The sequence below is a fragment of the Apodemus sylvaticus genome, chromosome 23 (genome assembly GCF_947179515.1).
Source record: "Apodemus sylvaticus chromosome 23, mApoSyl1.1, whole genome shotgun sequence".
In the NCBI taxonomy this organism is placed as follows: Eukaryota; Metazoa; Chordata; class Mammalia; order Rodentia; family Muridae; genus Apodemus; species Apodemus sylvaticus.
Window position 1 is genome coordinate 21,306,776 of NC_067494.1, and position 119,337 is coordinate 21,426,112.

General features: G+C 40.6%; 1 protein-coding gene across 1 annotated transcript; it reads left to right on the forward strand.

The window, feature by feature from the left end:
• Positions 1 to 1,197: 1,197 nt before the first annotated feature.
• Positions 1,198 to 59,865, forward strand: Heca (hdc homolog, cell cycle regulator). The gene is made up of 4 exons (XM_052169289.1): positions 1,198 to 1,766; positions 35,920 to 36,960; positions 50,689 to 50,843; positions 56,544 to 59,865. The coding sequence occupies exons 1-4, from the start codon at positions 1,484 to 1,486 to the stop codon at positions 56,706 to 56,708; spliced, it is 1,644 nt and encodes a 547-aa protein (XP_052025249.1). The 5' UTR covers positions 1,198 to 1,483; the 3' UTR covers positions 56,709 to 59,865.
• Positions 59,866 to 119,337: the final 59,472 nt, after the last annotated feature.

The window sequence follows — 119,337 nt, forward strand, 5'->3', positions numbered from 1 at the left end:
TGAGGGAACAGAGGAAAATTACTTAAGCATACACATTACCAATGCATTTGGGGGCAGACAGGAGAGATAAACTGTGGTACCTAGCTTTTCTGGGAAGATATGGGATAATTCTGAAGAAATGAGCTGAGACCAGAAGGTTGGGAAGGAGTTGGCTTTTGAAAGGTGCAGAATAGAGTGCAGAAAAGGAGACCACATCAAACTCTTCCCAGGAGCCCTGTGCCCTCATCTCTTTTTCTTTCTATTATTCTTCTATTAAAAATAGATTTTAATACACTATATTCTGCTGTTTTTTTCTCCGTCTCCTTTAAGATCCTCACCACCTCCCTTCCCAGCTGAATCCACAGCTTTCTCGTCTCTTCTTAGAAAACAAATATGTCTCTAAATAATGATAAAATAGATAAAATGAAACAAACACACAATAGAGGACGAAACAAATGAAAAAACACAAGAAATACATATAGATGCAGAAACACACACATTTGTTCAGAGAGGAATTCCATGAAGACAGAAAACTGGAAGCCATATGTCTATACAAAAGATTCTGAGACAAAGAACCTCTTAAGATTCAGCTGAGACTCTTTTGTGTTGGCCATCTACTGCTGAGCATGGCTGTGCCCTCATTTCTTCACCTCGAATGTCTTCCTCACAACCTGGCCGTTCTCCCCAGACAACGAAGTCTTCTTTGTGCAGGTTGGCTCATCCATCTGATAGAACCCTTGGGTCTCTGGTTAGGTAGGTCTGGACTAAATAAGGTATCCACCTTGAGACTGAAGAAGTCCCACAGCAAGAGCTCAACTGCACTCTCCAGAAACTCCTCTATCTTACCATTATTGAGCCGCAGAGCCATTGAACGAATTATTAACCCAAAACCCTTTGTTTGGCTTTCCTGTTCCAGTCACTTGTTTATTTTTCCAGACCATGTTGTAAGGTTTAGTTCGCTCCAGTAAGGTCGGAAGGTCAGTTAACAACTTCATTAACACTACCTGGCTCTCCTGGCTGTCATGACAAGCGGGAAGCCCAAGAGCCTCCCTCCCTCTTCAGAGAAGGCGCCCGGATGACGTCACCCAGGGCAGAAGGCTGAGCGCCGAGCGTGACGTCACGAGGGCGGGCCGACCTGCCGTGAGGTCACCGGGTGGGCGGGACCAGGCTCAAGCCCCAGTGTCGTCACGGGCGGGGGCGGGCCTCGAGCGTGTCAGCGCAGCCGAATCAAAACAAGCCCGAGACCCGCCTTTTCCCTCAGGCTTCCCAGCGTCTCGCTCCGCTCGCGGGCCCGTTGCGCCCGCGCGGCTGCGAGCCTCGGGTGGCCGCGCGTGGCCGCGCCGGCTTGTGCCGCGGAGGGCGCGGCGGCCGGAATGGCGCGGCGAGGGCCGCGCGGCGGGGCGGGCGCCTGAGGAGAGCGGCCGGCCCGCGCTCTCCGTGGCGGCCGCGGGGAGCCACCTTCGTAGGCGCCGGGTACCGGGACACCCGCGAGCGGGTCGGGGAGATGCCCAACCCCAAGAACAGCAAAGGCGGCCGCAAAAACAAGCGCGCCAACAGCAGCGGGGACGAGCAGGAAAATGGAGCCGGGGCCTTGGCGGCGGCGGCGGCGGCGGGTGCGACAGGCGCGGCTGCCGGAGGGGCCCTGGCGGCGGCGGCGGCGGGCTGCGGGGCGGCGGCGCTGGGCGCGGTGGGCACCGGCGGCGCGGCGGGCCCGGGAGGTGCGGGCGCGGGCGCCGCCAACGCCGCCATCGCTGCGGGGGCTGCCGCCGCGGGAGACGCCAAGAATGGTAAGACGACAGCGGCGGGGCGAGCGCCAACTTCCTCCCCGACGGGCGGGCGCGGTGGCGGGGCCCCGGGTGGCGCGGGCGGCGCGTGGACAATGCGAGTCAGGAAGTGCTCGCCCCGCCCCTCCGCCCCGCGCTGGCTTTCCCTTCCTTCGCGGTTCCCACGCGGGGAGCGGCGTGGACCCGGGCTGCGGGCCCCGAGCCCCGCGGCTGCAGCGCTCCGGCGGCTGCCTACTCCCCGCGGTGCCCGCGCGGGCTGAGTCGGAAGTGTCCCGGGTTAGTGGGAGCGAGCCCGGCAGCGGGCAAGAAAAGGTGCCCGAGTTAGAAGGATCGGATGGAAAACTTCCCTGCTCACCGCGACCCACCCACCCACCTTTGCCCCCAAAGAAGAAAAACCTTAAATTCCCAGCAGATGTAGGCCTGTTGCCTGATTGCCACAGGTGGAGAGTCCAGAGATCATGTGTGTGTGTGTGTGTGTGTGTGTGTGTAGAGAATCTGAACTTGACTTCCGTTCCCAGCCTAGAGTGTTTTGAGAGGTTTCTCTTTTTTCTTTTTTAAGGTCCCTTGTATAATTGTTTCACATTTCTTTTTCTAAAGAAGCCTGATAATTTCACGAGCGCTGCAGTGATCCTTTACAAGGGAGGAATGTAGGTAATAGCTAAGGTGTGACAGGATTTTTTCCCCTTCTTATGACTGGATGCTTGACAGTTACGTGGGCAGTTTTTAAACTTTTTCTTGTCGGGCAGTTTTCCAGGGGAATGTATATTTTAATGTAAGTAGATGAGAATCGTTATAATAGTTATATTTCCTTTTTATCACAATTTTCAGTTTTCAAAGCCATTCTGTAGGTAAATGGTCTCTCTGTAAAAAGGGTACAGTACTTACAAGAACGCCACAGTGATTCCCATAGGAGATAGACTACAGGCTGTTGGATATGGGCCCCATTGGCTGAACCCCCGCAGTTTTGAAATACGAAGATTTGTTTATTAAATGGAGCCAACTTACACGTTTGTGTCTGATAATACTTTTGGCTAGCCTGTGCACGGTCTTTCTTTCTTATCTCTAATCTTCCTTTTGATATTGATGTGACAGAGATGTGATATTGATTTAGACTCTGCATAACACCATCTCTTCCTTAGCCATTTAGAGTTTTGATATCTGGAGAAAGGCCAGTTTTCCCAAACTTCAGTTTCCTCATGTACAAACTTGATGGGAGTGGGGTGCGAGTTGGGGGTTACACTGGTCCTTTAGAGGATTATTGTGAAGGGAAGCTTAGAGTGACCCTTTACTATTAAGTTCTCATTTCTTGTTATTTTAAAGGCTTATTATGTAAAGGTCAGTAAAAGCTCATTGCAAATAATAGATGGTTGGTGAATAACAGCTATTAGTTATTCATTTAAAATATTATTTTAAATAATTATTAGATTATTGTTATTAAATTTTAAAATAAATATTTTAAATGAACAACTTTTTAATTTGTAATATCAATAGTACTGTGTATTAGATAGTGACTAGGCTAGAGGTTATATTTTAGTACATCCTCGATTCTCACAAAGACCTGTGTCTTTGCTTTACCACACTCTGAAAGATTTGAGTATCTTGAAGTAGTTGAGGAAGTTTTTCTTTGGCAGATGGTACCTCCTAGATTGAAACTTTAAGCCAGTTATGTTATTCTTTTGAATTAGTAAACTGGTAGGTTTAGCAATACTGTGTATACCTGTGTAGAGCTATGTATTTCTTATTAGTTCTTTATCATATTAGATGTGAGAAAAGAAGCAATGGGCTCCCATATTGCCATAATCAGAATCCCAGAAGCTGCAAATTTAAGAGCAGTGAGTTGAGTTTTGTGGAGCCTATTGTTGGTGTCACCTTGGTGAATAGTTTGATTTAACTGGAAGAATTATCTTTATGTTTCTGAAGACAATTTTAACATACTTTTTAAGGCCTACACAAAATGAATAAGGAAATTGTAAATTATATATGTATATAGACATGCATATATATGCATGTATATATATATGTATATAGTATGGATGTAGGGGAGAGGTGATTCTAGTGAATTTTTATAGGAAGGGGCAATGGACATACTAACAAAGGTTCACTTTTGTTTTTTAACTGTGTGCATGTGCAAGTAGCATACTTTTTGAGGTCAGAAAGCAACTTTCAGGAGTTCTCTCCTACCATGTAGGTTTTTGGGTATTGAACTCCAGTTGTAAAGCTTCATGGTAAGTGCTTTTTCCCACGGAGCCATCTTGTTGGCTCAAGACTAAATTGTTTTTAAATTTGAAAATTACATTAGTTGGGTTGCTTTATGATTTCTAAGTATATTTCATTTTTTGCTTATGATACTAGGTTTTATTATTACAAATTTTTCAAAAGAATTACTAAATATTTACAGTCTTTTTGTTAGTGGTGAGAAAACCCTTAGCTAGATAGCTCTCAGGCTGGCCTTGAAATATTTCATATCTATTAAAATTTTAAATGGTTTGTTTTGATCAAATCAGTTTTTAATGTACACTTGCATGTAAACCTAACGACTTGTAGTTATTTCAGATTTATAGAGTGGCTTTAGTCCTGTAAGTGTGGGGTATTAGAGTTACCAAAGCAAGGTTACATTAGTCCTTAGTTGTTCATTGTTAGTATAAATAACTCCTCACTCTATAAAGAAGATTGTTAGCCAGGGGAAGCTTGAGGAAACTATAGTCTAGTTGGAATTGAGGTAGTTGAAGTGGTTGCTATTATGCATTTGAATAAGAATTCAAAGGATGTTGTACTCCTATTTTTTATATACTAATTTGTGAAGCCTTCTGCAAGGCATGGAGGAGACAAGGAAGTGCTGTTGCGCCCTACATAGTAAACATCTGTGTGCACATCGTGCCCAACATAGTAAACATCTGTGTGCACATACTGCAGTGTTATGATTGTAGGTGCACAAGATTTGTCATGCATTATTTTTAGACTCTAGTAATCAGGCAGTAGATCACAACTGGGCTCATTCTGAAAGTCTGGCTCCATTAGGCCTCTGCCTTTTTTTTTTTTTTCTTCAGCTCTAAAACTACTGAAGTCTTGATTGTGGTGTATCTAGTTTCCAGTAGACCTATTTGCACATACTTTTGTGGCTGAGCAAGGTTCAGCACACATTCATTCCAGTACAGCCTTTGAGCTAATTCTGCCTTAAGTCATTCAACAGCTCAGGGTAGATGTTAGTGTTTAGTTAGTGTTAGTAGTTAGTGTTTACCTTGCATTTTAGGATCCATTTTAAATTAGTGCCTCTGATTTCCTTGGGTAAGTTATTTAGGTTCTGAGCCTAGTTTCTGCATATGTAAAATGAGATCATAGTAGCTCCCTAAATATGAAGCAAGATAGCTATTATGTATTAAAGAGAGTATGCTAGAACAGTTCCAAAGGAGTTTATAGTGTAAGTTACTTGTGTTTGGTCCTGGGAAATAATCTCTTGAAAGAGGAAAGAGATTTATGGGCAGGAGGCTTATTGTGGAGTTCTCTTCATTAGTGGGAGAGAGGGGGCAGGACTGGGCAGAGGAGAGACATGTTGTAGGCACACCAGAGATAGGCTGCTTTTTGGTGCCTTTAAATCTTGAGATAGGTATTTAAACCTATAAACGTAAGAACATAAAACCTTGAACTGTGCTCCCCTAAAGAATAGTAGATCTTAGGGCTTTCTGCTGGAGAACTTTTGTGGAGTGGGACTCTTGTTTTCCTAACATTTACTGGGTTCTTCCTTTAGATGTACCAGGGGCATCACAGAAGCCAGTGTGGGATAAATAAATAGATCTTATTAACTACTATATAGGTTTTGTGAGGCAGATTGAGGAATAACCACTGTATAACATTATTTTGATGAAAAAATATGTTCTGAATCATGCATCAGTTTATATTTTTTTGAGTACCACCTGGGTACTATCTATGAACAGGATTTATATTTTGTTTTTGTTTTTTTGATCAGTAAGTAAACATTTTATAACCAGGTTTGTAGTATACCTTAAATGGATTGTCCCTTTATGGAATTTACTTTATTCATACATTTATAAATTACCTATATTAATCAGAAGTAAAATTGTGTTTGCCTGCTTTTCCTTCCTTCCTTCCTTCTTTCCTTCCTTCCTTCCTTCCTTCCTTCCTTCCTTCCTTCCTTCCTTCCTTCCTTCCTTCCTTCCTTCCTTCCTTCCTTTATTTCTTTTTGCCCAGGCTTTCTTCAATTGTTATTTCCTTGCTTTTGTTTCCTGAGTGCTTGGGTAACAGGCATGTATCACAGCATCCTACTGGACATTGTTTTTTGTTTGTTTGTTTTGTTTGAGACAAGGTTTCTTTGTATAGTTATGGTTGTCCTGGAACTAGCTCTGTAGACCAGGCTGGCCTCTAATTCACAAAGATCTTCTTGCCCTTGCCTCCAAGAGTAGTGGAATTAAAGGTATGCACCACCACTGCACGGGTGGACATTGTCTTTTGAAGTTTATCTTTGCAGTAGGGATTGGTGGAAAACTGCTTCCTAGATCACATGCTCCTCTCTTTGCTTGTTACAGGATTAGTTATTAAATTTAGAAATTAAACTTTCAGTGTCAGATTTTCTATAAGTCTAAGAATATAAAATATTCTTCAAAGAACTGAAGACAGATGATATGTATATGGCAATAATCCTAGCACAAAGGAGAATGGAAAATGCCAGGCCAGCCTGAGCTATCTAAGAGTCTGTCTCAAAACCGTAACTGAATCCAAAACCAGGAGACAAAACTGGCAGTTAATCTTGTAGCTTAGTCTTATGAGTTTACTTCAGGCGTTTAGCTGTGCTAAATTTTAATTAATTTGGTTAATGAACTTGAAGGTAACTGAAGGAATGTGTTAAGAGAGGGGAAAATATGTCCTGAGGATATTGGTGATCACTTCTCATACATTCTGAAGAGATTTATTTAAAACAGTAGTTCTCTCCCTTCCTAACACTGTGACCTTTTAATACAGTATCTCATGTTGTGATGACCCCCAAATGCAGTTATTTGCATTGCTTCACAACTGTGATTTTTGCTCCTGTTAGGAATTGTAAATATCTGATATGAAGGCTATTTTATTTTCAACCTCTGTGAAAGGGCCATTCAACCCCCCAGAAGGGTCTCAAACCATGTGTTGAAAACCATTTATTGAAAATGTTATGTTGCCTTGGAGATGTAGCTCAGTGATAAAGCCCTTGCCTGCTCTGTGAGTATGAAGCTCTGGCTTCAGTTCTCAGCACTGGGGTAGAGGAGAAGGAGAGAATGAAAAAAAGGGGCTGGAGAGATGGCTTAGTGCTTAAGAGCATTCGTTGCTCTTGCAGAGGACCTGGGTTTGGCTCTCAGCACTCACATGGTGATTTACAACAGTTTGTAACTCTAGCTCCAGAGGACCTGACACCCTCTTGTGGTCTCTGTGGACACGTGTAGACATAGAAGTGAGCAAGACACCCACATACATAAACTAAGAATACATAATTCTATAGAAAATTTTAAGAAAGAAAAAAATTATGATGTGCCAAATTCTTTTCATATTTCTAGGCAAAAATATATAATCCCACCACTGAGAGATAACTATTAATATTTTAATATTTTGACATACTTTCTTTTATCCTTAAATTTCTTTTTTTTTCTACCAGGAAATATTTGGGATATTAAAAAAAATTGTAATTAGAAGAAGTAAGATTAATGTAGAAATTAAGTACATGAAAAATAAAAATACAAAAATGAAAGACTCAGGTTTATAAATTCATTTTAAAAGTAGCCTGTGTTTAGCGGTAATCCTCACCCCAAGATTTGATCATAGGTCTTTTATTTACAGTTTTTAATTTGCATTTTATTTTATGATATGGATGTTTTGTTTACATGTATGCTTGTGTACCATTTATATGCCTGGTGTCTACAGAAGTCAGAAGAAGCCATTGGATCCCCAGAAACTGAAATTATGGATAGTTGTGAGCTGCCGTGTGGGTGCTGCTGACCCATATTACCAGCCCCACAATTCCTTTTTTCTTTTAATTTGTGAAGAAAAATATGTTTGTGATTGCATGAAATATTTATTCATAAAAATCTATTACAGGATTAAGAGCTATTAATGAAAAATTGATAAAGGTCATTAAGTATACAACATTATTGGTCATCTATTCTGTTTTCTTCTTTAGTTTTCCCAAGGGAAATATTAAATTGTACCTTTAGCAAAGTAATCAAGTAGAAGTCAGTGATAGAAGTTGTGTAGTTGGCCTTATTTGAGTTAGGAAGCACTTATCCTTTGCCTTACATTCTTAAAATTTTTTATATTGAGAATTAAACTATAATGACATCATTTCCTTTTCCTTGCTCCAAACCCTCCTATATACCCTTTTGTGCTCTCTTTCAATTTCATGGCCTCTTTAATTGTTGCAGGTAATATATGTATATATGTATGTATACATATATATATATATATACCTAAATGTAACTTGCTCAGTCAATATAATGCTCGTGTATGTTTTTAGAACTCACTGTTTGGAATTGGATAACTAGTTGGTGCTTCTCCCTACGAAAGACTATTTCTCCCAGTTTCAACATTTCTTAGTTCTTTATGTAGAATTGTGGCCTTGTGCTCTCCGATCCCCATCCCCTATACATTTTGGCATCTCTCTTGTTGTTCTTGTTCTGCTCATGTTGGTGAGACTGTATGGATGTAGTTTCTGACAATACTAGGATTTACAATCTTACAGCAAATTTTCTGGTTCTCTAGCTTTTACAGTCTTAATATTCCCTCTTCTGCAAGGTCCCTCAGCCTTAGGAGTGGGATTTGTTTTATTGACCTATCCATTGTAACTGCTCTCCACAACCACATTTTGATTGATTATGGTCTTCTGTAATGGTTTCCATCTATGGCAAAGAGAAATTTCCATGATGAAGAGTTAACACTATACTTTACCTGTGGGCATAAGGACAAATACTTAGAATGTGGTTAGAGATAGTGCTGTTTAAATAAAGTGATGACTATCGGTACCTATCCAAGATTGATTAGTTCACTAGTCCTGAGTAGTTGGCTAGGTTTCTAGTACCAACCATGATTTCACTCTTGTTGAACAAGTCTTAAGTCCAGTTATAGAGCTGTTGGTTACTGCCAAGGAATGAGTGCCACTACTACACCCTTAGGTTATCATCCTGTATTGGTTGTTGATGTGGTTCAGAGGTGTTATAGCTGGGTAGAACTATTGGTTGCTTCATTCCTTTGGAAGCTTACATGGTGACTCCTGTTCCTATGAAAGCTAGTCGTCCAGGAAGAGTCATTCAGGTCAGTTTCAGCTCAGGAACCCCTGGGCCCTGTGTCTGATGTGCATGGAGTCTTCATCATTAGGATCTTACTACTTCTAGGAGTTACGATTACCAATAGCAATAGTTGACCAACTAGTCAAAAGAAGGTGCCTCATGCCTGGTGTTGGGGTGTTTGTTAGGTGGTTCTTGAAGGGAACATTGTCTGCTCAAAGGGCTTATGTGTATTATAGTTTCTTTTTTAAATTTAGTTTTATTATTTTTTACTTATTCACTTTACATCTCATTCACTGCCCCCTCCCAATCACCTCTCCCACAGTTCTTTCCCCATCCTCCCTCCCCTGCTCCTTTAAGTGTGTGGGGCCCCATGGGTATCCCCTGACCCTGGCTCTTCAAGTGTCTGTGAAGCTAGGCATTTCTTTTCCCACTGGGGCCAGACAAGGCAGCCCAGCTAGTAGAACATATTCTACATACAGGGGGCAGATTTTGGGATAGCCCTTGTTCCAGTTGTTCAGGACCCACATGAAGGTCAAGCTTCCCTTCTACCACATAAGAGCTGGTCTTTGGTTGGTGGTTCTGACTATAAGCCCCAAGCGTCCAGGCTAGCTGACTCTGTTGCTCTTTCTGTGGCGCTCCTGTCCCCTTCGGGACCACAGTCCTTCCTCCTGTTCTTCCATAAAAGTCCCCAAGCCCCATCTGCTGTTTGGCTATGGGTTTCTATATCTGTCTGAGTCAGCTGCTGGGTGGATCCTCTCAGTGGACTACATGCTTCTGTCTGCAAGCATGGTAGTATCATTAATAGTGTAAGGGCTTGGTACTTGCCCATGGGATGGGTCTCAAGTTGGGCTGGTTATTGATTGGCTATCCCCTCAGTTTCTGCTCCCTCCTCTGTGCCTTTAGACACATTTTAGACAGATTAAAAAAAAACGTTCAACCCAAAATTTATTCTGCATTTTAGTTTCTTTAGGTAGGTAGTTAATAGTATGATTCCTTATGAGTTTTTCACACATTCTTAAATGTTCCTTCTGTATTTATCTCCTTCTGTCCCTAGAGTCTTTCCTTCTCTTTCCTATCCCTTAAACCTATCAGATCACTTCTACCTTCTTCCCAACAGATAGGGAATACTCCTATCTGTTGTTCTCCCACCACCCTACCCAATAGTCCCTTTTTACTTTTCTGGATTCTTTACTTACTCCAGAATATATACTCAACCTGAATATTTGGAGTTAGGAGCCTCTGATGAAACAAAACATGTGATGTTTGTCTTCTTGGATCTGGGTTACTTCATTCAATATCATCCTTTCTAGGTCCATTTGTTTACCTGGAAGGTTCATGATTTGGCTTTTCATTACAGCTGAATAGTATTCCATAGTTTGTTTGTTTGTTTGTGTGTATATGTATAATATATATATATATATTGTGTGTGTGTGTGTGTGTGTGTGTGTGTGTGTGTGTATCTCACATTTTCATTATTCATGGATTGAAGGACAATACATTCATATTTAGAGTGGTCTTACCACTTTGATTAACTCAATCTAGAAATTTACAGAGTTTTGTGTCTTAGGTGATTCTGGATTCTATCAAGTCACGGTATTAACAATTGCAGGTTGCTCAGTATAAAAGGTTTTATCGTGAAGGATGATGGGAAGATTTGACCATGTTTGCTGATAGTGGGAAAGGAACTAATGGAGGGGGAAAGATGAAAGATGGATTCAAAGGAGGGCATATGCAATACTTACAACAAAGCTACATACACACAAACGATCAGGAATCACAAGCATTCAGTGGGAAAGCTGGGTCTTGAAATGGATAAGGGGTCTTCTAAGATAAGTGACAGGGAAGATCAAGTATCCTATATAGATCAAAGTACACACACAGGTTTTAAAAAAAAAAAAAAAAAAAGGTCGCTCCTCTGCCATAAGGCTCCATACCCAAATAGCGCAGGGAGAGAGCTAGCTTTCCAGGAGTCCCAACAGGCCTGTGAGCTCAGGTAAAACTACCACTGGTGCTCAGAGGGACTCTCCTGGAACCCTCAGGACACAGGAACTGAGGAGTGGCCTGGGCCAGGAGCTTCTGGTTTCCAGAGCTGATCCTGAGCCACAGTGCTACTTATAAAAATACCACCAGGAGAAAGCTGGTCTCCCAGGAGAACTGACACACCTGCAAGCACAGGTAAGACCACCACTTCTGTTATTTCTGGCTCAAAAGGGACCCTCCCAGAGCCATCAGGACACAGGAACCAAGGAACAGCTGGGGACAGGATCCTTCCAGTTTCAGTCTGTACCCTGGAGCTGACCCTGTGCCACACCTCTTCATACCCAAATTCCTCCATGAGAGAACTGGTCTTCCAGGAGTACTGACACAGAGGCTTGCAGTTAAAGACAGCAAGACCAGCAAACACCACAGATACCAGATGGTGAAAGACAAGAACATAAGCAACAGAAACCAAGGCTACTTGGCATCAACCCAGTTCTTCCACCACAGCGAGCCCTGTATACCCCAGCACACCAGAAAAGTAAGACTTTTAAAATCACATCTCATGATGATGATAGAGGACTTTAAGAAGGACATAAAGAACTCCCTTAAAGAATACAAGAGAACACAGGTAAACATCTAGAAGCCCTTAAAAGGAAACACAAAAATCTCTTAAGGAATTACAGGAAAGCACAACCAAACAGGTTAAGGAATTGAACAAAACCATCCAGGATCTAAAAATGAAAATAGAAACAATAAAGAAACCACTGGAGCTAGAAAATATAGGAAAGAGATCAGGAGTCATAGATGCAAGCATCACCAACAGAATACAAGAGATAGAAGAGAGAATCTTAGGTGCAGAAAATACCATAGAAAACATTGACACAACAGTCAAAGAACATGCAAAAAACAAAATGCTTCTAACCCGAAACATCAAGGAAATCCAGGACACACTGAGAAGACCAAACCTAAGGATTATAGGTATAGAAGAGAGAGAAGATTTCCAACTTAAAGGGCCAGTAAATATCTTCAACAAAATTCTATAAGAAAACTTCCCTAACCTAAAGAAAGAGATGCCCATGAACATACAAGAAGCCTATAGACCCCCAAATAGATTGGACCAGAAAAGAAATTCCTCCTGTCATATAATAATCAAAACACCAAATGTACTAAACAAAGAAAGAATATTAAAAGCGGCAAGGGAAAAAGGGCAAGAAACATATAAAGGCAGACCTATCAGAATTACACTAGACTTCTCACCAGAGACTATAAAGCTAGAAGATTCTGGGCAGATCTCATACAGACCCTCAGAGAACACAAATGCTAGCTCAGACAACTATATCCAGCAAAACTCTCAATTACCATAGATGGAGAAACCAAGGTATTACATGACAAAACTAAATTTACACAATATCTTTCCATAAATCCAGTTCTACAAAGGATAATAGATGGAAAACTCCAACACCAGGAGGGAAACTACACCCTAGAAAAAGCAAGAAAGTAATCTTCTTTCAACAAATGCAAAAGAAGATAAACACTGTTGGGAACCAGAGAGCTTGGCTCAACGCCCCCAGCTGAGCTATTTGCACAGGTTTCTTGAGAGCAAAACATCCCGTGGCTTGCTTAGCTTGATTCCTGCCTTCCTGCCTGGTGTGGTATGGACTTCCCAGGTGCCTGACCTATGACTATAGTTGATTTTTCCTGTTCCCTTCCCTGGCCTCTAGTATATATATTGCTGGTCTCTCAGTAAGGCTGGGGCATTCTCCTTGCAGAATGATCTGTGTCTGTGATTTTTTTAATCCCCCAGGCGTACGCCTGATACTCGGGTACCATGGCAGCACGGGCTAGGATCGGGGGCTTGCTGATGTAAGGTTTCCTGAATAAACTGCTTCGAGAAGAGTCTCCCATGTCGTCTCCCTCATTCCGATGGACGGATAATGGCGGCGACAAAACACACAAAAATAACAGGAAGCAACAATTACTATTCCTTAATATCTTTTAACATCAATGGACTCAATTCCCCCAATAAAAAGACATAGATTGACAGATTGGATACATAAACAGGACCCATCATTTTACTGCATACAGAAAACACACCTCTGTGTCAAAGACAAACACTACCTCAGAATAAAGGTCTGGAAAACAATTTTCCAAACAAATGGTCCCAGGAAACAAGCTGGAGTAGCAATTCTAATATCAGATAAAATAGACTTTCAACCAAAAGTCATCAAAGAAGACAAGGAAGGACACTTTCATACTCATCAAAGGAAAATAAGAACTCTCAATTCTGAACATCTGTGCTCCAAATGCAAGGGTACCCACATTCATAAAAGAAACTTTACTAAAGCTCAAAGCACATATCACACACCACATAATTGTGGAGGACTTCAACATCCCACTCTCATCAATGGACAGATCCGGGAGACACAGAATATACAGAAACACAGTGAAACTAACAGAAGTTATGGACCAAATGGATTTAACAGATAATCTAGAGAACATTTTATCCTAAATCAATATACCTTCTTAGCACCTCATAGTACCTTCTCCAATTTACCATATAATCTGTCACAAATCAGACCTCAACAGATACCAGAAGATTGAAATAATCCTATGCCTCCTCTATCAGATCACTAGAGATTAAGGCTGGTCTTCAATAGCAACAAAAACAACAGAAAGCCCACATGCACATGGAAGTTGAACAACACTGTACACAATAACTTGGTCAAGGAAGAAATAAAGAAACTAAAGTCTTTTTAGAATTTAATGAAAATGAAAGTACAACATACCCAAATGTATGGGACAAAATGAAAGCAGTGCTAAGAGGAAAACTCAGCTCTGAGTGCCTCCAAAAAGAAGCTGGAAAGAGCATACCCAGCATCTTGATAGCATACCTGAAAGCTCTAGAACAAAAAGACGAAAATACACCCAAGAGGAGTAGTTGCCAAGAAATAATCAAACTCAGGGCTGAAATCAAGTAGAAACTATGCAAAGAATCAACAAAACCAGAAGCTGGTTCTTTGAGAAAATCAACAAGATAGATAAACCCTTAGCCACACTAACCAGAGGGCACGGAGACAGTATCCAAATTAACAAAATCAGAAATGAAAAGGGAGACATAAAAAGCCATCCGATTCTACTACAAAAGCCTATACTCAATACAACAGAAAAATCTGGATGAAATGGGCAATTTTCTAAAGATACCAACAACCAAAGTTTAATCAGGATCAGATAGACCATCTAAATGGTCCCATAACCCCTAAAGAAATAGCAGCAGTCATTAATAGTCTCTCAACTCAAAAAAGCCCAGGACCAGATGGGTTTAATGGAGAATTCTATCAGAACTTCAAAGAAGACCTAACACCAATACTCTACAAAATATTCCACAAAATAGAAACCGAAGGAACACTACCCAATTCATTCTATGGAGCCTCAGTTACACTGATACCAAAACCTCACAAAGATCCAACAAAGAAAGAGACCTTTAGACCAATTTCCCTTATGAGTATCGATGCAAAAATAATCAAATTCTCGCAAACCAAATCCAAGAACACATCAAAGCAATCATTCACCATGATCAAGTAGGCTTCATCCTAGGGATGCAGAGATTGTGCAATATATGGAAATCAACGTAATCCATTACATAAACAAACTTGAAGAAAATAACCACATGGTCACTTTACTATATTTAAAAAAGCATTTGACAAAATTGAACATCCCTTCATGTTAAAAGTCTTGGAAAGATCAGGAATTCAAGGCCCATACCTAAACATAGTAAAACCAATATACAGCAAACCAGCAGCCAACATCAAACTAAATGGAGAGGAACTTGAAGCAATTCCACTAAAATCAGGGACTAGACAAGGCTGCCCTTTCTCTCTCTGTCTATTCAATGTAGTACTTGAAGTTCTAGCTAGAGTAAATTGGAAAGGAAGAAGTCAAAATATCAGTTTTTGCAGGTGATATGATTGTATACTGGCTCTAAAAACTCTACCAGAGAACTCCTACAGCAAAAGCTTGAGAACAATCTCAGAAAAATATATTAAGAGGGAGCTTTAAGAAAGATTACTTACTGAGAAAGTGTGAAATGTTATCTAAACAGTTAGCCTAGACAGCATTTCATAAGTTAGCATGGCTCTCAGATACAGTCAGTACAGTGCAGTTCCATGGTGAAAATGTGAGGGAGGAAAAGCATTTCTTCTTCCTTCAGAGGTTCAGGCCTTGAGGAATGGAAGATTAGATTGTAACAGAAATTTGTGGAACAAAGTCATGGGTAGAATTTGAAGCTTTCTCTAATTGAATGGTAAGGAATAAGTGGGGAAGAGACACTTCTGGGGAAAGTCAACTTTGTGGAATGGCAAATGGACTCTTAGAATGACTGGAAGAGGGCAAAGATTTGTGATGGTGTCTCTTTTGTGTTGTGTGGCAGCTTCTCACTTCTGGTAGTAAGAAACAGTCCAGTCTTAGTAAGGTGATTTTTGGTAATTGAGTTCTTTTGGTGGGAAGAGGGAGACTGCTCTACTTTTAGGCAGATAAGAGCTTTCCAAAAGTGAAAGCTCTCAACTCAAAATGCTTTTGTAAAGAATTTTTTAAAATAATTACATTTTCTGGACTCAAAATATTTGGCACTCAAATTATATCACCCTCCAAGAGCAAGTGAAGATAGTAAAAGATAACCCACACATCATATTTCAGAATTTCTGTTTATTTCATTTCATTGACAATTCATTTGGTATAGAATGCTTTAAGGTATAAATAATTAATATACAATTAATCAAGAGGATGCATTGTAGCAAAAGTTCAAATTACTATTGTAAATTAGGAAGATCATACTTTAATGTATATTTTCCCGTATGGGTAAGCATAGGTTTGGTTGTATTTTAGATCATATCCCTTTAAGTTATAGAACCATGTCAGGAGAGCCTTTCTGGTGTTGGGTTAAATCACAAGCTCTGTTTGACATTACTTTATGAGTGTGAAGATGATTTCAACACGATATTTCATAGAATTCTATTATAAAAAAGCTTTCTACTACTTGTTATGACTAACACAATGTCTGGACAGAAATGGAAACTGGGCAATGTACAGAATTAAGTTCTAGCTGTTTTTTATTGGCAGCAGATGTGGCCTGTAATCTGAGAGACTGAGCCTGGGATAGTTGGCAGCAGTTGTTAGTGAACAAATATGGTGTGTCTAGAGCAGTGATACCAGAAGTCATGGAGAGAGCTTGGCATTGAGAACTAAAAGTGTCTGTCCTTCAGTGGTTGAAGAAGAAATGTGCATATCTAACACATGGACAGCACAAAGACTTCTTCCATATGCTTACCCTGTGGTGCTTCTGGGAAAGTAACAGTAAAGGTGCATTAAAAAGGGAAGCTTCTGGTCAGAGGTCTCTTGCCTTTTCTCTCCTTCAACTCTCTCTTCTCTCCTCCCTTCCTGGGGATTAAACCTAATACCTTCTCATTACTTGCAAGAAAAACATGCTACTACTAAGCAATACACTAGCCTGTGGAATATTTATTTCTTTATATTGTCTGATGTAAATTTTGAACATCATTTTTATCTTTGGCAGTCACATAAATGAAAAATATACAAATCATTTGCATTTGAAAGATTGTCAGTGATTAAACATATGTATCTTGGTCATTTTTATTTTTCTGTTAGTTTTTTATCTTTTATTTACAAGTGTTTGTGTTTTATTGATTTATACACTCTGTATATTCAGGTTTTTTTTCTCTTTGTGTTGTATTTTATTATTTATTTGTCTTTCAGCTTTAGGTTACTCTATACTAGCTAGAAATGTTTTGTATGATTACATACTATACATAGAGACAGAGTCTTTGGAAAAGCAGACGTTTTGGAAATTTGTGCATAGCATAGCTATTGACACTTGAATCCTTTGAATGCCAGTTGCACAGTAATGCTGCTAAATTTATGGACTGTACTGATTGGCCTGCAGTCCCTTCTGCCCTCCTCAGTGACTCGCTGTGACTCCCCAGGCTGCTACAGTCTAGCAGACAGCTGAGCTCAGTGCTCAGCACCTGACTCAGAGTCTTTGCAGTTTTTATGCCATCTAAGTAGCATGTTGGCATCTGGTTGGTAAAGACTCCTGTTTCCTCTTCTCATGAACCAGGTTGCAAAATGAGGCCTCTTAAAAGCCAAATTGGCTAATCTTGCTTATGATAACAAACTTAAATTCAGAGTCAGAAGAAAGGTTTCATTTTTCTTATTCAGGCACTTGGACTGAAATGGCATGTTAATTAGAACATGTGCTCAGTTAATCAAAAGTTTATTCATGCACTGTGCATGACGCAGATCCAGGCAGGCCCACACCTTCTTAGATATCAGTGATTTAGAAAAGATTCCCAAACTCACTGATTATGCTAATGAGTGAGATTGAGAGGCACAGGTTAGAGTTATACATTGGTGTTGCCATTTTGCACAGTTACTGAACCTTTCCAAACCTAATTTATTAAAAGTTGTGTGCATGTACATGTTTGTATGCATGCCTGTGTGTGTATGCATGGGTTTTCTGATGTGGTGTAATGCTGCATTGTGCCATATTACATATGTGGAAGTCAGAGAACTGTGAAGTGGGTTCTGTTCTTGCACTTTTGTGTGAGTTCCTGGGATCAAACTCAGGTTGTCAGGCTTGTATCATTGGGTGGCAATCACCTTTACCCACTGAGCCATTTCATTGCCCTAAGCCCCCAGTTTTATCTAGAGAAACCGAGGGTAACATGATATTGCTTGTGATGAGCCCTCTGCAAACCATAAAGCTGTTTGAAAAAGCAATTAGTTGTGCCATGATCTAGGAGTTTTAGTGCTTTCTAGATGAGTTTTTGCTTCTCAGTTTGTGAAGGAGGGTGGCTGCATTCCAACTAGTGATGAATGCATACTCTTGATTTGTTGGAACAATCCAGGGCAGACCTTGGCTTTCCTCCAAGGCGTTCACAGTGAATGCTAATCGTCCAAAATTCGTGCATTGCTTTTGTAGGGGGGAGGGGGCTTTTGTTTCTCTACAGATTTGGATATGAGAGCCCTTACTGTGTAAATTTCCCTAGAGAACCTTCCTGTTGGTCTCGGGGAAAACCAGTTATTTGAGTTAGTCTTTCTAGAATTCCCGAAGAAAGCTTTATGATACAATTTAATTTCCAGGTTTTTTTTTTGTTCACCAGTTTATAAATGACACTTCACTTTTTTCTTTCAGTTTTGAAATGAATAATTTTGAATCTTGGAGAATGTCCATAGTACAAAACTTTATCTGTGTTCACAAAAGGTAAAAAAATGAATGTTTAGTTATTGTGGCATCCCTAGCTTAAACAGTCCCTAGGAGTCTGTTAGTTGGCACTTATTAGTTAGAACATTTTATGAACTACTCTTCAAGGGTTGTATCATAGCAGGCTACAGTGTATATGTTTGAGGTAAACTTTTCGGCCCAGAGAACATAGTCATGATTGATTGTGGGGTCGTTTTCATGTGCACTGAAGTATGTATAGGACTTAGACATGCCTTCTCTGTCTACAAGCCTCTCTGTGTTGTAACGGATTCTTTGTTGCTTGCTGGTTGCTAATAGAGCATTTGAGAAATACTCTGTTCAGTTTGACTGTAGGCAAAGGCTTGTCTCCCTAAGTCCCAATAGAATGACTGCTAGATAACTAGAAAGCTTTCTTAGCAGGCTGTTTTGAAGGGAAAACATGATTAAAAAATACCTTATTTTGGAGATTTTAGCTTGGCAAATTAAATAAGTAAATAAAATTGTTTATTTAAGGATATGGACAGAGGGAGGACATTAGCTGTATTGTGATAAGATGTTATTGGCTTAAACTCAAATCATACATGTTAGTGTGTTATCCCAATAGGATACACCTGAAAGAGGCTAAGCTTAGTCTCAGTACCCAGTGTTTTTTCTGCTGTTTGATTTAATATTCTCCATACCATACTGTGTTTTTGTGTTTGTAACTTTTTCCCTTTTCTTTTGAACTTAGCAGCTCTATTAGCTCAAGTAGATTTACCTCCTTGTCTTTTTGTGAAAGGTAAGGGTCAAAAGCTTTTATTTTATTTTTTTTTATTGGATATAATTTTTTATTTACATTTCAAATGATTTCCCCTTTTCTAGCCCCCCACTCCCCGAAAGTCCCATAAGCCCCTTTCTCTTCCCCTGTCCTCCCACCCACCCCTTCCCACTTCCCCGTTCTGGTTTTGCCAAATACTGCTTCACTGAGTCTTTTCAGAACAAGGGGCCACTCCTCCTTTCTTCTTGTACCTCATTTGATGTGTGGATTATGTTTTGGGTATTCCAGTTTTCTAGGTTAATATCCACTTATTAGTGAGTGCATACCATGATTCACCTTTTGAGTCTGGGTTACCTCACTTAGTATGATGTTCTCTAGCTCCATCCATTTGCCTTAGAATTTCATGAATTCATTGTTTCTAATGGCTGAATAGTACTCCATTGTGTAGATATACCACATTTTTTGCATCCACTCTTCTGTTGAGGGATACCTGGGTTCTTTCCAGCATCTGGCAATTATAAATAGGGCTGCTATGAACATAGTAGAGCATGTATCCTTATTACATGGTGGGGAATCCTCTGGGTATATGCCCAGGAGTGGTATAGCAGGATCTTCTGGAAGTGAGGTGCCCAATTTTCTGAGGAACCGCCAGACTGATTTCCAGAGTGGTTGTACCAATTTGCAACCCCACCAGCAGTGGAGGAGTGTTCCTCTTTCTCCACACCCTCTCCAACACCTGCTGTCTCCTGAATTTTTAATCTTAGCCATTCTGACTGGTGTAAGGTGAAATCTCAGGGTTGTTTTGATTTGCATTTCCCTAATGACTAATGAAGTTGAGCATTTTTTAAGATGCTTCTCCGCCATCCGAAGTTCTTCAGGTGAGAATTCTTTGTTTAACTCTGTACCCCATTTTTTAATAGGGTTGTTCGGTTTTCTGGAGTCTAACTTCTTGAGTTCTTTATATATATTGGATATTAGCCCTCTATCTGATGTAGGATTGGTGAAGATCTTTTCCCAATTTGTTGGTTGCCGATCTGTCCTCTTGATGGTGTCCTTTGCCTTACAGAAACTCTGTAACCTTATGAGGTCCCAATTGTCAATTCTTGCTCTTAGAGCATACACTATTGGTGTTCTGTTCAAAAACTTTCTCCCTGTACCGATGTCCTCAAGGGTCTTCCCCAGTTTCTTTTCTATTAGCTTCAGAGTGTCTGGCTTTATGTGGAGGTCCTTGATCCATTTGGATTTGAGCTTAGTACAAGGAGACAAGGATGGATCAATTCGCATTCTTCTGCATGCTGACCTCCAGTTGAACCAGCACCATTTGTTGAAAAGGCTATCTTTTTTCCATTGGATGTTTTCAGCCCCTTTGTCGAGGATCAAGTGGCCATAGGTGTGTGGGTTCATTTCTGGATCTTCAATCCTGTTCCATTGATCCTCCTGCCTGTCACTGTACCAATACCATGCAGTTTTTAACACTAGTGCTCTGTAGTATTGCTTGAGGTCAGGGATACTGATTTCCCCCAGAATTTCTTTTGTTGCTGAGAATAGTTTTAGCTATCCTGGGTTTTTTGTTGTTCCAGATGAATTTGATAATTGCTCTTTCTAACTCTGTGAAGAATTGAGTTGGGATTTTGATGGGTATTGCATTGAATCTGTATATTGCTTTAGGGAAAATGGCCATTTTAACTATATTGATTCTACCGATCCATGAGCATGGGAGGTTTTCCCATTTTTTGAGGTCTTCTTCCATTTCCTTCTTCAGAGTCTTGAAGTTCTTGTCATACAGATCTTTCACATGTTTGGTAAGAGTCACCCCAAGATACTTTATACTGTTTGTGGCTATTGTGAAGGGGGTCATTTCCCTAATTTCTTTCTCAGCCTGCTTATCCTTTGAGTATAGGAAGGCCACTGATTTGCTTGAGTTGATTTTATAACCTGCCACTTTGCTGAAGTTGTTTATCAGCTGTAGGAGCTCTCTAGTGGAGTTTTTTGGGTCACTTAGGTAGACTATCATGTCGTCTGCAAATAGTGATAGTTTGACTTCTTCTTTCTGATCTGTATCCCTTTGACCTCCTTATGTTGTCGAATTGCCCGAGCTAGTACCTCAAGTACAATATTGAAAAGATAAGGAGAAAGGGGGCAGCCTTGTCTGGTCCCTGATTTCAGTGGGATTGCTTCAAGTTTCTCTCCATTTAGTTTGATGCTGGCTACCGGTTTGCTGTATATTGCTTTTACTATGTTTAGGTATGGGCCTTGAATTCCTGTTCTCTCCAAGACTTTAAGCATGAAAGGATGCTGAATTTTGTCAAATGCTTTTTCAGCATCCAATGAAATAAATGACCATGTGGTTTTGTTCTTTGTGTTTATGTAGTGGATTGCATTGATGGATTTCCGTATATTGAACCAACCCTGCATTCCCGGGATAAAGCCTACTTGATCATGGTGGATGATCGTTTTGATGTGTTCTTGGATTCGGTTGGCAAGAATTTTATTGAGTATTTTTGCATCGATGTTCATAAGGGAAATTGGTCTGAAGTTCTCTTTCTTTGTTGGATCTTTGTGTGGTTTTGGTATCAGCGTAATCGTGGCTTCGTAGAAGGAATTGGGTAGTGTTCCTTCTGTTTCTATTTTGTGGAATAGTTTGAAGAGTATTGGTGTTAACTCTTCTTTGAAGGGTGTCAGAAGCTTTTATGCTGTAGTTGGGCTTAAATATTTCTTTAATGTGGTTTAGCTTAGAAGTTAGGTAAGTTTGAGTTTTATGTATGAGTATTGAATATTTTGAATAGACTGATAGTCTATCTCATTATTGGTCATTATCTCTGTGCTCTCTTTTTCTTTTTTGGTATTTAGAGGCAAGATTTCTCTGTGTAACAGAGCCCTAGCTGTCCTGAACTCTCTTAGAAGACCAGGCTAGCCTTGATCTCATAGTGATCTGCCTGCCTCTGTCTTGAGTATTGGCCTTAAAGGTGTGCCTGGCCCTGGTGGTGCCTGGCTTTTCTGTGCTCGTTTTAAAGTGCTGCTGGGGATTCAAACCAGGACCATGAGCATGGTGGACAAAGATTTCACCATTAACCTACGTCTCTATCCCAGATCTTTACTCTGTGTGTGCTGATAGCTGGAATGGAAGAAGGAAGGCACTAAAAAGATAAATGCCCTTGAGTGTATGACTTAAGGATCCTCTGTATGTTCGGGAAGTGTCTGTAGACTGCATGGAGGCTTCTCCTTATTTCTATTCTGTGGAATTGTGATATGTTAAAGAAACATTCAGAAAGAATCATGGGTCATTTTCTCTGTTCTGATAATCAGATTAAAGTAGCCATATTTGGGTCTATGTCCATTTGGGTTTTGACAAGAGTCATAATATGGCTTATGTTAGAAAATGAAAATAGGACTTTTCTACCTTTAGATGATTATTGATATGTCTTCTTCACTGTTGTTAGCATGCTGGAGCCAGAATAAGAATTTTAAAATGGGTAAAACATCTATCTGTATTTAGTTTGAATTTGAAGCTAGGTTAGCTTTTAGGTTTTAATTGAATTTAAGGAAAGAATAGGTCTAGGAGAATAGACTGGGTAGACTGAGATAACATAAAAGTGCGTGATGGTAAATACAAGTAAAGACCTGCATGGAGTGACAGGATTCCTGTGCTTGTGAACCGAGGGCAGCTGTGGTTCTTGCACAAGGTCAAGCCAGGCAACATTCTAACATGGAGTGGAATCCTTTCATGAGACCTTCCTTGTAACTGGGGTTAGTTTGCAATGAGAATAATAGCAAAATTGTCAAAATCAAGTTTTCAAATTCTGGCAGTTAACCAGAGGTTTTTATTTAATTCTAAGAATTCCTTTTCAACAGAAGTAGATGGGATTTGTGCTGTTTTAACCTGTCTTTTTTCTACCCTTCTTCTTTACATCCATGTCAACATAGCTTTCAAAATTATAGTAGCTTGGTAATCATGGAAGGAGGGATATGTCTGAAGTTTCTCTAACAATCCTAGCCCTGCTGAATTGTCACTATTTAATCTGTTCTAGAAGTTCTCTGGTATTGACCTGCTCCTGTTCATCCATTAGTGCACAGTCTTGTTCCTGAGATGTCTGTTGAAAGCAGGTGCCCGCAGTTACTTAGTGAAGCTGCAGAAGCGGCAATGGTAATTATAAAAGTTGGGGCCAACAAAACTTGGTTCATGAAACTTAAAATAGAAAGTTTGGGGAATGAAATGTCCTTCCTTATGGGTCTTAAAATCTCAGAAATAATCCTGAAACTCTTGAAAACCATACCTTTGTGCAGGATAATATGCATTCTTTGAAAACCCTTAAAATAAGGCTCCAGTTCTGTCTAACCTCCAGATTTCACAGGATCAGAAATTAAAGGCTAAAAGAGAGTTTTAAATGCCACATTTGAAGGTGTGCCCCAATGTATGTATGTACACACAGCCTTTCTGCAAAGGTTATTAGTCTTATTCAGGTTACTTAAGAAAGTCAGTGCAGGTACTAACCACTAAGTTAGCTGAACAAAGGCCTTACTTAGTAACTGCACAGGACAAAAAACCAAAAACCAAAACAAAACAAAAAAAATGACTTCAAGAATATTAGCTTATCTGTATAGCAATAAGTAACAATGACAAATCTTGGAAGGAAAGGAAATCAACATGTTAGTTTTTACCTAATATTAGGCATCCAGGTTTTAATAAGACAAAAATACAAGGTAGGCCAAAAAGGGGGGAGTATGGCTTACTTTTATTTCCTCATGTTTAACCCTATAACAAACTCCATACTAGGCATGTAACGTTATTTAAGAGACTTTTTGAGTTGGCCTACATCTTCAGCATTTTCAGAGACTTTATCTATTTATTTTCTTGCTTCTACAGATTGGTAGTCAGGTTTTGTTTTTTTTTTTTTTTTTTTTTTTTTTGTCTCTGCAACAAATATTTAAACTAATCTGTTTATAAAAAGAAAAGATTGCTGGGTCTGGTAGTGCATGATTTTAATCTTAGTACTCAGATGACTGAGGCAGCTAGATCTCTGAAATCAAGGCCAGCTTGCTCTGCATAATGAGTTGCAGTTCCAGGCTGTATAGAAAGACCTATCTCAAAAAAAGAAAGGAAAGTTTGTTTTGGTATATGATTTTAGAAGTTTCAGTTAATTGTCCCCATTACTTTTTGACTGTGGAGGTCACATAGTAGACCAAATCCACTCATATAATGGCTGGTAAGTAAGAAAGGGAGGAAACAATTGATGTCCCATAGCCCAGTGACCTGAAAGCCTTCCAGTAGGCCCTCACTTCTCACAGTTCACCACAGTCTGTTAACCAAGCTGAGGATCAGGCCTTTAACACAGTCCCTTAGATTCCAGATCAAAAACAGCACTCACTGCAGTATTTGAGTCTAAAATGAACCAGGTGATTTTATTTTTCTCTTTTAGAAGAGATCTTTTTAAGTGTTGCTTATCCAGAATGGATCCCATACTTATGTCCGTTAGTATCCATGTTAATGTGGTAGTTTTAATTGTCAATTTGACAATCTAGAATCACCTGGGAAAGGTATCTCATCCAGATTGGCTTAGTTTGTGGCCATGTCTGTTGGGGATTATCTTGATTCATAGGAAGACTTGCTTTTTTTTTTTTTTTTGGAGTAACAACAAGAAACAAAACAGGCAGTCAGTATCCTGTAAAATAGAAAGACTCTGTACACAATTATCTATGATAAACTTGCCCAGAAAACTAACTTAGTCCTATTTTTATGAGATGATTAAGTTTGTAGTTTGAGTATTAAGGCACTTTGTGAGTGTAGTGTGCTTTTCTGTGTATGTCCTTGTACTAGTTACATTTCTGGACACTATGGCCAAATACGTGACAACATACAGCAGAGGGGTGAAATTCTCATGGTGGGGAAGGCATGGCAGTGACTTTGGTTTATATGGCTGACCAAACACAGACAACGGGGAATATCATTGTGTATCGGCTGGACCCAAGCCTGTGAGAATGGTGCCCCTTACATTTAGAGTGGGTTGTCTTTCTCTGATAAGCCTCTGTGTAAACACTCAGAGACCTGCAGGAAGGCCTGCTCTAATGCCAGGGGTATTCAATAAGCCAATCAAGTTGCTCACACAGTTGCTATCTGTAGTGACCTCTACAGCCAGGTACTCTAGTTATTCTATATTTTCCTTTTCTTTTCTCCTTTTCTTTTTCTTGTTTTCTCCTTTCCCCTCTCCCTATCCTTTTATTTACTATTTTGCTGAGGAAGCCCAGGGCATGGCACAGCCAGGTGTGCTCTCTCCCATTGAGCCCTACTTCCACCTGCTTTGGGGGAGAGGGAGAAGGGGTGGGCAGTTTGAGATAGTATCTCATTATGTAGCACAGGGTGGCCTTGAACTCACAATCCTTGATCCTCCTGCCATAGCTTCCTAAGTGCTGGGATTACAACTGTGTGCTACCATGCTTGGTTCTCTCTTTATTGTAAGTAGGCTTTTTTGTTGCTTTGTTTTGTTTGCTTTTAGTCTGATGTAGTAAGTTGATGTTGACTATACTTACTAGTATATACTAATTAAAAAGACCTCATCCATAATGTTTGTAAGTGATTAAATATAACCTTGATTAGTTATGATGGGCAAGATTCAGGCTGTCATTTAGTGATGTTCCATTCACTCTAGAACTAGAAAGGGGGAAGTGGAAAGTGCTGATATCAGCATATTGGCACACAGCCTTAGTATCAGTATTTCCAATAGTCATTTGTATTTATTTTTCTGTCTTCCATACTATTTTGCTTCAATTCAAAAGATAAATCTACTATACTGGCAGGGTTTGAAGTCACATGTTATTGCAAAGGAAGCATGCTCACTGAATTTGCATTGAGGCCAACCAAGTGGAACCTACCTCTGGCTGGCTTTGCAAAATGAGGGAACTTTGGCACCTATCAAGTACAGACTTTAATTCATATTTGGTAAAACTGGATTGTAAGTTAAGAAAGCATGTGAAGAAACTTTTGTTTTAGTTATATACTTCTTTTCCACAATTAAACTGTCTTTCAAAAGAATATACATAGCATAATGTAGAGAATCACAGAATATTACTAATAAGGACTTAATAGGTATGATAGTGTTTATCCTAAGCCATTAGAATAGGTAGATCACAAATTTAGCTTTAGTTCTAGCACAAGGTCAGGAGGCAAACAGTTAGTAGTGTTATGCTCTAGTCTTTATTAGGTTAAATAACAAAAGCTGGTCACTTAACTGTCAGGTATTATAAATAATAAAAAAGTTAAGGACAATAATGTTTTTCATAAATAAACCATATTTATTTTGTCTTCCGTCATTATGAAAAGCAGTTTGTCCAAGGGATGAAACAGTGTGACTCAGCCATTTGACTTGAGAAATCTATTTTATTTTGCATAGGAGTCCTACACCTTATTGTCCCCCATGTCCACATCCCATAACAAAAACCCAGGACGGATTTAAGATGTCATACTATAGGGCAGACTGCCTGTTAGAGAAGTTTGAGGGCTCTTAATGCATATATCTATGATAACTTTCTTAAGAAACTTACTTCTATCACTCTGAAGTATTTCCTATGTGAGGTTTACAGTTTGGATTTTAAAGCACTGTGCTGCTAGGGTTTTAGTCAACTTGGTACAAGCTATAGTCATCTGAGAAGAGGGAAGCTCAGCTGAGAAATGACCTCTGCAGATTGGCTTGTGGACAAGCCTGTGGGCCTTTGTGGTCAGTGATGATGTAGGGAGGTCTAGATCATTGTAGATGGTGCTGTCTCTGGGCAGGTGGTTCTAGGTTGTATAAGAAAGCAGGCTTTGAGTGAGCAAGCCAGTAAGCAGTCAATATTCCTCTATGACCTTTGCCTCAGTTCTTGCCTACAGGTGCCTGCCTTAAGTTCCTCCTGACTTCCTCAGGGGTGAAGTATGGACTGAAAGTTGTCAGCTGAAAAAACCTTCCTCTCTAAGTTGCTTTTGGTTATGGTGTGTTTTAATCACAGCAACAGAAACCCTAACTAAGACAAACATTTGGGAAATACATTATGCTTTTCCCCCTATATGTCCTTATTTTAGTTTCTATGCTTATCTATGGACTATGACTTAAAATTGCTTCTCAGTTGGGCTTTTAGAAAATACAAAATAGAAGCAAATATTGGTTGTAATTTCTGACAGGAAGCTGGCATTTATTGCTCACACGGCCAGATAAATCAGACAGTCCTGTTGTATCTGTTGGACAGCCTAGGGAGAAGTAAAACCTTTGCATCTTCAGCCATTGGAATTCCTAAGGTTGAGGAGGACTTTCTTATGGTCTTTATCCTTCAAACACCACTTGGAAACTCCTAAGAGAGTAGGACATTTTGAGGTCCTGAACTACAGCTCACATGGTTAGTGGGACTAAGAAAATTAAGGCATTTAATTTTGGCCAAATCTTGACTATTTCTTACTGACTACAGAGGATATTGGCAAAGATTATGAAAACCCACCCTTTTTTCTCATGAACAAAAAGGCTTTAAAATCAGAGTACAGTGCTATAAAATGACATAAAGACTTTAAAAGCTGTCCAAAAAGCTCCCTGCAGATATCCATGTCTATATGCATGCACTTGCACATATAACCATTTTTATGATGTGATGCAATTTAGAAAACTGGCCCTGCTTTTCCTTCAGAAAAATGCTAGTACTGCGTTTAGATGCTAGAGTACCATATCCTTAAACTCTAAATCTGAGCAAGAGAAAACGCCTACAAGTTTATTGTCTAGGACAATGTGATCCTATTATATAAAATCTAACTGTCCAAATTTCAAGGAGAATAATATTAACAAAAGATTTACAATATATGCATAATTTTAGAAGATACATTTCTCCAAATTATGCATTAAACCACTTTATATTTCCAAACTAGCAGATCACTAAATTATAAAAATGCGTTGTTACTTGGTGGTCCTACATGGTTGTAGAGCTGCTAACCTTTGGCAGTGTGCTTCCACGAATCCTTAACCTTAATAGAGCATCTTCAAGGATCTGGGTGATAATGGCGATATTTTTATGTTCTCTGTTATAATTTATACCCTTCAAAGTATTTGGGTGAATTGACACTAGTGTTTAAAAACATTGTGGAAATCAGTAACTTTGGAGGAGAAATGAGATGGGATGAAAGATACTGACATGTCATATTGTTAATTTATGAGGTAAACTAGATGCAGAAATAACAGCTGATACAATTTAAAAGATACCCATTAAATTTTAAAAAACCACAACACAATGATTACTTCTTTATGCATTTTGAACATGTTTTTCCTATACATGACTCAAGTCCATTGATTTGTTTGTTTGTTTTTGTTTTGTCTTGTTTGGGGTTTTTTGTTTTGTTTTGTTTTGTCTTTTTTGGTTGGGGCAGGTTCTTATGACCAGTTTTGTAAATAAAATTATATTTTGTGCTTTATGAATCCCTGTCACCCAAGTTCAGGATAAAAGGGCTTAGGTTAGAGAAGATATAAAACGCTTATTTTTCTGACATTGAGGGCACCTTTAAGATGTTAAAACAGATCAGTTAGTGAAATTTTTGGAGTGTGCCATACTGCTTGGTTTATTATAGGGAAAAATACACTACTACCTCTTGTTAACTTAAAACACACACGAGAAGTCATGATCAACAAGGAGTGGGTTGAGAGTAATACAGGCAAGATAGTGGTAGCATTTTGCATAAGAGTATTTAATGTGGTGCTTGGAGGTTCACTGTAAAGAGAGATGGTGTGAGTGGGAGTCAGGAGTCTGTGACAGGGATTTGATGCTAAGAGAAAGCTGAGAGGAACCAGGCGAGAAAGAGGAGGGTGTGTGCTTGTGTGCAGTGGAAGGGGAGAAGTGAAAAAGGGTAGCATACTCTTTGTGCTACCGTCCCCGTGTGTCTCAGCAGTCTGCCCATGTGGACAGAAGGCTGCACACCTCTGGAGCTGGGCTGGGAACTCAAGTGTCTTGATTTTTTTTTTAATTTTTAAATTTTTTTTTTAGCATTGTGTTAGAAAACTGATAGGACTTTTTAGCAATAATTGCTTAAAGTTAAATGAATAGGTGTTAAGCTCTATTTGAATTACAATAATTTTTATTATATCATCGTGACCTTTTGATGTAGGCACTGTTATTTCTATCATTTTATGGATAAAGAAAGAAAAAAAACAGCATGGGGCAGTTAAATGTTCTGGCCAGGGCCTGAAAACTAATGAATTGAGATATAAACAGGCTATCAGCACTTCATGTAGTGAAAGAAACTACTTTGACATGGGTTGTTCAGAAATTCAGAAATTCATACTTGGTGTTCTGAGTACAGAAGGCTGGGCGCATAATTGTTTGAGAAAGTGAGGTGACCCAAAAAAAAAAAAAAAAAAAAAAAGACTGGGTATATCTATCTCTGTTCACCAGCACTTCAGCTACTCTACAGTATTACATCTGCTTGGTCCATTCCTTCCATCAGCAAAACATTTATTACATGCCTACTGCATTTTCCTAGTCACACATTTACAAGGCTAGGTAAGACCTTGTCTCCACTACAGACTTCAGAGGTCTAGAAAGTCTTTATAAAGTTAGAGGATCTTTCTTCCTGACCCAGCCCCACCTAACTCTGAGAATGTGTAGGATACTTGAAATTGTTTTAAGAGGGATGGAGAGAACTCAGTTTTACAGTTAAAATCCTGAAAACAGGGTACCTCATAGGTGAGCAGTAAATGACTATTCTTTATTGTTTTAAATTTAAAATTTTATTTTTTGAGAATTCATACATGAATACTGTATCATGATGGTGCTGGGGACTCAAAGTCATGCATGTGTGTGACAGTAAGTGCCTTACTAGCTGAGCTGTTTATACACTTAGCTCTATACACACTTTTAAAAATATTACTGACTGTGTACAAGGACATTTTCAATATCACTTGTGAGATTTTCATGATTTAATGTTTCAGGAGATGGTTGTAATACATGCTTTTACTGAATGTAGAGTTTCTCTTCATTACTAAAGGTTTTTAGATGTGTCTGGTTAGTTCATCTAATTTATATCATAAATGTTTATAACAGCATCCCATATATATGGGACTGCTGTTCTCTTAAGAATTAGGGGTTTTAGATGGCACCTGTCTTAGTCAGGGTTTCTATTCCTGCACAAACATCATGACCAAGAAGCAAGTTGGGGAGGAAAGGGTTTATTGAGCTTACACTTCCACATTGCAGTTCATCACTAAAGGAAGTCAGGACTGGAACTCAAGCAGGTCAGGAAGCAGGAGCTGATGCAGAGGCCATGGAGGGATGTTTCTTACTGGCTTGCTTCCCCTGGCTTGCTCAGCCTGCTCTCTTATAGAGCCCAAGAAAACCAGTCCAAAGGTGGAACCACCCACAAAGGGCCCTCCCCCCTTGATCACTAATTGAGAAACTGCCCCACAACTGGATCTCATGGAGGCACTTCCCCAACTGAAGCTCCTTTCTCTGTGATAACTCCAACCTGTGTCAAGTTGACACACAAAACCAGCCAGTACAATTGACCCCTTGTCAACTTGACACACAAATACATCACTATTAAGCCTCAACCCTTACTTTCTTATTCATCCCCAAGATCTAAATTACTTTAAAAGTCCCACAGTTTTTACACATTAAAAGTTCAATCACTTTAAAACGTCCACTAGTGCTACATAGGGGCTATATAGTGAGATAGCAATACAACAAATAGGGATTTTGTAACACAACTAATTTATTGTAGATATGATTTGGAATCTTTTGGTGCTGTTTTCTTAGAGTCACAGAATCTGTTTTTAGATGTTTTGGTTAGGAAGTGAAGAGTGTAGCATCACTCACTTAATTTCTAAGCACTTACTGTATAGTATATCCAAAACAGAAAAGTAGAAAATATAATGGGACAGTTTGCATTTAGCTGGAGAGCTAGCCACAAGGCATAATATTATGGTAGAAGTAGTTGAAAACAATACCCAGTATAATGGTACTTTGCAGTTTATCAAGGGTACATAGGTCTGAGATGAGTAGGTGGGTGTTTTTATCTTCACAGGTGATGAATGGCTCAGTGTAGGTCAGCAGCAGAATTAGCACATGCACTACATCTCCTTCCTCATCTCTTGCCTTTCCAGTGTGGTCAGGGGAAGGAGAGGCTGCATGAGAGGATAGGGCATAAGCAGAAGTCCCTGTGCTCTTCCCAGTGTGCTCCTCCTTTTATTATTTCTAATCATCCTATTGCTTAATCTCCTGCCTTCCTCCCATCCTCATTCTGGGGTTGGAGGTGTATCACAGAGTGAGGTGTCTGCCGTAGTATTACTCAATATTAAGCAGGCTCTTGACTTTGTTTTTGCAACCTAGCTGCAAGGCCACATTATAGAGGCTGATGTGTAAACATGCAGAACTGGCAAGGTGGAATGCTGGCCTATATTTGTCAGCCTTTCATTGCTATGATAAAATACCCTAGGTAGGCTACTTATAAAGAGTTTATTTACCTCATAGATTTGGAGGTTCCAGGGCATGGTGTGTGCATGGGTCCAGTTCTGTACGGGTTCTGTATGGCTGTAGTCCAGGACCATGTCATCAGTCAGCCAGACTACTAGGACTACATTTCAGAAAGTATTCCTAACTAACTGAAGACAAAGAAAAGTAGTTCTCCGTGATCATACTCTTGTTCCAAGAGACTAAGAGTGCCCTTCCAAGGGCCCAGGTCCTGTTAGGCTCCACCTCGTAAAGATCCGTGCCCTCTCACATTGCCATAATGGAGACCAGCAGACGAATACGTGGGGCGCACCCAACTACACCCACACTGTAGCATGGCCTTTCCACATAGAAACTTGGAGGCAGAAAGCAGGAGGGACTTGCTGTAATGAATGATGGTTTTAAAGGCACAGGGAAGTGTGGACAGAGCTATAAACTTGTCTTCCTTCCATGTATCTGTAATAGAGATTAAAAAAAAGGTTTATTTAATGTATATGAGTACACTGTCACTGCCTTCAGACATACCAGAAGAGAGCATCAAATCTCATTATAGGTGGTTGTAACTCACCATGTGGTTGCTGGGAATTGAACTCAGGACCTTTGGAAGAGCTTAAGGAAGGTCTTAAATGCTGAGCCACCTTTCCAGCCCCAGAGCTCTTAATACAGTTTTCTGATTCATTCAGCTTCAGGGGTCTGTTAGATGGGAGTTGCTTAGTATTCAGATTTAAGTATATCTGCTTCTTTTTGGAAATGATCTAAATAGAGTTTCTCCTTATTAGTTTACCTTAGTCATTTTTTAAAAGGCAAATGGCAGGATTAATATAGTAACAAAGGCTACCTTGCCAAAAGCAGTCTACAGATTCAGTGCAATCCCCATCAAAATTCCAACAGCTCTTTTTTCTTCTACTTTTGTCATGTATGAGTTTTACATGGTAGTGTCTTAATGCAACTTTATTTAGCTTCTGATTGATTGTAAGAGGCCTGGGTCAGGTGGTATAGTATGTGTGTGAAGGTAGTCTCTGAAGCATTGGGCAGGAAGACCCAAGGTTTAATAGATGTCCTATCCTTTCTGTTTTAAGCACTGTGTGTATATGTATGTATGTACAACTAAAGTATTTTTATCTGAATTTTCCACAGAAGAAACTGACAAGAAAAGAAGTAACTTGTCCAAGGATACTAGCTTGTAAATCTGTGGGTCATGGCACCTTTGGGGTTGAACAACCCTTTAACCAGGGGTCACTTAAGACCATCAGAAAACACTATTTAAGTTACAATTCATAACAGTAGCAAAACTAAAATGAAGTAGCAGTGAAACGAATTTTATGGTTGGGGTCACCATTTTGTGAAGAACTGAATTAAAGGGTTGCAGCATTAGGAAGGTTGAACACTGTAAATGGCACTGGTATGCAGGCATTCTGGTGGCAGAATGGATGCTATGGATTACTCTTCTATACAAATGGGATTTGTACAAATGAGGATTAAGGATTTAGACTCCTAGGAGGCAGATGGAGAATGCACAGCAGTCTTTTGGGCTGTTTTGCTGAGGCCCTGGCATCCCACTCTGAAGGAGATAATTGGATGCATGAGACACAGCTAGTGTTTGCACAGGCTCTCCACCTGTGCTGTTGGAAGTGGTGGGAAGTTGTGTTAGTTTTTCATTGGGCAGTGAGGTTGTGTTTCTAAGGAAGATGGTGATTTGTTCCCTGTGTTAGTTTTCAGGCTGCTGTGTTGTCCTAAGTTTCTAAAAAATGCTCTGATCTCAGCATTGAGATCCATTCTCATTTTTCTTTTCTGCCCTCTGTGGCTGCCCTCCAAGTTTTCCAGACAGTTATACACATAGTTGCTACCTTTTCATCTTGCACAGCGTGCTCCCCGTTGCCGCTGACACATCCCTCATGCAGCAGAAGAACAGCCCTCACAGAGATGGCAGTGCTTGAATCACTTTTTGGCCTTATCTTACTAGTAGTTTTTAGTCTTTACCCTACAAGGAATATCCGAAAATGTCTGCAGAAATTCTGGGCATTAAATTTGAGAGAAAGGATACTATTGGTAACCATTGGGTAGAAGGCAAGGATATAGCTAAATATTTTGTAAAGCACAGGATAGCTCCTACCTCAGGAATTATTTAATCCCCAAATTGTCAGTTGTTCAAGGACATAACACTAACCTCCATTCTTAATCATTTCCTGTTTGACATGATTCTCTCTCAACTTGTCTGCCAGCGACTTCTGTTTCTATCTTACTGTTCTCTGTAGAGGGGTCTCTTGTACTGTTCTTGATGTTGGTACTTTCTGCCCTGATTCTCTTCCTCAATCTCTTGTTATGTTCATGTTTCATATTCTCCTTGAATGTCTCTTGGATTCCAGGAATTTAACTAGCATCTCTTGATATGTGATCCCATCTGTACTGTGTTTGAACTCTCTTAAGCTTTGGTCATATTCATCTTTCTCTGTCACACAAGTACTTCCTGTACATCAGGTCCCAAATAGGCAAGTTGGTAAGATAATTGTTCTTCATAGGAAATTAAGGTGGTGGGGTAATACAGCTGAAATGCTGAGGGTCCGTGGATTCTAACTTCCTATAACACACTGGACAGTCACACTGCACAAATGCCAGAAGTGCCCTGGTTAAGGAAAGCAAATTTTGCTTTTAGTTTCTTCTTGGGGATGTGAAGAAAGAAATGCTGACCACTGGTTCCAGTCAGCAGTCATATGGAAGAATGGGAAGTGAAAGGGAAGCAGCATACAATGCAGACTGGGATGTAATGAATTATATTGAAAATTGTGGAAGTGCAAAGAGAGCAGCTGGGGAAGCTGCTGGTTTGTTGGTCTGTGTCCTGGTCTTTTCTGGGCAGGGAGTCACACGTAGTCTCCACCCACGATAGTGGCAGCTCTTAGTTTGGGCCTGTGGTATTGAACGGCTAGAACTGTATCTGGTCTGTTCCTGCCCTGCTTGGCTCTTAATTTCCCAGTTTGGATATACACTTTGCAAATTTTGCTATCTCTTGTTAAGACCTTCAGCTATTACCATCCAAAGCTTCTTTAATAAATATGCCATAAGTTATATAGTATTGGCTCCATTAATATAAAAACATCAGTAAGCTAGGTACTGCGAATTCTATAAGCATATATTTCTAAGCATGTGTATATTTCTCACCAAAATTATAACCTACCAATTATTTAAATATAAGTGTATATATATATATATATATATATATATATATATATATTAATTACACATTTATAAAAATGACCAGCCTACTTTCTCAGGGTTAGTATTTCTTGGAATTCAGACTTACCTATTCTCCTCTTCCCCACTTTAAAAGAAAATCTATTTTTTCAGATTGGAGAAAAGAAAATACAGTGATTGTGCATATAGTCCTTACAAACCCTCATGGAGCCTTTCACCTCACTGTTAGTGGGTTCTGTAAAGTTAGGTTCTGAATCTGTGTTGATGCATAGTAGCATTCAATCCTATAGCTTACTTTTAGGTTTCACTGCTGGTGTTTATGTGCTGTGGATTTTGACAAGTGTGTGCGATGATATGCAAATTCTGTCACAGTATCATACAGAGTTGCTGTACTATCCTAAAAATAAGTTCATCCTTCTCTTCCCTTCCCTGTGTAAGTACTGATCTTGTTTATTGTATCTGTCACAGGTCTTAGTTACATTTTTTAAAATATAGATTCTAAGCTCAGATACTAGATTGATGTTGAGAAGCTGTAAGAATCCGGTGCCTGTCAGTCTCCATGCACACACTTAACTTTTCAGAAATGGGCCTGTGTTGAGCTATTATGTGTTCTTCAGTCATGGGAATCTGCTCAGCTGCTGGGACCCTGTGTGGGTAACATAAGACTTCAGAAATGCCTCTTTGTTGCTTTCTCTCTGTATGCTTCAAGAGAGTGGTTGTTTTATTTCTCAACTGGAGTTCTGTGTAGGCCAACAGTCTGACCAGACACCCTGCACTTAGTATCTGGTGACTCTAGAAGAAGAGTTGAGATGAGGCTGGTCTATTTTCTCAGTGCTATCCTCTATTCAGGACAGTTGCTATCCAAAACCCCTGGTGGTAAAGCATTTTGAAGATGCCACCAGAACTGGTTGGTGTAGTAGCTTCAAATTAATTCCTAGTTGCCTTGCAGTTTTACAGGAACTCTGATACTATCTTTTGTTATACCCACATCTTGAGAAAACTTTATACCACACTATTATAAGGCCAGATACACAATTGAACTATGAAGGATTTCGACTTCTTGAAACTTACCAGTATGTTTTTCAGCAAATAAGTAATATTACTTATACTTTGGGACAGCATCATATCAGAAGCAAATAATGGATGTACTACATCTGCCCGGTGTTTGTTGAGGGGAGGTGTAACTCACATGAATGGCCAGGGGGACAGATGGATGCCCTCTGCAGTCTTTGTATCCTTGTGCTGAATCTCTTTTTGTTCTTCTTTCAGAAGCTCCTTGTGCCACCCCCCTGATCTGCAGCTTTGGGAGACCGGTGGACCTGGAGAAGGATGACTGTCAGAAGGTGGTGTGCAACAGTGAGCACTGCCCCTGCAGCACCTGGATGCATCTTCAGTGCTTCTACGAGTGGGAGAGCAGTATCTTGGTGCAGTTCAACTGCATTGGCAGGGCCCGCAGCTGGAATGAGAAGCAGTGCCGCCAGAACATGTGGACCAAGAAGGGCTATGACCTGGCTTTCCGCTTCTGTTCCTGCCGCTGTGGGCAGGGCCACTTAAAAAAGGACACAGACTGGTACCAGGTAAAGCGAATGCAAGATGAAAAAAAGAAGAAGTCTGGATCAGAGAAGAACACAGCAAGGCCTCCTGGGGAGGCTACGGAGGAGGCCAAAAAATGTAGGCCCCTGAACAAGCCCCAGAAAGGCCTGAACCATGACCTTCCTCGGCGGCACTCCATGGACAGGCAGAACTCCCAGGAAAAGACAGTCAGTTCTGCAGCCTATGGGGCCCGCTCCCCTTGTGGCTCCCCTGGCCAGTCCCCACCCACAGGCTACTCTATCCTCTCCCCAGCCCACTTTAGTGGTCCCCGCTCCTCCAGATACCTTGGGGAATTCTTAAAGAATGCCATTCATCTTGAGCCTCACAAAAAGGCCATGCCAGGCGGCCACGTGTTCAGAAATGCCCACTTTGATTACAGTTCGGCTGGTCTGTCTGTACACAGGGCAGGACACTTTGACACCCCTGTACAGTTCTTGCGGCGACTGGACCTCTCTGAACTTCTCACTCACATCCCCAGGCATAAGCTAAACACTTTCCATGTCCGCATGGAAGACGATGCCCAAGTAGGCCAAGGCGAAGACCTCCGGAAGTTCATTCTTGCAGCCCTCAGTGCCAGCCACAGAAATGTTGTAAACTGTGCTTTGTGCCACCGGGCGCTCCCTGTGTTTGAGCAGTTCCCTCTGGTGGATGGAACTCTGTTCTTAAGCCCTTCAAGACATGATGAGATTGAATATGATGTTCCTTGTCACCTTCAAGGTATAGGTGTTGATTCACCTTGCCTGGTTTCTGTTTGTTGAAACCCAAAAAGCAAACAAAATGGAACTACATTTCTACTTTAACTGTACTGACATGCTTTTATTCTAGCCAGGGACTTTATAAGTAACACGAGTATTTCAGCTTCTCCCAGTGGCTGGTGGTTTTTGTACTCTGAGCAAACTGTACTGGGTACAATTCTATGTCCTTGTTCTGTGCTAATTTTGATGAAAGGATAGCTAATGTTTAGTTTTTCACAATGGGATAAAAATTTAGAGAAGGAATTCATTTCTCTTTGCTGTGAAATAGTTTGAAACCTTTAATGTGCTTAGCAGGCTGTGATCTTTTTTTTTTTTTTTTTTTTTGTCTTTTTTTTTTTATTTGATATAATTTATTTACATTTCAAATGATTTCCCCTTTTCTAGCCCCCCCCACTCCCCGAAAGTCCCGTAAGCCCCCTTCTCTTCCCCTGTCCTCCCTCCCACCCCTTCCCAGTTCCCCGTTCTGGTTTTGCCAAATACTGTTTCACTGAGTCTTTCCAGAACCAGGGACCACTCCTGCTTTCTTCTTGTATCTCATTTGATGTGTGGATTATGTTTTGGGTATTCCAGTTTTCTAGGTTAATAACCACTTATTAGTGAGTGCATACCATGATTCACCTTTTGAGTCTGGGTTACCTCACTTAGTATGATGTTCTCTAGCTCCATCCATTTGCCTAAGAATTTCATGAATTCATTGTTTCTAATGGCTGAATAGTACTCCATTGTGTAGATATACCACATTTTTTGTATCCACTCTTCTGTTGAGGGATACCTGGGTTCTTTCCAGCATCTGGCAATTATAAATAGGGCTGCTATGAACATAGTAGAGCATGTATCCTTATTACATGGTGGGGAATCCTCTGGGTATATGCCCAGGAGTGGTATAGCAGGATCTTCTGGAAGTGAGGTGCCCAGTTTTCGGAGGAACCGCCAGACTGCTTTCCAGAGTGGTTGTACCAATTTGCAACCCCACCAGCAGTGGAGGAGTGTTCCTCTTTCTCCGCACCCTCTCCAACACCTGCTGTCTCCTGAATTTTTAATCTTAGCCATTCTGACTGGTGTAAGATGAAATCTTAGGGTTGTTTTGATTTGCATTTCCCTAATGACTAATGAAGTGGAGCATTTTTTAAGATGCTTCTCCGCCATCCGAAGTTCTTCAGGTGAGAATTCTTTGTTTAACTCTGTACCCCATTTTTTAATAGGGTTGTTCGGTTTTCTGGAGTCTAACTTCTTGAGTTCTTTATATATATTGGATATTAGCCCTCTATCTGATGTAGGATTGGTGAAGATCTTTTCCCAATTTGTTGGTTGCCGATCTGTCCTCTTGATGGTGTCCTTTGCCTTACAGAAACTCTGTAACCTTATGAGGTCCCATTTGTCAATTCTTGCTCTTAGAGCATACGCCATTGGTGTTCTGTTCAGAAACTTTCTCCCTGTACCGATGTCCTCAAGGGTCTTCCCCAGTTTCTTTTCTATTAGCTTCAGAGTGTCTGGCTTTATGTGGAGGTCCTTGATCCATTTGGATTTGAGCTTAGTACAAGGAGACAAGGATGGATCAATTCGCATTCTTCTGCATGCTGACCTCCAGTTGAACCAGCACCATTTGTTGAAAAGGCTATCTTTTTTCCATTGGATGTTTTCAGCCTCTTTGTCGAGGATCAAGTGGCCATAGGTGTGTGGGTTCATTTCTGGATCTTCAATCCTGTTCCATTGATCCTCCTGCCTGTCACTGTACCAATACCATGCAGTTTTTAACACTATTGCTCTGTAGTATTGCTTGAGGTCAGGGATACTGATTCCCCCAGATTTTCTTTTGTTGCTGAGAATAGTTTTAGCTATCCTGGGTTTTTTGTTGTTCCAGATGAATTTGATAATTGCTCTTTCTAACTCTGTGAAGAATTGAGTTGGGATTTTGATGGGTATTGCATTGAATCTGTATAGTGCTTTAGGCAAAATGGCCATTTTAACTATATTGATTCTACCGATCCATGAGCATGGGAGGTTTTCCCATTTTTTGAGGTCTTCTTCCATTTCCTTCTTCAGAGTCTTGAAGTTCTTGCCATACAGATCTTTCGCATGTTTGGTAAGAGTCACCCCAAGATACTTTATACTGTTTGTGGCTATTGTGAAGGGGGTCATTTCCCTAATTTCTTTCTCAGCCTGCTTATCCTTTGAGTATAGGAAGGCCACTGATTTGCTTGAGTTGATTTTGTAACCTGCCACTTTGCTGAAGTTGTTTATCAGCTGTAGGAGCTCTCTAGTGGAGTTCTTTGGGTCACTTAGGTAGACGATCATGTCGTCTGCAAATAATGATAGTTTGACTTCCTCCTTTCCAATTTGTATCCCTTTGACCTCCTTATGTTGTCGAATTGCCCGAGCTAGTACCTCAAGTACAATATTGAAAAGATAAGGAGAAAGGGGGCAGCCTTGTCTGGTCCCTGATTTCAGTGGGATTGCTTCAAGTTTCTCTCCGTTTAGTTTGATGCTGGCTACCGGTTTGCTGTATATTGCTTTTACTATGTTTAGGTATGGGCCTTGAATTCCTGTTCTCTCCAAGACTTTAAGCATGAAAGGATGCTGAATTTTGTCAAATGCTTTTTCAGCATCCAATGAAATGACCATATGATTTTGTTCTTTGAGTTTGTTTATGTAGTGGATTGTATTGATGGATTTCCGTATATTGAACCAACCCTGCATTCCCGGGATAAAGCCTACTTGATCATGGTGGATGATCGTTTTGATGTGTTCTTGGATTCGGTTGGCAAGAATTTTGTTGAGTATTTTTGCATCGATGTTCATAAGGGAAATTGGTCTGAAGTTCTCTTTCTTTGTTGGATCTTTGTGTGGCTTTGGTATCAGCGTAATTGTGGCTTCGTAGAAGGAATTGGGTAGTGTTCCTTCTGTTTCTATTTTGTGGAATAGTTTGAAGAGTATTGGTGTTAACTCTTCTTTGAAGGTCTGGTAGAATTCTGCACTGAAACCATCTGGTCCTGTGCTTTTTTTGGTTGGAAGACTTTCTATGACTCCTTCTATTTCTTTAGGCTTTATGGGACTGTTTAGATGGTCTAGTTGGTCCTGATTTAATTTTGGTATTTGGTATCTGTCAAGGAAATTGTCCATTTCCTCCAGATTCTCCAGTTGTGTTGAGTACAGGCTCTTGTAGTAGGATCTGATGATTTTTTGGATTTCCTCAGTTTCCGTTGTTATGTCTCCCTTTTCATTTCTAAGTTTGTTAATTTGGATACTTTCTCTGTGCCCTTTGGTCAGTCTGGCTAAGGGTTTATCTATCTTGTTGATTTTCTCAAAGAACCAGCTCCTAGTTTTGTTGATTTTTTGTATGGTTCTCTTTGTTTCTACTTGATTGATTTCGGCCCTGAGTTTGATGATTTCCTGCCTTCTACTCCTCCTGGGTGAAATAGCTTCTTTTTGTTCTAGGGCTTTCAGGTGTGTCATTAAGTTGGTAATGTATGCTCTCTCCATTTTCTTTTTGGAGGCACTCAGGGCTATGAGTTTTCCTCTTAGCACTGCTTTCATTGTGTCCCATAGATTTGGGTATGTTGTGTTTTCATTTTCATTGTGTTCTAAAAAGTCTTTAATTTCTTTCTTTATTTCTTCCTTGACCAAGGTGTCATTGAGTAGAGTATTGTTCAATCTCCACGTGTTTGTGGGTTTTCTGTTGTTTCTGTTGCTATTGAAGACCACTTTTATTCCATAGTGATCAGATAGGAGGCATGGGATTAGTTCTATCTTTTTATATTTGTTGAGGTCTGTCTTGTGACCAATTATATGGTCGATTTTGGAGAAGGTACCATGAGGTGCTGAAAAAAAGGTATATTCTTTTGTTTTAGGATAGAATGTTCTATATATATCAGTTAAATCTAATTGGTCCAAAGCTTCAATTAGTTTCATTGTGTCCTTGTTTAGTTTCTGTTTTCCTGATCGGTCCATTGAGGAAAGTGCAGTGTTGAAGTCACCAACAATTATTGTGTTAGGTGCAATGTGTGCTTTGAGTTTTAATAAAGTTTCTTTTATGAAAGAGGGTGCCCTTGCATTTGGAGCATAGATGTTCAGGATTGAGAGTTCTTCTTGTTGTATTTTTCCTTTGACCAGCAAGAAGTGTCCCTCAGAGTCTCTTTTGATGACTTTGGGTTGAAAGTCAATTTTATCTGATATTAAAATGGCTACTCCAGCTTGTTTCCTGAGACCATTTGCTTGTAAAATTGTCTTCCAGCCTTTTACTCTAAGGTAGTGTTTGTCTTTGACCCTTAGGTGTGTTTCCTGTAAGCAGCAAAATGTAGGGTCCTGTTTACGTATCCAGTCAGTTAGTCTGTGTCTTTTTATTGGGGCATTGAGTCCATTGATGTTAAGAGATATTAAGGAATAGTGATTGTTACTTCCTATCATTTTTGACGTTATTTTTTAAATTTGATTGCTTAACTTATTTGGGTTTGATGAAAGGTTACTATCTTGCTTTTTTCAGGGTGGAGTTTCCCTCCTTGTATTGGTGTTGTCCTCCTATTATCCTTTTTAGGGCTGGGTTTGTGGATAGATATTGGGTGAACTTGGTTTTGTCGTGAAATATCTTAGTTTCTCCATCTATGGTGATTGAGAGTTTTGCTGGATATAGTAGTTTTGGTTGGCATTTGTGTTCTCTTAGAGTCTGCATGAGATCTGCCCAGGACCTTCTAGCCTTCATAGTCTCAGGTGAAAAGTCTGCTGTGATTCTGATAGGTCTTCCTTTATATGTTACTTGGCCTTTTTCTCTTACTGCCTTTAGTATTCTTTCTTTGTTTAGAACATTTGGTGTTTTGATTATTATGTGACGGGAAGTATTTCTGTTCTGGTCCAGTCTGTTTGGAGTTCTGTAGGCTTCTTGTATATTCATGGGCATCTCTCTCTTTAGGTTAGGGAAGTTTTCTTCCATAATTTTATTGAAGATATTTGCTGGCCCTTTAAGTTGTAAATCTTCACTCTCATCTATGCCTATAATCCTTAGGTTTGGTCTTCTCATTGTGTCCTGGATTTCCTGGATATTTTGGGTTACAAGCTTTTTGCACTTTGCATTTTCTTTAACTGTTGAGTCCATGGTTTCTATGGAATCTTCAGCATCTGAGATTCTTTCTTCTATCTCTTGTATTCTGTTGTTGATATTTGCATCTCTGTCCCCTGATTTCTTCCCAAGGCTTTCTATCTCCAAAGTTGTCTCCCTTTGAGTTTTCTTAGTTGTTTCTACTTCTGATTTTAGATCCTGGATGGTTTTGCTTAGCTCCTTCCCTTGCATGTTTGTGTTTTCCTGTAATTCTTTAAGAGATTTTTGTGTTTCCTCTTTCATGAGCTCAGCCTGTTGACCAAAGTTCTCCTGTATTTCTTTAAGAGATTTTTGTGTTTCGTCTTTCATGACCTCAGCCTGTTGAGCAAAGTTCTCCTGTATTTCTTTAAGTGTTTTTTGCATTTCCTCCTTGTTGGCTTTTGTATTCTCCTGGATTTCTTTCAATGATTTTTGTGTTTCCCTTGCAAGGGCTTCTAACTTTTGATCCATTTTCTCCTCAATGACCTTCATGTGTTCCTGTACCAGCATCATGACCAGTGATTTTAAATCCAAATCTTGTTTTACTGGTGTGATGGGGTATCCAGGACTTGCTGGTAGAGGAGAATTTGGTTCAGATGTTGCCATATTGCCTTGATTTCTGTTAGTGACGTTTCTGCGTTTGCCTTTTGCCATCTAGCTCTCACTGGTGTTACTTGGTCTTGTCAGTGCTGGACTCACCAGTGCAAGCTGCCCCTTCCCCGTTGGCCTCTGGTGCACAGCTTACACTCTGCACTGCCTGTAGACAGGGTGCTGTTTTCCAGGCTGTTCAGATCCCAAAGCAGGCACCTGAAGGCTCCCGCTGGGGCCCGCAGGATTTATCGGAGCACACCGACTTTTCCCAGCTGGCCGCCCGGAAGCCCCCACTAGCCTCTTGAGGGACCTGGAGATGTGGCGGCCACCCAGGCTGATCTGAAGCGGAGAGATTTGAGCTGGGGGCTTCTGCCTGAGGCCTTGCCCCAGATTGTGTCTGTGGACCAGGTGGAACCCGTGTGCACCCCCAGGGAGCTCCGAAGGTGAATGTTGCTGTGACCTCCCCTGTGCTCCGCTCACTCCGCTGGGCAGCCGATTTCCCCAACCGGGCTGGCGCACACTAGGTTAGCCTTGTCGCCTGGGCCCTGAGTCCAGGCAAACGCCTGGGAGGCCAAGGTCCGAGCAAAGTTCCCCTAGGGCTATGTCTGTTATTTGGGTCCGCCAGGTGACCCGGATGGCGGGCGTGCGCGTCCGCGCTCCGCGAAAGCACCGGGAGAGTCTGTTGTGCTAATAACCTCCTGGGCTGGTTGACACACAGATGGCCCACCAAGCCGCCCAGTTCTTGGGGTCAGTCCTGTGCCTTTTGGGGCCTAGACCCCCGTTTTGTTAGCCTCAGGCTACGCTTGTTAGCAGTCTCTGCCCTCCCGAGCACTCTGGCTCCTGTAGGCAAAATGGCGGCGCGTGCACCGGCCGGGGCAAAAAAAAAAAACTCCTGGCTGGGTTGGCGCCCCGATGGCCACTCGAACAGCCCAGGGCCTGGGTGCAGGCCAACGCCCGTCTGGCTCAGACCCCTGCGGTGTTGGGCCTAGGATTATGTTTGTGTACCTCAGTCTGACTGATCTCTGGAGCCCGGGATCAAGATGGCGGTGAGTCTCTCCTGACTGGCGGGCAGCCGAGTTCTGAAGTGGCTTCCGTGCAGCGAAAGGCTCCGCAGAACCGCAGTTGCTTGCCGCCCGGCTGGTCAGCGAAGGTCAGTGGTCGTGGGCGCAGGGCCTAACTGGACCCTGTGTCGCCTTGGTTCCACTGCTGATGGCCCTTCAGCTGGAGCGGCCACTGCTACCGCCGCCGCCGCCGCCGCCGCCTTAAATAGGCTGTGATCTTTATAAACGGGGAAGGAGCAAACAAGAAGGGCCAGTATGGCTTCATGTTAGTTGAGTTAATTTTAAAACTGTGAAAGATAAGAACATTGATAGCGTCAAAAGGAAAATGGGGGATGATTGAAGCCTAGGCATGCTGTGGGTTGGGGGACGTAGTGGTTAGCTTATATGTATGACAAAGACCTGGGCACTTTTTAGCCATAACTTAAATAGCAAGGAGTTGGGTAGTACAGGTGTGAAATTAAAACTGTTGAACTTCCAAAGAAGAGATGAATGCATATAACAGTTTATAACTTTAACAGTATGCTACAGTGTCAGATAAAAATGATTCCTGTCTTCTTCCCACTAAACCCTGCTGTTTCCACCCCCAGAGCCAAACACATTGAAATGCTAAGTGATTCTTCAAGGTTTTTGACATCAGGATTTTGAATACAGTTGTCTTAATTCTCCAATTTTAGGCACTATGTCTTTTGAAAAGACTGACATGACATGTAAGATGGATAGCTGCATATCTCTTTCCCTTGAAGATAAATCCCTAGTGTTTCTGCTGCATGTTAATGGTGTTGAACACACACACACACACACACACACACACACACACACACACTCCCCCATTATAGGAACAGTCTTAAAGGGATACTTTTTTAAAATTAGAATTCATTTCTTCCATTGCCATACATTTCTTGTTTTGGATTTTGGAGGCGAAGCTCTCAGTCTGTAGCCCAGGCTTGGTGCAGTCACAGTCCTGGGGAGACTCCCTGTTGAGAGCTGACTGCTGGGTAGTGTCTGAAGCCGCTCAGGTCAGGTGCGTGGGAGTGGAGTATTTGTGTTCTGTTTAACTTTGGGCAGTCGCTCTTAGCATGTGTTAGCATGTGTTAAAGGTTTTCTTCTGTAGACATCTCTTCTGAAGGCTTTCATTTCCATGCTTTCTCTGTTCTGCCCTGGAGAACTCAGGACCTGCTGGACCTAAAGGAAAGCCTTTCTTATTTCTCATGCTTTAAGTTCTGTTTTCTAACCCATATTTTCTTTCTTTTTTTTTTTTTAATTTTTTTTTCCCTCATTCACCCTGAGAAGCTGAGACATTGGAAGTTTGAGAATGCCTTCACTTGGTTGTTACCTAGCTGGGTCATGCAGTCCTTTAAATTACAAATATTTACCTTTGGAAACTTAGAAAGTGTTTCTTCGCTGTCTCCTATCTTACCTTGTACTACTTACTGTCTTAAAGTCTGATATTTTTTTTGAAGGTTTATTTATTTTATTTTATGTATATGAGTACACCATTGCTCTCTTAAGACACACCAGAAGAGGGCATCAGACCCCATCACAGATGGTTGTGAGCCACCATGTGGTTGCTGGGAATTGAACTCAGGACCTCTGGAAGAGCAGTCAGTGCTAGTGCTCTTAACCACTGAGTCATCTCTCTAGCCCCCAAGTCTGATATTCTTAACCCCAACCCTCAGTTTCTATCCTCTTTAAAGGATTCAGCATTTCCCTTACTATCTCTGCTGTTCTGAAATCCTGCCATACTGTGGTTCCTTAGCCCCTCTACCCTATACTATGGGCTATCTTGGATTGTTGAGTGTATAAACCTAGATCCTCACTTTGGAGAAACTTGGCTTTTGTATTGCTACCCTGATAAATTTCTCTTTTCGCTTAACTGGAACTCTTGTTCATGTGATATTATACCTCTTAGTTTGACATTTCTGACCCTCTTTTGATGGGAAAGAAAACCATCTATCTGTTATGTGTTACTCTGTTAAACCTTCTGGAAATGGAACATTTCCTTAGATTTCTCTTTTAGTATTTTGAATTTCTAGAACCTTTTGTGTGCTTGCTTTTTTGTGACACTCACTATGTAGGTCAGGCTGGCCTGGAAGAGAGATTCCTGGCTCTGCCTCCCAAATGCTGGGAGTAAAAGCATGTGCCACCAAAAAACCCAAGAAATATTGTTTCTCAGATGTGATTTCTTTCATTATCTTTCAGTGTAAGAAAAAGGTTGCAGTTATGGGGTAGTCTTCTTTGGATGTTATGTGTGATTCTCTGGAGTCCTTTAGTTTTTGTTATAAGTTAGAACTCCCCAAAGCCTAGTGGCCTCAAGGGACTTAAGCCCTCTCACGGGCTTAATAGACAACAGGTGATAGACAGCTTGGCCTCTGGTGCCCAGTGGAATGGGTTCTCTGTTATCCATATTATTCATTTTTTTAAAGTTGTGCTTCTAATTGAAACACAACTGTAAATATTTATGGATTACAGTGTAATTATTTTTGCCTGTTTATATTATATAATGATAAGGTAGCATAATGAAGATACCATTCACTTCATATTTATAATCTATGCAATAAGAATGTTCAAAATCCTACTTATTTTGAAAAATATATAATGTACTGTCATCACTAGAGTACAGTGAAACATTAGCACTTTCACTCCTCCTAACAGTATAGTTGTTTGCCCATTAGCTATGTTCTTCCCACCCACCCCAGCGTCTCCTCCTTCCCCAGAAGAGGTAGCCATCGTACTGACCTCCTACTTGTACATTCCACACCTGTATGGATCACCGGGTATTAGTCTTTTTGTGTCTGTTATTTATTACTTAATAGAATGTCCTTCAGGTGTATCCATTTAATGGAAGTATGATTAAATTTCTTTTGTGGCTAAATATGTGTGTATATGTATACACACAGAATATTTTCTCTGTCCATTCAACTTTTAAAGGACTCTTAGTTGGATTCCGTAGCTTTTGTGAGGAATACTACAGTGAATGCAGGAGTTCCTGTACTTCTGACATACTGATTTGACTTCTGGATCATGTGGTAATTCTAATTCGAATTACACAAGTCAAGAATTATATAATTCTAATTACATAAATCAAACTGTTCTATTGTTATTAGGTAATTCATAATTTTTATTTATTTATTTTGAAACAGAATCTTACAGTGTAGCCTTGGCTGGCCTGGACCTTGCTGTGTAGATCAGGCTGGCCTCAGCCTAATTGATCAGCCTGGCTCTGCCTCCCGAGTGCTGGGGTTAAAGGTCTAAACCACCAGCCTTGGCCTAGGTTTTAGTTTTGCTTTTTAAATATTCGCTCTTTTTTTTCTCTTTTAACGATTTATTGTATGTATGTGAGTACATTGTAGCTGTCTTCAGACACACCAGAAGAGGGCATTCAATCCCATTACAGATGGTTATGAGCCACCATGTGGTTGCTAGGAATTAAACTCAGGACCTCTGGACGAGCAGTCAGTGCTATTAGCTACTGAGTCATCTCTCTTGCCCCCATTTTTTAGTTTTTTGTTTGTTTGTTTGTTTGTTTTTTTGAGGGAACTGTATACAGTTTTCTCTAATGGCTTTACTATATCCCATTTGAAGTATGTGGAGATTTACCTACTTACTCAAATGCATGAAGCTTAAGTACACAAATGAAATGAAATAGGCCAGGTACAGAAAGACAAATGCCATATGATTTTATTCAGCTATAGAGTCAAAACAACTGAACTCCTGATTGGAATAGTACTCAGCCAAAGCAAGAAAGGGTAGGGACACCCTTCCCAGGGTAGGAAAGAGAACAGCTAAAGGCAGGAATACAGTTAGATGGCAGTTGGGTTTCTTCCTGTGTTTTAGAGGTAGAGTTTTTGTTTCTTACTTAGCATAACTGCTAGTAATTTTAGAGGGAAGTGGATAGAAACACCTGTATTTCTATACCTTAAAACTTGTACCATACTTTATGGAAATGAATTAGGGTGCCTGTGATGCACATATGTATTTGTACATCCATCATTAGTCTATCATAAGTCAAACTTTATACATGTGCTAGGTGGGATCATCAGTATATAATCTTAGTTTGTAAAATGCTGTTTATGTACTAACTTATGTAATTTAATTATAAAGCCTGAGGCTGTGAATATAGCATCACACATGGAATTAGTAAGGAACACACGCATATTATGTACTTCCTGTACTCTGAGCATTCTGAGGTTTCCAAGGAAGAAAGGGCCAAGTTCTTGGGTTTGATTCTTCAGGAGGCAGGATGGAATAGATGTGGAGAGCAGGTGGGGAGGTGGGCAGTATTTCTTTCAAGCCAAAGATGCCCTTTGCCATGTTCTTATGAATTTGAATTTAGAAGTTTTCAGCATTTTTTTTAAAAAGCATAACCAATATACTAAAAAAAAAAAAGCTGCTTGAAAAGTTTGTGACTTGGAGACAAAGTTGAAATTTTGTCACATCTGTATGCATGAAGAAACTACTGTTTGTAGATCATGGGAACTAAAAGGAAGGGATATCTGTAGGAGACTTAAGGAAAATTACAGATTTGAGTGTCTTTGGCTGAGAATATGAAGTGTCCTCTTTAGTTCACTTTGATTCCAAACCATTTAAATGATATTTTTACAGACTGGAGTAGATAAGGTTAGGAAAAATACTGATTTTATGGGAAAGAAGATGAGGTCATTTGTATATATTTAGTTAACTTTATGTGAAGATATCTAACAAGAAAGAAGCATTTCTGGTGATCATGTGGGATATTATTTTTAACATTGGTGGCTAAATCTTGGAAATGAGAAGAGGAAGCAGTTGTGATAGCACTCAAGACTTAAATCCTTAAGGTGTTGATCAGAGAGAGGATGGAGAAAGAGGTAAAAATTAGGCCTGAATTACTTGTATGCTTGCATACACACTTGTTTGTAAGTATACACAGATAATGGCTGTGCTCGGTATACTGTAGAGGTACCAGAAACTAGCTGCTGGTTTTAGACTCTGTGGTCAAGAGGTTTAATGAATACTGGAGAAGTCACCAGCACCAAAATAAGGCATTAGTCATGGGTCAGTGTTTCTTTCTATTGCTATGCCTCAGAAGTCTGGGCGATCTTATTTATAATAAGCTCTTATGCTAACCACACTTTTAAAGCATTTCCAATTCCAACAGGATGGCCACATTCTAGGCCACGGGATTCCACAGTTCACAGTTGATTATATGTTGGTGAGCTGTTTACCATGCTCATTGGATTGTTACTCTCTTGCTCTACTGCTTAATCCTTCTCGCCTTCACCAACTTTGACTCTAGACCCTACCCTTAGATTCTGAAAATGGTTTTATTTGGTCTTTCTAAGTAACACTGGTCTAATTAAGAGAGACTGGATGGCCTCCTTTACTATGTCGGTATGTGATTGTGCTATTAGGACACTGCTTACAGAATCTTTTCTATGGCTCAGAAATTCTCTTTATAGGACATCATGGAATAGTAACAGAAAACAATTCCTGAAACTAAGTTTTGACTTAGGATTCCCATAAGTTTGTTTGCCTGTAAGTTAAGAGTCAAGATGAATTGAATCTTGTTTTGGCTCCTTATTTTCTTTGTAAGTGTTCTCAAGCTGCCCAGGCTCTTTAAGCATCTGCCCCTCCTGTTTGAAATGGGAATACCTATCATGAGCCCTTTCTAGTGTTTCAGTGAGAGTTAAATGAAAGGATGGATGGAACACTCACGGCCCAGGGCAGGCCTTTGGTAAGTGTACAGTAAACATTCCTGCCTTCATCATCACAGCCATTCTTACCAGCGCCTTCTGTGTCTGGTGTTAACTTCCACTGGCAGTCCTGACTCATTGAACACTAGGAGGAGGCTGGAAATGAAGTGTTCTAGTGGCTCATAGATAATTACATTGACTTATGGATATGGTCCCAGGAGCTTAGTGGTATGGATATGAGACCTTGTTTTCAGTGTCTTAGAACATAGGTGGGTAGTACCACAAGGAGCTCTTCCCAGTCTTCCTGGTTTTGGCAGAGACCCCACCTTTCAGTTTATAGTGTCCTTGGCTGTTACCATGCTCCATCCATTCACTCAGCACACAGAGCTTTTCACACTGTGGACATTGTGCAGGATACCAAATTGATAAGGATGACAAGGTGTGGCTCCTGCTCTCAAGGATGAATCGGGCCTTGTAAGCAGATGCAATGAAAATGTTCCCTCCAAAGACAGTTAGGTGTCTTTACAGTAGAAAAGGGAGAGAGAGCTGGTCCTTGGAAGTAAATGGTAGAAACCCTCAGTCTGAGTTAGCAGCACATTCTGAGTAAGAAGCCACTATGCAGTATTCTAAAGTGCTTTCTGTTCTCAGCAGTATTGCTGTTACATATTGCCCTGGAAGATCCTAGACATGCTTACTAATTATTTGAACCCTTACCCTTTCATATATTTGCATGACCTCTTTCTTTTATAAACATTGGGTCCTGGATAAGCAATGAAGGAATTGAGGTTGTGACTTAAAAGCTCAGTAAATTATATGTTGAATTTCTAATGTATCACAAGTAATATATAATTCTAGTTCCTAAATTAGCTGTGGTGATAGCTAAGCAGTTTTGGGATTGAGGACTGTTAACATAGTAATTGTAACTTTTATAAAATCCTGGGCTCTCAATATTGAGACAGACAGTTTTGGATGAAATTTGTGGGTTACAGCTCATCAGACCAATGTTGTTGGTTCATGTTGGTTCACTTCACGTCACATTTAACTCAGGAGAATCTTTGTGGGTAAACTAAGTTTGTGGGTAAACTTAGTTTAGTTTTAAGCATGTGGCTGTGTTGTTTAGATCTGGATGGACAGTGTTATTCTAATAGGACAATGAAAGGATGTTCATTCTTTCTCTCTAAAATATTTACTTAAATAATAAAATGTTTGCTTTTTGTTCATGATGGTTTTTTTTTATCACCACTGGAGATAAAGTTGCTCTCCACCCTAGCCACCCTCACTGTTGTGTTTTCTGTGTGCAGGGAGACTCATGCATCTGTATGCAGTGTGTGTGGACTGCCTGGAAGGGGTTCATAAGATCATCTGCATCAAGTGCAAGTCACGATGGGACGGCAGCTGGCACCAGCTGGGCACCATGTACACCTACGACATCCTGGCTGCCTCTCCCTGCTGTCAGGTTGGTATCAGCCCAAGTGAGGGTGCAGTAGAGAACTATGGGCTTTTGTCACCAAGTTAACTTGGAGTGTTAAAGGATGCTTTGCTAAAGGCTGGTTACTTTGAGTGTGAGGTGTGAGGGCTTGGTCAAGGTGTACTTCTAAGAGTAAAGAATTCAGGTGAGGTGAAATACTATTTAGTCAAAGGGATACACACACACACACACACACACACACACACACATACAGGTACTCTCACAGAGGGAGGGGGAAGAGAGAAGTAGAATGGGAATATTTTTTTGTCTGTTAAGTTTGAAACATAACAAAATGGCAAAGCACTTTGCTTCCATTTGAGACAGCATGGACGTGCTCTGCTGAGTATCTGCAGTTGGTTAGGTGACTTAGATATCTGTGTTTGGTTTCTTTAGTTTTCATTTTGTTTGCTTGTAATTTTCTCATTTTGTGAGATTAATTTGTACTACAAATTTGTAACAAGTGGTTTTAATTTAAACTGAAAAGGAAAAATTCATTTCTTTGCATACCTTCTGTGATATGTTTGTAAAACATATCTTTCCATATAAGTTATGTGATGTTGACCAGAAAGCTTTACAATTCCTAAAGTGCTAGAAGCAGCAACATTCTTTCTTGGCTTATAGGAAAGGAAAGGAAGAAGTGCTGACACAAAATCCTATTAATATAAAATCCCAAGGAATACCTGAATTTGCTATTATTCAACATGCTTGAGGAAGAACTTGATTCTGGGTAGCAGAGACATTTTCTGCTGGCATTGTGTTAACACATATCCTTTACAAATAATGAATATTACACTTTTGGTTACAACAGAAGTTTGTATCATTACCATTGTATTTTGATTTTTAAAAAATTTTCTTCTAGTATCAGTTTTATTAATAGATGACCTGTTTCTGTGAGGCAGACAATAGTTCTCCTCTTTTTTTGCCCATTTGGGTATTTGTAGAAGAGAAATCTACTTGTGAATGAAGTGGACAGCCTTCTTCTTATGTCTTTTGGTTTTAGATAAGGTTGACCTTTTCTCTCTCTCTCTCTCTCTCTCTCTCTCTCTCTCTCTCTCTCTCTCTCTCTCTCTCTCTCTCTCTCTCTTTAAATTGGATGTTTTATTTGTTTACATTTTAAATGTTATGCCCTTTCATAGTTTCCCCGATGCAAACCCCATACCCTATCCCCCCTTACCCTGCTTCTATGAGGGTGCTCCCCCACCCACCTACCCACTCCTGCCTCACTGCCCTCGCATTCCTCTACACTGGAGCATCAAGCCTTCACAGGACCAGTGGCCTCCCCTCCCACTGATGCCAGATAAGGCCCCTTCAGCTCCTTCAGTTCTTCCCCTAACTCCTCCATTGGGTCGCTGTGCTCAGTGTTTGGCTGTGAGCATCCACATCTGTATTGGTCAGGATCTGGCAGAGCCCCTCAGGAGACAGCTGAATCAGGCTTCTGTCAGTAAGCACTTCTTGGCATCAGCAATAGTGTCTGGGTTTGGTGTCTGCATGTGGGACCGCAGGTGCTGCAGTCTCTGGATGGCCTTTCCTTCAGTCTCTGCTCTACTCTTTGTCCTGTATTTCCTTTAGACAGAAGTAATTCTGGGTTAAAATTTTGGAGATGGGTGGGTGGCCCATCCCTCAACCGGGGGTGGGCGTTGGGGAGGGCCATGCCTAACCTCTGGATATGGTTGTGACAGGACAGCTAATGTCATCCCTGTAGGGTCTTGGGAGGCTCTTTCTTTCCTGGTATCTGGGACTTTCTGGTTGTTACCCCCAGTTCCCCATCCCCTATTGCTACACACCTCTGTTCAATTTCCTGACCCTCTGTACATCTCCTCCATATCCTCCCATACCTGATTCTGGACCTCTTTTCCCCTCCCCCTCTTCTCTTCCTCTCAAGTCCCTCCCACCTTCTACTTCCGTGATTACATTGTTCTCCTAAGTAGGACTGAAACATCCACTCTTTGGTCTTCCTTCCTCTTGAACTTCATGTGGTCCATGAGTTGTACTACGGTTGTTCCACACTCTTTGCCTAATATCCATTTATCAGTGAGTACATACTGTGTTCTTTTGTGACTGAGTTACCTCACTCAGGATGGTATTTTCAAGTTCCATCCATGTGCCTGTGAATTTCATGAAGTCACTGTTTTTAATAGCTGAGTAGTATTCCATTCTGGATTTTTTCCATCTTCTGGCTATTATAAATATGGCTGCTATGAACATAGTGGAGCATGAGTCCTTATAACATGTTGGACCATCTTCTGGGTATATGCCCAGGAGTGGTATAGCTGGGTCCAATTTCTTGAGTAACTGCCAGACTGATTTCCAGAGTGTACCAGCTTGCAATCCTACTAGCAATGGAGGAGTGTTCTCCACACCCTCATAAGCACCTGCTGTCACCTGAGTTTTTAATCTTAGCCATTCTGACTGATGCGAGGTGGAATCTCAGGGTTGTTTTGATTTGTATTTTCCTGATGACTAAGGATGTTGAACATTTCTTTAGGTACTTCTGTTAAGGATTAGTGATTGTTGCTTCCTGTATTTATGTTGTTAGAGAAGTAATTATGTTTGTGTGTCTGTCTTCTTTTGGGTTTGTTGAAAGATTACTTTCTTACTTTTTCTAGGGTGTAGTTTCCCTCCTTGTGTTGGAGTTTTCCATCTATTATCCTTTGAAGGGCTGGATTTGTCTAGGGATATTGTGTAAATTTGGTTTTGCCATGGAATGCCTTGGCTTCTCCATCCATGGTAATTGAGAGGTCTGGGCTGGCATTTGTGTTCTCTGAGGGTCTGTATGAGATCGGCCCAGGATCTTCTAACTTTCATAGTCTTTGGTGAGATGTCTGGTGTAATTCTTATAGGTCTGCCTTTATATGTTACTTGACTGTTCTCCCTTACTACTTTTAATTTTCTTTTTTTCTTTTGTGCATTTGCTGTTTTGATTATTATATGACAGGAGCAATGTCTTTTCTGATCCAGTCTATTTGGAGTTTGTAGGCTTCTTGTATATTCATGGGCATCTCTTTCTTTAGGTTAGGGAAGTTTTCTTCTATAATTTTGTTGAAGATATTTACTGGCCTTTTAAGTTGAGAATCTTCTCTCTCTTCTATACCTATTATCCTTAGGTTTGGTCTTCTCATTGTGTCCTGGATTTCCTGGATGTTTGGGTTAGGAACTTTTCTCTTTTTGTGTTTTCTTTGAATGTTGTATCAATGTTTTCTATGGAATACCTTGGTTTCTCCTTTTATGGTAATTGAGAGGTTTGTTGGGTATAGTAGTCTGGGCTAGCACTATATTCTGCACCTAAGAGTCTCTTCTATCTCTTGTATTCTGTTGGTGATGCTTGCATCTATGACTCCTGATCTCTTTCCTAGGTTTTCTATCCCCAGGGTTGTCTCCCTGGAGATTTGTGATTTCTTTATTGTTTCTATTCCCATTTTAGATCCTAGATGGTTTTGTTCAATTCCTTTACATGTTTGGTTGTGTTTTCCTGTAATTCTTTAAGGGAGGGATTTTTGTGTTTCCTCCTTAAGGGTTTCTACTTGTTTACCTGTGTTCTCTTGTATTTCTTTAAAGGAGTTATTTATGTCCTTCTTAAAGTCCCCTATCATCATCATGAGATGTGATTTTAGATCAAAGTCTTACTTTTCTAGTGTGTTGGAGTATCCAGGGCTTGCTATGGTAGGACAACTGGCTTCTGATGATGCCAAGTAGCCTTGGTTTCTGTTGTTTATGTTCTTCCCTTTGCCTCTTGCCATCTGGCTATCTGTGGTGTTAGCTGGTCTTGCTGCCTCTGACTGTGGTTTGTCCCTCCTGTAAGCTTGTGTGTCAGTACTCCTGGGAGAGCAGCTTTTTCTGGGTGGAATTTGGGTATGGATAGCTGTGGCATAGGGTTAGCTAGTATGCAGATGTAATCTGAAATATCCTGTCTTAGGCCGCTCCTCAGTTCCTGTGTCCTGAGGGCTCTGGACAGGTCTCTGTTGAGACAGGTATTTGAGCAGAAGTGGGTGGTGGTCTGTCAGCACTCCTTGGAGACCAGCTCTTTCCCAGTGGGATTTGGGTATGGAGAGCTGTGGTACAGGGTCAGCTCCAGGGCACAGACAGAAACTGGAAGGTGTCGTTTTCTGTTCTTGTGGCGTTCTGACCACATTTCCAGATTTAAGATTAGCCTTGAAATGAGTTACTATAATGTTGTTGCTCACTGTCATGTTTTATGGCTACCACTTACCTTATTGTCCATTCCAGAAGTAGTGGTGGTGCCTCTTCTGTACACACATGATGTAGCCAGAGGGTTGTTAGCTTTTTAAGGAAGTGAGGATGTGAACAAAGGCTTGGGCCACATTAAAACTCATGGCATCTTAGAATTACATGGGACCTTGCAGAGCTCATTCAGCTTTCTGAATGGAGGCTTATAATGGATGACTCAAGTTTTTGAAAGTTTTCCCCAGGTCTACACAAACCATGTCACAGCTGTGACTAAAACACGTAATTCCTATTCTGGTGTTCTTTCTGCTTGTTGAAAGGCCATGACATTCCCATATATTCAGAGAGAAATGCAGAGTGGCGTCTTGCCCACCAGCCCTTTAGTCTACACTGCATATTCATTCTCTAAACTGATATATGCCAAGATTATATTTTCTGGCCTTCAAGTGAAACAGAAAACCTGTTTGATTACTATTTATGCTGCAGCAGCAATTGAAAATACTCACTGTAAAGATACAGGTTGTTCACAGTTCTCAAGTATCCAGGAAAGTCTTCAAATAAGTCTGAACCAACAGTAAGCAGTAATTGGTTATCAGAAAGGAATAACAGATTAGAGAGAACTTTACTCATGACTCAGAGGGATGAAGTAGTTAACAGGGAGTTCACTTTAGGTTATAGAAAAGGTAGTGTGTGTGGTAGTGTGTGTAGGTGCAGTTTGTACTTTGGAGGACATTTAGTTTAAATCCCAGCTGCTCTGCTTTCTGTTTTCTTGGGTGTGGTATTTATCACGTGAGCCCCTTTTATCATCTGAAATGCAGGTCATGCTCCTTCACAAGAAAGCCGTGAGGACAAGTGTGTCAGCACATTTTTAGGAAGGATCTAAGTTAAGACTGTTTGGTCTGTAATTTCTGCCTCTCCACTTCACTTCTAGACCTATGGCTGCAGTGCTCTGGGATTGTGCTGTTAGGGGCACAGGCACAGGTGAAGATGTCATGTGCTAGGGAGTTCTGGAGTTTCAAGATACACGGCACTCTCGCCTGGATCGCCCATTTTGTTTGGATCCTTTAGGGAAATTTTATTTTTCTATCAAAGAAAACTGTCATATAGAGACAAAAGAAAGTATATATGAACTTTTGAAACAAACCTGGATTCTTCCGGAAAGTTTTTCTAATGTAGATTTAGGTGCAGGGAGCCATTTCAGCCGCTTGCCTAAAGTCCAGGAGATGAGTGATTTCTGTAGGTAACTGCTGGTGATGTTTAGGTAGTAGCGGGTAGAATTTTCTCATTAATAGGCACCTCATATTAAGAGAGAAACTGGGCGGCTGTAATCTTTAGAAGGACGATGACGAGTGCCAGAATATGCCTCGTAGATGTGCGTGCCTCGATTCTGCTAACCGTGGAGATGCCTCACTGAATCTCAGTCAGTGCCCAGCAGTTTGATTAGGTGGTGTTTGACTATTACTGTGCAGCCAGTGGTATTGTGGCTTATGATGTCTGTTTCCCCAGGCCCGTCTGAATTGCAAGCATTGTGGCAAGCCTGTGATCGACGTCCGGATCGGGATGCAGTACTTCTCCGAGTACAGCAATGTCCAGCAGTGCCCACACTGTGGGAACCTGGACTACCATTTTGTGAAGCCATTCTCCTCCTTCAAAGTTCTCGAAGCTTATTGATGAAAGCTTTGCTTTAGTAATAGCTATTTTATTGATATTATTACTTTACTACATATCTTTTATAGGGGAACATTCTGTGACATTAATTTCTTTTCTAATTTGAAGCAGAGTTTACTTTGTATATTTGTGCCACTAAAATAGGGGCTGCCCCTTGCCCTTTCTTGATTCCCAAATGTCAGTGTGTGAGTAAGACTGGAGGCCAGATGGGAAACTGCAGATCTTGGCAGGGTTTTGGTCTCATGCAGAGGATCTGACAGAGCACTAAGGTTGTAGGAAGGACGGGTGCCATTTAGGGGTGGGAATCTGGGTAAACTAGAGGTGTGGTTGGAGTTGGGAGGGAGCTGTTACTAATGTGTTAGCTCCCTGGAGACTCACTGTTAGTTCTCTGGGCCTTGGGGAAAATAAATGACAAGTGAATGTACGTCTGAGCCTGGACAGTCAGTGCTGTGTTAGGCTGTCTGGACTCTTTTTCAGCACAGGTCGAGGTGCAATTTACTCCCACTGACAGGTGATTTGAGAATAGAACTGAGTGCTTTTTCTTTGACTATTTGTGTAATTTAACAGTTTTCATACTGGAAATAGTATCCAAATATATGACATGTGAAAGCTGTTGCTGTGTAGGTGAGCTGAATCTAGCAGGTCTTATGAAGTGAATTTGGAAATGATGCACACTGAATGAAGCAGGCAGAAAGACAGAACTTGGTTATTTGAATTGTATCTTGAGAGTTGGTCAGAGAATCTACAGATCATCTGTACACTCTGGTTCTGATGGGCATCATTTACAGGTTCCTTTGCTGAAGTGCTGCCTATATCCAGATCTTCTCGCAGGTCAACCTCTGGCCTGCCTGCTGTGCCGCAGACCCAGCTGGGCCACACTTCTTTTTTGGTATAGTTAGTGCCACATAGTCAGAACTGATTTGAAGAAGGAAGGGGAAATTTGTTGGAACGATTAAGAATAGTTTTTATTCTTCTAAAAGTATATTCAGTTTTGGAAACAGTAATTCAAAAGAGCATATCTGAAAATAGATCATCCTAAAGATTCCTGTGATCCCTTACTGTTGGTTAAAACGAAAGTCATATACAGACCACATATTCTAAAACAGACCACTGTTCAGTAGAATGTGGAAACTTAAATATGCTGAAGACATGGCCTATACAATTAGAATTAGAGAATTACTTCTCATGAAGGAATTTGGTAATTTCAAGTATGATACAGAAGTAATTATTAAAAGAATACTAAAAATAATCATTTATGACTAGTCAAATTTGGAGTTCATGTAAATATTTTATATCACTTTTTTGGTTTTTGCCCCTTACACACATGGGGTGTTTCTCTTCAAAATTGTCTAAGCATTATTGCCAATGAGTTTTAAATTCTACTGCTTGGTGATTTGTAGCATTAAGGAACCCAACTAAAACTCTTCATCTTTGGATGAATAGTCTTCATCAGTTGGTTTGTTACTTATAGTTTGATGATCTGAAGTTTCACATCTGCAAAAAATTGTCTAGGACAAGCAGAAATCATTATTGGTCAGATGGTGTTTAATGCAATTACTTGAGGTCTATGACATAATACTTGCAAATTTGTCTCTGAAGCACAAAGCTGTAATTATGAATTAGCTGTTTCCCTATGAGTCTGTTGTACACTCAAGTTTAAAATTTTGGTAAGTTTCTATTCAGATTCATATTTGTCTTTATGTTTCTGATTTTTTAAAATAAATAAAATACTTGTAATGCAGTTCTCTAACCATTGATGTTTTCTAGTCAAATTTCACTGTATTATTGTTCCGAAGTCAATCTGTTCTCTGTCCCAAGTGAGTTCTTTATGTTAAAAGACACTGGAGCTGTAAGCCACATTTTGTTCTTGCTCCTTAGATTGTTTCCTGTCCCTAAAATTCAAAGAGGTTTCACTTCAATCAGACAGCATTTGCATTTGATGTTGTTGACGATAAAGCGAGGACTATGAATGTGTATAGTCTTATAAAACGAGAAGCATGAGCCATGCACTCCAGTCCACCTTTTAGTCCGTTAATTTCACTTTTGTCTGGAAGGGAAAGTTTGCCTGATTTGAGAATAAAATATAACTGAGCATATAATACTTGCTATAAGGTAAATTTTACTTTGGAAATCTGCTGACCTCATGTTTTCACCAGTCTTTGCCTGAACGCCTTGATTAGAATTGGACTATGCCAAGAAAGATCATCATTTCTGTTGTAGTTGGGATAGGAAAGGTTACCAGTCACCTAGGAGATCTAACTTCTGTTCCTGATGAGTAGTGTTCAATAACTCATAGTTTTCAGATTGACTAATAATTTAAAGTGATTTTTATCTACTTTAACATTTTTAGTCATTTATTTTTAAAGTGTTTCACACGTTGAGCAAGTAAAACGGCTTCAGTTTTGAGACAAGTTAACTTCTGATCATATTTTCTTCAGGCCACTTCAGCTCTCTGCTGTCTCTGATCACCTGATCACATGAGAAGCACTTACAGAGGGGTTTCTCCAACATCCTTTAATGTCCAATTTTTGTAAAAGGGGTTCATTTTTCTAAGTAAAAGAAAATTTCATACTTCTTTGGGGGAAAAATAACTCATGAAGAAAGAATATTGTATGTTTAAATGCTAAACTTAACAGATTGAGTCATAACTTGCTGGACTGCCAAGACTACCTTTCTGAGTTCTTCATTTACTTTTGCAATGCCAGTGCTGATTGTGCAGTCTGCTTTGTGCCTATTTTCTAACCTGTTTGACTTTCTGTTCAAGTCCTTGAAGCAGTTGTGGAATAATTTTAGTTGGGAGACTGGGGAGGGGTGAGGAGAAAGCACTTTTCTTTAGGGTGTGGTTCCCATGACAGGATGCTGCCTAACCTGCTTCATCTGCATACCTTGTTGACTTTATTATTTTTTTCAGGTAATTGAAAGAGAATATAATGAATGGATACCATGAAAACCAGCTCAAAAATTTGTTGTTGTCTATAAAGATTTCTTGTCAAGATGTCTTGGATTGCACTTTTGTTGAGGGGAGCCAATGTAAATAATTGAAGAATGTTGATAAAATTGAAGCATTTGGGTTATGGAATCATGTGTGATGTTAGAGGGTTTCTGTATGTGAAAGGTGTGTATTAAGAATAATAAAATTTTAGAAACAAATTTGCTATAATCTGTTACTAGATTTTGTTGGAATTTTTTGAGAAATGGGGATGTTTGGTAAGAAAAGATAGTAGAGAAGTAGGGCTATTCTCAGAGCTTAAAAAAAAAAACAAAAAAAACCAGAAAGCAGTTATTCTAAAATTACTACTGCAACTAATCAAAACTAAAAATTCCAGATGGCTCAGCAGGTAAAGGTGCTTGTTATCAAACTTGCTTTTGATCCTCAGAATCCACATGGTGGAAGGATAGAAACAACTCCAGAAAGTTGTCCTCTGACCAGAACATGTGTACTCTGGTGCATGCACATATATGATAGATAAAAGATAAAAAAGATAGATAAAAGATAGGAAGAAAAAAGGGGGAGTGTGGGCCTGTGTGCCGGAGGCTTTCCACGGAGATCACGGAGATCTCTGGCTCGAGAGCTTTGAGGCAAAGGGGAGAGAGGGTGTGAACTGGAAGGGTGGTTTCTGCTGCTTCTGCTGCTGCAGCAGGATCCACCTCTGTCTCTGCTGTCTCCCTTCGCTGAGTTGAGCCAGACTGGTGAGGAGTTGGGGGAGCTTCTTGTGGAGTTTTGGGAGAACAGACCTCTTCCCAAGCAGCAGCGTGACAGCTCTTAGGAAGCTCTTAGACGACCGAGTAGTGCTTCACTCCTTCCAGACAGGATTCTTATATACAGTTTTGGGATAGGGGCCCAAGGGTCGTTGCCAAACACCTGCTGTCCCTTGCAGGCCACAGTCGCCTGCTGGGTCACTGGGGTTTTAAGCCTGAGCTCAACCAGGCACCCGGCTACCTATCACAGCTCACACCCCACAGGGGAGAGGACCCACAATTACAAATTCATCACTGCTTACATACATGTATCACATATAAGCTTCTTTTGCAGCAAAATAATAGCTAATCAGCCTTCCCCTTGTTTCATGAGTATATTATAACATTATTGTCCTGGTTATAAATAATTCTATGGTATAGAAAGTGTTAACGAAAAATTAAGGAGTGTGATTTTGACACACACCAGCCTCTACTAGACATTGCCTTAGTTACTTTTCTATTGCTGTGAAGAGACACCATGACCAAGGCAGCTCTTACAAAGGAAAGCATTTAATGAGGAACTTGAAAACAGTTTCAAAGACTTAGTTTGGGGGTTGGGGGGAGCATGGTTGTAATTCCAGCAGGCACTGAAGCAGTAGATGAAAGCTTTATGTCCTGATTTGCAGGCTGAGAGATACACTGGGCCTTGTGTGGGCTTTGGAAACCTCCAAGCTCACCCCTAGTGATATACTTTCTCTGACAAGACTTCACCCAATTCTAATATTTTCAAACAGTTCCTCTCTCTGGTGACTAAACATTCAATTATATGAGCCTAGGGAGCTTTTTTTTTTTTTTTGGGGGGGAATTTATTCACTTTGCATCCTGACCACAGTTCCCACCCCCCACTCCTCCCATTCCCTCTCCGTATCCCCTCCCCCAGACACCCTCCCTTCATCTCTGAGAAGGGTGAGGTCACCCCCACCAGGGTATCAACCAACCCTGATACCTCCTGTCATTGCAGGACTAGATACATCCCCTCCCACTGAGGCCAGACAAGGCAGCCCAGTTAGGGAAACAGGATCTACACACAGGCAACAGAGCCAGGAATACAACCCACTCTAGTTGGGGAACCCACATGAGGATCTGCTACATTTGTGTGGTGACCTAAAGACCACCTCTTGGTAAGTCCCACCTTCGGTGTCGGACACATTGATTCGGGGTGATAGATTGACACAGAGCAATCACATTTGAAAACATTCTAAGAGTAGTTTTTAGTGGGGAGGAAAGGAGAAAAAAAATACTTGAAATAATTGGGTCTTTTACCTATTTTTTTTTCCAAGCATTAATTTGTTGACATCTCTTCCCATGTGTTAAAATAGGTTACTGCTGGAGGAAACTGAACAAAAGGTGACATTTTAACAATCTACTCTTAAGAATTCCCACTTTGGGATCTTTGAATCATTTCTGAATTTGTGTATGTCAAGCTTTCAGGTTTGATTCCATTGGGCAACTGATACCCACTCTGGGCAGGGTTTTGCTTTTTTATTAACTTTTAAAAACAGTTTTTATTTCTTACATCCCATTTTCAGTTTCTCATGATCTTGTTGGATGGAGATGTTAGAATTTCAGTTTGATGGTCACTGTATTTGATCACTGTATATGAGTTTCTTACAGCCTTATGGGAAAAAAGTGAACTGGTCACATGTTTTTTTAACCAATGTTTCTCATGCTTTGGGGCCTGTTTCAGTGGTTCTTTTTCTGTTGCTGTGATTAAAACACCATGACTAAAAGAACTTAAGGAAGAAAGTTTGTTTCTTGCTTATGGCTCTGGAGCCCTAGCATCTATAATGGTGGTAAAGGTGTGGCATACAGATAGGAGCATTTTGGTACACAGACAGGACGCAAAGAGTGATTAGGAGGTAGTATGGGGTATAAACCCTCAAAGTCTACTTCCTGCAGTAATGTACTTCACACTGTAGCTACATCTCCTAAAGGTTCCAGAACTTAAGCAGATAGTGCCACCATCAGGGAACAAATGTTCAAATACATGCTCTATGGGGGCATTTCTCACTCAAACCGCCAGAGGGTAATCAGTAACTGCAAAATCATGGGTTAGTGATAAATATTGTACATCTCATTCATCACATTAACTATTCCAGTTGTTCTGAAGGTTTGATGTTTAAAGCAGGTTGATTAGGAAAATAAGAACAGAGGAAGGCAATAGACTAGTGTTTCTTTGATGGTTCAGAACCCCATGGTTCTAAAAAGAGTAATTTAGGAAGGAGTCCTTGAGATGACTGATTATTTTAGAGAGCTTTTTAGATATCATAAGGTTATCCCAGCCTACTCAGGATGTCATAAAGGTCATTTAACTTTGTGCAAGGATTATAGCAACTGTGGGTGTTCCAGATTGTGCAGAAACACTGGCAGTAGTATGTGTTTTCATGGATTAATAAGAGTATAAAGTATTAATAACTACTGATAATTTTATAGATGTCTCATTTGAAAATAAGAGAGTGATAGGTTTACTGAGAGGATAGTTTTAGTTGATAGCAGAGTTGGCAAATGCCATTAAATTGTCATCTACTTTTTCTAGTCCCTTTTACCATCTTTCTGTCACCTGTCTGTTCTCCTTTCTTGTTGCACCAGTTTTCCAAATCATCAGGATATAATAAAAGTTTCCAGATAAATAGTTGTGTCACACTGTTTCTAGAGAGGTACAGATAAACAACTTCACTCCAGGTCAGGGAACCAATGACAGACCAAAGTACAGATCCCATCAAAAACCGACTTAGTGAACCAATGAGTTACTGGGGTTACAGGAGCAGAAATGATACAAAGATAGCTTTATTACCAAAATCCCACCCAAGCATAAGTAACAACTCACAAAACCTAGAAAACTGAAACACATGGCACAATTTGCAGGGTTGTAGGGTATCCATCCCAAGCACTTCATGCAGTTTGGATCTCTTTCAAACAGCTCAGCTGGTTTCTTCTAGGCAGCTTCCGTTGTTCTTATATTGGATTAGGGGAAAGAAGGGTCTAGTGAATCTGGTCAGTTTTTGGAACTTCCTGAGACTTTTGAGTTGTTTAATGTCTGATCCTAAGGAGCTTCCCTATAGGGTGGAATTTTTCACCTCCCTTTAGTACATTGCTGTTTTACCTCCCTATAAATATCTTAACAAGTTTCTTCCTTAGACTATCTTGCCGTTTAAATATGTACCCCATTTTAAAATTGTATTTGGATTTTTGATGGCTAGTGTCTTGAGTTATTTTGGATATCAGCCCTCTATCAGATACAGGCTTGGTGAAGGTCTTTTCCCATTATATGGGCTGCTGTTTTGTCCTATTTATGGTATCCTTTGCCTTACAGAAGCTTTTCAGTTTCATGAGGTATCAACTTTTTAATTGTCAGTTTTAGTGTCTGTGCTATTGCTGTTCTATTCAGGAAGTTGTCTCTTGTGCCAGTGCATTCAAGTGTATTCCCCAATTTCTTTTCTATCAGATTTAGTCTATCTGGTTTTATATTGATGTATCTGATCCACTTGGATTTGGGTGCAGAATGACAGATGTGGATCTATTTGCATTCTACATGCAGACATCCAGTTAGACTAGCATCGCTTGTTGAAGATGCTCTCCTTCTTCCATTGTATGGTTTTGGCTTCTTTGTTAAAAATCAAGTGTCCATAGGTGTATGGATTTATTTCAGGGTCTTTGATTAGATTCCATTTATCACTCTGTCTGTTTCTCTACCACTGCCACACAGTTTTTATTACTGTAGCTCTGTAGTATAGCTTGACCTCAGGGATGATGATTTCTCTGTAAATTCATTTATTGTTCAGGATCATTTTAGTTATCCTGAGAGTTTTTGTTCATATAAAATCCAGTATTGTTCTTTCAAGGTTGGTAAAGAATTATGTTGGAATTTTGATGGTAATTGCATTGAATCTGTATATTGCTCTTGGTAAGATGGCTATTTTGGGGGTGTAGTTTTTATTAGATATTTTCTTTATTTACATTTCAAATGTTACTATGTTTTTTTTAACTATGTTGGTTATACAGATCCATGAGCATGGGAGATCTTTCCATCTTCTGGTATATTATTGATTTTCTTCTTCAGAGACTTGAAGTTCTTGTCATACAGGTCTTTCATTTGTTTGGTTAGAGTTGCACCAAGATATTTCATATTATCTGTGGCTCTTGTGAAGTGTATTGTTTCCTTGAGTTCTTTCTTAGCCTGTTTGTAACTTGAATATAGGAGGGCTACAGATATTTTTGAGGCAATCTTGTATAAAGTCACTTTATTGAAGGTATTCATCAGCTGTAAAAGTTCCTTGCTAGAATTTTTGTGATCACTTACCTGTACTATCATATTATCTGGGAATAGCAAGACTTTGATTTCTTCTTTTCCAGTTTGTATGCCCTTTATCTCCTTTAGTCACTCTAGCTAGAACTTCAAGTACTATATTTGCATAGATATGAAGATATTGGACAGCCTTGCTTGATCTTGATTTTAGTGGAATTGCGTTGAGTTTTTTTTTCCATTTAATTTGATGTTGACTTGGCTTGCTATAAATTACTTTTTTTACATACATTGAATATACATTGAAGTATTCACCTTGTGTCGCTGATCTCTCCAAGACTTATCATAAAGGGATGTTGGATTTTGCCAAGTTTTTTTTTTTTTTAGTATCTAATGAGATTATCATGTGGTGTTATTCTTTCAATTTGTTTATATGGATTACAATGACAGATTTTTGTATGTTTATCCCTACATCTCTGGAATGAAGCCTATTTGGTCATGGTGGATGATGTTTTAGATGTGTCTTTCAATTTTCAAGTATTTTTTGATTATTTTTGTATCAATGTTCACGATGAGAATTTATCAGAATTTCTGTTTTTGTTCAGTCTTTATGTGGTTTGGGTATCAGAGTGACTGTGGTCTCATAGAATGATTTTGTGGAATAATTTCAATAGTATTTGTATTACTTCTTTGAAAGCCTGAGTAGAATTCTGTGCTATAACTAATGTTTGGTCCCGAGCTGGTTTTGGATGGGAGATTTTAACTTTCGTATGTGGTATCTATCTAAAAGTTATCCATTTCATCTAGATTTTCCAGTTTTGTAGAGTATAGGCTTTTGTAGTAGGTTCTGATGATTTTTTTTTTTAATTTCCCTCAGTTTCTCCCTTTTCCTTTCTGATTTTGTTAATTTGGATACTGTCTCTGTGCCCTTCAGTTAGTTTGACTAAAGGTTTATCTTGATTTTCTCAGCTTGGTTTTGTTGATTCTTTGTGTCATAATCTTTGTTGTTAACTGGTTGATTTCAGCCCTGAGTTTGACTGTTTCCTGCCTTCTTCTCCTCTTTGGTGTGTTTGCTTCTTTCTGTTATAGAGTTCTCAGGTGTGCTGTTAAGTTGATAGTGTAGGATATCTCCAATTTCTTTTTTCTTTTTCTTTCTTTCTTTTTTTATTTTTATTGGACATTTTCTTTATTTACATTTCAAATGTTATTCCCTTTCCCGGTTTCCCTCCTCCTGGAAACCCCCCATCCAGCCCTCCCCACCCTACTTCTATAAGGGTGTTCCTCCACCCACCCACCCACACACCCACCCACTCACTCCTACCTCCACACCCTTAATTCCCCTACACTGGGGCATCTATAGAGCTTTCATAGGACCAAGGACCTCTCCTCCCCTTGATGCCTGACAAGACCATTCTCTGCTATATATGCAGCTGGAGCCATGTGCACTCCTTGGTTGGTGGGTTAGTCACTGGGAGTTCTGGGAGTCTGGTTGTTGTTCTTCCTATGGGGTTGCAAACCCCTTCAGCTCCGTCAGTCCTTTTTCTAACTCCTCAATTGGAGACCCCCCCCCCCCCACTCAGTCCAATGGTTGACTGTAAGCATCCATCTCTGTATTTGTAATGCACTGGCAGAGCCTCTCAGGAGACAGCCCTATCAGACTCCTTTCAGCAAGCATTTCTTGGCATCCACAATAGTGTTGAGATTTGGTGACTGTATATGGGATGAGTCCCCAAGTGGGACAGTCTCTGGATGGCCTTTCCTTTAGTTTCTGCTCTGCACTTTGTCTCCATATTTACTCCTGTGAGTATTTTGTTCCCCTTTCTAAGAAGGACCGAAGCACCTATACTTTAGTCTTCCTTCTTTTTGAGCTTCTTGCGGTCAGTGAATTGTATCTTGTGTATTTGGAGCTTTGGAGCTAATATCCACTTATCAGTGAGTGCATACATACTATGTGTGTTCTTTTGTGATTGGGTTACCTCACTCAGGATGATATTTTCTAGTTCCATCCATTTGTCTAAGAATTTCATGAATTCATTTTTTTAATAATTGAGTAGTACTCCATTGTGAAAATGTACCACATTTTCTGAATCCATTCTTCTGTTGAGGGACATCTTGGTTCTTTCCAGCTTCTGGCTAATATAAATAAGGCTGCTGTGAACATAGTGGAGCATGTGTCCTTATTACATGCTGGGGAATCTTTTGGGTATATGCCCAGAAGTGGTATAGCTGGGTCTTCAGGTATATTTTCTGAGGAACCACCAGACTGATTTCCAAAGTGCTTTTACCAGGTTGGTACCTACCAGCAGCGGAGAAGTGTTCTTCTTTCTCCACATCCTGGCCAGCATCTGCTGTCACCTGCGTTTTTGATCTTAGATATTCCGATTGGTGTGAGGTGGAATCTCAGGGTTGTTTTGATTTGCATTTTCCTGCTGACTAAGGATGTTGAACATTTCTTTAAGTGTTCCTCAGCCATTCAATATTCCTCAGTTGAGAATTCTCTGTTTAGCTGTCTACCCCACTTTTTAATAGGGTTGTTTGGTTCTTTGGAGTCTAACTTCTTGAGTTCTTTGTATATTTTGGATATTAGATGTAGGATTGGTAAAGATCTTTTCCCAATCTGTTGATTGCCCTTTTGTCCTATTGACAGTGCCCTTTGCCTTGCCAATTCTTAATCTTTGAGCATAATCCATTGGTGTTCTGTTCAGGAAATTTCCACCTGTGCCCTTGTTTTCAAGGCTCTTCCTAACTTTCTCCTCTATAAGCTTCAGTGTATCTGGTTTTATGTGGAGGACTTGATCTACTTGGACTTGAGCTTTGTACAAGCAGATAAGAATGGGTTGATCTGCATTTCTCTATATGCTGACCGCCAGTTGAACAAGCACCATTTGTTAAAAATGCTGTCTTTTTTTCCGCTGGATGGTTTTAGCTCCATTGTCAAATATCAAGTGACCATAGGTGTTTGGGTTCATATCTGGGTCTTCAATTCTATTCCATTGATCTTCCTGCATGTCGCTTTACCAATACCATACAGTTTTTATCACTATTGCTCTGTAATACAGATTGACATCAGGGATTGTGATTCCCCCAGAAGAGTTCTTTTATTGTTGAGAATAGTTTTTGCTATCCTAGGTTTATTATTATTTCAAATGAATGTGAAAATTGCTTTCTTTTTTTATATCTATCTATCTATCATTTTATTTCTTTACATTTCAGATGTTATCCTCCTTCTTGGTCTTCCTTCCATAAATCTTTATTTTACAGTTTATTTTTCTCCCTTTTTTAAAAAGTTGATATTCAATCTTACAACTAACATATTATAATTATATCTTCCCTTTGACCTCACAGGTTATAAATTAATCAAATACATAAAAGGTGTACATGTATAATAGTCGTATTACTTTTCTAATAGCAAAAACATGCTCACGAATAATAAACCATTATATTTCCACATAATAGACTTTTATGCAACTACTAACATTAGTATAGGTCACTACCTACAAGCATGGTAAATTGGCTAAAACATTTTTTATTATATTCAACACTATACACACACATATCTATATCTATATATCTATATCTATCTATATATATATATATCAATTATAAAAATGATGGACATGTTATTAAATGAACATAGTAGATAAAGTGTTTTTGTTTGTTTGTTTTCTAGTTGGCTCTTACTGTGGTACAAACCCAAAATAGAATTTTTGGACATTGGAATTCATTGTAATAAGGCTATAATTCAGTGTCCCTCACATCACCAAAGGATTTTACTACCATAGTAGCTAAGAGTTGACAGTTCTGCTGTACCAAGGAATGAATTGTAGGCACAATTATTTGGATACAGATTTCCTACTGTGATCAAAGCTATTTGGCTTGAGTGATTGTCATCATTCTCAGCCCACAGGGAACAGGTTACATTCATATAAGAAACAGAAGGAACACTACCCAATTCCTTCTACGAAGCCACAATTACGCTGATACCAAAGCCACACAAAGATCCAACAAAGAAAGAGAACTTCAGACCAATTTCCCTTATGAACATCGATGCAAAAATACTCAACAAAATTCTTGCCAACCGAATCCAAGAACACATCAAAACGATCATCCACCATGATCAAGTAGGCTTTATCCCGGGAATGCAGGGTTGGTTCAATATACGGAAATCCATCAATACAATCCACTACATAAACAAACTCAAAGAACAAAACCACATGGTCATTTCATTGGATGCTGAAAAAGCATTTGACAAAATTCAGCATCCTTTCATGCTTAAAGTCTTGGAGAGAACAGGAATTCAAGGCCCATACCTAAACATAGTAAAAGCAATATACAGCAAACCGGTAGCCAGCATCAAACTAAACGGAGAGAAACTTGAAGCAATCCCACTGAAATCAGGGACCAGACAAGGCTGCCCCCTTTCTCCTTATCTTTTCAATATTGTACTTGAGGTACTAGCTCGGGCAATTCGACAACATAAGGAGGTCAAAGGGATACAAATTGGAAAGGAGGAAGTCAAACTATCATTATTTGCAGACGACATGATCGTCTACCTAAGTGACCCAAAGAACTCCACTAGAGAGCTCCTACAGCTGATAAACAACTTCAGCAAAGTGGCAGGTTACAAAATCAACTCAAGCAAATCAGTGGCCTTCCTATACTCAAAGGATAAGCAGGCTGAGAAAGAAATTAGGGAAATGACCCCCTTCACAATAGCCACAAACAGTATAAAGTATCTTGGGGTGACTCTTACCAAACATGCGAAAGATCTGTATGGCAAGAACTTCAAGACTCTGAAGAAGGAAATGGAAGAAGACCTCAAAAAATGGGAAAACCTCCCATGCTCATGGATCGGTAGAATCAATATAGTTAAAATGGCCATTTTGCCTAAAGCACTATACAGATTCAATGCAATACCCATCAAAATCCCAACTCAATTCTTCACAGAGTTAGAAAGAGCAATTATCAAATTCATCTGGAACAACAAAAAACCCAGGATAGCTAAAACTATTCTCAGCAACAAAAGAAAATCTGGGGGAATCAGTATCCCTGACCTCAAGCAATACTACAGAGCAATAGTGTTAAAAACTGCATGGTATTGGTACAGTGACAGGCAGGAGGATCAATGGAACAGGATTGAAGATCCAGAAATGAACCCACACACCTATGGCCACTTGATCCTCGACAAAGAGGCTGAAAACATCCAATGGAAAAAAGATAGCCTTTTCAACAAATGGTGCTGGTTCAACTGGAGGTCAGCATGCAGAAGAATGCGAATTGATCCATCCTTGTCTCCTTGTACTAAGCTCAAATCCAAATGGATCAAGGACCTCCACATAAAGCCAGACACTCTGAAGCTAATAGAAAAGAAACTGGGGAAGACCCTTGAGGACATCGGTACAGGGAGAAAGTTTCTGAACAGAACACCAATAGCGTATGCTCTAAGAGCAAGAATTGACAAATGGGACCTCATAAGGTTACAGAGTTTCTGTAAGGCAAAGGACACCATCAAGAGGACAGATCGGCAACCAACAAATTGGGAAAAGATCTTCACCAATCCTACATCAGATAGAGGGCTAATATCCAATATATATAAAGAACTCAAGAAGTTAGACTCCAGAAAACCGAACAACCCTATTAAAAAATGGGGTACAGAGTTAAACAAAGAATTCTCACCTGAAGAACTTCGGATGGCGGAGAAGCATCTTAAAAAATGCTCCACTTCATTAGTCATTAGGGAAATGCAAATCAAAACAACCCTAAGATTTCATCTTACACCAGTCAGAATGGCTAAGATTAAAAATTCAGGAGACAGCAGGTGTTGGAGAGGGTGCGGAGAAAGAGGAACACTCCTCCACTGCTGGTGGGGTTGCAAATTGGTACAACCACTCTGGAAAGCAGTCTGGCGGTTCCTCCGAAAACTGGGCACCTCACTTCCAGAAGATCCTGCTATACCACTCCTGGGCATATACCCAGAGGATTCCCCACCATGTAATAAGGATACATGCTCTACTATGTTCATAGCAGCCCTATTTATAATTGCCAGATGCTGGAAAGAACCCAGGTATCCCTCAACAGAAGAGTGGATACAAAAAAATGTGGTATATCTACACAATGGAGTACTATTCAGCCATTAGAAACAATGAATTCATGAAATTCTTAGGCAAATGGATGGAGCTAGAGAACATCATACTAAGTGAGGTAACCCAGACTCAAAAGGTGAATCATGGTATGCACTCACTAATAAGTGGTTATTAACCTAGAAAACTGGAATACCCAAAACATAATCCACACATCAAATGAGATACAAGAAGAAAGCAGGAGTGGTCCCTGGTTCTGGAAAGACTCAGTGAAACAGTATTTGGCAAAACCAGAACGGGGAACTGGGAAGGGGTGGGAGGGAGGACAGGGGAAGAGAAGGGGGCTTACGGGACTTTCGGGGAGTGGGGGGGGCTAGAAAAGGGGAAATCATTTGAAATGTAAATAAATTATATCAAATAAAAAAAAAAACTGCATGGTATTGGTACAGTGACAGGCAGGAGGATCAATGGAACAGGATTGAAGATCCAGAAATGAACCCACACACCTATGGCCACTTGATCCTCGACAAAGAGGCTGAAAACATCCAATGGAAAAAAGATAGCCTTTTCAACAAATGGTGCTGGTTCAACTGGAGGTCAGCATGCAGAAGAATGCGAATTGATCCATCCTTGTCTCCTTGTACTAAGCTCAAATCCAAATGGATCAAGGACCTCCACATAAAGCCAGACACTCTGAAGCTAATAGAAAAGAAACTGGGGAAGACCCTTGAGGACATCGGTACAGGGAGAAAGTTTCTGAACAGAACACCAATAGCGTATGCTCTAAGAGCAAGAATTGACAAATGGGACCTCATAAGGTTACAGAGTTTCTGTAAGGCAAAGGACACCATCAAGAGGACAGATCGGCAACCAACAAATTGGGAAAAGATCTTCACCAATCCTACATCAGATAGAGGGCTAATATCCAATATATATAAAGAACTCAAGAAGTTAGACTCCAGAAAACCGAACAACCCTATTAAAAAATGGGGTACAGAGTTAAACAAAGAATTCTCACCTGAAGAACTTCGGATGGCGGAGAAGCATCTTAAAAAATGCTCCACTTCATTAGTCACTAGGGAAATGCAAATCAAAACAACCCTAAGATTTCATCTTACACCAGTCAGAATGGCTAAGATTAAAAATTCAGGAGACAGCAGGTGTTGGAGAGGGTGCGGAGAAAGAGGAACACTCCTCCACTGCTGGTGGGGTTGCAAATTGGTACAACCACTCTGGAAAGCAGTCTGGCGGTTCCTCCGAAAACTGGGCACCTCACTTCCAGAAGATCCTGCTATACCACTCCTGGGCATATACCCAGAGGATTCCCCACCATGTAATAAGGATACATGCTCTACTATGTTCATAGCAGCCCTATTTATAATTGCCAGATGCTGGAAAGAACCCAGGTATCCCTCAACAGAAAAGTGGATACAAAAAATGTGGTATATCTACACAATGGAGTACTATTCAGCCATTAGAAACAATGAATTCATGAAATTCTTAGGCAAATGGATGGAGCTAGAGAACATCATACTAAGTGAGGTAACCCAGACTCAAAAGGTGAATCATGGTATGCACTCACTAATAAGTGGTTATTAACCTAGAAAACTGGAATACCCAAAACATAATCCACACATCAAATGAGATACAAGAAGAAAGCAGGAGTGGTCCCTGGCTCTGGAAAGACTCAGTGAAACAGTATTTGGCAAAACCAGAACGGGGAACTGGGAAGGGGTGGGAGGGAGGACAGGGGAAGAGAAGGGGGTTTACGGGACTTTCGGGGAGTGGGGGGGGGCTAGAAAAGGGGAAATCATTTGAAATGTAAATAAATTATATCAAATAAAAAAAAATAAATAAAACCCATGAATAATTTATATTGTTGCCAAAAAAAAAAAAAAAATAAAAAGAAATGGTGTGTGTATTAAGATGGCCTATCCATGAAGTCATGCATTAACTGTTTCAATGAACAATGGTTCTGCTTGGAGGGTGGCACAGACATTAGGTGAGGGCAAGAGTCTGGTTCATTGGCTTTGATGATTTTGAAAAGCATTCATCTCAGAAAAAGAGTAACTTATAAGGTCATCTTCAAAATTGATACAATAATTATAATTATCAAGCAAAAAATCAGTCTCTTTGTTATTCTCTTACAAGCCATGTCCCAAATTAATTGTCTACATTTTCTTTGGCTGTATAAATAATTTTGAAATATGTAAGCTGTTCTGAAAACTATAGTATAAAAATATCAAATAAACAGTCCTACTAATAGAGCGGCTGAGATAGGAAAAGCATGATTTCAAGACCAATATATTGCACACAGCAAGACACTGTCATGTACAAACAAGCAGAAAGTGTATATGGATTGTACAGTATTGGACCTATTTCTCCAATTACCAAGTTAGGGAGACCAATGGGTGACAGCCAACAAAATTTTTTTGATTCTTTTTATTTTTGATTTTCAATCAATTAGGATATATTGGTAATATTAATTTTCATATTAAGAGATATTAAGGAAAAGTGATTGTTACTTCCTGTTATTTTTGTTGTTAGGGGTGGAATTATGTTTGTGTGGGTTTGCTGAAAGATTACTTTCTTGCTTTAGTTTCTTTCCTTGTGTTGGTGTTTTCTATCTAATATCCTTTGTAGGGCAGGATTTGTGGAAAGATTGTGTAAATTTGGTTTTGTCATGTAATATCTTGGTTTCTCTGTCTATGTCTATGGTAATTGAGAACTTTGCTGGGTATAGTACCCTGGACTGGCATTTGTGTTCTCTTAGGGTCTGTATGACATTTGCCCAGCATCATCTAGCTTTCATGGTCTCTGGTGAGAAGTTTGGTGTAATTCTGATAGCCCTGTCTTTTTATATTACTTGACCATTTTCCCTTACTGCTTTTAATAGTCTTTCTTTAGTGCATTTAGTGTTTTGATTATTATGTGACAGGAGGAATTTCTTTTCTGGTCTAATCTATTCGGAGTTCTATAGGCTTCTTGTATGTTCATGGGCATCTTTTTCTTTAGGTTAGGGAAGTTTTCTTCTAGAATTTTGTTTAAGATATTTACTGGCCCTTTAAGATGGGAATCTTCTCTCTCTTCTGTACCTATTATCCTTAGGTTTTGTCTTCTCATTGTGTCCTGGATTTCCTGGACATTTTGGGTTAGGAGCTTTTTGCATTTTGCATTTTCTTTGACTGTTGTGTCAATGTTTTCTATGGAATCTTCTGCACCTGAGATTCTTTCTTCTATCTCTTGTATTCCGTTGTTGATGCTCGCATCTGTGACTCCTGATCTCTTTCCTAGGTTTTCTAGCTCCAGGGTTGTCTCCCTTTGTAATTTCTTTATTGTTTCTATTTCCATTTTTAGATCTTAGATGATTTTGTTCATTTCCTTCATCTGTTTGACTGTCACACCAAGGAATGTAATATTATTTGTGACTACTGTGAAGGGTGTTGTTTCCCTAATTTATTTCTCAGCATGTTTATCCTTTGAGTATAGGAAGGCTACTGATTTGTTTGAGTTAATTTTATATCCAGCCACTTTGCTGAAATAGTTTATCAGCCTTAGGAGTTATCTGGTAGAGATTTTGGGGTCACTTAAGCATACTGTCATATCATCTATAAATAGTGATAATTTGACTTCTTCCTTTACAATTTATATCCCTTTGATCTCTTTTTGTTGTCTAATTGCTCTAGCTAGAAATTCAGGTACTATAGTGAATAGATACAGAAAGGGTAGGCAGCTTTGTCTAGTCCCTGATTTTAGTGTGATTGCTTCAAATTTCTATTTAGTTTGATGTTGGCTACTGGTTTGCTGTATATTGCTTTTTCTGTGTTTAGATATGGGCCTTGAATTTCTGATCTTTCCAAGACTTAAAAATGAAGGGTTGCAGAATTTTGTCAAATGAAATGAGCATGTGTTTTTTTTCTTTGAGTTTGTTTATATAGTGGACTACACTGATGGATTTCCTTCCTTATATTGAGGCATCTTTGCATCCCTGGAATGAATCCTACTTGATCATGGTGAACAATTGTTTTGATGTATTCTTTGGATTTTGTTAGCAAGAATTTTATTGAGTATCTTTGCATCAATGATCATAAGGGAAATTGGCCTGAAGTTCTCTTTCTTCTTTTGGTCTTTGTGTGGTTTAGGTATAAGCATAATTGTGGCTTCATAGAATGAATTTGGATAGTGTTCCTTCTGTTTCTTTCTTTTCTTTTCTTTCTTTTTTTTTTTTTGCTTTAAAAAAGTTAACCAAATATTTATTAATTGTAATTCATTGAATTTCTACAAAACAAGTCACTCCTTCTGTTTCTATTTTATGGAATAGTTTGAAGAGTACTGGTATTAGGTTGTCTTTGAAGGTCTGATAGAATTCTGTACTAAACTCATCTGGTTCTGGGCTGTTTTGGGTTGGAAGACTATTAATGACTGCTTCTATTTCTTTAGGGGTTATGGGATGGTTTAGATGGTTTATCTGATCCTGATTTAACTTTAGCACCTGGTATCTATCTAGAAAATTGTCCATTTCATTCATATTTTTCTTTTTGGGTTTTTGCTTTTGTTTTGTTTTTTTGGTTTTTTGGATATATATATATATATATATATATATATATATATATCCAAATATATATATGTATATATATATATATATTTAATTTTTTTGAGACAGGGTTTCTCTGTATAGCCCTGGCTGTCCTGGAACTCACTCTGTAGAGCTGGCTGGCCTCGTACTCAGAAATCTGCCTGCCTCTGCCTCCCAGAGTGCGGGGATTACAACAGGCGTGCGCCATCACCACCCAGCGTCATCCATATTTTTCAATTTTGTTGAGTATAAGCTTTTGTAGTAGGATCTGATGATTTTTGGAATTTCCACAGTTTCCATTGTTATGTCTCCCTTTTTATTTCTGATTTTATTAATTTGGATGCTGACTCTGTGCCACCTTGTTAGTCTGGCTAAGGGTTTATCTGTCTTACTGATTTTCTCAAAGAACCAGCTCCTGGTTTTGTTGATTCTTGTATAGTTCTTTTTGTTTCTACTTTATTTCAGTCCTCAGTTTGATTATTTCCTGATGTCTACTCCTCTTGGGTGCATTTGTTTCTTTTTGTTATAGAACTTTCAGGTGTGCTATCAAGCTTCTAGTGTAAGCTCTCTCCAATTTCTTTTTGGAGGCACTTAGAGCTATGAGTTCTCCTCTTACTGCTTTCATTGTGTCCCATAAGTTTGGGTATGATGTGTCTTCATTTTCATTAAATTCTAAAAAGTCTTTAATTTCTTTCCTTTTTCATTCTTGTCCAAGTTATCATTGAGTAGAGTGTTGCTCAGTCTCCATAGGTACATGGGCATTCCATTGTTTTGTTTGTTTAGTTTTTTAGAGGTATTTTTGTTTTGTTTTAGTTATTTAAGACCAACCTTAGTCCAGGATGCATGGGATTATTTCAATCTTCTTTTTTAATCTGTAGAGGCCTGTTTTGTGACCGATTATATGGTCAATTTTAGAGAAGGCACAGATGCTGAGAAGAAGGTATATTCTTTTAGGATAAAATGTTCTGTAGATATCTCTTAAATCCATTTGGTTCATAACTTCTGTTAGTTTCACGGTGTCTCTGTTTAGTTTGTGTTTCCATGATCTGTCCTTTGCTGAGAGTGGGGTGTTGAAGTCTCCCCCTATTATTGTATGAGGTGCTATGTGTCCTTTGCTGAGAGTGGGGTGTTGAAGTCTCCCCCTATTGTTGTATGAGGTGCTATGTGTGCTTTGAGCTTCAGTAAAATTTCTTTTATGAATGTGGGTGCCCTTGCATTTGTAACATAGATGTTCAGAATTAAAAGTCCTTCATGGTACATTTTTCTTTTGATGAATATGAAGTGTCCTTCCTTATCCTTTTTTGATAACTTTTGGTTGAAAGTTGATTTTATCAGATATTAGAATGGCTCCTCAAGCTTGTTTCTTGGGACCGTTTTCGTGAAAAATTGTTTTCCAGCACTTTACTCTGAGGTAGTGTTTGTCTTTGACACTGAGGTGTATTTCCTCTATGCAGCAAAATTTTGGGTCCTGTTTACGTATCAAATCTCTTAGTCTATGTCTTTTTATTGGGGAATTGAGTCCAATGATGTTAAGAGATATCAAGGAGCTAGGAAAGGGGAAATCATTTGAAATGTAAATAAAAAATATATCGAATAAAAAAAAGGAAAAAAAGAGATATCAAGGAAAAGTGATTGTTGCTTCCCATTATTTTTATGTTTTTGTGGCTCTCTTCTTATAGGTTTGTTGAAAGATTATTTTCTTGCTTTTTCTAAGGTGTAGTTTCCATCCTTGTGTTGGAGTTTTCTGTCTATTATTATTTGTAGGGTTGGATTTGTGGAAAGATATTGTATAAATTTGGTTTTGTCATGGAATATCTTGTTTTCTCCATCTGTGGTAATTGAGTGTTTTGCTGGGTATATTTTTCTGGACTGGCATTTGTGTTCTCTTAGGGTTTGAATGAAATCTTCCCAGGATCTTCTGTCTTTCATATTCTCTGGTAAGAAGTCTGGTATAATTTTGATAGGTCTACCTTTATATGTTACTTGACCTTTTCCCCTTATTGCTTTTAATATTCTTTTTTTTGTTTTGGGCATTTGGTGTTTTGACTATTATGTGATGGGAGGAATTTCTTTACTGGCTCAACCTATTTGGATTTTGTAGGCTTCTTGTATATTCATGGGCATCTCTTTCTTTAGATTAGGGAAGTTTTCTTCTATAATTTTGTTGAAGGTATTTATTGGCCCTTTACGTTGGGAATCTTCTCTGGTGTAAGCTGTTCTCTGGCTGTGACCTGTCCCTCCTGCTAGCCTGTGTGTCAGCACTCCTGGGAGACCAGTTCTCTCCGGGAAGAATTTTGGTATGGAGAGCTGTGGCACATGACCAGTTCAGGGTGCAGATGGAAACTGGAAAGATCCTGTCCCATGCTGCTTTTCAGTTCTTGTTTCCTTAGGGATCTGGGTGAGTCCACCTGAGCAGAAGCGGTGGTCTTACCTGCACTCACAGGCTTGTCTGCACCTGGTGGTATTTGGGTATGGAGCTCTGTGGTACAGGATTAGCTCTGGGCTCTGTGGCACAAGGTCAGTTCCTGGTGCAGATGGAAACCGAAGGGGTGACATTCTTGTTACACAGATCTTTCCCTTGTTTGGTCAGAGTCACACCAAGATATTTCATATTATTTGTGACTATTGTGAAGGGAGTTGTTTCCCTAATTTCTTTCTCAGCCCTTTTATCCTTTGAGTAGAGGATGACTACTGATTTGCTTGAGTTAATTTTATATTCAGCTATTTTGCTGAAGTTGTTTATCATCTATAGGAGCTCTCTGGTAGAATTTTGAGGTGACTTATGTATACTATCATATCATCTGCAAATACCAGGGTACTTAGTGCTATGAATTTTCCTTTTAACACTGCTTTCATTGTGTCCTGTAAGTTTGGGTATCATGTGTCTTCATTTTTATTGAATACTATGAAGTCTTTGGTTTCTTTTTTTCTTTTCTGATCAAGTTATCATTGAGCAGAGAGTTGTGCAGTTTCCATGAGTATGTGAACTTTCTGTTGTTTTTGTTGTTATTGAAGTCAAGCCTTAGTCTGTGCTGATCTGAAATAATGCATGGGATTATTCTAATCTTGTATCTGTTGAGGCTTGTTTTATGTCCAATTATATGATCAATTTTGGAGAAGACTTCATAAGGTTCTGAGAAGGAAGTATACTCTCTTGTTTGGGCATAAAATATTTTGTAGAAAATTGTTAAATATATTTGGTTCATTACTTCTGTTAGTTACCTTGTATCTCTGTTTAGTTTCTGTTTTAATGACCTGCCAATTGGTGAGAGTGGGGTATTGAAGTCTCCTATTATTGTGTGAGGTTCAATGTATGTTTTGATGTTTTAAAGTTTCTTTTATGAATGTGGGTGCCTTTGTATTTGGGGCATAGATGTTCAAAATTGAGAATCCTTCTTGGTGGATTTTTCTTTTGATGACCCCATCTTGTTTGATAACTTTTGGTTGAAAGTAGTTTATTGGCAATTAGAATGGCAACTCCAACTTGTTTCTTGGAAAAATTTGCTTAGAAAACTTTTTTTCCAGTCCTTTACTCTGAGGTAGTGTCTGTCTTTGTTACTGAGTGTTTTTCTTGTATGCAGCAAAATGCTGGATCCTGTTTATGTATCCAGTTTGTTAGCCTGTGTCTTTTTATTGGGAAATTGATGTTGAGAGATATTAAAGACAGATGATTGTTAGTTCCTGTTATTTTGTTGCTAGAGGTGGTATTATGTGTGTATGATCTCTGGGATTTGCTGTGAAATGTTTACTTTCTTATGTTTTCTTGGGTGTAGTTAACCTTGTTTTGGAGATTTCATTCTAGGATCTTCTGAAGGGCTGAATTAATAGAAAGGTATTGTTTAAATTTGCTTTTGTCATGGAATATCTTGGTTTCTCCATCTATGATGATTGAGAGTTTTACTAGGTATAGTACCCTGGATTGTCATTTGTGTTCTTTTAGGGTCTATATGACATCTGTCCATGATCTTTTGGCTTTTAAAGTCTCGGTTGAGAAGTCTGCTATAATTTTTGATAGGTCTGCCTTTACATGGTATTGGGCCTTTTTCCCTTACAGCTTTTAATATTCTTTCTTTGTTCTGTGCATTTAATGTTTTGACTATTATGTGATGGGAAGAATTTCTTTTCTGGTCCAGTCCATTTGGAGTTCTATAGACTTGTGTGTTTATGGGCATCTCTTGCTTTAGGTTAGGGAAGTTTTCTTCTATGATTTTTGTTGAGGATGTTTTCTAGTCCTTTGAGCTGGTAATTATTACCCTTTTCTATTCCTGTTATTCTTAGGTTTGATCTTTTCATTGTATCCTGAGTTTCCTAGATATTTTGGGTTAGGAGCTTTTTATCCTTTGTATTTTCTTTGACTGATATATCAATATCTTCTCTGGTATCTTCTATGCCTGAGATTCTCTCTTCTGTCTCTATTCTGTTGGTGATGCTTGCATCTATAGCTCCTGATCTCTTTCCTATGTTGTCCAGGTTTGTCTCCCTTTGTGTTTTCTTTATTGTTTCTATTTCCATTTTTGGTTTTTGGACCATTTTGTTCAATTCCTTTACTTGCTTGAGTATTTATTTAATGGATTTATGTGTTCTTTAAGGGCTTTGACCTGTTTGCCTGTGCTTCTCTGTATTTCTATAAGGGAGTTCTTTATATCTTCCTTAAAATCCTCTATCATCTTCATGAGATGGGACTTTAGGTCATTATCTTGCTTTTCAGGCATGTTAGGCTATCTAGGGCTTGTGTGTGTGGGTGCAGAACTGGGTTCTGATGGTGCCAAACTGCATTGGGTTCTGTTGCTTATGATTTTCTGTTTGCTTCTGGCCATATGGTTCTCTCTGGTGTTAACTGGCCTGGGTGTCTTTGCCTGGAACCAGCTTCCTTTAGGGGGTATTTAGAGCTGGTCTCTTTGGAGGCAGTCAGCATTGTCTTTGGTTAGGGTGGGCTTCTTGTATCTCTTGTTAGAGCAGGCCTCCTGTACTCGTTTACCATGGAACTCCTGGTATGTTCATAGGCTATAGTGTTTGGACAGGTATCAGGCAGCTGATGTGGCCCAGATGGGGAAGTGGGCTGGAAGGAGAGTGGAGCTTGCGGGATCTGAATCGGGGAGGTGGGCCCCGTGGTTGTTCCAGCTTGCATGGGTACTTGGGTGAGATTCTCACCTTTGTCTTTGGTTTCTACAGACATTCTTGGAGGCAAGCAGACTATATCACTTAGGCCAGTATTAAACTGCCAAACTGGCCCCAGGTAGGGAAGTGGGCCAGAGCAGGTTTGGTCTTTTCATAGTTTCTAAAACTTCCTAGATATTTGTGTCAGTAATTTTTTAGATTTAACATTTTTCCTTGATCAATATATCAGTTTCTTTTATCATATTGGTCTAAAGGTTATACTGTAAGAAGAGATACCATGACCAATGCAACTCTCATAAAGGAAAACATTTAATGGACGCTGGCTTACAGTTTCAGAGGTTTAGTCCATTATCATCATGGTGGGAAGCATGGCCACATAAAGGTGTTGGAGAAGGAGCTGAGAGTTCTGCATCTTAATCCACATGCAGTAGGAGACTGTGTTACACTAGGTGTAGCTTGAGCACAGGACCCCTCAAAGCCCACCTCCACAGTGACATACTTCCTCCAGCAAGGCCATACCTACTTCAACAAAGTCACACCTCCTTATAATGCCACTCCCTATGGTCCAAGCATTTAAACATATGGGTCTATGGGAGTCATCAATTCAAACCACTATAGTATTTTCTATGCCTAGGATTCTTTCATCTCTTGTATTCTGTTAGTGATACTTGGTATCTGTGGTTCCTGTTTACTTACCTGGATTTTCCATCTCCAGGATTCCCTGAGTTTCTTTTTTTTTTTAATTGCTTCTATTTCCATTTTCAGGTCTTGAGTAGTTTACCTGTTTCTTTTTTCTTGACTCTCTTTGCTTTCTTTAAGAGATTTAATAAATTCCTCTTTAAGGGTCTTTTAAAAATTGACCTTTTTTTAATGTCCTTTTCTTGTGCTTCATATGTCTTGGAACATCCAGGGCTTGTTGTAGTAGGATAGCTGGGTTCTAGAGGTGTCATATTGCACTGGCTGTGGTTGATTGGATCCTTATGTTGCCCTCTAGGAATCTGGGTTTGGAGTAATTCTAGATTAGGTTCTGATTTCTGAATTTATCTTTGTTGGATGGATGCTTTCCCTTTTTTTTTGTTTCCCTCCTGGTCATCTGGCCTGAGTAGCCTATGGTTCTGGTGGTCAGCAAGTCCTCAGGTCCAGTAGGGTGGGTTTTTCTCTGCTGGGGTTTTGGTAGCCTATATAAGCTCTGGGGTTTGGGGTGCCAGCATTGTTTCTGGGGTGGTGAAGCCTCTGGGGTTCCAGGTTCTGATGTAGCCTCCAGTAGAGCAGATGGTTCTGCCAGTGTTGTGGACTGGGTATATAGAGAGGGCAAGAGATACTGTTGGGGAAGCTGTGTGGGCTCTGAGTAATGTGTAGGTAGGGTCTCATTTGGCATTCTAGGTACCAATGTGGCCTCTGGTATAACAGTGGGCTTCTTCTGCTGGAGCTTTGGACAAAGGCATAGAGATAAGGGGAAGGGAGTACTGTTGGGGAAACTGGGCAAGCCCTAAGGAGTTTTAGTGGACTGTGGATAGGTTCTTACCTGGAGTTCAGAGTATCAGAGTGACGTGTGGTAGAACAGTGGGCCTCTGCTGGGGTTGTGGGCTGGGATATGGAGATGAGAGGTGAGTGCTGTGGGAAAGCTGGGTAGGTTCTGAGGCAAGGTCTTACTTGCAGCTCTGAGTACCACCATGGCCTCTGGTAGAGCAGTGGGCTTCTGCTGGGGTTGCAGGGCAAGGTCTTTTCTAGATGTCTTTAACCTGGTCTTCTATGTTGGTGGCACATGACCTGTGAAGAACATACAAAAACTCTTAAAATGGAAGTTTGAACATTAAGCATTCACATATTTCTTGCTAGAAATACGACCATTCACATATTTCTTGCTAGAAATATGCATTCACATATTCACATAGAAATAAGCATTCACATATTTCTTGCTAGAAATACTGTAGGTTTCACAGTGAAAACATTGTAGTAGAGGTTAGGCATAGTCTCTTGCTGAAAACTTTATGACCTATCTTAAATCTGATACTTTTCATACTGTGCATATGGGTTGCATTGGTTAAAAGTTTTAAGTAAATGTCATTAACAGTCACCTTAAGCTGTACAAGAAAGATCACTCAAAATTGCTTAGTATTAAAATTTAAAAGTGATTATTTTTATCTAAAAAAGAAAAATGTTTAAAACGCTCAAATTGACTTTTTTTTGCATTTAATTTTGAAGTTGGAGCAAGTTCTTTGGCATTAAGTTTTGGGTTAAATACAGTTTTTTTCTTCTAAGACAGGGTTTCTCTGTGTAGCCCTAGCTGTCCTGGAACTCATTCTGTAGACAAAGCTGGCCTTGAACTCAGAAATCTGCCTGCCCCTGTCTCCCAAGTACTGGGATTAAAGGCATGTGCCACCACTACCCAGCACATGTAATTTTTTAAATGACAAAAATAAATCTGAAGATTTCAGAACTTACTTTTAGAAATTGAAGAAAAGAAATCAGGAAAGTCTTGAAATAAGTAGGATTCTCAGCTTGTAGAGATTTGCCTCTTGAAAATACAGACTTTTAGGTCAAATTTCTGTTTGGCTCAAAGATGTATATTTCACCGCTTCAAAGACAATACAGTCGTACCTCTGTATTATAGTGGGTTGCTTCTATACCTCCTTGTGGATATCCAAACCCACAAATGCTCAGGTTCTCATAAAATCACTTAGTCTGTGCCTGTGTTCCACTTGCTCCTTCTGCATGCTTTACATATTTATTTTATTATTTAAATTATGTGTGTGTGTGTGTGTGTGCGTGCGTATGTAACCTCTTCTGCATGGCTTGGTCCTGCAAACAGACTGGGATGATGAAGAAATAAAAGCCAGACACAGAAAAGTTGGGATTGGGTGGGCCATGCACGTTCTCGTGTGGACACCAGCCTGTGAACCAGAATGCAGGATGTTTGTTATGTGCTACACAAGGAGACTAGGCTAGGCTAGACTCAGAAGGACATCTCTGTGCAGGAGCAATCTCAGGTTGCAGCCATTCTGGAGGAAGAATCTGTAGTTGGCAGCTTTCGCACACACTGTCAGTATGCGCGCACTGACTAGAGAAGGCTTTGTTATCTTGAACCTGACCCAGGGGAGGCATTGCCAGTACCCATGGGTATGAGGCATTGTCAATAGTAGACATACGCTCAGAACTTTGGTTTCCTGAAAAGGGTCAGACCCCATGGAGCTGGAGTTCCCAGTGCTTGTGAGCCATCTGGCGTGCGGTCTGGAAACTCCAGTCCTCTGCAGGAGCAATAGCACTCAACTGCTGAGCAGTCTCTGCTCAGCTTCTTTCTGTACACTTGAAATCATTTCCTGGTTACTCACCATGCCCAATGCACGTGCTACGAAAATAGCAGTCGCTTTTTAGTACTGAGGTAATAGTAAATATTAAGTGGGAAAAAAATTGTATGAGTTCAGTACAGACACACTTCTTCCCCTTGAATATTTTCAAAATATGGTTGGTTGAATCCACGAATATAGAATGTATGCTAACTGTGCTGTCTTTCCAGTGGTAGGGTAGGGTGAAGCCACTTAAATATGTGGCATACACAGAAGTTGTTACACTATTCCATCCAAAGTGTTCCGTCTGGCTTGGATAGGCCTGTCACATGGAGGGTTACCTGAGGCCTAGTTGCTCATCCGCAGTTGCTTGAGGGGGGATTTACTAAAAAGCTTCAGCAGCATAGGGGAATCCTTCCTTAAGTCAGTTTGCCTCTTTCTGGAGGGGATCGGAGCACCACTGAGGCAGTTCTTTTCCACTGCCCTATTTCCCACAGCTGTGGCAATCAGTCCCTTTAGAATCTCCTTTGGGGATTTCGTTTAGAAAATTCGATGCTGAAATGGCAACAAACGGGAAAGTAAATCCCTGAATCATATGACCTACCTGCTATTCTTGGAGGCTGGTAAGGATCCTTTTTCACCTCTCTCCCAGCTCAAGTGGGTGATTATCTTGGTATTAGACAATGTATTAAACAAGATACTTTGTGTTTTGCTCTAAATTTTTTTTAAATTTTATATCTAAGAGTTTTAGCCTGTGTGCACATATGTGTACTGTGCACATGCCTGGGTTTCATGAGGTCCGGAAGAAGGTGTCAGAATCCCTGATCCCGGAGTTATAGACACTTGTGAATGCTGGGAACTGAATGTGGCTTTTCTGGAAAAATAGCAAATGCTTTTAACTGCTGATCTGTTTCTTGAGCCCTAGACTTTGTGATTTATAAACAAAAGATATTGATTACATTCTAGAGTTTGGGAAACCTAACATGAGCTGCCATCAGATGTGATGTCTGATAGGGACCAGTCTTTCACAGATGGCAGAAAGGTTACACAAGTTCCTGTGCACCTCACTATGAAGGCCCTAATTCCACTCATGAAGGTTCTGCCTCTATTTTTCTAATAATATCCTGAAGGTGTCTTCCTTTAATGCCAGCATCACTGAGGTCATGTTCCAGCATATGAATTTGAGGAGCACACAAACATTTAAATTATGTACGGGGGTTTTCTTAGTTAAGATCAAAAGAACTATAGAATGCCAGATAGAAAGATTCCTTTCTCAACCCTCTTACTATAATGTATAGAAAGGAAACAAACATAGATTGTGGTTGTCCTAGAATATTTATGAAGGTGTCCAGTTGTTTTAGACATTGTAACGCCAACTGAGCAGTCATAATACTAAATCTCATAAAGAATGGGAAATGGCCTAACCTGTGTACCTTGCGAGAAATGCCATGTTAATTTCAGATGTATGTCAATCATAAAATAATTCCATCATGCTATAATGATAGTATGTTAAACATAACTGCTTAACTTGTTCTTTCCTGCAAAGATTTGAGGATACCATCAATCCAACTTTTGATAATATAATATTGGCTTTTTAAAGTTGTCCTCTTGTACCTATTGAACTTAATCAAGGTTGCTTTTCCTCATTGAGTGGTTCTGTGTGTGTGTGTGTGTGTGTGTGCTCTTGCACACGCATGTGCAAATATGTGAGTGTGTGTATGCCAGTGGGTCTCACATGTGTTGGTATCAGGACCTCAGAAACCTTTGGCATCACATATAGGTGATAGTTCAACCTGCGCACCTGTTGCCAAGGCAACAGCCACCATGTTCCCAGAATCCACTTGGCTCACCTCCCACCTTTACCTGTGGTTATATCACTATCCATATATATAAAAAAAGGCCCCTCTGATCTCTCTCTGTCTTCCCCCTTCTCTTTCCACTGCCACTTTGCCCATTTCAGAATCTCTCAATAAACCTCTCATGGAACTGTTTGGCCTGGTGTGGTCTTTCTGGAACTGCTCAACGATACAACATGTGCTGGGATTGAAGACACAGTCTCTGAATGTGTGAGAGGGATATTCTGTCTATTGTGCTGCCTCAGAATACTTGCCCTAGCTCTTAGCCAGGACCACCCTGCCTCAGGCATCTGTATACTAGATTATGCCGTCTTGAAAGCATAACCCAAAACGTCTAATGACTATTGAAAAAATCACAACTACTACCTATCCTCCTAACCCACTCTCCAAGTTTTTCTTTCTTTGAGAAAGGACTTCATAATCCCAGGGTGGCCTCAGATTTGCAGCGGTTGGGGATGACCTCGAATTCTTGTTCTCCAGCCTTTACCTCCACATTCCAGAATTACAGGTATACTCCACTGCACCCAATTAATGTTGCACTCAGGATCAAACCTAGGATTTCATGTGTGTTAGGCTATTATGCTCCAGACTGGACTACATCTCCAGAACCCCAGTTTTTTTCAAGGCACTTGGGACCAACTACCATAGAGTATATTGTGTTTATATGTCATGTTATTGTCTGTTCTCTCTACTAAAATGTAAGCAGTTATATACCAATTTCTGTCTTTAAACCTGCTTCTAGAACAAGATTTGCCACAAAGGAGATGCTCAGTATGTATTTGTGTTGAATATTAATCATCTTTCATTAGTTGAAGATAAGAAGCACTGTCATCAACTAAGGAAAAGAGTTAATCTTGATTGGCAGTTCTTCCTTGAGAAGTATGTATCTAAGAAGACATAACGCAAGATATAAAGGCTGTTGTAGGTTAAGGTTATACAAAGGTGTCACGGGAACTTGTGCAGTGTAAATAGACACTAAGTGATAACAGCAATATCTTGGTCCATCTATGGTGTTAGAGTATATGAGACTGAGTAACTTGTAACAACCAGAAATCAGCTGAGAGTTGTGAGGCAGGAAATTACCAGCCTGTTTGGTGTCTGGTAAAGATAGACATCTTCTAAGATGTTTAACTCTGAACCATTTTACTGATACTCAGCATCAGCTTTTAAGGAGATAGGCATTCAAATTATAGTAGTCAGTATGCAAGAAAAAAAAAAAACTTTCCTGAGAAAAATGGATGGCATCTTTCATCGATACCATCTCTTGTCATATTTCATAGCGTTTGTTTCAGCAAGGCCCACTCAATATACATTCTAAACTTATCTCTACAATGTAAGCAAAACCCCTCCCAACATGATTTGACTGTTAAATTTTATTTACTCTTTTATTACCTATGTCTGAGACTGTTATCTTGCTGTCTGGAATCCAGGTGGATTTGGGCCCTTGGCAGGGATCAGGGTGAGAAGGGAACATGATTATTGCCCCTTCTTCCTCCGAGTGCATTATTTCTGGTCTTTCAGAAGTCCTGCTCCTCTGGTGGCCATAATGCCTGCCAGGGTCCCTCCCCCAAGTCTTCAGGTCATGGTGGCTTCTAGTAAAGTCATCCTTACTCCCTCCAGCCTGGGCATGGGAGGCAATGGCTTCCCATGGTAAGCTCCAGGGAGCCTCACCTCCTGCTTCCTTAGCATCATCTGCCTACTTCTATTAATAGTGGCTTCCTCCTCCTTTGCCCCTTTAACCCCTTTGAAGGTGCCATGGGCTTCAGGCTAGGGTCCCCTACCAACAGAGCTTTGTATTTAGGTCCTCTGTTCTGCGTACTAAATTTAATCTTGACTGTGACAGCCTACGGGAGCCAAGTTTGAAAAAATAACTATATTTAGACTTTAGATTTACACATAGTTCACAAAATAATCACTTTGTGAGCATGATCTTTGCCACACTTTTTTCTCTGCAAACTAAATCAGTAGTTTTTTTTTTAAGACCCAATTCTTGTATCTAGGTGTTTCTCAGGGTTTCCTTTCTTAATTTTTAGTCTTAAGAACCTATTTTATTATTATTTTTTTAGCAATGCCCTTCCATCTGATTTTTTTTAACTTCTCAATCAAAATGGGCTACTGAGCTTTTAGTGAGGACATTACAAATACTAGTCATAGGATTAGCAGTACAAAGTAAGGCATGATGAGTTTAATTCTCATGTTTCTATATAATGCATATGATATAAGTTGGTAAAAATTCTGTTACTGTCATCCCCCTGTGTTAGACTCCAGGGCAGAGAAGAACAGGCTCTGCTGTGAGGGCACTAACTCATCTGAAAGGCAAGTCATACACCAGGCAGGCTTCCCCTTGTGTGACCTGTTCTAAATGAAGAACTGACCATAACGGGGGACGTGTAGTCCACGTGAAGAGAGAGTTGGGAGAGGCATCGAACGAAACCGTGAGCTAAAGGCTGAGTTAAGCAACAAGCTCACGGTCTTAGCGCCATCTTCCTTAGAACTCCTGCGCCATGGGAGCGAAGCGGCAGAAGAAGAGAATGCGCAGGCTGAAGCACAAGAGAAGAAAGGTGAGGCAGGGGTCCAAGGAAACCGCCTGTGTGCCCACCAAGCCCGCGGGAGCAGACGGAAGGGATGCTGAGGGCCGCGACACAAGAGCAAAGTTGTTGGGCTGTGTGCTGCCCTCAGTAGACCTGGAACGTCACCCAGCCGAGATCACCGGTGAAATGGCTGCCTTTTTGACAACCACAACAGCCCCACTGGCCCTCCGCCCTGGACCTTTGGCATTCTGGACCAGTTCTGGTCTCCTTGTGGCCAAGTGTAACTCATGTATAATAAATCCTCTTGTTGTCAGCTGAGGAATGAGAGAGACAGAGACAGAGAGAGAGAGAGAAACAGGTCAAGATAAATTGGGTCTGGGTGAGTTTTCCTGGCAGGGGATGCAACATGAAAAGCCTTGGAAGAAGACTTGAGCATGATATGTTTTAGTTATTAAAAGAACTCTGATACTTTTGGAACAGTAAAAAAAATGGCTATAATAAGGCTGAAGTTGTAAAGTGGGTGCCAAATATATAAGGTTGTTAAGACTTTTTAAAGGATTTTAGACTGTAACCAAAGGGTTTTGAGAACTGATGTGTGGTAAGCATAGGACTGTATCACTCTGCTGAGGATTAGGAATGACAGTTGTGGGTTAGAACAGTAGCCGGCAGGGCTGGGGCCACTAGGCTAGGCAGACACGGGAAGTTTGACTGCACGTACCCCATGCCACCAGGCGGGCATCGGCCAGAGATGACACTGTTGTCACTGGATGTCAAGGAAGAGTTGAGAATGGAGAGGGGCCTAGGGCTGAAAGGAGAAGGAGGGGGAGGAGAGCTCTGGCTGAGTCCCACTGGGACAAGAGTGCTTGGTTTGCTCGGGCGGGAGGCTTGGCTTTGCACTAACCGCATCTGGAAGCACTGTGAGGCCTTCTGCTGTAGACTGGATGCAGCTCTTTAGAGGAAGACCTGGTGCTCCATCGTCCAGCATGGCGGGTCCAGATGAGCAGAGGCAGTGCATGGTTTTAAAGTGTTTATTGTTGGCGGAGAGTTGTGATGAGTGAAATCACATCCTGCTTTCCCAGGGCGGAGCTTTTGCAGGGAGTAATGTCTGGGAAGGGGAGCTAAGAGGGTAGTAGAGGCAGAGAGAGGAAGAGAGTAGGGAAGTAGAGGCCAGCCATGTAGAGAGAGGGGGAACAAGTAGGCAAGAGAGAGAGAGAGAGAGAGAGAGAGAGAGAGAGAGAGAGAGAGAGAGAGAGAGAGAGAGAGAGGCAAAGGGCCCCTTTTATACTGTGCAGGCCTACCTGGTTGTTGCTAGGTAACTGTGGGGAGGCACAAATCTGGCTGTTGCTAGGTAACTGTGGGGGTGGAGTATAGACAGAATACCAGGGGCTTGGAGCATTGCCCTAAGTGACTGGTGACTGATGGCCACAGAATCATGGAGAGCTGAGGCCTCGTGTCTGGAGCCTCATGTCAGGAACCTCGTGTCTGGAGCCTCGTGTCTGGAACCTCGTGTCAGGAGCCTCGTGTCTGGAGCCTCGTGTCAGGAGCCTCGTGTCAGGAGCCTCGTGTCAGGAGCCTCGTGTCTGGGAGCGTGGGAAACAGTCTTCCGTGCCTTGCATAATTATCTGCTTAAACCTAGCTGGACCAGAGCACAGGCTGCCTTTCTCAGTCCAACAATTGGTCATCCCAGGGCCACGCAGCTACTCTTAAAATCGTAACTGTTTTCTTTAAGACTTGCATAGAAGCTGCAACCAGTGACACTTATCAAAGGGAGCTAACTCTGAGAAACAAGATGAAGACCTCATTGGAAGGTCATCTTTATTTCAAGGTCTTCCTTGTGGCCTCATCGTCTTTCCCTTTGATCTTGTGAATCTCAGGGTACTTTTACTCACCTTCCTTCCTGTGACTCTCCCCTCCCTGTCCCTCCCTCCTTGCGTCCCTCCCTTCTGCTCTCTGATCTGAGATTTTTCTAGCAGTGTCCTTGAATACTTAACTATGTTTTTGTGTCTAGGATCTGGCTAATATATTTTAAGAGCGACACTTTAACTGGAGCACGTTAAATAAGTGGTCCTGAAGGGTAACAGATATAAGAAGCACTATCAAGAATATTTGAAGGACTTCTGTGCTCAGCTGATATCCCGACACAACATGGAAAGAATTACAGCAGGCACAAGCAACAGAGGTTTAGGTGTTTAAGAGAAAATGAAGGACGCGGGAAGATGTGCTAGAAGGTAAGGATCGCTGATGAGCAGACAGACATAAAGGTAGAGAGAAGGAAGAGACACTTCAGATGTGTGTCACCAAAGGCTCGGGAAACGGGTTGTTGGGATTTCTATTGAGTTTCTAGTTTCATATATTCTCTAATTTCCTTGTTCAAAGGGATGCATTGAGTGAGTTCTACCTTAGTCTCATATAGACCACATGGTCTTGGTGCTTTAATTGCTATTTCAGTAGTATTCTTTGTAATACACATGCCAATACTCTGTCCCCAGCCCACTGTATTAGAGCCTCCATAGTCATGAGTAGTGTCTGCAGTAGAAACATCGCACCCTGGGGATCTTGGGGCCACTTTACCTTCCTGTTTTCTGTTCAGTTTCAATTGGTCCACAATCTTATACTCCTTACCAAAAAAACCAAAAAAAAAAAAAAAAAACAAAAAACAAAAAACAAAAAACAAAAAACAAACAAACAAAAAAACCCAAAAAACTATGTTTAAGTTAACATACAAAGTAATGGATTTGGTGGTGGTGGTGGTGGTGGTGGTGGGTAGTGGTATTTTAATTTGTTCTACCTCCCTGTCCTCTTCTTGCTGACAGTCAAATATATGTCCCTGTTGCTTTCATGTCACAGTTATTCTATTACTTCCCACACCTTCACTCTTCATTAAGATATCTTCTGTCTTTCTCATGGTCCCTTCTATTTTTATGACCACACACACACACACACACACACACTATTTATACCTAATGTCTGTACATGAAAGAAAACGTGGTTTGTCTTTCTGTGTCTGTCTCATTTAATGTGATGGCCTCCAGTTGCATCTATTTTCTTGCATGCCATGATCTCAATTTTATAACTGAAGAAAATTCCTTTGTGTATACACACACACACACACACACACACACACATACACACACACACACACATATGCACCACATTTTCCTTCCTTCATGCTCTTTCAATCAGTTTTTTTACCACATTCTTCACAGCCTGCTTTGCCTTTGGTTTTAATGCCTACTGTTCACTCTGGGCATAAGCTGCCAGTCCAAAGGTCTCATCCCTAAACTCCCAAGTTACCACATGGAAACTGTTTGTCTGGCTGCTGAGAAATGAAAGGAAGATGAGAGCCAAGTGTCCAAGTAGACCAGTTTTATCCAGCAGGAAGCGATGTCTTCTGTGCTGTTACCCATACATGGAAGGGAACCTGGTGTCAACCAGTCTGGTTTTTGTACAAGCATACTTTATTGTACTTTGCTCTAGTTCCTTTGCAGATACCACAGAGTTTTTTTTTTCTTTGAAATTAAAGGGCAACTGACATCTACTGGCATTATTTTTCCAATAGCATGTTTACTTTATCTATCACATCCAGTATTTCTTAATTAAGGCACGCCCATTTTTAATGTACTAAGTTATTGAACATTTACTAGGTTGCAACATAGAGCAAATATAGCTATTGTATTGATTGAGGAACCAATAAATCCATGTGACTCACTTTATCCCACTGTTCACCTTCCTGTGGTTGTCTGGACCTGCGGTACCTCAGAGAGACGTTTCTATTGCTCGGTTTTCTTGATCACACTCAAGCTTCCTAAAGGCTATAGTTCTGTCCTCCCTAGAACCTCTCTATTTTTAGATGAGATACTGCCTGATTCATATGTTGTAATACAAAAGCAAGTGGCTTCATTTAACTAAATTTGTTAAAATGTTGTGTCCTTCTGCTGCATCAGGTTCTTTTTTTCTAGATTCTTCTCTAGTTCCCTCTACTGGTCCCATAGAGCTTGCTTTTCGTTTTTTGTTTTGTTTTTGTTTTTTGTTTTTTTGTTTAGTTTGTTTTTGCTTACTTAGTTGCTTGTTTACTTACTAATCAACTAGTTATCTAGTGTGTGAGAAAAGAAATAAAAGTCTAAGTTTGACTTCCGGTGGAATTGTAAAAGGTAGCTTGGTTCCCAGTAGAGCTAAGACTTAAAACCCCAGAGACCTTGAAGGGCCAGTAGGAGTTTCGCCTGTCCCAGGCACCAGGCCCCTGTAAGTAGACGCAGTCCCCCATGGATTTGTGGCCATCAGTCACGTGTGCCCCGAGTCCCTCCACATGTAGAGGACCTGACCTGCAGTCATGCAGTCACACAGGCTCAAGGCAGATCTCCATTTTAATGAGATACCTAAAGGCCTGGAGGGCTTAGCCTATAAACTGTCCTTCCCAGACACTCCTCCCGGCAAAAGGTATTTAACCTCAGGCCCACCCTGAAAAGTGAGGTCTGGTTTTACTCATCCACTTTCCACCATGACCATAAATGTCTTAAAACCATGGACTGCCTCTTTTCATCAGGATCTGCAGTGGGGAGCCATGGAGAAGGCCTTCACTATGGAGCCACTGTCGAAGGCCTCTCTGTCCTCCCAGCCATGGTCCCCACCAAGCCCAAGCTTAAGTCTGCAGCTGCTGCTGTCAAACCAAAGATTCCCCCCCCCCACCTAGAGCTCCCTCTTTGTCCCCCCCCAAGCCCTGGGCTAGATCCATCCTATGGGCCCCCCTCCATTCTCAACTCTTCCTCTGCTTCCAGCAGTGCCTAGATGTCCGAGAGCCTGAGAACAGACAGCCCTGCCTCATTACAGGCCCAGGGGTCCCCCACCAAACCAGCTCCAGCTGTCCTATGCCTCGGACTGTTCTTTCTCCCCCTCGAGCAGTGTCCTGGGGCTTCCCTAGGGCCCAACATCTGCCTGGTGGTGACAGCATGTGGTAAGCTAGGTCAACTCCTTGTGTCCCGCCTCCCCAGAGGTCATGTCCTGTGGAGGAGTGGATGTGGGACCCCACAACCCTACAACTTCCTACTTACACTGTCTAGCTTGAACACATTGGGATTATTGCAGGAAAACCATATTAAAAAGAGCTGTCAGCCTGACCTCAGACCTGAGACTACCAGAGCAAGTCAAGAATCCTCCCATTTTCAGTAGCGCCTACATCATAGCCACTGCTTTATATTCCAACAGTGCCAAGCTTTATTTGTTTCCTTTTCACTTATAAAAATGACATCGTAGGACGGAAAACTTCTGTTTGAAAGTTTCACAGTTATAGCTAGTTTGTGGCACAGTATAAAACTTGGGACAAGGTCAAGTTCCTGGGTCAAACAGCCGATTACAAACTATCTGTAGTGTGATGCAGTGAATAGGAGTTAGGATAACAAGGAATGAACTCTTCCAAAGAGAGAAAGATTCAAAGAATAGTTAAATCCCCAAGGAGAGTCATTGGGCAGCTAGAAATCTGAGATAGAGGGCAATCCTGAGAGAGCCAGCAGCAGCACCTAGCCCCAGACTCTACTTTTGTTGGGAGAGGATGATGAAGTCTCCTGAAAAAGGTAAGCCAAGGGCCCCAGTGAAAAGAGATTTCCAGTCCTACCCATGGGGTAAGCCCACCGTTCTCGTACAGTTCCATACTGTCTGGTTAGACAACGAGTCTATCAAAGATGGACGACTGGGGCGGGAGGTTTAGTTTGGTACTTACCATGCATGGCTCAGCCCCATTTGGGAGGGAGCCTACTGTTTAAGACTGAGCTTCTCTGGGGGCCTGATGACAAGGAACAATCATAAGTCCAATCCCATTACAGATGATTGTGAGCCACCATGTAGTTGCTGGGATTTGAACTCAGGACCTCTGGAAGAGCAGTCAGTGGTCTTAACCGCTGAGCCATCTCTCCAGTCCAGAGAGAGAGAGAGAGAGAGAGAGAGAGAGAGAGAGAGAGAGAGAGAGAGAGAGAGGGAGGGTGGGAGAGGGAGAGGGAGAGGGAGAGGGAGAGAGGAGAGGGAGAGGGAGAGAGGGAGAGAGGGAGAGAGGGAGAGGGAGAGAGTTAGAGTTAGAGAGTTAGAGAGTTAGTTGAGGTTTCAAAACACTAGTGCCATTCCCAGTCCTTCATGCTGATTAAGATGTGAGCTCTCAGCTGCCCATTCGCTCTGCCAGCACAGACTCTACCCTGAAACTTTCTTTTATAAGTTGCCTTAGCTGTGGCATTTTATCACAATAGAAAATAAGAACTTCTGTAACTCCTAAGTAAGCCACCTGGTTTTGGCTAACAGCACTGAAAACTCTAAAGCCTAGGTTTATTATTTAATCCCCACAGCATCCTTTCTCCTATAGGAAAAGGATCAGAAAGCATTGAGACAGAGCTTCCAGGAATAGATCTCTGTGCTCTTTCCCACACCCCACACTGCTGAAGAGAGAACACTTGACTTTGGCTTCAGCTATGCCACACTGTAGAATCCAGAGAGTCGCTGGAATGACTGCAAGCCTTCTTGGCCCATAGGCTACAAAGCTAATGTCAGTCAGAAGTGGCTCCTGGTATACCGCAGTAGTTACTTTTCTCATCCCTAAGACCTAAGACCTAACTAGAAGCAGCTTAATGGAGAGGGTTGGCTCTGTTTTGGTTCACGATTTGATATCATGGTCCATTATGGCAGGCACATGGTATGTGTGCAGGAGTGAGAGGCTTCATGCTTAAATCTGGGAAGATAAGGATACATGACAAGGAAAATGCAGGCACTCAGCTGACTTTCCTACTTTCCCATTTTAATTCAGTCCAGGGCATTTATACCAATAAACGTTTCTTTCTTCATAATTCTCTTTTCCTCACATGAAGGATAAAGGTGGCTAACAGACTTCTAATAGTCCTCTGAGGACACCCAAAAATGTTCTGTGAAGATGTTGTAACTCTGCTCTTTAAAATGTGGGGGTTCTGGGCCCCAGTGCATATGAAACTCAGCTTTGAGACTGTATTGGAATTGCAGCGATACAAAATAAATCCCCATTTTTTTCTGTTACACAAATGAATCTTTTATAAACATTTTTTACTCAAAGTCTTGCTTTCTTCTTATTTAAAAAATAAAACCATTCTTTGCTATGATGCTTCTCTTTCCCTGTATGAAATAGTTTTCATTAGTGTGTCAGCTTTTATGTTCTGAACAAGCATACAAAACTATGTGCCTGAGTGAGCTACTAAAAGAGATTGAATATTTGATAATTCCAATAGCCATGAAGAATTCAAGAAAGGCTAATGAAAAATTGGTCTCATTCTATTTCTTTATTTAAAATTTTATTTTTAATTATGAATATGTTTGTAAGCCCGGTGGTGGTGGTGCACTCCTTTAATTCCAGCACTTGGGAGACAGAGGCAGGTGGATTTCTGAGTTCAAGGTCAGCCTGGTCTACAGAGTGAGTTCCAGGACAGCCAGGGCTACACAGAGAAACCCTGCCTTGAAAAAACCCAAATCCAAAAAAAAAAAAAAAAAAAAAAGAAAGAAAAGAAAAAAGAAAAAGAAAAAGAAAAAAGAAAAGGAAGTATGAATATGATTGTGTCTGTATGTGGGCATGAGTATGAGAGTCCTCTGCAAAAGCAGAATATACTCTTAACTCCTGAGCCCTCTCTCCAGCCTGCCATTACATTTATCTCATTATTTTATTTATATACCCTACTTATTGTTGGTCTTGGGAATTGAACCTAGGGACTCATACATGCCAGACATGCGCTCAACAACAACTACGCTTTTTTTTTTTTCATATTTTAGTTCAAAGAAGGGTCTCTTTGTAGATCTGCCTGACTTCAATCTCAAAGGAACCTGCCTGCCTCAGTCTCTGAGTGCTGGGACTAAAGATGTGCATCACCATCCCTGGTTTCCTCTGTTTTTTTTTTTTTTTTTTTTTTTTTAAATAGGTGGTTTGGTGTAAGGTTAATAGAGATTTATTTCTTTCAACAAGAAATTTGACAATGACTGAGCATGGCGAAAGTATTGGCATGAATGCAAGGAGAGATTAATGACAGATATGGGAGAAGAAAAATTTAAGTGCGGGTTTTGTGTGGTGGGGGGAAATACAGGATGGTCCTAACCCCAAGTGGGCTGCTGTGGCGTTAGGAGGTCCCATCATCTCCAGAGAGGGGTCACCAAGGTATGGAGTAAGAACCTGAGATGGAGTTGTGAAGGATGCTTTTCCTAATAGAATCTATGATTGTTTTTATTTAGTTTCATGTTGATTTTTATAAAGACTGACATCAAGTCTCCCACATTTTAGTTGCAAACCAAACCATTCTTTGAGAAAAGAGACAGAAGGGACAAAAATGGAGGGAAGAAAATAGATGAAAGATGAGTCTCAGCCCAATTCTCATCAGGTCCTCTTCAGCTTTGAGCACCCACAAGAGAGACCAAGGTAGGCTGTGAGAGAACAGCAGATGTTCTGGCAAGAGTAAAGGCTATAGCAGCCTCACATTTTTCTGATTTGGGGTTTGGAGAGACACCTAAGGCGTGTGTGTGTGTGTGTGTGTTTCCCAGGTGTATAGCTAATGCTTAAAATATTTTGTTCCATATTCCCTCTTCTTTAACTTAATCACAAGAATTAATAATGTATGTTCGAAAAGCTATCAAGTCAGCAGCTGAAAGATAAAATATGAACATATTGTCAAAATACGATTGACTCCCTGCCCCGTATTTGTATGCTGTGATGAAACATCACGACCAAGACAACTCAGAGAAGAAAGGGACTTTGTGCGATTATACAGGGTCACGAGTCCAGCGTGGTGGGTAACCATGGCAGCGAGCAGCAGGCCACAAATAGGAATTCAAGAGAGCAAACTGGAATGGGATATAGTTAGGAACTCTCTAAGTCTATCCTCATTAATATAGTTTGTCTTGCAAAGCTGAACCTCCTAACCCCACTCAAACAGTGCCTCCCACTAGGGACTACGGTCAAATATAATCATATACTGTCATATAATCAAAATGCCCATGGCTCACAGCCAACCAATAGACTGAGCACAAAGTCCCCTATGGAGCAGCTAAAGAAAGGACCCAAGGAGCTGAAGAGGTTTGCAGCCCTGCAGGAAGAACAATAATATGTACCAACCAGTACCCCCAGAGCTCGCAGGGATTAAACCGCCAACCAAAGAGTACACATGGAGGGACCCACGGCTCCAGCTACATATATAGCAGAAGGTGGCCATTTCAGACATCAATGAGAGGAGAGGCCATTGGTCCTGTGAAGGCTCAATGCCTCAGTGTAGGGAATGCTAGGTCAGGAAAGTGGGAGGAGGGGTTGGTAAGCAGGGGTAGGGGGGATGGGATGGGGGTTTTCAGAGGGGCAACGAGGAAAGAGGATAACATTTAAAATGTAAATAAAGCAAATATCTAATAAAATAAAAACGTGATAAATATGCTAAAAAAGAAAAAAAAAGAAAAAGAAAGCACCCAGGCCAATGGGGGTTATTTCTCACTGAAACCACCACACCCTTTTACAGTAAAACCTTAGGAGGGGTGACAGCGACCTCAGCCTGCCTCCCGCCTCAGCCGTAATTTAAGACAGTTTAGTTTGTCCTTACTGCAGTCTGCTTTAAATCTATAAATCTGTTATCCAAGGTGACGCTGCTTTGCTCCTCCCTTGTTCTTACTGTGTGCCTTTACCTGGCCTCCCCATAGAGGAGAGTCCATACAAAGTGTGTGTGTGTGTGTGTGTGTGTGTGAGAGAGAGAGAGAGAGAGAGAGAGAGGGGGGGGGGGAGAGAGAGAGAGAGAGAATAGCAGCTGTAGTGAGTAGTTTGAAGCCCTAGTATCTCTCCCTGGGGGGCGGATGGGGTAGGGGGATGGGGACTCAGTTCATTCAGATTCTGCTGTTAAGCTGCAAATATTTGAACAATCACTGTGTGATAGCTCCTTGTCTTAACTGGGCATTTACTTACTAATGGAAGCATATATGTATGTATGTATGCATGTATGTATGCATGCATGTATGTATGTGCATACTGAGCTAAGGATTTTTGTTTGTTTGGTGTTCAGCACTCAAAACAGTAAAATGTATTCTGCTAATCCTCATCAGAAATGGGTTATTAGGAGTTTGTGAATACAGGGAAAGTTTTTTGGACTTTGACTGGCGTCCTAGTAAAATTTTCCACAGGGTGTCTGCTATTGTGAGAATAAAGTCCTACATGTACTATTTGTTAATTGGTCACTTAAAAACAAAACAAAATATAGCAAAATGTTGAGAAATGCATTACATCTTTTTAATCTAAACTTGGTGGCAGGAACAATACAACCAGAGGAAAAGTAGAAAATCTAGACTTCCCATACTCTATCTTTTGAGTCATATGTTTGGGCCTAGGATAGCTGCAAACATACACTGTACTCTCTCTCTCTCTCTCTCTCTCTCTCTCTCTCTCTCTCTCTCTCTCTTCTCTCTCTCTCTCCTCTCTCTTCTCTTCTCTCTTTCTCTTTCTCTCTCTCTCTCTCTCTCCCTCTCTCTTCTCTTTCTCTTCTCTCTCTCTCTCTCCTCTCTCTCTCTCTCTCTCTCTCTCTCTCTCTCTCTCTCTCTCTCTGTGGTGACTATTGTGCAGTTCTCCATCATGAACTCTAGATGATGTAGATCATATTACAATGTCAAAAATCAGGACCTGTCTGCATGCAGCTGAGTTCGGTACGCGCAGCCTGTCATTGCAGGGAACATGTCTGCCTTCCAACTTTCCCTAGCCTCTTTGCTGCAGGCATTTAGGCTTGTACTTTTGTGCCTCACTCAGTGCCTAGGACAGGGTAAGAACTTAGGAATCCATTCACTCTTTTATGCTGCCTTTGCTGGATTTGACCTGGGGATACACAGCTTAGGTCCTAACTCCAACCGGCTTTCATTTGCCGAACAGAATACACTTCCAGAGACCCTCTTCGGTGTGACCGCAGCAAACAATCACTAACCTGGCAGAAGAAAAGACCTACTTCATTGCTGTACCAAGGTGGTTTTCAGTCCTGTTGCCTAGTCCAGCTGTCCTGCCAGGTTAAGTGACAAATCTGTCTGGAACTGGCTGCAAAGACAGTTCTGCCTCCAGTGCTTCAGTAGGTGGCACTGCTGCTCTCTCTGTGTGCTAAAGGTGGCCGCCTTGCAGAGGCTGTGTCTGGGCAGGCAGGAATGCAAAGCCAGCAACTTAAGAGTCCTGCTTTAAGGAAAGTGGCAGCATAAGCCCATTATGATGGTGGAAGCCACTGTCATCTGTCCCTGCTTGCAGTTTGCGGGGATGGATCTTAGAATCCGACGGTGAGATTGGAGATGTCAAAACAAGAAGAGACCCAAGGGGATTCAAATAAGGAGCGTACAAATCAGATGTCTTGTTCCCTGCAGACGCATGAGGAGGAGCTGGGCAGCTGAGCAATCACATGGGCTCCTCCCTTGAAAAATCTTCCCAGAATGCCAGCTTACTTACGCCTCATATTGGAGTCAAGCTCCAATCTTTTAGACTGTCTTGAATTGGTTCCCAATTTTATCCCGTTGGTCACTTTAATTTGTAGTGTTTTATTTTCTTGCTGATAAAAGCTCGTTAGGCCTTCTATACACTGTCCCTGTTTGGCATGTAGTCACTATAATCCTTTATTTCCTGACAGCCACTTCTCAACTGATTTAACGCACAAAATGCCTGATTCCCTGCTAAATTTCTATACGGAAATCCTTACCTCCAAAACGATGATGCAGAACGGTGGGCGTTTGGGAAGGAAGGAGATCGTGAAGACAGCGGCCTCCTAGTTCCTTCTTCAGTGACGCTATAGTATGAAGATGGCTGCAGGTGAGAGAGTGAGCCCTTCACAGACAGGCTTCCAGAGCATGATCAGTGGACCTCCTGGACTCCAGAATGCGGAACAATATTTTCTGCCTTTTTAGCCTCCACACAATCGCTGGTATCTTTGTCACAGTAGCTCCAAGGGACAAAGACGATCAACAGAATGCTTTTTTTTTTTTCTATCTGACTCAAACTTCTATCAAACTCATAAGCAAAGTAATAAACAGTGGGAGTCAAAGGGATGTGTGTTTTGCCATAATTTAGTTAACAGAATAGTTGTCTGCCTTATTAACAGATATGCTCCTTTAAATGTAACTGAGAACAAAGAATCTGCTGGGGGGGGCACTCTACGTGTCAGTCATTGCAGCTGAGCTTGACAAATGCCTGCCCTGTATGCTTTTACTGCTTTTCTAGAATAAGCACTATCAACTCGGTACACTTTCACCTACACACCTGCGGCCTCAGACTCACATTGTCTGGTCTCACAAATGACATCATTTCCACTCTAATAGGTCACAATAAAAATCTCAGGCAAATTAACCAAATAATACTCCATAACTGATTCTTAAGAGAAATAGGAACTTGGGCCAATTTAATGGGGGAACCATTTAACTTGAGCTCAAAGGAAACATGATCAATTGTCAGAATTTTAGGATGAAGAGGCTGGCGTTCAAACAGCAAACTTGGCAATGCTCACATGTAATCTTAGCACTTGGGAGGACAAAACTGAGAGGATAGCTACAAATTGAGGGCAGCCTGGTCTTCATAATAGCAAGGCCCCAATCAGCTTATACTATACACAAACACTGTCTTAGAAAGAAAGAATGAATGAAAAAGAAAGAAAAATAAAATGAGGGAAAGGAGAGGGGAGGAGAGGAAATGAAAGGAGGAGAGAGGAGGAGAGTGATTGGAAACACCAGCACGGAATTCTGCAGTTACTTCTGTCGTGACTACACGGCTGGAGCTGGTTAATGAGAAAAGAGAAAGTAACTTTTGGTCTAGTTTTCTTCTTCAAAGCACTGGACTGGCAGGCTGAGGAACTCTTCAAAGCTTCCTACAGTTTCATGCAGCATCAAGAGCAAAAGGTGGAGTTTAGAGACAGCTAATGTTAGGATCCAGACTGCAACATTCCAGGCTCTTAATTGGAACCCTAACATGACTTCACCCCTGGAGATACATAGCTCTGAAAAGGCTGGATCTCAGCCTCAGGCCACTCAGCTTAGGATTGGGCAGGTTAAGCTTCTCATCTTAACTGTCTGTTGGCTCACGCTCCCCAAGTTTTTTTTTTTTTTTAATTGAAAAATGCCCTGAAATCAAATATGTTTTCTTCTGGTATACATATAGGCAAAATTATTGAAACCAATATAAAATTTCTCGAGCAATCAGATCTTGCAATAATTAGGCATGACTTTTAAATAATTGTGCTTAGAACATTCAATTACATCCACCATGATCAAGTAGGCTTTATCCCGGGAATGCAGGGTTGGTTCAATATACGGAAATCCATCAATACAATCCACTACATAAACAAACTCAAAGAACAAAACCACATGGTCATTTCATTGGATGCTGAAAAAGCATTTGACAAAATTCAGCATCCTTTCATGCTTAAAGTCTTGGAGAGAACAGGAATTCAAGGCCCATACCTAAACATAGTAAAAGCAATATACAGCAAACCGGTAGCCAGCATCAAACTAAATGGAGAGAAACTTGAAGCAATCCCACTGAAATCAGGGACCAGACAAGGCTGCCCTGCCCCCTTTCTCCTTATCTTTTCAATATTGTACTTGAGGTACTAGCTCGGGCAATTCGACAACATAAGGAGGTCAAAGGGATACAAATTGGAAAGGAAGAAGTCAAACTATCATTATTTGCAGACGACATGATCGTCTACCTAAGTGACCCAAAGAACTCCACTAGAGAGCTCCTACAGCTGATAAACAACTTCAGCAAAGTGGCAGGTTATAAAATCAACTCAAGCAAATCAGTGGCCTTCCTATACTCAAAGGATAAGCAGGCTGAGAAAGAAATTAGGGAAATGACCCCCTTCACAATAGCCACAAACAGTATAAAGTATCTTGGGGTGACTCTTACCAAACATGTGAAAGATCTGTATGACAAGAACTTCAAGACTCTGAAGAAGGAAATGGAAGAAGACCTCAAAAAATGGGAAAACCTCCCATGCTCCTGGATCGGTAGAATCAATATAGTTAAAATGGCCATTTTGCCTAAAGCACTATACAGATTCAATGCAATACCCATCAAAATCCCAACTCAATTCTTCACAGAGTTAGAAAGAGCAATTATCAAATTCATCTGGAACAACAAAAAACCCAGGATAGCTAAAACTATTCTCAGCAACAAAAGAAAATCTGGGGGAATCAGTATCCCTGACCTCAAGCAATACTACAGAGCAATAGTGTTAAAAACTGCATGGTATTGGTACAGTGACAGGCAGGAGGATCAATGGAACAGGATTGAAGATCCAGGAATGAACCCACACACCACTTGATCCTCGACAAAGAGGCTGAAAACATCCAATGGAAAAAAGATAGCCTTTTCAACAAATGGTGCTGGTTCAACTGGAGGTCAGCATGCAGAAGAATGCGAATTGATCCATCCTTGTCTCCTTGTACTAAGCTCAAATCCAAATGAGGTCCTCAAATCCAAGGACCTCCACATAAAGCCAGACACCCTGAAGCTAATAGAAAAGAAATTGGGGAAGACCCTTGAGGACATCGGTACAGGGAGAAAGTTTCTGAACAGAACACCAATAGCGTATGCTCTAAGAGCAAGAATTGACAAATGGGACCTCATAAAATTACAAAGTTTCTGTAAGGCAAAGGACACCATCAAGAGGACAAATCAGCAACCAACAAATTGGGAAAAGATCTTCACCAATCCTACATCAGATAGAGGGCTAATATCCAATATATATAAAGAACTCAAGAAGTTAGACTCCAGAAAACCAAACAACCCTATTAAAAAATGGGGGTACAGAGTTAAACAAAGAATTCTCACCTGAAGAACTTTGGATGGCGGAGAAACATCTTAAAAAATGCTCAACTTCATTAGTCATTAGGGAAATGCAAATCAAAACAACCCTAAGATTTCATCTTACACCAGTCAGAATGGCTAAGATTAAAAATTCAGGAGACAGCAGGTGTTGGAGAGGGTGTGGAGAAAGAGGAACACTCCTCCACTGCTGGTGGGGTTGCAAATTGGTACAACCACTCTGGAAATCAGTCTGGCGGTTCCTCCGAAAACTGGGCACCTTACTTCCAGAAGATCCTGCTATACCACTCCTGGGCATATACCCAGAAGACTCCCCACCATGTAATAAGGATACATGTTCTACTATGTTCATAGCAGCCCTATTTGTAATTGCCAGATGCTGGAAAGAACCCAGGTATCCCTCAACAGAAGAGTGGATGCAAAAAATGTGGTATATCTACACAATGGAGTACTATTCAGCCATTAGAAACAATGAATTTATGAAATTCTTAGGCAAATGGATGGAGCTAGAGAATATCATACTAAGTGAGATAACCCAGACTCAAAAGGTGAATCATGGTATGCACTCACTAATAAGTGGATATTAACCTAGAAAACTGGAATACCCAAAACATAATCCACACATCAAATGAGGTACAAGAAGAAAGGAGGAGTGGCCCCTGGTTCTGGAAAGACTCAGTGAAACAGTATTCAGCAAAACCAGAACGGGGAAGTGGGAAGGGGTGGGTGGGAGGACAGGGGAAGAGAAGGGGGTTTGAGGGACTTTCGGGGAGTGGGGGGGGCTAGAAAAGGGGAAATCATTTGAAATGTAAATAAATTATATCGAATAAAAAAAAAAGAAAATTAAACAAGAAAATTAGAACACAGGTCAAGTGGAATATCTACAAGTAGAACTTATGGTAAATGAAATTAAAAGCTCAAAGGATTATATAACAATGGTTTAGATAATAAAGACCGAGGGACCCTAAATTAATAGGATGATGAATCAGAAGGTAGTAGAAATGTGATAAGTGTGGTAGCAAATGCCCAATAGCCTTATTTGGAGCAGGAAGTTGAAAAGACAATGCTGTTCGTCACACATTATTAAGGCAAAGATGAATGTTGAAATCTGTATGGTAACCACAAAAACATAATGAAAACCGATGACTAAAAATAGTTAACAGAAAAGAAATGAAATAATAAAAATAATATAAGTTAATGGTTTAAAAGAACATAAAGAAAGTTGAAACACGAAATAGATGAAACAGCCATAAAATAAATAAGCTAATAAGTTTAATTATAAATATTAAGTATGAATAAATTAATAAAAATCAAGTAGACAAAGTTTGTTGGACTGTATAAGGCTAAAAAACTAAAAGAAAAAAGGACAAATATCAACTCTATGTTTTATAGAAGTTTAGGTTGTAAGGTAAAAGAATTGAGAAAAATTGAAAGCAGAAGAGTGGACAATATTAAAGCATGCAAATATTAACTATGAGAAACTCACATTTACATTTGTATCAGACGAAGCAGACATTCAGGCAACAAGCTACTAATTTTAGGAAAGTATATTTCTTAATAAAATGATCATTTCAAACCAAAGTTACCACAAACATAAATTCATATACCCATGGTAATATGTAAGACAATATTTAATAGAACAAAATGGATAACTAGAAAATCTGAAATAATAGTAGAAATTTTGACTCATAGAACAAGTGGCCAAATGGATTAATGAGTCTGAAGATTTGAATAGCGTAGTTTAGACCAATGGTTCTCAAATTGTGGGTTCTTAACCCTAAGGGGGTTGAATGACCCTTTCACAGGGGTTGCATATCAGATATTTACATTGTGATTCATAACAGTAGCAAATTAAAGTTATAAGGTAGCAATAAAAATAATTTTATGGTTGAAGGGTCCCCGCAATATGAGGAACTATATTAAAGGGTCACAGCATTAGGAAGGTTGAGAACCACTGACTAAGAGATTCCTGTCCATACAGCACTGCACATGGCACAGTTGCCAAAACTGACCATGTGCTGGACCACGAATAAGCTTCAGCATATTCCACATGATTTAAATGCATACATTGTACAGTTGATGAGTGAGTGTAGTGGCAGTAATCCATTACTTAAAAGCTAATATATAAATTTTCAGATTTTTATGTATTCTTAAAACATGTTAAAAGATGAGTGAAAATAATTGAAGTTATATGATAACATTTTGATGAAAAGTTCTGGGTTATACTTAAAGCCATTCTTTTAGAGTCTTAAATGCCTGAGCTAGGAAAGAAAAGAGAGGGGGAAAAATCAGTGAAGTTGAAAAACCAAAAATGAGGATTTAGTGCTGTGGGAGAGACTAGAAGACTCTGTAGAGCTGTAGATTTGAATGCTTAGTCTCTAGTAGTTAGAACTGTTTGGGAAGGATTAGGAGGTGTGTCCCTGTTGGAGGAGGTGTGTCTCTAGTTGTTAGAACTGTTTGGGAAGGATTAGGAGGTGTGGCCCTGTTGGAGGAGGTGTGTCCCTAGTTGTTAGAACTGTTTGGGAAGGATTAGGAGGTGTGGCCCTGTTGGAGGAGGTGTGCACCTAGTTGTTAGAACTGTTTGGGAAGGATTAGGAGGTGTGGCCTTGTTGGAAGAGGTGTGTCCCTAGTTGTTAGAACGGTTTGGGAAGGATTAAGAGGTGTGGCCTTGTTGGAGGAGGTGTGTCCCTAGTTGTTAGAACGGTTTGGGAAGGATTAAGAGGTGTGGCCTTGTTGGAGGAGGTGTGTCCCTAAGGGTGGGCTTTGAAGTTTCAAAAATCCCATACCCTTCCCAGTGTGACTTTTTTGGCCTTGTGCTTGTAGATCATGATGTAAGCTCATAGCTACTGCCACAGCCCCATGCTTGGCTGCCTCCTTTCATGGTCCCTGCCTCAATGGTCATAGATTTACCCTCTGAAACTGTAAACTCCCAATAAACTCCTTCCTTCTGTAAGTTGATTTGGTCACAGTACCTTGCCACCTAGCCTGCATCTATCGTGTGGAATACCTTGGGTTCCATCCACAGCACTGAGACACAAGCAAAACAAAGTTCCACATCAGTATATGAACACAAACTGATGAGATACAAAGCAAATGTACAGCGGATGAAATGAAATACAGAAAACTAACGGTTAGTAGTTGTTTGGGGAGCAGTGTACTAGGGCTGCAGATCCTTGATGATGATAAGAGACCAGGAAGAGGCAAACATTGCTGCATGACATGGGAACAAAGGTAGATACACTGGAATTTTAAAAATTAAGAGCATAGCATAAACCATTCGTGCAAATAAACATAAAAGTTGAGATGCAATGATTCATTTCCTTAGAAATGTAACAAACAGCAAGGGCCACGCACAAAACCTGGAAAGCTTACCTCAGAAATCTAAATCCCGAATTTAAATCCTTTCTATAATACTCCAGGCCCAGCTAGCATAACTAAAGAATTGTTCCAAATATTTAGGGGATAAGGAACACTTGCATAAACAAAGCCCCCCATCTAAAATACAAAAACAAGATGTGCTTTCTAACTTGCAATAACAAAAGGATTCTGAGAAAAGGAAATTACAGGTAAGCTCCTGTGAATATAGATACCAAGGTTGCTAAGCAAAATATTAGCAAAGTAGTTGTATAAAAGGGGCATTACTTTACGATCAAGTTCACTGCATTCCAAAGATGTAAGATTAGATGAATAATTGAATAGCAATCACTGCAATATATCACAGAAGAAAAATAGAAAAAAAATGATTGAGGAGAAACAGAAAGTATTTATTTAAAAATCATATTAAATCATAAAAATACTGGGAACAGAAAGTTATATAGAAATAGAAAATATTTATAGAAATTGTATAGCAAACATTCCAACATTCTATCTAATAGTAAAATACAAAATTTCACTTGAAATTATGAACAAGCAGAGGCTCACCATCACCTATGTTATCAGGTTTTCATCAAAGATCCTTATCTTATACGAGACAAGTTTTAAAAGATGAGGAGAGGTGGAGTTTGAGGAGGCCATGGAAGAGAAGGATAAAGGATGTAGGAGTCAGAGTCGTTGAGGATACCAAGAGAACATGACTCACAGAACCAACTGGCAGGGCTCATAGGGACAGACAGAGACTGCAGTGGCAGTTACAGAGCCTGCACAGGTCTGAGCCAGGTCCTCTGCATGTATACACATACACATACACATACACATACACATACATATGATAGTTGTATGTTCTTATGGGACTCCTAATAGTGGGAGTGGCTGTGTCTCTGACTCTTTTGCCTGTTCTTAGGACCTTCTTCTTCCAGCCTTGATATGAGAATTTGTTCCCAGTCTTATTGTAACTTTTTATGCTGTGTGCAGTTGATATACCTGGGGACCTGCTCTATTCTGAAAGGAAAAGGAGGAGGAGTGGATTTGGGGAAAGTGGTGGCATGCTGGGAGGGGAAACTGCAGTTGAGATGTGTTGTGTTAGGAATTGTTTTTAAATATGCAAAATAACGTTATTGTTTCTTGATAACATGGTTGTCGGTCTAGCAAATCTCAAAACACCTATGGGTAGCCATTAGAATGTGTAAGTGAATTTGATCAGACTGCTAGCTATAAAATATTCAACTCCATGTCTATATTTTAGCAACAATTTGAAATCGAAACTCAGTTACATTATTTCAATGACATCACAAAATAGCAAACAATTAGGAAGAAACCTAACCAAAAGTCTTCCGAAGAGTGCAGTGAAATAAATTGATATAATATCATATTTATGATTGAAAAACTCATTGTTGTAAAATATGGATTCTCCTCAAGATGCTTTGTAGGTTAAGTCTATTTTTCTTTTTTTTATTCGATATATTTTTTATTTACATTTCAAATGATTTCCCCTTTTCTGGATCCCCATTCCCCGAAAGTCCCATAAGCCCTCTTCCTTCCCCCTGTTCCCCCATACACCCCTCCCCACTTCCCTGTTCTGGTATTGCCCTATACTGCTACACTGAGTCTTCCCATAACCAGGGGCCACTACTCCGTTCTTCTTGGACATCATTTGTTGTGTGGATTATGTTTTGGGTATTCCGATTTTCTAGGCTAATATCCACTTATCAGTGAGTGCATACCATGACTGATCTTTTGAGACTGGGTTACCTCACTTAGTATGATGTTCTCCAGCTCCATCCATTTATCTAAGAATTTCATGAATTCATTGTTTCTAATGGCTGAATAGTACTCCATTGTGTATATGTATATATACCACATTTTTTGTATCCATTCCTCCAAGTCTGTTTTTCATTGAAGCTCCATCATATGTATATGTGAACTGGCAGTTTATTCTAAATAACACATAGAAATAAAGAAATTAAGCATAGTACTGCTACCTTAAAGATCTTGAAGATACTTAATACTTTAATAGAGAAAAACAGCATTTAAAATGAAATACCATGTTGCAATAAGAAGACATATAGTATCAACTATAAGTATTATAAAGTATCAATAATTATATAAGCACAAACAAACAAGTCAAACATAATACAGCTAGAAAAAGACTTGCCCACATGTGACAGACATTCAGTTTATGAGAAAGATTCTACTAAAAAGTAACAGAGGAAAATATTTTGTGTAAACAGATGGTGCTCGATCAGCTGCCTCATCATATCAGAAATTAGTTTGATGATCAGTCCTGTGTCACATTAACTCTCAAGTCACCTCCAGGGAGATCATAGATCTAAAAGTAAAAAAGAAAATGCTAGGGCTTCCAGAAAATAACCAAAGATGAGATCTTTACAGTTTTTAAGGGGACAAAGGTTTCTTTTTATATTTCTTTTTTTATTTTTTTTTTTCAAGACAGGGTTTCTCTGTGTAGCCCTGGCTGTTCTGTAGACCAGGCTGGGTGCAAACTCAGAAATCTGCCTGCCTCTGCCTCCCAAGTGCTGGGATTAAAGGCACGCGCCATCACTGTCTGGTGGGACAAAGATTTCTTAAAGGGGCCAGAGAAATATGTGTCAAAATGTCATAGGTTAGCAGACTGGACAATATTAAAATCGCAAAGCTCCATTTATCAAATCATCATTGGGAAGCTAAAAAAGGTAAACCACAGAATTTATTGACAACTATATCAAAAATAAAGTACACTTTCCAGAAATAGAAAGTGTTCCTTCAAGTTAAAAAGAAGCACACTGCCCTGCAGGTGATGAAGGGACAGACCTTGAAGTGCATGCCAGTGATAGGATCTCTATGTGGCCAGACATAAAACCAAGTGGCACTCAGCCTCACTAGTCGTGAGGGAAACGCCAATGGAAACCACAGGGACCATTTCTACACCTGTCCGAAGTCTAAGACAATGCAAAGGGTGGCCCCAGATGTTGGGCAAGACAGGAAGCGGCTGGCATTCTCGCACACTGATAGCTGGACAGAATGACACAATTTCCTTGGCAAACTGCTATTATCTGTTATAGTTGCAGAGGGACCCTCTATAGCCCATTAATACCCTCTCTTTGGAAACAGCTTAAACAGACAGTGGTTGGAATGAATTAAAAAGCAATACTGGAATGGATAAATTGTGGTATAGATTTCTTTTTTTTTTTTTTTTTTTTATTGATCATATTTTTTTTTATTTGATATAATTTATTTACATTTCAAATGATTTCCCCTTTTCTAGCCCCCCCCCACTCCCCGAAAGTCCCGTAAGCCCCCTTCTCTTCCCCTGTCCTCCCTCCCACCCCTTCCCAGTTCCCCGTTCTGGTTTTGCCAAATACTGTTTCACTGAGTCTTTCCAGAACCAGGGACCACTCCTGCTTTCTTCTTGTATCTCATTTGATGTGTGGATTATGTTTTGGGTATTCCAGTTTTCTAGGTTAATAACCACTTATTAGTGAGTGCATACCATGATTCACCTTTTGAGTCTGGGTTACCTCACTTAGTATGATGTTCTCTAGCTCCATCCATTTGCCTAAGAATTTCATGAATTCATTGTTTCTAATGGCTGAATAGTACTCCATTGTGTAGATATACCACATTTTTTGTATCCACTCTTCTGTTGAGGGATACCTGGGTTCTTTCCAGCATCTGGCAATTATAAATAGGGCTGCTATGAACATAGTAGAGCATGTATCCTTATTACATGGTGGGGAATCCTCTGGGTATATGCCCAGGAGTGGTATAGCAGGATCTTCTGGAAGTGAGGTGCCCAGTTTTCGGAGGAACCGCCAGACTGCTTTCCAGAGTGGTTGTACCAATTTGCAACCCCACCAGCAGTGGAGGAGTGTTCCTCTTTCTCCGCACCCTCTCCAACACCTGCTGTCTCCTGAATTTTTAATCTTAGCCATTCTGACTGGTGTAAGATGAAATCTTAGGGTTGTTTTGATTTGCATTTCCCTAATGACTAATGAAGTGGAGCATTTTTTAAGATGCTTCTCCGCCATCCGAAGTTCTTCAGGTGAGAATTCTTTGTTTAACTCTGTACCCCATTTTTTAATAGGGTTGTTCGGTTTTCTGGAGTCTAACTTCTTGAGTTCTTTATATATATTGGATATTAGCCCTCTATCTGATGTAGGATTGGTGAAGATCTTTTCCCAATTTGTTGGTTGCCGATCTGTCCTCTTGATGGTGTCCTTTGCCTTACAGAAACTCTGTAACCTTATGAGGTCCCATTTGTCAATTCTTGCTCTTAGAGCATACGCTATTGGTGTTCTGTTCAGAAACTTTCTCCCTGTACCGATGTCCTCAAGGGTCTTCCCCAGTTTCTTTTCTATTAGCTTCAGAGTGTCTGGCTTTATGTGGAGGTCCTTGATCCATTTGGATTTGAGCTTAGTACAAGGAGACAAGGATGGATCAATTCGCATTCTTCTGCATGCTGACCTCCAGTTGAACCAGCACCATTTGTTGAAAAGGCTATCTTTTTTCCATTGGATGTTTTCAGCCTCTTTGTCGAGGATCAAGTGGCCATAGGTGTGTGGGTTCATTTCTGGATCTTCAATCCTGTTCCATTGATCCTCCTGCCTGTCACTGTACCAATACCATGCAGTTTTTAACACTATTGCTCTGTAGTATTGCTTGAGGTCAGGGATACTGATTCCCCCAGATTTTCTTTTGTTGCTGAGAATAGTTTTAGCTATCCTGGGTTTTTTGTTGTTCCAGATGAATTTGATAATTGCTCTTTCTAACTCTGTGAAGAATTGAGTTGGGATTTTGATGGGTATTGCATTGAATCTGTATAGTGCTTTAGGCAAAATGGCCATTTTAACTATATTGATTCTACCGATCCATGAGCATGGGAGGTTTTCCCATTTTTTGAGGTCTTCTTCCATTTCCTTCTTCAGAGTCTTGAAGTTCTTGTCATACAGATCTTTCGCATGTTTGGTAAGAGTCACCCCAAGATACTTTATACTGTTTGTGGCTATTGTGAAGGGGGTCATTTCCCTAATTTCTTTCTCAGCCTGCTTATCCTTTGAGTATAGGAAGGCCACTGATTTGCTTGAGTTGATTTTGTAACCTGCCACTTTGCTGAAGTTGTTTATCAGCTGTAGGAGCTCTCTAGTGGAGTTCTTTGGGTCACTTAGGTAGACGATCATGTCGTCTGCAAATAATGATAGTTTGACTTCCTCCTTTCCAATTTGTATCCCTTTGACCTCCTTATGTTGTCGAATTGCCCGAGCTAGTACCTCAAGTACAATATTGAAAAGATAAGGAGAAAGGGGGCAGCCTTGTCTGGTCCCTGATTTCAGTGGGATTGCTTCAAGTTTCTCTCCGTTTAGTTTGATGCTGGCTACCGGTTTGCTGTATATTGCTTTTACTATGTTTAGGTATGGGCCTTGAATTCCTGTTCTCTCCAAGACTTTAAGCATGAAAGGATGCTGAATTTTGTCAAATGCTTTTTCAGCATCCAATGAAATGACCATGTGGTTTTGTTCTTTGAGTTTGTTTATGTAGTGGATTGTATTGATGGATTTCCGTATATTGAACCAACCCTGCATTCCCGGGATAAAGCCTACTTGATCATGGTGGATGATCGTTTTGATGTGTTCTTGGATTCGGTTGGCAAGAATTTTGTTGAGTATTTTTGCATCGATGTTCATAAGGGAAATTGGTCTGAAGTTCTCTTTCTTTGTTGGATCTTTGTGTGGCTTTGGTATCAGCGTAATTGTGGCTTCGTAGAAGGAATTGGGTAGTGTTCCTTCTGTTTCTATTTTGTGGAATAGTTTGAAGAGTATTGGTGTTAACTCTTCTTTGAAGGTCTGGTAGAATTCTGCACTGAAACCATCTGGTCCTGTGCTTTTTTTGGTTGGAAGACTTTCTATGACTCCTTCTATTTCTTTAGGCTTTATGGGACTGTTTAGATGGTCTAGTTGGTCCTGATTTAATTTTGGTATTTGGTATCTGTCAAGGAAATTGTCCATTTCCTCCAGATTCTCCAGTTGTGTTGAGTACAGGCTCTTGTAGTAGGATCTGATGATTTTTTGGATTTCCTCAGTTTTCGTTGTTATGTCTCCCTTTTCATTTCTAAGTTTGTTAATTTGGATACTTTCTCTGTGCCCTTTGGTCAGTCTGGCTAAGGGTTTATCTATCTTGTTGATTTTCTCAAAGAACCAACTCCTAGTTTTGTTGATTTTTTGTATGGTTCTCTTTGTTTCTACTTGATTGATTTCGGCCCTGAGTTTGATGATTTCCTGCCTTCTACTCCTCCTGGGTGAAATAGCTTCTTTTTGTTCTAGGGCTTTCAGGTGTGTCATTAAGTTGGTAATGTATTCTCTCTCCATTTTCTTTTTGGAGGCACTCAGGGCTATGAGTTTTCCTCTTAGCACTGCTTTCATTGTGTCCCATAGATTTGGGTATGTTGTGTTTTCATTTTCATTGTGTTCTAAAAAGTCTTTAATTTCTTTCTTTATTTCTTCCTTGACCAAGGTGTCATTGAGTAGAGTATTGTTCAATCTCCACGTGTTTGTGGGTTTTCTGTTGTTTCTGTTGCTATTGAAGACCACTTTTATTCCATAGTGATCAGATAGGAGGCATGGGATTAGTTCTATCTTTTTATATTTGTTGAGGTCTGTCTTGTGACCAATTATATGGTCGATTTTGGAGAAGGTACCATGAGGTGCTGAAAAAAAGGTATATTCTTTTGTTTTAGGATAGAATGTTCTATATATATCAGTTAAATCTAATTGGTCCAAAGCTTCAATTAGTTTCATTGTGTCCTTGTTTAGTTTCTGTTTTCCTGATCGGTCCATTGAGGAAAGTGCAGTGTTGAAGTCACCCACAATTATTGTGTTAGGTGCAATGTGTGCTTTGAGTTTTAATAAAGTTTCTTTTATGAAAGAGGGTGCCCTTGCATTTGGAGCATAGATGTTCAGGATTGAGAGTTCTTCTTGTTGTATTTTTCCTTTGACCAGCAAGAAGTGTCCCTCAGAGTCTCTTTTGATGACTTTGGGTTGAAAGTCAATTTTATCTGATATTAAAATGGCTACTCCAGCTTGTTTCCTGAGACCATTTGCTTGTAAAATTGTCTTCCAGCCTTTTACTCTAAGGTAGTGTTTGTCTTTGACCCTGAGGTGTGTTTCCTGTAAGCAGCAAAATGTAGGGTCCTGTTTACGTATCCAGTCAGTTAGTCTGTGTCTTTTTATTGGGGCATTGAGTCCATTGATGTTAAGAGATATTAAGGAATAGTGATTGTTACTTCCTATCATTTTTGACGTTATTTTTTAAATTTGATTGCTTAACTTATTTGGGTTTGATGAAAGGTTACTATCTTGCTTTTTTCAGGGTGGAGTTTCCCTCCTTGTATTGGTGTTGTCCTCCTATTATCCTTTTTAGGGCTGGGTTTGTGGATAGATATTGGGTGAACTTGGTTTTGTCGTGAAATATCTTAGTTTCTCCATCTATGGTGATTGAGAGTTTTGCTGGATATAGTAGTTTTGGTTGGCATTTGTGTTCTCTTAGAGTCTGCATGAGATCTGCCCAGGACCTTCTAGCCTTCATAGTCTCAGGTGAAAAGTCTGCTGTGATTCTGATAGGTCTTCCTTTATATGTTACTTGGCCTTTTTCTCTTACTGCCTTTAGTATTCTTTCTTTGTTTAGAACATTTGGTGTTTTGATTATTATGTGACGGGAAGTATTTCTGTTCTGGTCCAGTCTGTTTGGAGTTCTGTAGGCTTCTTGTATATTCATGGGCATCTCTCTCTTTAGGTTAGGGAAGTTTTCTTCCATAATTTTATTGAAGATATTTGCTGGCCCTTTAAGTTGTAAATCTTCACTCTCATCTATGCCTATAATCCTTAGGTTTGGTCTTCTCATTGTGTCCTGGATTTCCTGGATATTTTGGGTTACAAGCTTTTTGCACTTTGCGTTTTCTTTAACTGTTGAGTCCATGGTTTCTATGGAATCTTCAGCATCTGAGATTCTTTCTTCTATCTCTTGTATTCTGTTGTTGATATTTGCATCTCTGTCCCCTGATTTCTTCCCAAGGCTTTCTATCTCCAAAGTTGTCTCCCTTTGAGTTTTCTTAGTTGTTTCTACTTCTGATTTTAGATCCTGGATGGTTTTGCTTAGCTCCTTCCCTTGCATGTTTGTGTTTTCCTGTAATTCTTTAAGAGATTTTTGTGTTTCCTCTCTCATGAGCTCAGCCTGTTGACCAAAGTTCTCCTGTATTTCTTTAAGAGATTTTTGTGTTTCGTCTTTCATGACCTCAGCCTGTTGAGCAAAGTTCTCCTGTATTTCTTTAAGTGTTTTTTGCATTTCCTCCTTGTTGGCTTTTGTATTCTCCTGGATTTCTTTCAATGATTTTTGTGTTTCCCTTGCAAGGGCTTCTAACTTTTGATCCATTTTCTCCTCAATGTCCTTCATGTGTTCCTGTACCAGCATCATGACCAGTGATTTTAAATCCAAATCTTGTTTTACTGGTGTGATGGGGTATCCAGGACTTGCTGGTAGAGGAGAATTTGGTTCAGATGTTGCCATATTGCCTTGATTTCTGTTAGTGACGTTTCTGCGTTTGCCTTTTGCCATCTAGCTCTCACTGGTGTTACTTGGTCTTGTCAGTGCTGGACTCACCAGTGCAAGCTGCCCCTTCCCCGTTGGCCTCTGGTGCACAGCTTACACTCTGCACTGCCTATAGACAGGGTGCTGTTGTCCAGGCTGTTCAGATCCCGAAGCAGGCACCTGAAGGCTCCCGCTGGGGCCCGCAGGATTTATTGGAGCACACCGACTTCTCCCAGCTGGCCGCCCGGAAGCCCCCACTAGCCTCTTGAGGGACCTGGAGATGTGGCGGCCACCCAGGCTGATCTGAAGCGGAGAGAGTTGAGCTGGGGGCTTCTGCCTGAGGCCTTGCCCCATATTGTGTCTGTGGACCAGGTGGAACCCGTGTGCACCCCCAGGGAGCTCCGAAGGTGAATGTTGCTGTGACCTCCCCTGTGCTCCGCTCACTCCGCTGGGCAGCCGATTTCCCCAACCGGGCTGGCGCACACTAGGTTAGCCTTGTCGCCTGGGCCCTGAGTCCAGGCAAACGCCTGGGAGGCCAAGGTCCGAGCAAAGTTCCCCTAGGGCTATGTCTGTTATTTGGGTCCGCCAGGTGACCCGGATGGCGGGCGTGCGCGTCCGCGCTCCGCGAAAGCACCGGGAGAGTCTGTTGTGCTAATAACCTCCTGGGCTGGTTGACACACAGATGGCCCACCAAGCCGCCCAGTTCTTGGGGTCAGTCCTGTGCCTTTTGGGGCCTAGACCCCCGTTTTGTTAGCCTCAGGCTACGCTTGTTAGCAGTCTCTGCCCTCCCGAGCACTCTGGCTCCTGTAGGCAAAATGGCGGCGCGTGCACCGGCCGGGGCAAAAAAAAAAAAAACTCCTGGCTGGGTTGGCGCCCCGATGGCCACTCGAACAGCCCAGGGCCTGGGTGCAGGCCAACGCCCGTCTGGCTCAGACCCCTGCGGTGTTGGGCCTAGGATTATGTTTGTGTACCTCAGTCTGACCGATCTCTGGAGCCCGGGATCAAGATGGCGGTGAGTCTCTCCTGACTGGCGGGCAGCCGAGTTCTGAAGTGGCTTCCGTGCAGCGAAAGGCTCCGCAGAACCGCAGTTGCTTGCCGCCCGGCTGGTCAGCGAAGGTCAGTGGTCGTGGGCGCAGGGCCTAACTGGACCCTGTGTCGCCTTGGTTCCACTGCTGATGGCCCTTCAGCTGGAGCAGCCACTGCTACCGCCGCCGCCGCCGCCGCCGCCCCCGACCGTGGTATAGATTTCTACATGACAATGAAAGTGAATAAACTACTCCTGTAAGACAAAATATAGGTGGATATTATGTATATATATGTGTATATATATATATATATATATATATATATATATATATAGTTGTTAGCCAAAGAAGTCAGACACAAAATGCTTTTACAAAACATAAAACAGGCAAATAGGCAAAGAAAGCATTCATGAAGGAGAGTCTTTCTGGAGAAGAGAAGGAGAAACCTGAGATGCTACGGGAATATTTTATTCCTCCTGCTACTCATCCTTGCCCCCCACATCCTTATCCTCTGCAAGATCAGCAAGTGCTCTTGACCACTGAACCGTCTCTCCGTCCACTTGAGTTGAGCTTTTAAGAACATTTTCTGTGGCAATCCTGCAGCTGCCACTGTCTCTGAGTGAAATACCTCATCAGGTGTTCTGCTGAGACAGAACTGAGAACTCCTGTCATTGATAGTTCCCAGGAACTGGTGAGAGGGAGGGGCGCTATGACTGACAGCCCCATTCATGCGGAAGATAACCTGGGCAAAGAACTTCCTTCGAGAATGGGATACAGATACCTTGTGTGTACTTTGTGCTAAGTAATTTTCAATTTTGCATATTAAAAACATGGCCAAATTGCTCGAATAAACTACAATTGGACAAGCAATAGAAAAAAATAACCCAACTCTTACCAACATTTTATGATATTACCAACATTTGCCATCATCCTCGCTGATATTAAATGTTATCAACATTTGAAGTTTGTTTAGTCTAATGAACAAAAGTGATAGTATCTGGTGCCTTTTACTCATTCATATTTCTTCTGACCTTTGTCCTACATGGCGGGGAGCTTACAAATGGTGTCGAGGGCACCAGCAAACATGATGGCCTCTGTTAAGAATGGCAGATTTACCACTGTCATTAATTAGGATGGAAGTAAAGAGAAATAAGCAGACAGACTGGTTGTCCATTTTCATTGTCTTTAGATAACCCATCTCCTGTGCGTGGATCCACTGTCTGCACACTTTCCTCCAACTGGTTTGCTTTGTTTAGTGCTCTGTAATATTTCTATCTGTATTCTGGACTTTGACGTTTTCTCAGTTTTTTGGCTGTCTTTGTTATCGTCTTTTCATTTTGTTTATTGTTTATTTGGATTATCTCCCTATAACTTTAGAAGATGATCAGTTCCTTGGATGGCAGGCTAGAGGCATTGCTTTACATTACTCCCTGATTGAGTTAGAAGATTCTTGTCTCCGTCCTCTAATGATGTCAGAGGAGCAGCCAGATTCAGCTGTGAAAGCACAGCCAGTCAATACTGGATATTTTTAGGAGATGAATTGTATCACAGAGAAAAAAAAAAACAGCAAAAACCTCCCCACAGAAAAAATGAGTCACGGAGATGACAGATTGCCGGTACTATTTGCAATAAACTCTGGCTTGCCACTTTCTGACTCACTGATTAAAGCATAAATGGATTAAAACCATCTCTCTTTGGTTTTTAGTTTAGGGAAACATTGTTACTATTCAGGGATTTGGTTATAACTGCAGGGTAGTGAGGCCGAGAGATTGAAGAGACTGTAATTTGGACTTTAACACTGTCACGACGGTAAGAGACTGTAGCCAAGGCTGAGTTTCTCTCTCCCCAAGGAAGACAGACATGAAGACAGCTTGCTTGCCAGCAGCGCCCTGCTCCTTGCTCCAGCTGTGGGTCTCTGTGAGGGATGGCATAGAGAATTTCTCAAGACATGTTCTCTGCCTGCCTGGGGATGAGAGCTGTGCATCTGTGGTAGTTGTCACTGTGGATGGGTAGCATGTGCAATTATGTAATAAACAGCTGCCACCGTACTTGTGGCCTCTCCCAGCTGCCCGTTTGTTCAGAAGGTAGAGAGCTAACAAAATAGGAAGGAAAAGCAACCAAACCAAACAAACCCGGTCAGCTTCGTGAAGCTGTAAACCAGGGCGGATGGATTGAGCACAGCAAAGCGCAGCAAGATGCGATCCTCTGAAACCAGCCACATGATCCAAATCACACCTTCAAAGGTGAGTTTTTAGTCCCCACTCCCAACACATATTCATGTACACACACACACACACACACACAAATCGCTGTCTACTATTAGAAAGCATTCATTTGCAGGAGAGTGTTCTCATCTTGGAGATTTGGGAATTCCATTTGCAATAAACATGTTTTAAAAGTTCATCTTTGTACTTTTTTCATTGCTGAACACAACAGGGACTGGCTAGTCTTTCCAAGTCCTTCCTTTTGTACCAAGCTTGCAAGGCAGCTGGTGAGAGTCCTCAGGCTGTGCTTTCTCTCTGTGTGTGGGAGACCACAGCGCTGGCACAGAACCTCGTGTGTAGGAGGACCTTGATACGTGTTGGAAAATCCTTACATTTTCTCTTGTCTGAGTTTTAAAATTAAAAGGTTGGAGATTCCTTGTCTCCTTTTCCTTGCCTGGCCTATGACAGAAGTGCCAAGGCCCTGCCTGCATCTCTCGGAGGGAAACACTCCTCAAGAGACTAGGAAACTTGGCCTGATTCCATGTTCTTGAAGATTTTCTCAGAAATACCCAATTCCTCAAAGATCCTCCAGTGCAAGCACATTAGTCAACTAATGTGTGGCTGTGTATAGACACCAAAGATGTGAACTTAAGGAAAGGAAGACTTACTCAGCTACAGTTTCAGAGGCGTCAGTCCATCACAGCCAGGCCAGGATGATGGACTCATATCATGGTGGCCAGGAATCAGACAGAGAATCAATGGCTTTGCTGCCTTGCTTTCTCTCTTCTCCCTTCTTATTTGTTCCTGGCCTCTGAGATAGTGCCACACACATTTAGGGCTTCTTCCTGTTTTAGTTAGTCCTCCCTGAAAGGCTACCCCAGTCAGCAGCAATCTTCACTAACCCACTTGATGCTTCTCCATCCAGTCAAGTTGACAGCCAAGATGAGCCCTCACAAATCCTCCACTTTGTAAGGATGCTAAATACACAGGTATTTCTTTAAACCATAACACCAAGGTTCTCATTTTATGGATAAATAAACTGATGCCTAGAAATATTAGACATTTCTCCTAAGTAACTCAGCTAGCTCGCAGCAGACCGAGGACTAGGAATCCAATAGTGATTCTTAGAACAGTGTCCTCTACTAGACTGAGGAAGTGATGCTAAAGTAACTACTTGGTTAAAATTTCAAGTGAATTGAACATGCTTGGATTCTCAATTTTTTTTTTT

Excerpts from the sequence above, each read along its gene's own strand:
- Heca (XM_052169289.1), top strand. The coding sequence starts at position 1,484 with ATGCCCAACCCCAAGAACAGCAAAGGCGGCCGCAAAAACAAGCGCGCC. Across the intron at positions 1,767-35,919 it reads CGCGGGAGACGCCAAGAATG|AAGCTCCTTGTGCCACCCCC; the intron begins GTAAGACGACAG and ends TTCTTCTTTCAG. Across the intron at positions 50,844-56,543 it reads CTGCCTCTCCCTGCTGTCAG|GCCCGTCTGAATTGCAAGCA; the intron begins GTTGGTATCAGC and ends CTGTTTCCCCAG.